Source organism: Oncorhynchus nerka, linkage group LG4 (genome assembly GCF_034236695.1).
Source record: "Oncorhynchus nerka isolate Pitt River linkage group LG4, Oner_Uvic_2.0, whole genome shotgun sequence".
In the NCBI taxonomy this organism is placed as follows: Eukaryota; Metazoa; Chordata; class Actinopteri; order Salmoniformes; family Salmonidae; genus Oncorhynchus; species Oncorhynchus nerka.
The window spans coordinates 66,107,108-66,251,286 of NC_088399.1; the positions used below are offsets into that span (position 1 = coordinate 66,107,108).

The following is a 144,179-nucleotide window of genomic DNA, read 5'->3' on the forward strand; positions in this document are numbered from 1 at the left end:
TCAAATGAGGTAGGCTAAATAAAGTCTAATACATTTGGTAAAAGAGGTAACCTCAATTCAGTCAATTCTTCTGTAACTGTTACAGAACTGTTAAGCCACTACAACTGTCACTACTAATTTGCTTGCACTAATGACTATTGGATGTAGGAACAATTGTGAAACGCCTCCACTGTATGCAATTATTATCTGTGGAGACGGAATAAAGATAATCACCATTCTAAAGACTATGCTTCCATCATGTGGTGTTTTTGTGTATTTCACATGCCACCTGCTTTATTTATGCTGGAGGCTGACAATAAAATAGGATTCTGCGTCCCCCAGCTGTTTCCCGAAGTTGCACTACACATATTTAGAATTGAGACGTTCTCTCTTTATAAAAATCAAGAGTCAATATTTATCTGTTGGGTGGGGAATTCTAATGTGTCGATCTGTAAAGGTAGCCTATAATCTGCAATATTTACAGAATTTTCAATGGTAATGGTTCATTCGGCGAAAAAACGTACAATCGAAAGAGCATTAGCCAATTGTGACTGCTGAGGCCAAATGCAGTAATGTCAATCTACAGTTGAAGTCGGAAGTTTACATACATTTAGGTTTGAGTCATTAAAACTCGTTTTTCAACCATCACAAATTTCTTGTTAACAAACTATAGTTTTGGCAAGTCGGTTAGGACATCTACTTGTGCACGATTATTTCACTTATAATCCATTGTATCACAATTCCAATGGGTCAAAAGTTTACATACACTAAGTTGACTGTGCCTTTAAACAGCTTGGAAAATTCCAGAAAATTATGTCATGATTTTTCCATGATGTCATAGCTCATGACATAATTTGAGTCAATTGGAAGTGTACCTGTGGATGTATTTCAAGGCCTACCTTCAAACTCAGTGCCTCTTTGCTTGACATCATGGGAAAATCAAAAGAAATCAGCCAAGATCTCAGAAAATAAATTGTAGATCTCCACAAGTCTGGTTCATTCTTGGGAGCAATTTCCAAACGCCTGAAGGTGGTACCACGTTCATCTGTACAAACAATATTTCGAAAGTATAAACCCCATGGGACCACGCAGCCGTCATACCGCTCAGGAAGAAGACGCGTTCTGTCTCCTAGAGATAAACGTACTTTGGTGCGAAAAGTGCAAATCAATCCCAGAACAACAGCAAAGGACCTTGTGAAGATGCTGGAGGAAACAGGTACAAAAGTATCTATATCCACAGTAAAACGAGTCCTATATCGACATAACCTGAAAGGCCGCTCAGCAAGGAAGAAGCCTCTGCTCCAAAACCGCTATAAAAAAGCCAGATTACGGTTTGCAACTGCACATGGGGACAAAGATTGTACTTTTTGGAGAACTGTCCTCTGGTCTGATGAAACAAAAATATAACTGTTTGGCGGTTTAGAGGAAAAAGGGGGAGGCTTGCAAGCCGAAGAACAACATCCCAACCGTGAAGCACGGGGGTGGCAGCATCATGTGGTGAGGGTGCTTTACTGCAGGAGGGACTGGTGCACTTCACAAAATAGATGGCATCACGAGGGAGGAAATTTATGTGGATATATTGAAGCAACATCTCAAGACTTGGTCACAAATGGGTCTTCCAAATGGACAATGACTCCAAGCATACTTCCAAAGTTGTGGCAAAATGGCTTAAGGACAACAAAGTCAAGGTATTGGAGTGGCCATCACATAGCCCTGACCTCTATAGAAAATTTGTGGGCAGTACTGAAAAAACGTGTGCGAGCAAGGAGGCCTACAAACCTGACTCAGTTACACCAGCTCTGTCAGGAGGAATGGGCCAAAATTCACCCAAATTATTGGGGGAAGCTTGTGGAAGGCTACCCGAAACTTTCGACCCAAGTTAAACAATTTTAAGGCAATAACAGCAAATACTAATCGAGTGTATGTAAACTTCTGACCCATGTGATGAAAGAAATAAAAACTGAAATAAATTATTCTCTCTATTAGTATTCTGACATTTCACATTCTTAAAATAAAGTCGTGATCCTAACTGACGTAAGACAGAGAATGTTTACTAGGATTAAATGTCAGGAATTGTGAAAAACTGAGTTTAGATGTATTTGGCTAAGGTGTATGTAAACTTCCGACTTCAACTGTATGTCATAGTATAAAAATAGATAAGAAAGAGCAGCAGAGCTTCAATAGCGGTGTTGCCAGTGAGTTACTTACAGTATTATCACAATACCCCCAGTCTACATCCTACAATATCATTAAATAAGTACTGTATTTCAATCTTCTGTCATGCCATCTATGTAGTTAGTAGTACTATAGAAAAATGTTGGACCCTGTACTTTTTTACATTCCCATTATTGTTGCTCTCATTTCCTCTGTCTGTCTGCCTCATTTGCCTGCCTGTCACACACACACACACAGCACGCATTCCCATCCCTATGTGCGGGTAATGTGGAAGTGGGCTGTGGGTGGGTGCTTTTGTTGGTTTTGTTGCCATGGTGACAGTGTGTTGCCAGGCAGCAGGCGGGATGCAATGGCCCTTGGGAGCAGCGGGTCACCGCACACTAAGGGTTCTCCGCCCACACATACATACACACACACACACACACACACACACACACACACACACACACACACACACACACACACACACACACACACACACACACACACACACACACACACACACACACACACACACACACACACACACACACACTTCAGAGGAAAAATGGATAGAGGAAGTGAGGCACCCAGGAAAGCACCCAGGAATGGTTCAAGAATAAACACTGGACTGTTTTGGAGTGGCTAGCGATAAGTCCATATCTGAATTCCGCAGTTGATGGAAGGCACCACTCAAACATTGAAGAATTGGAGCAGTTTGAGCTGAAGAGTGGGATATATTACCCGTAGAAAGGTGCAGCAAGCTCATTGATAGCTACAATAGGCATTTTTTGCAGTTACCTTCACCAAAGGCTGTTTAACCAAGTATTAGCGCCTGGGTGCCAATCATTTTGTCATTGTAATCTTAAGTTTTCCAAAACAAAATTGGTTCTGCAATGTTGACAATATACAAGCAACGTGTGGAGACCAAAGTTCTTTTCAATTTAAACTCATTTTATAAGAAATAAGAACATTTCTAAGGTGCAACATTTGTCTGCCACTGTATGCTTGATACATACTGATGGTGTAATGGGTCCTAGGTGTAGCTGGTGTAGAGAGTCAGGCGCAGGACAGCAGATATGAGTAAGCAACGTACTTTTACTCAAAATGGCAAATATACAAAGTAACAAATACACGCACACCATGACAGACCGAAAATATAATAAACAATCACTCACAAAATACCACATAGGGAACAGAGGGTTAAATAATAAACAAGTAATTAGTTGAGTGAAACCAGGTGTGAAAAGACAGACAGAACAAATGGAAAATAAAAAGTGGATCGGCGGTGGCTAGAAAGACGGTGACGTCGACCGCCGAACCTCGCCCGAACCAGGAAGTCGTGACAGATGGTGACTTGATGTGACATTTAAAGGCAAAGAGGCAGTCGAAGCTTTAGAACAAATGTAGATATTTCCCCCCCGCTTTTTCACAGATCAAATTAAATCACAGATTATGTCTGTTTACATTATGAAATTATGTTCCCAGTCATAAACCCAATAAATATGACAGGAAATGTGAAACAAGTAATCCGTTCAACATGTTACATAAGGTTTATAAAAGCATTTAAGGAGGGCAATCCACCAACACACGCTGGTTTATCTGGGAATTTAGTTAATATTTCTTGAAACCCCATGATGCTAAAACAAGATAAGATTGGAATATCATCACTATTAAATCCATTGACTCATCAATTCAGTTATGAAGGTGAATCTTCTGGTCCCACAATACAGCCATGATATAGGTTTCCTGTAATAAGTGTACCAAATACTAATATTTGTTTCCATGTTTATTCTGAATGTGTAAAGACCTCTGTCCAATCTGACAGAGGGGTTACATGTTGGCAGAAGGGGACCCATCTGTTTGCAGTGTATTTCCCCTGTAGCCTACATAAGCTTCTTACTTAAAACACACAGTAATCTTCTCCCCCACCCCCGGACTCACTCTCTCTCTCTCCCGCTCTCTCACACACACACACACACACACACCAACTCACACACGCATGTCACACGAACAGACACCACTCTATCTCAACTTTATCTCTCTCTCTCCTCTACACTGCTCCCTCCATATTCAATTAGTTAGGTTCCATTATACACTGAGTGTACACAACATTAAGAACACCTAATGTTTGCATTAATAGACTGTCCAGGTGAATCCAGGTGAAAGCTATGATCTCTTATTGATACCACTTGTTAAATCCAATCAGTGTATATGAAGACAGCTTAAAGAAGGATGTGTAAGTCTTGAGACAATTGAGACATGGATTGTTTATGTGTGTCATTCAGAGGGTGACTGGGCAAGACAACATATTTAAGTGCCTTTGAATGGTGAATGGTGTATGTCAATAACTGCAAATGCTTCTGGGTTTTTCACATTCAACAGTTTCCCACGCTCAACAGTTGGGTATCCTGTGGGTATCAAGAATGGTCCACCACCCAAAGGACATCCAGTCAACTTGACACAACTGTGGGAAGCATTGGAGTCAGCATGGGCCAGCATCCCTGTGGAACACTTTCGACAAGTTGTAGAGTCCATGCCCCGATGAATAGAGGCTGTTCTGAGGGCAAAAGGGGGTGCAACTCAATAATAGGAAGGTGTTCCTAATGTTTTGTGCACTGTGTATTTTCATGACAGGTTTTACTAGGTTATTGTCACAGGACAATCCACAAAAGGTCATGGTCATAAACCAAGAGTTTAAGCACAATAAACTGTGAGTGGATCTATGCCTGCAAATGGTTTAAAGATGGCAATTTGTCTCTCCAAGATCATTCATCCTGACAGAAGTTGATTTGCAAATGCTTCATAAAACCTCATCAAAATACATGCACTGTCATGTGTTCTTAAAAACCTTGTGGTCTATAAGTTACAGACCCAGCGTACCCCGATTCACTCTGAATTCAATACTTTTCCGTCATACAATTGACTTTTCTTTCTACTGTATTATCTACGACCTTCCTCAACTGTAGTCTAATTTAGAAGAATATACATTCTTGTGGCATCTTTAGAATCAGACAATCAAGGTGCTTCTGCCCTTGACATCAATGGAAGTGTCGCAGATGGGGATCTGTGAAACTCACTCTTGAGTCTGAAATGTCGCCCCTTGCACAGACTTCTTCGGACAGGTAGAGATGCTTCAGGAGGGTGGTCACTAGAGTTGGGTGGTATCCAGATTTTCATACCATCATACCATTTCTTTACCATACGGGGGTGTACACACAAGGGGCGCTACAAAAATTAATGTTACACTACAAGGTGTCAGAAGCATTCCACATGGATGCTGGCCCATGTTGACTCCAATTCTTCCTTCAATTGTGTCAAATTAGCTGAATGTTCTTTGGGTGGTGAGCCATTCTTGATACACATGGGAAACTGTTGAGCGTGAAGAACCCAGCAGCGTTGCAGTTCTTTACACAAAACCGGTGCGCCTGGCACCTACTACCATACCCAGTTCAAAGCCACTTAAAACTTTTGTCTTGCCTTTTGTCACTCTCTGAATAGCACACATACACAATCAATGTCAAATTGTCTCAAGGATAGAGAATCCTTCTTTAACCTGTCTCCTCCCCATCATCTACACTGATTGAAGTGGATTTAACAACTGACATCAATAAGGGATCATAGCTTTCACCTGGATTCACCTGGCCAGTATATGTCATGGAAAGAGCCTAGCTGCTGGCTTTAGTCTGGCGAAAATCATAGCAAGCTAGCTAGTCTTTTTAGCTCCCCACATCTCCATGTGAAATAATCATTCTGATATCAGCTAAAAGTAGAACGTCATCATGTTTGGTCACAGAGGGGAAAAAAAGCCCATGGCTAGCTAGCTGGCAACAGCAGGTTCTACCATTTCACTATAGCCCGGGATCACTCCTTATTGCTTCTAAACAAAACACCTTTTTGGGCAGATTCTTGTTGTTTGGTTTACTGTTTGAACAGTCACTGAGATTATATTTGGTTGGTTATTAATGCAAAATAGGCTACTCTTACAAGGAGCCGCCCCCTGTGTGACTAAAAACTACATCGCAACTCTGCTCCGTACCTTCAGTCTCTGTAGTGTGTGAGTTTACCTATAAAGCAACCAACTGTAGACAAAATCCAAGGTGTGATGCCGGGAGAGGAGCATCTGCAACAGCCGAAAGTCAAGAGACTGATGTGGTTTTCCAACAGAAAGGCTCAGTGCAACATGGCAGTGTTGCCATTGTTTATAAAAGTTGTTATTTGTAATGCCGAAATAAAGATGTACTCAACCCCCATACCTACACTAATAAACTTTAAATATACTTTGTATGTACATTGCACAAACAATTGGTGGGAGAGACTCAAATATCACATTCATTTGTATATATCCACTGTATAGATGAATTGCGGCAAAGTTGGTTCCTGTTTCAGGCATTTTAATAGTTTTTTCCTGTTTCAGGCATGTCTTTGGTCACGTTCACGTGGGCGAAACAATAACACCCTAATAATTAGTTACAGTAGAGCCTCCCACAATACAGGTGATGGTTGCAGGATTAAGATGGCGAAGAGCAACTGCAGAAATTTGCAGTTGACTGCAGTCAAAACTTCATGACCTTCCATCCCACGATTTGTGTACATTTCATGCAGTCGACATGTAGGCACAAATTGAAATATATTTATCCCCAGATTGCAACACACTTTGAAAGGCGGTGACCATCTTGGAAAAAGGGATCTGCGTGAATGCAATTGAAAAGCAATTTGTTAATTAAGACAATTAGAACACAAATCCTGCTGCCTAAAGAATAGGCCTATACTGTTGAAATTGCTCCCTCTCCTGATCATGGAGGAGACTGCACAGATTTGTATTTATTTTACAGGTCACATATCCACTTTATTTGGCGTAAACTCTAAAACAAGGGGAGAATCTCCTTCTGATACTCTTTGCGTCTTCTCTCCTCGCCTCCTTCTCAACACCCATTGGAGGAGAAAGTCAAATAGGCGGGACCTCTGGCTTTTTTATCCAATGGGTTTTGCGAAGGAGCCGAAGAGTATGCAATTGAGATTCTCCCAATAATCTGAAGATATACTAACGTCCTATCTGCAGAGCACATAATTGTAAAACAGCTAATGGGTCTTCTCCAGGAAAACAGGGTGGTAAAGGCCATTCGACCGTATGCCACACAGTGACATTTGGAAAAGGTAAATACCAAAGCGGAGGGATACAAACACCCTTGTAGAACATGGCCGTCATCTCATCTCTTTCATGCCCTGCCCATGTACAGTAACTTCTACTGTGATTGGCCTTGACGTTATAGTATTAGCTTCTTATTGGCTTTTTACAAGTCACTAATGGCGTTGAAGCTATAGTATTAGCTTCCCTATTGGCTTCTTACAAGTCACTCATGCACTGGTGTCGATGACGTAAATTGTGCACTAGGTACACTGTATCGTTTGGCTGAACTGAATAGTTACATTTTACGTTAAACGGAAAAGGTTAGAGTGGATTTCTCTAAAGAGACAGCGCTTTGTCTTTTCATTACATCTCTATTTTAAGCAATTCCTATATCTTTTCACACCATTGTTGATGTGATATTTCAGGGTAAGTGGAATGATACATTTGCTTTCTGCGTATTTTTCCTTGTAAGAAAACGAATGCTTGTTTTAATCAAACAATTGTTGTCAGACGGATAGTTTATAATAGGCTAATTTGTATTGACAACATGATTCACCTAAATTGTATTTTGATTATAATTTGTCGGCCCAGTAGTCGAATTCATAGCTGACTAGATGGTTGGGTTGTATTTGTCGGAAGAGTTTAGGTTTTCAAGCAAGGTAGGCTAATGGCTGTCGGTCGGAGTTCGTCAGAGATCGTGAAATGGCCTAAAGAGCACCTTCGCTAGACGACAGATGAACCGTTCCTCCATGATGGTGTGAACAGTGAAAGCTCTCGGTTTAGAACGGAAGAGGTGCGTGCACGTTGACAACAGGGCCACAACCAAAATAAGAGCTAGGAGCGAGCTGTCACCAGCGGATACATGTTCTGCCTATCAGTTGCTGCGTTAACATCAACTCTGAAAAATACGAGGTCAAATCATGAAATTAGTGATCTCCAGGTCGTTAAGACTGAGTTCTAGAAAGAGGGCAGATTTGGATGACCATTTTTTCCCAGTCGGAGCTCGTTTTTTTCCGAGTTCCCAGTTGTTTTCAACGCTCAGAAGTCCGAGAATTCCGAGTTCGGAACTCTCCGTTGGTTTCAAAACAACTGGGAACACTTGCCGTGTTCAAACCACTGGGACCTCGGAAATCTCCGACTTCCAGTGCGTTCAAGACGACTGGGAACTCGGGGAAAAAACGAGCTCCGACTGGAAAAATCGTTTAAACGGTCATCCAACTCGGAATTGCAAGTCGGCAACGCTGGCATTTTTATACAACTTTGTTTGCCAATTATTTTTCTAAGAAAATAATAGGTTACACTTAAGGCTACAAACAGTAGGCCATATATTTCCCCAGGATTAACAGCAATACTTTCATTTTCAATGTAGCTGTCAGTGACGAAATACGCAGGTAGGCTAGCTATCAATAGCAAAACATAGATGTCAGAGCATGCTGATACATGAAGTTTGACATTTTTATTTTATTTTTAATTCTGCCATTTTCTTTGCATTTTAAAATCACTATACCTCTTCAAATCTCATGTCATTATTGCACTTTGCCGAACTTTGTTTGAATGTTATTCTTAAAACAAGCAACAAATCTCTCATTTGTGATACTGGGGTTTTGGAGATCGATCATGTGCCATGTGCACTCTGTACCACATACAGCACTACTTTAATACATTCTATGATTACATTTTGAAGGAGAAGTTGTTGCATGAAGCCTCTTATGCAGAGATGGGTCTTTTGAAAGTATCTGGAAGGCCTTGAGCACCATTCAAATATTACGGATTTTACCTCACATGGGGGGGAATTTGCTCAGATCTCTGTGAGCACTGCCATAGTACAGAGGGTAGAGATTCCCTAGCTGTTAAGCCACCTAAATACTGCACTTTAGTTAATGCATAACGTCTTGACCCATCAGCAGACATTAATATTAGATTCCGGGCCTTGATTTTTAGATTCATAATGAAACATGAATCATTTCAATATCACGTGACCTGAAAGTTGGCAGCCATGTTGTGTGGATGGTCAAATCAAATTTTTTGTTGTCAAATGTGCCAAATACAACTGGTGTGGACTTGACCAATGAATGCTTAAGTACAAACCCATTCCTAACAATGCAGAGTTAAAAAAATAAGAAATGTGCTAAATAAAAGGAAATAGTAACACAATAAAATAACAAGGTGCAGGGATACGAGGTAGTTGAGGTAATTGTGTGTAGAGTTCAGTGAGTGTGCCTAGAGCCAGTGCAAGAGAGTCAGTAAAAAAAAACAATACAAGGCTGTTAATGCAAATAGTCCTGGTAGCCGCTTGATTAACTGTTCAGCAGTCTTATGGCCCGGGGGTAGAAGCTGTTCAGGAGTCTTTTGGTCCCAGACATGGCACTCCAGTACCACTTGCCGTGTGGTAGCAGAGAGAAGTCTACGACTGGGGTGGCTGGAGTTTTACACAGACACTGCCTGGTATGTATGTCCAGCTGTAGTCGGAAGTTTACATACCCTTAGGTTGGAGTCATTCAAACTAAATTTTCAACCACTCCAAAAGTGTCTTTTTAATATGGCAAGTCGGTTAGGACCTCTACTTTGTGCATGACACAATTTTTCCAACAATTGTTTGCAGGCAGATTATTTCACTTATAATTCACTGTATCACAATTCCAGTGGGTCAGAAGATTACATGCACTAAGTTGACTGCCTTTAAACAGCTTGGGGGGGAAAAAGACAGAAAATGTCATGGCTTTAGACGCTTCTGATAGGCTTATTGACGTCATTTGAGTCATTTGGAGGTGTACCTGTGGATATATTTCAAGGCCTACCTTCAAACTCAGTGCCTCATTGCTTGACATTATGGGAAAATCAAAAGAAATCAGCCAAGACCTCAGAAAATAAATTGTAGACCTTCACAAGTCTGGTTCATCCTTGGGAGCAATTTCCAAACACCTGAAAGTACCACGTTCATCTGTACAAACAATAGTACGCAAGTATAAACACCATGGGACCACGCAGCTGTCATACTGCTCAGGAAGGAGACGCGTTCTGTCTCATAGAGATGAACGCACTTTGGTGCAAAAAGTGCACATCAATCCCAGAACAACAGCAAAGGACCTTGTGAAGACGCTGGAGGAAACGGCTACAAAAGTATCTTTATCCACAGTAAGAGTCCTATATCGACATAATCTGAAAGGCCGCTCAGCAAGGAAGAAGCCACTGCTCCAAACCCGCTATTAAAAAAAGCCAGCCTACGGTTTGCAACTGCACATGGGGACAAAGATTGTACTTTTTGGAGAAATGCCCTCTGGTTTGATGAAACAAAAATGGAACTGTTTGGCTATAATGACCATCATTATGTTTGGAGGAAAAAGGGGGAGGCTTGTAAAGCCAAAGAACACCATTCCAACCGTGAAGCACAGGGGTGGCAGCATCATATTGTAGGGGTGCTTTGTTGCAGGAGAGACTGGTGCACTTCAAAATGGATGACATCATGAGGGAGGAAAATTATGTGGATATATTGAAGCAACATCTGAAGACTTGGTCGCAAATGGGTCTTCCAAATGGACAATGACCCCAAGCGCTAAAGGACAACAAAGTCAAGTTAATGGAGTGGCCATCACATAGCCCTGACCTCAAAACTATAGAACATTTGTGAGCAGAACTGAGAAAACGTGTGCGAGCAAGGAGGCCTAGAAACCTGACTCAATTACACCACTTCTGTCAGGAGGACTGGGGTGAATTTTGGCCAACTTATTGTGGGAAGTTTGTGGAACGCTACCCGACACTTTCGACCCAAGTTAAACAATTTAGAGGCAATGCTAACAAATACTAATTGGGTGTATGTAAATTTCTGACCCACTGGGAATGTGATGAAAGAAATTAAAGCTGAAAAATCATTTTCTTTACTATTATTCTGACATTTCACATTCTTAAAATGAAGTGGTGATCCTAACTGACCTAAAACATGGCATTTTTACTAGGATTAAATGTCAGGAATTGTGAAACTGAGTTTACATTTATTTTGCTAAGGTGTATGTAAACTTCTGACTTCAACTGTATGTATGTGTAGACGGCATTCAGCTTGTCTGGTAGGCTGGCATCACTGGGCAGCTCACAGATGGGTTTCCCTTTAATCCGTGATAGTTTACGAGAGATGGAGTAGGATTTAATTTTAGTCATGTAGTTCAACCAGTAAGGCTCTTCTGAATGCATTGTCACTTTTCATTAGTTTCTAATAAACTCATTCACATCTCTTCCTCTCACTGATCAGTATGGCAGGTATTTATAGGGTGGTGTCAAAATGTTACCTCTTCAGCTTAACATCACTTCCTCTCCTATTACCAAGTGCGCGGAATGTCATTCACCTATTAAACTTCAGCCTATGAGCATGTCACTCTAAGGAAATTCCACCACGATTGCTGATTTAACCTATTGGCTCACTCGTGCAATAATCACCATCCTTTCAATCAGTGGGCATGAATTTAGGGAGTATTTGTCAACTCAACCTTGTCTATAAATTATCAAAATAAATAATGTCGCACACTCCGAGTATAATCTCCCAGCAATTTAATGGGTATATACCCGAAATGTTGGTAAATACCCATTAAATTGCTGGGAGATTATACTCGGAGTGTGCGACTTTATTAATTTTGATAGTTTATAGTTTGTTCGCCAGTAGTCAGCACCTCCATACAAACTATTATTCTGGGTGTGCACCAGCTCATGTTTAAATTTTAAAAAACTCAACCTAGTCTCCAACTTGTTTTGCAGCAAGTCTTCCAAGGACCATCCACCTCCCCACAAGCTTAATAACCTTATGGCCTGTCATTGGTACACTTTTCCCCCAGTGGGGGTTTTCCAAACCAGCTGCCCTGTCTCTGAGGAGCATTCCTCGGAGACGAGGTCTACCTCAGAATATAATAAGGAATTTCAATGAATAGTTTCTGTCATTCAGTTAAGCCTGTACTCGATTGAACTGTATTGTTTGATGGTTCGTCAGAGATCGTAGGGGGATGCCCTATAAGCATCTGGATTATTGTCCCGCTCCTTGAACGCGGTAGCTCTACCCTTTAGCTCAGTGTGGATGTTGCCTGTAATCCATAGCTTCTGGTTGGGGTATGTATGTATGGTCACTGTGGGGACGATGTCGTCAATGCGCCTATTAATGAAGCCGGTGACTGATGTGGTAAACAAATCAATGCCATCTGATGAATCCCGGAACATATTCCTTTCTGTTAGCTGAACAGTCCTGTAGCTTAGCATCCGCTTCATTTGGCCACTTCTGTATTGATGACGTAACTGGTACTTTTTGAGATTTTGCTTGTAAGCAGGAATCGGGAAGATGGCGCTATAGTCAAATTTGCCATATGGAGGGGGAGCTTTATGAGACTGCATTTTTTGTTGTTGCCTGTAGTTGCACAGGTGACCTGCTGGTAGAAATGTAGGTAATATGGATTTCAGCTCCCTGGCCACGAGAAGCGCAGCCTCTGGATGTGCACTTTCTTGTTTGCTTATGGCCCTACACAGCTTGTTGAGTGCGGTCTTTGTGCCAGCATAGGTTTGTGATGGTAAATGGACAGCTACGAAAAATGAAAATATTTTTTTAAATAGTATGGTCTACAGCTTATTATGAGGTATTCTAACTCAAGTGAGCAGAATCTCGAGACGTCCTTGTTCAGCCACATATTGAAGAAACAGGATACAGTTCTTCAGACCACATCGATAGGATAGTCTCGACTGGAGTAGGTCCAGTGATTGCACGTTGGCCAATAGAACGGAGGGTAGAGGCGGTTTGTCCACTCGCCAACGTAGTCTCGTCAGGTATCCCGTACACCGGCCTCTTTAACGTCGTATTCTCCTTTTTCGAGTGTCAGCGACGAGCAGAATGTCCTTCACCGCCAACTCGTTGAAGTAGAGGTTAGAGATCGCTGCTCTGATGTTCAGAAGCTCTCTTTGGTCACGTGAAACAATGGCGGCAACATTATGTACAAAAGTTACCATCATTGCAAAGGAACAAACAAAATGGCCCAATTGGTCAGGTGCCCATAAAACGGCTGATATTCCCTCCAGGCTAAGAACCAGGTCCCAAGGGATCTTCGTCTGATCCCAATGCGGCTTCTGGGGTAGGAGTATGCCAAACACAGCCTTGTGCTTTGGGGCCAGTCTGAAGAATACTTGATCATGTAGATTTCCCATCTCTCTGGGTCATTAAATACATTCTTGAAAATATACTCGTCTAACCCAACATAGGTAATGTGCTACAATGTAATCTCATCATGGTTATTGCGAGCCATACTTACTTTTGGAGATCACTGTATTTCATACTGTATTGGGACAGTGACAATTTGTTTTGGCTCTGTAATATAGCACTTTGGATTTCACATTTATATAATGACTGAGGTTAAAGGGCAGACTGTCAGCTTTAATCTGAGGTTTTTTTTCATCCCATATCGAGTGAACCGTTTAGAAATGACATCAGTTTGTGTACATAGTCCCCCCCATTTTAGGAGACTAAATCTATTTGGACAAATTCACGTGCATTAATGTTGTAGTCACTGTTATTGTAAATAAGAATAGAATGTTTCGAAACACCTCTACATTAATTTGGATGCTACAATGATTACATATCATTTAATTGATGATGCCCAAGAAGATGGCATTTGGAGGATATTTTGACATGGGTGTTCGTCGAGGGTTGGCAAACCGTGCCAGTAAATCCTCCAAAAACCAGCTTCGAAGGCATTATCAATTTTATACAATTGGTTACCAACATATTCAAATAATGATTGACATATTTCCATTCCACAAGTTATTTTGATGAATTTATTCATACTATTTCATCCTTCCACAAGATATTGTCTCGACACAAATCTAGGGTTGCTACCCAAACCAGCTGGTTGTTTCTTCTATCGGTTCCTTCTATCGGTTCGGTTGCTAGAAAACGACCCAGTCATTCAGTCTTTTTGTTCTGCATCTATGGACAAGACCAAGTCGTTCGTTCTAAATGTTCCACTGCCAAACTAGCTGGCAATCGTCTTCTCCCTTGCTTGCTAGCTAGCCAACTACGGCTAACTTAGTCTTGTCAAAACGTGCTGCCAGAATAACCACAAAGTAGCTTCATTTGCATTTGTTTAAACTGTTTTCTAGTGACATTTATTTGGACACCCCCATAACAATGAGGTGTGATATAGCCTGGCATAGAAAATGTGCTCACTCGTCAGGACATTGTTGTTCAGAGGAGCTAGCCAACAACACAGCAAATACAATCACTTCAAACTGAAGCTGGAAAGACTGCAAACTAGCCGCATCTTGTTCCATTTGACCTTTTTTCAATTGACATTTCTTTGTATATGTCCATAAAAATAGTGCCAACTGATTCATGATTTCTACTGGCTGAGAAACGCTTCCTGTCTGTCTCTTCCCCCGATATGCTCATTACTACTGGACAGCTGCAGATTGAATTTGATTAATGAAACAAAGTTGCAAATGTCAGAGAGACAGACAGCAAGGTTTATACAAATCTCTGCAGTTGAAAACTAAATGTTAGTCTAAAAGAAATGTGAGAATGTCTAGATGTATTTTTATAGTGGCGATCAAGTTAATGACTTGTCTGCTTGGGCTGATGAAACGGTGGATTCCGCAGTCAGATGGAACAGAGTAAATAGGCATTTGAACGTCATAGATTTAGCTGGTGGTAATTTGTGGAATAAACACCGGCTGGAATGTGGTTTTAACCAGCATTCAGGATTAGACCCACCTGTTGCATAATCCTGAATAAATAGTGAATAATGAGTGAGAAAGTTAGACGCACACATACCATACCCCCAAGACATGCTCACCATTACAATAACACAGGAGGTTAACGTTGGGGGGGGTATTTGTGCGTCTAACTTTCTCACTTATCATTATTCACGTTTCATTCAGGATTATCCGTAATAATGGTAGCATCCACAATAATTAGTTTAGTCAGGGCTATTCTTATTTGCAATAATGATCTGAACAACAAACCGGAAATGCATCCAACTCGTCCAACTCATTTGTAGAATCACAAGTTTGATGTAGTCATTGCGTGCTATGAATATGGGACAAAACGTGCTGCGATTTCTACATGGTTCACCCAATATGGATGAATATGGATGAAAATGCCCTCAAATGGGGAACAGAGGTCAAAACAACTGTCACTGTCCCAATACTTTTGGAGATCAGCCAGAGTTAAACCAACTTTTGATTTTGTTGAATTCATGGGATGTAAAAAAATAAAAATAAACCAACTGGTTAAATATTACAAAGAAAACAATAGAGCACATGAAAGCTGTTATCAGAAATAGCCTAATATCAGAAACCAATGTGAACTTACAACCTACACAGTATCACAATCCACTCTACGCCAGCTGTGCTAATTGACAGACCAAGAGACTAATCTGTCACTTTGTGAGATCTTAGGGAAGATGCTGTCACAGACGGCCACTAGCCAGTTCACTAGTCAAGTAATTGTACATGTGACACACCTCCCCACCAATCTATATCAATGAACTCAAGTTAACCAAGAAAATAATTTGTACAAAAAAACAACATTAACCATGTTGGTCAAAAAGTTGACGTTTACAATGTTAATTGTAAACATGGTTTCTCTTCACCAAATCATCAACAGGAACAGTAGCTCCCTCTGATTTACACTATAGGACGAACTATAGGGAACGAGATGAAGGCTGGCATGGCTTGTTTATATTTACAGTTGGCCACAGTAGTAAAACGTGTTCCTCTTCTCCTGTCAGTTGTCTGCTTGAACTGAAAGAGCAGTGGCCCTGAGGGCTTATCGATATTTGTCCTCCTATGCGTCAGGATTGGATTGATCTCAGAAGAGATGAGTTTTTTTGGGGGAAAACTGTTGGGAATAACAGATGCTACACCTCTAAAACCTTTGTTAGATCTTGTATCGATAAGAAGGCAGGTCCCATAGCATAGTGGTGTGAAATAATTGGGATTGAGAATGTTTTGCGGTTCTCTGGTGTGACAGCACTATGTAACAGGGTTTTTTTCTTGATCAAAAATGGGCTTAGGTGGTGGGTGTGGTGTTTTTTTTAGATGCCCCCCCCCCCCCCCATATCTCCTGCAATTCTACATATCTCCATGGAGTTGTGAGGAATTGTTGCCGTTTTTAAAGCTTATTTCCTACAATTCTACGTGTTGCCATGGCTAATGATGTATTATTTTGCTCAAACATAAGAACAGAATCTATTCTGCTAAATTGTTTTTGGAATTGTTTCTTTTTTCCCTGACTGTCTAGCTTTTATTTAGTTCTCCAAATATTATTTAAAAATAGAGTAGGTCATTTATCTTTTCTACATACTTTCTGGTTGTAGTCATTTTAGGTTTACACTGAAAGGTTTTTCCATCCCGATTTTTAACATAAAATGTATACATTTTACTGTTTGGGTTTAGGTGACCTGCCCAAGGATTCAATGGCAGACAAATCCCTTTTGTAATACTGCTCACCATGTGCTCTTATGGTCACACCAGGAACTCCCTTATTGACACAATTTAGTTGGCACCTGTCATGTTCCGCTATTGTGTTAAGACCTGACTGCCCTACCCTTGCCAGGATCTGTGAACGCTCTTCCCTCAACAGTTTGCTATGGGAAGCCAATGTGACAGGATTCATTGCAAAGAGACTCCGTGTAGCCCTGGTGTGTGAGACTTTTGGCGCGTGAGGAGATTGAAGGTATCGGAGGTCATCGCCATCAATAGAAAAGGTCAGAGGAGAGGGATGTGAGGCGACCAAGGAAAAGTCTGAAATTCAAGAGAGCCATAATGAAATGAACATGAGCGGTTATAGAGGGAACCCAGTAGGCCTAGGTGAGTGTCCTGGTGGGATAAAGGGTGAGCGATCAAGCAGGTGAAGCTGTATCTAAAAAAAATACTAATTATCAGCTCTCTACCTCTCTGCATGTAATGCAGCAAAGTCTTTGCAAACCACTAAACCCAGACTCACGAAAAAAGACTGAACTGTCATTTTCTCAACCTTTCCTCCACTGTGAAGTAATAACGACAGATCCCTCCATTAGCTGGAGTCAGATGGAGATGGAGTACGATGAGTACCATAAGCTGCCCACTTCAAGGCTTGGTCTTCATTCTAGGGCTTTGCCCACATTTCATTGACCGATGTGTAATCTGCTGAAAGGTCTGTGCCACTAATTACTGTACACCATTCAAACCGACAGATGCCTCGCCTGGCTTGATTGTGCTCTCTCTCTTTTAATCAGAGGACATTTTCACGGGTTGCGAAAGCAGTTTCAAGGGGGTGTCCAGGCAGGTCGAAAGAACCAAGGTGACTGAAGGCCTGCCCTTGACAGATGAGGCGTTCTCTGTAAGGTCAATTTCAGACTAACATATTTTTCTGCCCGAGCCCATCCAGTGTCTGAGTCTGGGCTCAAGTTGAAAGCCACGTCTCTCCTTTAGCTCGGAGGTTCCTGTAATGTCACTGTCAGAGTGAGCTCGGTTCTGCTCTGGCTCAGCGTGTGTCGAGCCGCGGCCTCATTATCTTTGCGTCTAATCAGTCCTCCAGCCAGCTCTTAATTGAGCCATCAGCGGCTTAAGGGGGAGGATGGATGTGTCAATTAGAGTAACGAGTGGGAGTAGCCATGCCAAGTGCAGCACAGGGAGGACATGCCTTGCAGAGCAGAATCCTTGTTCTGGTTCATTCTACGGCCAATCCAATAGACCAACTATAGCTGAATATGTCAGCAAAGTCAAGAACTTGTGAGGTTGTAGAGTTTTTACTCCTCGTGTGTCATTCATTCCCCCCCCCATGCTGCTTGGGCCTTTGCTGCAATACCTCATGTTGAGGTATTTATGCAGGGTCAGCCTCTCAACCAGCTACAATTTGTCCCAGTCTCAATTTTGGACAATTGTGTTGAGAATATTTTTGTGTGGAGGTTTTGGGTTGTAAAGCTTTTGTAGCTGACTCGTGGTTATATATATTTTTTTCAATTTAAAGTTTTATTAAGTTCTTGTTTTTCAATCAACCAACAAAACACATTCCACATTCACAGATGTGACAGGCTTAAAAAAAATAAAAAGTCAAAAGATAATAATACATTTGAAAAAATAAAAATACAATTAAAATGAATGATAAAGTCAAATAAAAGCATTTATTTTTCTTAATCTATATATTTTCCTTGGTACATATATATATACATACATACGCACATATACATACACACACGCACACGTACTCAAAAACTAAATTAAAATAAAAACACAACACTTGCAGCAGCACTATCAAGGTTCTTATCAGCTATTTCAAGCATTCGCTGAGACGACGGGCCAATAAATCGTTTTTAGGTTTTACAGTACCTTACACAAAATGTATCTGCGCATTTCCCTAGTCACCCCGTTCACTCTGTCCAGTTTGAAATATAGTTGAATAGTGGGGACCAGAGTCTATCAAACTTGGGCTGTCTCTTGTGGAGGTCATAAGTGAGCTTTTCAAGAGGAAGAAAGTCAACAATCTGGTCAATCCACATTTTAAATGTAGGGGGGGTATTAGAGGCCCACAATAGAAGAATACATTTCTTAGCAAAGTATGTAATAGTCATAAGCAAATTTTCTCTGTCAGGATCAAGAACAAAGTCCTGCTGGGCATTAAGAAGATAGATACACGGGGTCATATCAAACTGTACCTCTAGTATTTTCTGTGCAGCAGTATGTACAGATTGCCAGAATCTGGCAATCTCCCTACAGCTCCAAAATACATGCATATAGGTTCCACATTCAGAGGTACATCTTTTACAGTTAGGAGACATATCTGTTTTCATTCTATGGAGTCTCAAAGGAGTATAATAAAATTTGTACAAAAATTTGTAATTAGATTCTTTCATTTTTACACTGGTAGAGGAGCAGTATACCCTGTCGCAAACCTCTGCCCATAACTCATCACTAATAGTCAGACCAAGGTCCTTTTCCCAGATTATTTTCAAAGGAGTAAAGGAGGAGCTTCCTTTCTCAGAAAGGAGTCTATAGATGTAAGATATTTTGCCTTTAATGGATTGTGCTGTGACAAGAAGGGTTTCAACTTCGTTCAACTGAGTTCTAAACCTCCTCTTGGAGGTAAATGAGGAAATTACATGTCTAATTTGAAGATATTTAAAAAAAATGGGATCTTGGCACATCGAATTCACTGCAGAGCTCTTGAAAGGATTTCAGTGTAGTGGTTTTCTGATGAAATAGGTCTGAAAAGGTCCTGATTCCTAGAGTATGCCAAAGATTAAAGTTGGCATCCCTCAGGGCTTTTGGCAAGTCTGGGTTGCCTACTATAGGCGAGTGAGAACATATTTGGGAGGAAATGCCCAGGTATTTCTTACAGTCCCTCCACGCTAGTAGGGTGCTGTAAATCGCAAAGGTTTTGGCTATGTTGCCCACTTCACTAAAGTTATTAATGAATATAATTGAGCTTAAGGGCAATGAACCACAGGATTGGGCTTCTATCTGAATCCACGTTGACTCTTGTCTGTTTGTGATCCATGTTAGCATGTTGCGGATTTGGGCAGACCAGTAGTACAATTGAAGGGAGGGAAGGGCAAGACCACCTTTAGATTCAGGTTTTGATAAAGTGGAAAACTAGATCCTAGGTTTTTTATTGCCCCATATAAATTTGGTGATGCTTTGGTTAGTTGTTTTGAAGAAGGAAATTGGGATTTGGATTTGAAATTGTGGATTTGTTAAAATTGATCTTATAACCTGAAAACTTGCCATACTGAGCAATTGTGTCTAAAATGAGAGGGAGGGATTTCTCAGGGTTGGATATGTAGAGCAAGACATCATCCGCGTAAAGCGAAATCTTGTGCTGCAGGCCACCTGCAGAAACACCCATAATACTTGGATTGCTCCTTATCAGCTCTGCCAGAGGCTCCGCCCCCAACAAGTAGAGCAGCGGGGACAGCGAGCACCCTTGTCTTGTGTCCCGTTCCAGAGGGAATCTGTCAGAGTTCAGTCCATTAGTAGTCACCATGGCATTTGGATGAGAGTTTAGTGATTTGATCCATTTAATAAAATTTGGGCCCATATTGAACTTTTCTAAGACTGAAAACAGAAAGCTCCACTCCATCCTGTCAAACGCCTTCTCAGCATCCAGTGAAGCCAGCAGGACAGGGGTCTTTTGTCCGTTTACTTGATCAATAATATCAAAAAGACGGCGAATGTTATCAGAAGAGTATCTGTCTCTAATAAATCCAGTTTGGTCCGCTTTTATTATTTTGGGAAGCAGAGTGTTTAGTCTTTTGGCGAGCAATTTGGTAATTATTTTATAGTCGAAATCCAACAAGCTTATGGGCCGGAAGGACGAGCAGGATAGGGGGTCCTTGTCCTTTTTTACCAACACTGTAATGCGAGCTGTGTGCATTGAGTCTGGGAGAACGCCGTTTTTGGAAAAATCCTCCAGCATTGGCATGAAGATAGGGCTGAGCTGGGGCCAAAAAGCTTTGTAGAACTCTCTGGGGAATCCATCTGGGCCTGGGGACTTGTTAGGTGGCATGGAGGTAATTGCCTCCAGGATCTCCTCAGGAGTGAAGGGGGAGTTGAGATCTTCCTGGTCGGTCTCTGATAGTTTAGGTAGCGAGATTCCCTCTAGGAAAGAGTGGAGTTCTGCCTCTGTGTGTTTTCTCTCAGAGGTATATAGTTTGCAGTAAAAATCATGAAAAGTTCAATTGATCTTTTTTGGGTCATATGTGACCTCGTCCTCTGCTGTTCGGATACATTTACATTTACATTTAAGTCATTTAGCAGACGCTCTTATCCAGAGCGACTTACAAATTGGTGCTTTCACCTTATGACATCCAGTGGAACAGCCACTTTACAATAGTGCATCTAGGTCTTTTAAGGGGGGGGGAGGGGGAGAAGGATTACTTTATCCTATCCTAGGTATTCCTTAAAGAGGTGGGGTTTCAGGTGTCTCCGGAAGGTGGTGATTGTACGCTCTGACTGCTCCTTTTTTAATTGGTAAGCAAGCAATCTACTGGGCCTATTGCTATACTCATGGTATTTCTGTTTAGTAAAGAAAACTTTTTTTTTTATCTCCCGAGTGTAGTCCAAATTCAGTTTGGCTTTGGCTGCTTTAAGATGACTCCAGGAGGTGCTGTCTAGGGATTGTTTATGTATTTTTTTCACAGCATTCCAGCTCCCTCTCAAGATCTAGCCTGTGTGCTTCCATTGCTTTTTTCTTAGAGGAAGCATATGCAATTAGATGACCTCTTAGTGTGGCTTTAGCAGCGTCCCACATTGTGGCCGGAGAAACAGGGGAATCTTTATTGTCTTGTGTGTAGTTGTCTATCCATGTAGTTACCAATGTATGGAACTCGTCATTTGATAGCATGGAGGTGTTGAATTTCCAGCTCTTTGACCTCGGGATGTTTTTGCAGAGGTCAAAGCGGAGGTGGACAAAGGCGTGATCTGAAAGTGCTATGGGTCCGATTGTACAAGTGGCTGAATTTATGAAACTCTTTGGGATAAAAATGTAATCTATACGGGAGTAGGTGTTATGGACATTAGAGTAGTATGTATAGTCCATAGATGAGCTATTATTCTCTCTCCAGATATCTATCAGCCCCATCTCTTTAGTAAGAGAGTTCAACATCTTTGCAGATCTAGGATTTGTGGTGGGGACTTGAGATGATTTGTCTAGGGTTGGGTTAAGGGTACAATTAAAATCTCCAGCCACCACACCAAAGGAGACACAATGCTCATTGAACAGGGTTATAATTTTTGACATGAAGGCAGGAGTATCTGTGTTAGGGGCGTATATGTTTAATATAGTAACTGGTTGACCATATAGTGACCCAGTTATCAAAATAAATCTCCCCTCCGGATCAGATATGTTTTTGTCTATTATGAATGGAACATTTTTATGGATAAGTATGGCTGTGCCTCTACTGTTTGATTTGAAAGATGATAAATACACCTGTCCCACCCAAGCTCTGCGGAGTTTGGCATGTTTAGCATCACAGAGGTGTGTCTCTTGTAATAGCGCAATGTCTGCTTTTTCCTTTTTTAGAGCACATAGTATCTTTTTTCGTTTTATTGCATGCCCTAGACCATGGCAGTTCCATGTCAATAGATTTAAGGTACTAGTCATCGTCATCGAGCAGTAATCGAACTTTAGTGCAAGTCATCGCTGGGTAAAAGTGATGACTTGCGTTCACATAAAAGGAAAAATAAATGGTGTACATAAAATAATCATCTCTGAACACCCCAGCCGAGTTCCCAAACAACTCGACACATCCCGTTGGATCTATTACCCCCCCCGCTCAGTCTCAATTCTGTGTTCCGAATAAAACAAAAACCGGGAACAGTTAGCAACGCACAACGTCTCCCTCTCCCCACCAAAGAAATGCCTCATCCTCTCCACCCCGCATTGAGTAAATAACACAGTTGCCCCCGTCCAGACCTCAGTAAAAGAGGGGAGAAAAATAAAATCAATAGCCCAGCCTACATATACCTCCCCCAAGGGACATAGGGAACCCCAGGTAATAATAGCAACAACAAAAAAACAGGGAAATAAAAGTAGGCTGAAACATTAGTAGGCCTAGGTTAGGCTATACAGCCCATCCCTCTCAGTTAAAGGAAAATAAATATAAATTGGACGGCTATTATGACATTTAGGGGGTGGGTCTCTGGATATCGGCTATATGTCGTCTTACCTCCTTTAGTATTGGCATTAATCGCATTTAGTCATTGGTCTGTTTCTCATTGGCCAGGATTGTCTTTCAAAAAACGTTTTGCCTCTTCGGGAGTTTTGAAGTGTCGCAAGGCTCCTTGGTGAAGAATCCTGAGCTCGTTTGGGTATTTGAATCCCCTGAAGATGCCTCGGTCAATGGAGTATTTCTTCACTTCGTCAAATTCTCGGCGCTTTCGGCGTATTCCAGCTGACAGGTCCTGGTGTAAAGCGAGTTTGGCGTTTCCCACTGTGATGGTGTTGTTTTTCGCCGCCTGTAGGACTCGTTCCTTGTCGGTGAATCTCAGGAAACGTATGGTGATTGGGCGCGGTAGTTGTCTGGCTGCTGGTGGGGGCCTCAGTGCTCGGTGAGCTCTCTCGAGTTCTATGGGCCTGTCGGTGGGCAGGTGGAGCCACTCGGGAAGTTTGTCTTGCAGGTAGCGGATCAGTGGCATGTTTCCCTCTTCTTTTTCGCCCAGATTGAATAGAACACAATTATTCCTTCGCCCCCTGTTTTCCAGGTCCTCTGTTTTCTCTTCCAGATGCTCGATTTTCTTTTTAGCATATGCTATTGTTTCCATGGCATCTGTCAATAAGTTTTCCATGGATAGGATTCGCCCCTCTGCCTCGTCCAGGCGCCCCGCGTTTATGGTTATCTTGTTGTTGATGTCAGGCAATGCGTTTTCCAGGATTGTCACCTTGCCCCCTATCGCACTGAGCTGAGAGTTAATGGCATCTAATTTGGTGTTTAGTTCTGTACGTTGGGATCTCAGCTCAGAAAGGATGTCTTCAACAGAGTGCGAGGTTGGCATTCGTTGTGCCTCGTGGGGGAGCGGGTTCTCTTGCTCCTGGCTAATGGCGCTAGTTTTTTCAGAAGCTAGCTTCTTCTTGGAGGCTTTTTCCGTCGCTAATACTCGAGTCCGGGTAAAAATGTCACCTGTAGTGTCGCCTTTTGTAGCCGCCATGACTTTTTCTTACTAAAGCTAAATGAGTGTGAACTTGGAGTGGAGGTAAGATTATGAATTGGAAACTACTTGTGCGGAGCTCTTAGTTCACGCGGCCATCTCGTTCAAGGGTCACGTGATCCCTCGTGGTTATATTTTTTAAATGTTGATTTTGTTCTGTGGTATACTGTTGGGGTTTGGCACATCCACAACTTATTCCCTGACCTCACCAGCCACTGTTTACTATTGTTCTGTCGAGAAAGGGGGCAAGTGCAAAGGCTAAATTGTAATATATTTATCAAAAAAAGATTAAAAACCTGGAAAAGTGGAATCAAGGACTGATCTCATTTTCAGGAGAGGGTAGAACGTGAGTTCTACTGTCTAGGATTCCAATGAATATGGTGATGGTACATAAAAAAGCTATTTTCTTTCCCAATATGGATATAGTCACCTACATGCAGGTTCCCTCGATGGAGTGTCACATTGTGCCATATGCTTTTATTTAGATGAAACACTCTGGAACGAATGTCATGTTTGATAATGGAAATGATCACAGGGAGGAACACTTGGGTGCTTTTGGAGTTAATTGTCCTGTCATGGCCAGTGTCTTCAGACTGTTAAGTGTCTGTGACCTACATAGGCAAAGCCCTGCTCTAACACTGTCTTTTAATGGCACTTGCCATCATGTAAACACACAATTTAAGTTTGTTTTTAGTTGTGGTATTGGAATGGAGAGCTTTGGTGTATTTATCATTTCTGATGGGCTGTTTGGGCAAATTAGGTCATGTTTAATTTACTGTAAATGTGTTTGTTTGTTCACATGAATGTATTTTGCAAAGTTGTCATCAAGGCAAAGGGTGGCTACTTTGAAGAATCTCAAATATACATATATTTTGATTTGTTTAACACTATTTTGGTTGTGTTATTTAATAGTTTTGATGTCTTCACTATCATTCTATAGTGTAGAAAATAACAAAAAACCCTGGAATGAGTAGGTGTGTCCAAACTTGACTGGTACTGTACATTGGCAGCACATTTCCCGCCCAGTCCTCACTTTCCCAAGGCCTTTAATGATGAAATAAAGCTGGTTTTGTGGAGGACCTAAGTGCTCTCCACCAGCTACAGAGATGGCTTTGCATATTTTCCATCTGGCCTCACAATGATCCCACTGAAAAGCTAGGGGCTTGAAGGGTCAGCGCATGAAGGGGAAACACTTTTGGCATTTACATAACAGCCACAAGGCTGTGTTCATGTGTAGATAAGTTGCGGTGGCATTATTGGACAGTACAATGACAGTCGTCTGTCATTTGGCGTAACAGTTAGACACCATCACATTGAATGACAGACAGGCCGATCATTCAGTGTAACCGAATAGTTCTATATTCAACGATATGTGGTCGCTTAGCATGTTAAACCCATGTGTTTGCGTTACATGATTCCATATTATCCTGGAGTACTTGGTTGGTTGCTAAAGTGAGCTTTAGCTTGGCTACATCATGCCAAGTTTGTCATATCAGTCCAAACCATCAAACAAGTGTAGCTATAGCACTGTGAGCACACACTGAGGGGCCATGACAACCTTGCATGGCTGTCAAGAGACCTGGCAGAAGAGTGTGAATTCTGAACACGTTCCCCCTCAAATTGAAACAGTCTTTAGAAGCAGTGAAACATGCGACTTGTGAATATGAAGGTGGACGGCACAGACCCGTGTACTAAAGGACACAGGTGGGTTCTGACTGAGGTGGGGGTTACCATGGTCTGTGCAAATTTACCTGGTTCCTTTTCGGTCATTGGTTTTAGTGCAGTTTACCTCAACATCGATCCTGGGGACCCACTGTGTATGCAGGATTTCCCTCCGGCTGAGCATTAATTGGACTCAATGCACTTAGCATCTAGGGAAGCTGCAATACTGTACGACACATGGAATACGATTGGGATAGAGACGCTTTCCCTTATGCTTCTGATCCCAGCGTAGGGAGGGCACTAGGCTATAGCCTGGGTTTGTATTAAAACCACTCATGTATTCATAGAAGCCTAAACACCAAAAATATATGCACGGTACAAACCCGTGCCAAATAACAGAGGTTGTTCATCGAACTCTGAGAACAGCTAATTGAACACAGTTTTACAAAGAGCCTCTCGAGATGTGGGCCTAATTTACAACAGAGTCTTATGAGAGGAATATGAGGATGTAATTAATGTAATGAACATTTATGCCGAAAGGAAAGGAACCCCTGCTAAAAGAGTAAACACATTGTGTGGACTATGGTGAAGAAGAATCCGCTTTGTTCCAGGTTCAATGGCTTTGGGCTTTGGCAGGAAGTGCCTAATGTTAAGGGGGATGGCTAATACCGGGCATGCGTAAATGTTCTTGGCGAATGAAGGTGATTCTGATATCTGTTTAGTCATTTTAGGTCCTTCTTCAGTATTCAACGCTTGAAATCACTGCAGAATGTTTTCGAACCACATTGCTTCACCCACCAGTCTCAGGCCCCAAGGAACAAGGTTTGACTCCAGAGTAGGAAATTGGCCTTGTTGCTTCTTCTCATCTGGTCATTTCACTTTAGTCTATGAAACCATCACGCTACACGCTAATATGCTACAGACTTCTAATCTATCAGGCTCACCTGGAAGTACAAGCAACCCAAATACACCCCCCCCCCATGTGTGTAGTGTGAACACAGTTATTTTTTTAGACGCTTGCCGTAATCCGTCAGTCTTTCCCTCCGACGTCCTTGTGCTTGGGAATTCCTCTACTGGGCAGCTAGCGCTTAGTGCGCCACCCTGTTGTTAGACCAGCCTTGATGAATTGAAGGCTGTCGCTAATAGGATGGAAGCGCTAGCGGCGGTTAGCATGCCTTTCCTCAGTGTGAGGCTGCGGGATCACGCTCTGATGGGGAGGAGTGACAAGGGCAGGGTGACATCGGAGCCTTTCTGACATTGAGCTGCAGGGAGTATTTTACTTGTCTTTCTCTGTGCGTGCCTAAACTGACTGACTGGAGAAGCATAATAGGTGTGTGTGTGCGTGCTCAGACAGGTCAGACGACATTACCTGGGCTATTGTCCTTGAGCCATAGGTTTTGAAAAATGACATGTTTCTCTCATGTAACTGGGTCCACAGTACTTACAGACATGTTAACAGTAAGTTGTAGTATTAGGAGCAAATCTGCTTTGTTGAATCAGTCCAATGAATACATTTTATATTTTATATCCTGCGGTTACTTTAGTTGTCTTTCAGTTAGTTTTATTCCCCCCACAGTGTAGCGTAGACCACAGTTTCTGAGGCATTTTGGTCACATACAGCTGAAACACGGCGTCTGTTCTATGAAAACGCACCATAAGGGTTGTTTCCTGTGTGTACCTAAGGAATGTAGAAGTAACTCTCTCTCCCCTCCCTTTCCAGGAGTGACATCGTCCTCACCACAACAACGGTCGAGAAACTGGTGACCTGAGTGAACAATGAACTGAGGGCAACCCCCCCCACCCCACCCCTACCCCTCCCCCCACCCCCCTCTCCACCAGCTCTAGCAACAGACAACCCTCTGGCCCGTCACCCCAGACCTGGGCAGAGGAGTGTGTGTGCGCACGACTGCGTGTGTTTTCTGAGGCTGCCCGTGCTCCAGAAAGAGCTAATAGGCTAACCTTCCCCCTCACCTGAGAGGAGGCCCTTCTGACCTTTGACCCTGTTTGACTGACCCCAGCCAACAGTCACCACCACCACCAGGAAGCATGGGGAGGAAGAAGATTCAGATCCAACGGATCACCGATGAGAGGAACAGACAGGTGAGACAGATGTGGCCGTGTCTCCAAAGTCTGTACCAACGCTATTGTTGTTGTTATTATAGTCGAGAAAGATGAGGCCTTGTTTCTTTGAATACTGAACAACAAAAAAAGTAATCCTTCCTTCCTCCCGATCCAGTTATACCCAGGTTGACCCAGGAATGTGTTAGGCCACCAAGGCCCATTTGTCACCATGGGCTAGATTCATTGTTTGTACCGGTGCAAAGTACGTACCTGTTGAAATAAATTGACCAAAAACGGTCAAATATAACTGATGAGAAGGAAAAAGAGCTTACGGCCTCTTAACTCTGGGGGCGGTATTTCATTTTTGGATAAAAAACGTTCCCGTTTTAAACAGGATATTTTGTCATGACAAGATTCTTGACTATGCATATAATTGACAGCTTTGGATAGAAAACACTCTAACGTTTCCAAAACTGCAAAGATATTGTCTGTGAGTGCAACAGAACTGATGTTACAGGCGAAACCCAGATACAAATCCAATCAGGAAGTGCCCCATATTTTGAAAGCGCTGCATGCCAATGACTCCTTATATGGCTGTGAATGGGCAATGACTGAGCTTACGCTTTCTACGTATTCCCCAAGGTGTCTACAGAATTATGACGTATTTTTACTCATTTATGTTGAAGAATAGCCGTAAGGGACTACATTGAGCAAGTGGTCACATGATTGCTCCCGCAGAAAGTACAGAGGTAGCCATTATTCAAATCGCTTCTAATGAGAAACCAATTGTCCCGGTGGATATATTATCGAATAGATATGTGAAAAACACCTTGAGGGTTGATTCTAAACAACGTTTGCCATGTTTCTGTCGATATTATGGCGCTAATTTGGGAAAAAGTTTGGCGTTTTAGTGACCGCATTTTCCGGTCGATTTCTCAGCCAAACGGAGCTATTTCGCCTACAAAAATAATATTTTTGGAAAAAAGGAACATTAACAACAACAGAGTAGCAGCGGTGTAACAGGGGGGCAAATAGTCCGGGTAGCCATTTTATTAGATGTTCAGGAGTCTTATGGCTTGGGGTTAGAAGCTGATTAGAAGCCTCTTGGACCTAGACTTGGCGCTCCGGTACTGCTTGTCGTGCGCTAGCAGAGAGAACAGTCTATGACAAGGGTGGCTGGAGTCAGACAATTTTTAGGGCCTTCCTCTGACACCGCCTGGTATAGAGGTCCTGGATGGCAGAAAGCCGTATGCACTACCCTCTGTAGTGACTTGCGGTCGGAGGCCGAGCAGTTGCCATACCAGGCAGTGATGCAACTGGTCAGGATGCTCTCGATGGTGCAGCTGTAGAACCTTTTGAGGATCTGAGGACTCATTCCACATCTTTTCAGTCTCCTGAGGGGAATAGATTTTGTCGTGCCCTCTTCACAACTGTCTTGGTGTGCTTGGAAAATGTTAGTTTGTTGGTGATGTGGACACCAATGAACTTGAAGCGCTCAACCTGCTCCACTACAGCCCTGTCGATGAGAAGAATGGGGTGTGCTCGGTCCTCTTTTTCCTGTAGTTACCTCCTTTGTCTTGATCACATTGAGGGAGAGTTTGCTGTCCTGGCACCGCACTGCCAGGTCTCTGACCTCCTCCCTATAGCCTGTCTCGTCGGTGATCAGGCCTACCACTGTTGTCATCAGCAAACTTAATGATGCTGTTGGAGTTGTATCTGGCCATGCAGTCATGAGTGAACAGGGAGTACAGGAGGGGACAGAGCACACACCCCTGAGGGGCCCCTGTGTTGAGGATCAGCGTGGCGGATGTGTTACCTACCCTCACCAACTGGGGGCGGCTTGTCAGGAAGTCCAGTATTCAGTTGCAGAGGGAGGTGTTCCAGGGTCCTTAGCTTAGTGATGAGCTTTGAGGGAACTATGGTGTTGAATGCTGAGCTGTCGTCAATGAATAGCATTCTCCCATGGGTGTTTGTCCAGGTGGGAAAGGGCAGTGTGGAGTGCAATAGAGATTGCATCATCTGTGGATCTGTTAGGGTGGTATGCAAATTGGAGTGGGTCTAGGGTTTCTGGGATAATGGTGTTGATGTGAGCCATGACCAGCCTTTCAAAGCACTTTTAAATTTTTTAAATGTTTATTTCACCTTTATTTAACCAGGTAGGCTAGTTGAGAACAAGTTCTCATTTACAACTGCGACCGTGCCAAGATAAAGCAAAGCAGTTTGACACATACAACAACACAGGGTTACACATGGAATAAAAAAACATACAGTCAATAATACAGTAGAAATATCTATATACAGTGAGTGCCAATGAGGTAAGATAAGGGAGGTAAGGCAATAAATTGGCCATGGTGGTGAAGTAATTACGATATAGCAATTAAACACTGGAATGGTAGATCGGCAGAAGATAAATGTGCAAATAGAGATACTGGGGTGCAAAGGAGCAAGATAAATAAATACAGTATGGGGATGAGGTAGTTTGATGGGTGGGCTAATTACAGGTGGGCTATGTACAGGTGCAGTAATCTGTGAGCTGCTCTGACAACTGGTGTTTAAAGCTAGTAAGGGAGATATGGTTCTCCAGCTTCAGTGATTTTTGCAGTTCGTTCGTCATTGGCAGCAGAGAACTGGAAGGAAAGGCGGCCAAAGGAGGAATTTGCTTTGAGGGTGACCCGTGAGATACACACTTCATGGCCACAGACGTGAGTGCTACAGGTCGTAAGTTTTAGGCGGGTTACTTAGTTTTTCCGGCACAGGGACTATGGTGGTCTGCTTAAAACATCATGATATCTTTTGATTTCTGCTCCTCCCCCATCCTCTCTGAGCAGAGCAGGCAGGCCTGTTGCCCCTGCGACTCCAGACTTCACACACACACACACAGGTGTGCCGCTCTAGAGCCAGTACTGTTCATTTGCACAATGTCGCTTGTAAATGTCCAAACTCACCAAAAATAACATTTGGTAGCTCCTACTTATGTATGTATCACTTTATGAGTTGGACTGCCTGTCTTTTGCAATTACATTTTTTTTGTTTGCTCTCGTTATCCTGTTTAGCTAGCAGCCTCTATGGAAATTCGCTATTATTTGGGCTAATTTTGATAGCATTGTGGTAGTTGATGCCCAATGGTCTTTTTGTGTGTTTTGGCTCCCCCTAGTGTACAAAGCCGGTAATACCTTAAATCCTGGGTTGTATGAAGGATTATATGACATGAAAATTTGGCTACTGCCCAACCCAAGTGCAAATGCATATCTTTCTCTATGTTAGTGTCACTGTGCCCATTTAACGAACATCGTATCAATGTTGTAGTGTAATGTTTCTGTTTTCTGGGTTTGTGCAGAGTGTATCGTGGATTGTTTGAGGGTGTTTTTGTGTTTGACGTGAATGGAGCGCTCGTGGACCCACGGCCCTTTCTGAGAGTGCATAGTGTTTCAGGCCGAGCAGGCACAGAGTTTAAACCAGCATGGAGTCAACCAGATCACACACAGCTCTGCGGACAGCTGCTCCAGATAAATCAATCCACCCACAGCAGCTGCAGGCCAGTGGACACAGTCATATCAGGGATAGAAGTTACTGATCTGTGTGTGTGTGTGTTTTGAAATGGTTAAAGTGTGTGAGTGAGATTGTGGCCGAGTGCAGGGGTGTCTCTGTGTGCTACTGTTTTGGGAAAAATGTGCAATTGTACAGTATGTGCAAGTGAGTTTCTCATTTTTCAAGGAGTCATCTGTTACGGTTCTTGTTCACAAATAGGTATAGAGTTAACAACCACCACCCTGCTATTGGACTGATGTTTCCGATTTTTAGATGAATTTCTTAGTCATGAATGGTTAAACATGAAAATAATCTTCCTGGTTGTACATAAGCAAAATACATGAAACCGGTACAAGGGCTATGGTCGGTTTATGTCAGTTATTCAGTGACAGATGTTCCTCATTCACATTCCTACATTCCTCCCCAATAACAACGGTGATTGCCTCCAGTAAGTCAGAAATGTACACACACAACATGGATACACGAAACGTTCAAATCAAATCCAGAATTGCTGACCAAAGGTCACGTATCACTACAGTGGCGTTGCATAATAGAGTATTACAAGAGCATAACCCCAGTAGATGTTATACCCTTCCTTGTCCTCTATTGCTCTTCCGTGTGCTTGTGCGCACTTGCTTGCGTGTGCGTTTTGTCGTATGTGTGAGAAGATAGGATATTAAAGGCCCTTATCAGTTTTATCATCAAATCATCTCATTTGTATGTTCATGGATCTGAGAAATGGGGAAGGGGGGGGGGGGGGGACTGTAATTAGTTGGCAAAGTTGGGACATGTTCATTCGGCACAAAACTGAAGAAAACGGTCTGAAATGGAGGGAGATGTTTTTTGTGGCACAATGTTTTGAAGCATTTTGCTACAGTGTGCCCTAATGAAAACGTCACTGAAGAACCTGACGGTGGCACCAATTTGAAATGAATAGCAGGTAAAGGAAACCCGCGCTGCCGGTTCACTCAGATTTGTCACGCCGCTGGACGTGTTAATGACATGAATTTACCCTCTACAGACACACCACAACTCATTTTCACGCCTTCCTTTCCGCAACCTCTGCAAGCTCTTCCCATCACCCTCCATTATGTTATTGCGTAAAGGACTTTGTGACAATGCTGATGGCAAAAGTGCTTATATTAATAAATGTAATACAGAATAAATTAATCTCCCATCCAGGTGACGTTCACCAAGAGGAAGTTTGGCCTGATGAAGAAGGCGTACGAGCTGAGCGTGCTGTGCGACTGTGAGATCGCCCTCATCATCTTCAACCACTCCAACAAGCTGTTCCAGTACGCCAGCACCGACATGGACAAGGTCCTGCTCAAATACACAGAGTACAACGAGCCCCACGAGAGCCGGACCAACGCTGACATCATCGAGGTAAAGCAATCACAAAGAGCCATCTCTAACCGTACCACTTTTGTTTGAGCCTGCCTGGAATGCCATGTGGGCAGGATTTGCGCTTTTGTGACTATTCCTTTGGTCCCACTGCGCCAGGCAAGCTCAATCACGCACAGTTAACCGCTTTGAACCCAGTTCTTGGCAGAACAACGAACCGTATTTGCAGCCACAGTGTGGTGTCGCCTTTCTGTAGCCTCCAGTGTTGTGGAACGCAAATGGCAGCCAGAGAGGGAATGGGAATTTTGTCTCAGAACTGAGCTGTGTGTCTTCTTGCCAGATCCGGAAGTCTGAAACTCTCGTGTGCACTAGTTCATATTCAGCCAGACTAACCTCCACCTTCCGTGTCATCTTTTCCTCTTGTCTCCCTCTGCTCTTTTTCACCCTGTCATCACAGACGTTGCGAAAGAAAGGCTTCAGCGGTTGCGAAAGTCCCGAGCCGGAAGGAGAGGACTCCATCGACCAGAGCCTCCTGAACGACGACAAATACCGCAAGACCACCGAAGACCTAGACATCCTCTTCAAGCGCTACGGTGTCAGTGTAAGTATCTCCCTCTCTCACTATCTCACCCAATCTAAAACCCCTTGCCCTTAGCTTGCCACTATCCCCTAGTACGGCTGCTAGTACTGGGATAGGTCAAATAAGTGCACTGGCTGGTGGTACTCAAATAGAGGTTTGAGGAACACCGGTGGTAGCTCCCTTTCACCTAGAGCAGTATCAAACTGCTATTCTTCCATTGTCTGTCTATCAAATATCAAGAGGCCTGAAACATGGTTGAAAAGTACTAACTGTCAATTCTCTCATCTCTTTCAGTCTTCAGTCCCGCCCCCCACATTCTCCGTGCCCGTCACCGTCCAGGCCTCTAATCAGAACGCATTGCAGTTCAGTAACCCCGGGAACGCCATGGTGACCACCTCCTACGTGACGTCGTCATCGCTCTCTGACAACCACCACCTGTCACCCCAGCCACCGGCGCTCCAGAGAAGCACAGGATCTCCCGGGTTGCCACAGCGACCGGCCAGCGCAGGTGAGCGAAAGAGCGGGAGGGCCTTCTACTGTGGCATGTGGAGGAAATTAGGTTGTCATCTTTTCTCTCCATACAGACTCTGTGCTCTGCCATAACCAGGGTCATGTTCATCATGACATGCAATGGAAAACGTTGGTGTAAAGTAATGTACTGCTTACTATGCTATTATATTTGCTTCTATTACGTAAAATACACCTAATAATTAGGCCTATGTGATCTTGCAAGACACACTTAGACTGTAGGGCAAGTTTATTAATTGCGTCGTAGCTTTATCCGAGCCCCAAGTCCATAAAACTGTTTTGAGGACTGCCATTTTAGCAACCACTTGTAGGATTTTCTGTCTGTGGCTGTTCTGTCGCATCTGGCCCGCTTTTAAGTGAATATCGCTCATTGGAAGTATTTGAATTTTTTATTTAAATTTTTTTTTTTTTAAATAACTTTTATAAATAGCTTAGCATTTGAAAATATTTGGATACTTTTCTTCTAAATACATTTATTTCAAATACTCCTAGGACTTGCCAATACATTCCAATATTCAACTACTTGTATAATTCAAATCGAAAATATCTGTATACTTGTAATGCAGGTGAAAGTAATAAACATTTACATTCCGTGTCCTACTAGTAGGAATGTTCATATTTTCCTTGCTCAGCCAGTGTTCATCATTTCAACAGGTGCTATGCTCGGCGGTGACTTGAACAACTCAAATGGCGGATGCCCAAGTCCAGTCCGTGAGTAACCTTGACAGACTACTCTACAATACCACTGCTACTGACAATACTACGCTCTAAGAAATCGGCGTACCCAGTGAAAAACAACAAATTAATCCATTATCTTAGGCGCTAGACACAAAAATGCCCGTACTCTGATTTTGCTCCAACAATGATTGATTGAGATGCTCAAATGACAGAAAAACGTTTACACAAGTCTCAATAAATATCAGGATTTTGGAAATGCGGATGTTGCTTTAAAAAATTTTTTTTTTAAGCAAAGGGCCTGCTAAAAGACTAGAAAATGGAAAGGAAAGTGAAAAACATTTGATGCTTGACACATTGCCAAGAGTAATCATATACTCCACCCAGGTCCTTAGCAGTTCCTCTCCCTCCCTTCTCTGTCATTACCGTCACTTTAATTACCGAGAATGTTGACGTCAGCTGGCGTGCCTGGAATCCCCAGCACTTTCCTGGATCGACACCTGAGCAATGCAGAAGGGTGGCAGGTAGAGAGGGAGACCCAGAAGGTTCAGGTGTCACTGTCAACCCTCCCTCGGGGAGAAATCAAATCTAGCCCCAGGCTTTTGGACAGAGGGGGGTTGCCTAGCGTTATGGCTGAAGCATGCAGTCCAGGGATAGCTGAGGATATGATGTAAAGACATTTTGTCATGTTGACGTGCGTGTCACAGAACATGTTTTTCTGTGGAATCAATGTACTTTTTGCCGTGGATTGTTCACAGCTCACGAGCCATGCGAGATGACTATGGACACATATATATATATATATATATATACATATATATATAATTGTTTTTCAATCAAAGCATTGTTTGTCATCGAGTCGTGTGTTTGGGAGTACATCCAGTGATGTAGTGCTATTTATTTTATTTTTAGGTGCAGGAGCTATTTAATTTTTTTTGTTTTTTTCTGGTCATAATTTCTCAGTTTGTACCGACATACTGTATGTAGTCAATTGAATATCATTATAGAATATGCATAAAATACATCCTCCAATTGCAACGTCGGCCTATACCCACCACATTGTCTCAAGAAAATGTTATATTTCGAACGGAGATGGGCTGTCATCACTGCATCTGCATCTCAATCAGTTTCATGGGAATGTGCATTTAGGATCTTGAGTGAATGTTTGGTGAGCGAATCAGAGCACACGGTGTTCAAACTATTAGTCTTGTATTTTATTTTCAATCCAAGCATAGACTCTATCCTGCCTGGTGGCGCACACTGTTGAGTTTTGTCCGGCATGATCAGTGAGCTAACTTCTAAAAGCTCCTAAGAAAGTGTTTTTGTTTAAAGTAATATTCTGTAGGCTTACTATGCTATTATATTTGGTTCTATTATGTAAAATACAAACTAATCATTAGGCCTATGTGATCTTGCAAGACACACTTGGACAGTAGGGCAAGTATATTCATTGCGTCGTAGCTTACCCGAGCCCCAAGTCCAAAACAAACTGTTTTGAGGACTGCCATTTTAGCAACCACTTGTAGGATTTTCTGTCTGCGGCTGTTATGTCGCATCTGGCCCGCTTTTAAGTGATTATTGCTCATTTAGATGATCGCATTGCACAAACCACGAGGTCTGATCCTCCATCTAATTTCCTCAGAGACCATATAGGCTCTTTGCTGTATGTCATATATAAGGTCCTTTTGAGATCGGTGATCATGAAAGAAAATACTTAACATCTGAGGTTCCATCTTCTAAGTACACTAAACAATTATTGCTGTGCCTAGGTGTTGATTTACCTACAAGCTGTTTTGTCATTTATCTTTGGATGTTCTCTCTTCCTTTTCCCCCTTCAGCTAATGGATACATCAGTGCCAGGGCCTCCCCGGGGCTCCTCTCGGTGTCCAACGGCAACAGCCTGGGGAAAGTAGTTCCGGCCAAGTCCCCACCTCCGCCTCAGAGCCCACAGATGGTCAACAGCCGCAAGCCAGACATCCGGGTAATCACCACTCAGGGTGGGAAGAGCCTGATGCAGATGGTGAGCTCAACCATGCCGAACCAGGTCTAACCAGGGCCAACCAGGCTTTACCAGACTAAATGGGACCCGTCTGTGTTTGGGCACCTTTTTTTTAATTGCATCAAAATAATAATTTACAGAGGGTGTGAATATTCCCCTTCTACAAACTTTGACACTTATTATGCACAGGTTTATCTCAGTTTCGTAAACAAGTGAAATCTAGCATGGAAGTTCCAGATTGCCAAAACACAACCTGTGCAATCTAGATTAAGCAAAGGTTATATAAAAAAAGATTGTATTATACACTATAGTATATCTGTGATATATATATTATCATTGACAAACAGAACCTTTTCTTCTCTATGAATAATGTCTTCTCTCCAGCATGACTTTTTAGTCAACGGTCGGTCTAAACTAGAGATGACTGTGTTTTGAGTTCAGAGAAAGGTCAGTGGTGTAATTATCTCCGCTCCCGTCCCTTTGCAGACAGATGATGAGCTGGAGATGGTGAGCGAGGTGAATCTTTCTCTCCCGTCACTCGCATGTGTCGATGACTGTTGACCCCCCCCACCCCCCCTCCATTCACATGGTCACAAGTGTGCAACGCAACTCGTCATTTTAAGCCCAAAGTATAGATGGTCTCTGTCTTTAGTCCAATGGCATGTGGCGGAATGGTCATGAGTTTATGGTTGCCATCTGACTGCATGTGGCTTTAGGGTCGAGGTTATGGGATTCCAGCAGGACTGCATATCGTCATTCAACTATGATCAGTTTGTGTATTTTAAGGGGGGAAATAAAGGTAGCTTTCAAGCAACGCTAGCATCTATCAGTGGGAACGTTAGCAGCAACTTTGGATGATTTTTCGCCGCACACCTCATTCGGCTCATCGACATTGTTTGTAGGCCCATTTTCTTCCGTCAAACCCTGACACCATTGGGTAGCATGACGGGTGTCATTTCCCTTGGCAGTTTGCCACCACCTCGCAGCACGTTCCCCGTCCATCTGGAAACTGCATGGGGTTACCCCAAACGATGAATGGCACACATTGAAAGGGATAGTTCACTTTTTGAAGTTTGCTTATTTCCAGCTAGAAATTTTAAGTGAACTATGACTTTAAGGCTCGCGTTCACCTGGCAATGCCACCACTACTATTATGTGTGTTGATGCATGATGTCACAAGATGTCTCCCAACACCACCTCTACCTAATACGAGAGACATTTTGAAAGTTGTAGCTTGTCATGAATCCAACCGTGTTGACATTCAAGCATGTCAATAGTTCCATTCATTGAATACACAGGGGTTTTAAACATGTCGCTCAGTTCTGTCCAACACCAAGGTTGAAATTCTTTGTTTAGTTGGTCTAACAGTCTCCCTCTCATCTCCTTTCATCCTAGAATGCCCAGCGTTTGGCCGGTGCACAAGTGACCCAGATGCTCACCACACCGGTGGTCTCCGTGACAACGCCCAGCCTCCTGGCGCAGGGGATGCCCTTCTCCGCCATGCCGACAGCTTACAACACAGGTTACCTGAAGCATGAGCAGATGGCTACAAATGCTTATACATGCTTGTATTGTGTATATACCAGCGGAGGATGGCTCATAATGTCTGGAATGCAGTCAATGGAATGGCATCAAACCCATGTGGTTGATATCATTCCATTGACTCCATTCCAGACATTATTATGAGCCGTCCTCCCCTCAGCAGCCTCCACTGATATATACTGCACACACACTGTAGGTCAGGATTGCACAACTCTGTACACAGTCCTTCTGGTTTTCATTTCTCCCTGACTCTTGATGTTATCGAAGATCAGTAGTTTCAGAGTAGCAAAGAGTGAGTAACAACGAGCTGCAAAATGCACCACAGCTGCACAGAGAGTTTGAGTTCCTATATACAGTAGATTAAGTTTGATTTAATAAAAAAATGACAGCACATGTACGGAAATGTGCAACAGTTTTCCCTCTGTTTTTCGCTTCCCTCAGAATACCAGCTGACGAGCGCTGACATCACCGCTCTCCATGCCCTGGCGTCACCAGGCGGCCTGCTGCAAGGCAACGCGCCATGGCAACAGTCTTTATCCCAGCAGCAACATCAACAACAGCAACAACTTAGTCTGGCGTCGCTTAGCAACTTGGTGTAAGTCCATCCTTGCATTGCCACGTCACAAAGCAACCATGAAGCCCTCCTCCGTTCTCTCCAAACCACTGTCGACCTGTACATCAAAAACACTGACTGACCATTCCTGTCATGTAGCAAGTGTCCCTGTGTCATTTGTAGCTGCAAGCAATTCACATTCTTTGGAAGGGGTCTGTGAATTGGTCTTGACTTTTTCCACATCTTGTTACGTTACAGCCTTATTCTAAAATGGATTGTTTTTTCCCCTCAACAATTTAGTGTCAGTTTTTTTTGTCATTATGGGATATCACATTTGACAAGTATTCAGACCATTTACTCAGTACTTTGTTGAAGCCCCTTTAGCAGCGGTTATAGCCTGGAGTCTTCTTGGATATGACGATGGGCACACCTGTATTTGGGGAGTTTCTCCCATTTCTTCTCCAGGAATGTTCGATCGGGTTCAACTATAGGCTCTGGCTGGGCCACTCAAGGACATTCAGAGACTTGTCCCAAAGCCATTCCTGCGTTGTCTTGGCTGTGTGATTAGGGTCGTTGTCCTATTGGAAGGTGATCCTTCGCTCCAGTCGGATGTCCTGAGCACTCTGGAGTACGTTCATCAAGGATCTCTCTGTACTTTGCTCCAGAGAAACTCTGGAGCTCTGTCTGTCAGTGACCATTGGGTTCTTGGTCACCTTCCTGACCCAAGGCCCTTCTCCCCCGATTTCTCAGTTTTTCTAGGAAGAGTCTTGGTGGTTCCAAACTTCTTCCATTTTAAGAATGATAGAGACCACTGTGTTCTTGGGGACCTTCAATGCTATAGAAATGTTTAGGAATCCTTCCCCAGATCGGTGCCTCTACACAATCCTGTCTCGGCGCTCTACGGACAATTCCTTCGATCTTATGGCTTGGTTTTTGCTCTGACATGCACTGTCAACTGTTTTATATAGACAGGTGTGCATTTCCAAATCATGTCCAATCAATTGAATTTACCGGTGGAAGTTGTAGAAACATCTCAAGGATGATCAATGGAAACCGGATGCACCTAAGCTCAATTTAGAGTCTCATAGCAAAGGGTCTGAATACTTATGTAAATGAGGTATTTCTGTTTTAGTCTTTTAATAAAATTGCAAACGTACATAAACTGTTTTTTCTTCGTCATTATGGGTTATTGTGTGTAGATTGATGAGGGGGAAAAAACAATTGAATCCATTTCAGAACGAGGCTTTAACGTAACAAAATGTGGAAAAAGTCAAGGTCTGAATACTTTCCAAATGCACTGTATTCCTTTCCTCTGACGGGGCACCGATATGGACTGTCCTATTGTGCTGCGTTCTTACTCCACACACCGCTTTACGATGGCAGCATACAGGAAAGCGTATTTCCTTAGAACCTGCAAAGCTGTTAACGGGCGTGTCTTCCAGGCCTTAAGGAGAGAAGTCACGGTTTGTCCCAAACGGCAGAGGTGAAAATGGATCCCGCTGCTAGAACCAATAGCCCAGCCCAGCCGCGCACACACACACACACACACACACACACACACACAGTAGCCTGTGTGACTGAGTGTTCTCTCTTGTCCACAGCATGTGGGGCATGGACAAACAGAGCGGGGAATTGTCTAGCCAGATCTCCAGTCTGGCAGCCAATCTGAGGTGAATGTGTACCTTCGGGTGGTTGGGGACTGTTCTCTATTCTATGTTTTCACACAATCCCTTTTCAGAACAATGTTATTCAGGACAATGTCAATTATACTGTGCGCAAAGTCTGGTATTATAAAGGGAGGGAGTTGCCTTTTCCACAGGGTGACATATTGGCATATTAGCTTTAACCATAGGACTGTCCAACATTGAATCTGGCAACACTGTCCAGAGATCACTTATGAAAATCATGAAATGTAATTTTCTGCACCTGCAAATGTTTTTCATGCTCCTATATTTGAAGAAATGGGATTGGGCTCAACTTCAATCTATTTCTGATCTCTCCGTAGATGTATTATCCATCGATGCTTGTTTAAATTGCTGTATAGATGGATAGGTAGATTGGTGAATACCCATACACCCCTTGCACACCTTTCACATGCATAGCTACATACTGTCATTTCCTTTTGCAAGTGTATCCAATGTTTCTTTCTCCCCACAGCGCCTCGCAGTCCAACCTCCTCTTGGGTAGAGATGAGTGGTTGGGCCGGTACTGTATTTGTCCGTACTGTGTAATGTCTGTGCGCTTTTGGCTGCCCCGGCATGTCATTTCTGTGATGGTGGTTTCCACCTTTTTCTTAAACTGGTGTAAGGTTACAAAATTCTGGAAACTTTACCACAGTTCCCAGGTTTTTCAGAAATTCTGGAATCGGGAATCCTCCAACCGGAATTTCTGAGAAACCCAGTTTCTGGATGATAATTTTCGATAGCCGCCATGATCCCTTTGCCAAATCACCTGCCTTCATACACAGGCAATTTCATGCTTTTTTAAAATTGCTGTTGCTTGTTTTTGTATGGATTTTGGGAGTTTGAAGTTGAATTTTGCTTGTCAATTGCTTGGAATGGATTTGATCATTGACTCAAATGGTGTTGCTACCACTATGCATTGTTGGTGCTCTTTGTGTCTGAAACTTCACATCAGAAGCCTGTCACTATGCTTGTTTTGCAGTTGATTGTCAGGTGAAACTGACTCTCATCCATCTTGTCTTCCTTCTCTTTCTTAATTTCCATCTCTGTGCTGTGGCTCATTGTCCATGTTTCCCCTCCCATCTCCTGCACTTCTCTCTCTGATGCTCAGGCCGGTGGGCCACATACCTCAGGGCGCCATGCTGACTGTCAACACCAACTCCAATGTGAGCATCAAGTCTGAACCCATCTCGCCCGGCCGAGACCGCCGCTCACCGTGCCCCCCGCCGTCCTCCTCTGGAGGGGGCATCCAGACGACCGTGCCCCCGCCACAGTACCCTGGTTCCCTACTGTGCCTGGAGCCACCAACCGGCCGTTCCCCCGCCCACAGCCTCAGCAGCAACGGCAGCTCCTACGAGGGCAATGACCGGGATGACCCTGGGGCAGGCGGCGGCAGTGCAACGGGCAACCGTGGCCGTTCGCTGCCTCCTGACTTCAGCCCTTCGGTGGAGCTCCTGCGGGCCCAGAATGAGGTGGAGCAGGAGGGAGCCAACATCAAACGCATGAGACTCGACGCGTGGGTCACATAGAGGCCACGCCACCAATGTCATCGACCCCTGAAGCACCCCGAACACAGACCCCCCCCCCCACTGACATTTGCCACCCACCACCACACCTTCCCTGCCTCCTATCCAACCACTTACCCAGCTGCCCAGGACTCAGGGCTTGCGTTCCACCTGAAGGGAGGATGGTGTAGTGTGTTGGATTCTGAATGGGGCGGCGCAATGAATATGGGGGACTTGAGGATAGTGGATGGATTTAAAATGGAACATTCTCAAACGTTTCGACTGCTCGTTGCTGTTTATGCCACTTGTAAAAGGGACTAGATTCGTTGGACGACAGTCGACACGTCACGTATTTAGTTTGAGCACGACTGTATCGGTAACAGTATGATGGGTGGCTTTATGCTGTGTTTGCTCAACAAGTGCTGGTTGTTTTCACCGTGGGACTTGCTGCCATATTGACTGTTCAGTTCTGTTAGATATAATTAGCAGTTAGCAGTCTGTTTTCCAGGAAGCCCCCCCCCCCTTCAAAATGCACTTTGGGAATGACTCTGTTTTGACGAGCGCTGTTTGCGACGATTGCTGGCTCTGCTTCATCGGTGGCACTGAGCGAAGAGACCCAGACGGGCAAAAACAGGATGTTCGGTCGGTTAGGGATACACAGGAATGGATCCTACCGCTGCCACCAATTTCCAACGCCCAAGCCTCAGGTGGTGGCACTCTGCGGTCAACTGGCACTGTCAGCCAAGGCCAAAATGAGCCCCTTACCAGAGTGCCGATATCAACCTCTTCTCCTAAATGCCAAATGCGGGTAGAGGGACACTGAAGAATATTGTTCAGTTATGACTGACAGCCTCTATGAAACAACAGTAAACACTCATAGCCTTTGTCTGCCCTCTCTCTGCTCAGATGCATTTGGAGTCATCATCACCTGTTTCCATTCTGATATTGAAGGAATTGTTGAAATCTTTGTTGCTCCAGAAATGAGGTTAGATGCAGGGATACGCATCAGAGGACTTCTAAAGGCTCATTCTACTAGTAGAAGACCCCAATGCAATGCACATTTTATGTTTTGTTTTGGACTTCTGGTTGCTCTCTTTAGGGAAGTATTTGGTATGTTGGCATTTTAGACCTGTTGTTAAAGGTTAAAACTGTTTAACTGTAGATCGTTTTGGGGGATGAAGAGTTAAACTTTGTATAAAATCACCCATTATCTAAAAGCGTTAGATGTTCCCTTAGCTTTCTGCAACTCTTTGCAATGTTTCAAAAGAGCTGTTACAGCAGAATTCAAAAACACATATTCTATATTTCTATAGCTTCAGTTGGCTTTTCAATACGGACGATGTGTGTAAATATGAATATATTTGCATAGACTTTGCTAGGTATCCCTAAAACAAACAATGTGGTCATTCTCTCAGTGGATCTGTTTGCATATGAGTGTGATTGTAATTTGGAGCTACGATGCAGTAGCCCGGGGAGCTTGTTTCAGTAACCTAATACAATGCTAGTGTTGATGGTGTGCACGTTTTCTCACTCGCTCTTTAGAGGCCTGCTTGGCTACAGTGTCAACATGTCCTTTGGCCTCACGCTCTGAACCCAATCCCCTATTATCAAAGTCAAATGATAGACCACTATAACACAAGTGATAGAAATGAAATGGATTCTACTATTGAAAGGAGCACAACGTGACATTTGCATTGAATCATGGCATTCAGTCTTAAAACGATCTAACTTTGAACTACAGTATACACTAAGGTTGAGCGAAAACAAAAGCGACTTTATTTAAAGTAATTTGCCGATTTAAAAAAAATATATATTTTATTTTTTTGAATCAACTTTCTCCCATATGAAATCATGTTTTCATATGCTTCACACTCTGCCGTGAGCTTGGTCAAATGGACTTGTCCTATTTAACAATGTAAGTAGGTGGTGTTGATTTCTACAAATGTAACTGCTGTCCATTATGCAACAAAGATTTAGTTTCATTGCCTGCTCAGGTGAATCCCAGGGTTCAGTGCGTATGGCTGGCACCAGTGACTTATCTAGTGGGGTGCAACATTTCACATAGAAATGGAATGTCTAGAATGAAGAACAACAACAGGCCCAATTCGTTGACAAAGGGGGCTTTCTTTTCTACACACTACATTTTGTCTGAACTTGTCGTCACGCCCACCTCAGTCTGAGGGAGAGGTCCCTCTTTGGTTTATGAGACATTTGACACCACACTTAATTGGTTTTAACACCCTGTCTATTGCAGGTCACTCATGTACAAAATGTTCTAGTAATGTAGTCTCGACAATCTATGTTAAATGAAAAACCTGCATCCTTTTTTTCTTTTTTTTTTCTTGTGTAAAATGTTTTCTAGATCTTATTTTTCAAGTGTTAATTTGTGCTGGTGACAGTTACTTATTATTGTTGTATTATGGAGCTTTTATTTTTCTGGTATTTTGTGGAGGATATTCAACCTTTTTTAAAAAATTTAATCGCCCTTATATACATGATATGAAACTGGTTTCCTTTCTTGAAACAACTTGCTAAAATTGCACGCTCAGTTATTGTGATATAGCAAATGCAATGAAGGAGAAGACCAGTTAAATGCTGCAATATTGATTTTAAGATGTGAAAATATTTATGTGAGGGAACCTGATGAGCAATTAAAACGAATTACAAAATGTAAATGCATGGGATTATACGAAACGCTCATGTTACATACAACATTAACAAAATGCATCACAAATGAGTAAGACAACCTCGTAAAAATGTAGCATAAGTCAAATATATGAAAATGATTGATAATATATTGTGTTCAGTTAGTCTGCTTTGGGTTTTTGTTGTAAAGACCTGTTTGAGAATTATATACATTTTGTGTATATTTTCATATGCAATGTATGCACTGATATGTTATGAACATTCTATACCGCTTTTACAAGTGTTTTGTTGTACCAAAGTATCCCAAGTCCCTAACACAAAAAGGATAAGGTTATGTTTTACCGTATTTTATATATTAAATAGACAAATTGAGTGAAAAAGCGTATCTGTTTTGAACAGTGAAATCAAAGGGGAAGCCAACCCAGGGGGAAAAAAGCCAAATTGCAACCTGTTATCACACATGCTCTGATAATTGTTTGTACTATAACCTGTTAGTTCATATGGCTTGACGCTGAGATAGCGATATATCGCCATCTAAGGCCGAGACAAGACACGGTGGCAGAATAAATTCAACCACACATTTGTTTCATTACAAAACCGGAGAGCAACATCTGTCTGGTGAAGTCCACAAAACATATTGCCTGTAACAAACAGTTGCTTGACTTTACTGTAGGTCATGTTTCTGACATTTTTGGACAACTGATTTTGGAACCACTGAGTTACTGCAAGTCGCAACGAAAACAGGAGCCGCCTCCACTATTGAAGCAACATTTCAACATATACTAAGCTTAGGTGATAAATACAGTGACGACTAAAAATATACCAAAAACTATTTAGTTTAATCAACTTAAGGTACATATGTGGAATGGTACGGATTTCTGTGTCTGTCTGCAAGTAGAAAAAACATGTTGACTCACCCTACATGTTGAGGAACACCAATGCCATCCTCCTAAACGGTCTGACTGTCGGTACACGCTTCTAGTTTGTTGCAAGCCGAAGAACACCATCCCAACCGTGAAGCACGGGGGTGGCAGCATCATGTTGTGGGGGTGCTTTGCTGCAGGAGGGACTGGTGCACTTCACAAAATAGATGGCATCACGAGGGAGGAAAATGATGTGGATATATTGAAGCAACATCTCAAGACATCAGTCAGGAAGTTAAAGCTTGGTCGCAAATGGACAATGACCCTAAGCATACTTCCAAAGTTGTGGCAAAATGGCTTAAGGACAACAAAATCAAGGTATTGTAGTAGCCATCACAAATCCCTGACCTAAATCCCATAAAATATTTGTGGGCAGAACTGAAAGAAAAAAAAATGAAAAAGCATGTGCAAGCAAGGAGGCCTACAAACCTGACGCAGTTACACCAGCTCTGTCAGGAGGAATAGGCCAAAATTCACCCAACTTATTGTGGGAAGTTTGTGGAAGTCTAGCCAACATGTTTGACACAAGTTTTAAAGGTAATGCTACCAAATACTAATTGAGTGTATGTAAACTTCTGACCCACTGGGAAAGTGATGAAATAAATCACTCTAAACTGACATTTCATATTCTTAAATCAAATAAAATCAAATGTATTTATATAGCCCTTCGTACATCAGCTGATATCTCAAAGTGCTGTACAGAAACCTAGCCTAAAACCCCAAACAGCAAGCAATGCAGGTGTAGAAGCACGGTGGCTAGGAAAAACTCCCTAGAAAGGCCAAAACCTAGGAAGAAACCTAGAGAGGAACCAGGCTATGTGGGGTGGCCAGTCCTCTTCTGGCTGTGCCGGGTGGAGATGTTCAAATGTTCATAAATGACCAGCATGGTCCAATAATAATAAGGCAGAACAGTTGAAACTGGAGCAGCATCACGGCCAGGTGGACAGCAAAGAGTCATCATGTCAGGTAGTCCTGAGGCATGGTCCTAGGGCTCAGGTCCTCCGAGAAAGAGAAAATTAGAGAGAGCACACTTAAATTCACACAGGACACCGAATAAGACAGGAGAAGTACTCCAGATATAACAAACTGACCCTAGTCCCCCGACACAAACTACTGCAGCATAAATACTGGAGGCTGAGACAGGAGGGGTCAGGAGACACTGTGGCCCCATCCGAGGACACCCCAGGACAGGGCCAAACAGGAAGGATATAACCCACCCACTTTGCCAAAGCACAGCCCCCACACCACTAGAGGGATATCTTCAACCACCAACTTACCATCCTGAGACAAGGCAGAGTATAGCCCACAAAGATCTCCACCACGGCACAACCCAAGGGGGGCGCCAACCCAGACAGGAAGATCACATCAGTGACTCAACCCACTCAGGTGACGCACCCCTCCCAGGGACAGTATGAAAGAGCCCCAGTAAGCCAGTGACTCAGCCCCTGTAATAGGGTTAGAGGCAGAGAATCCCAGTGGAAAGAGGGGAACCGGCCAGGCAGAGACAGCAAGGGCGGTTCGTTACTCCAGAGCCTTTCCGTTCACCTTCCCACTCCTGGGCCAGACTACACTCAATCATATGACCCACTGAAGAGATGAGTCTTCAGTAAAGACTTAAAGGTTGAGACCGAGTTTGCGTCTCTTACATGGGTAGGCAGACCGTTCCATAAAAATTGAGCTCTATAGGAGAAAGCCTGTGTCTTGTGACCGTAGCGTACGTGTAGGTACAGTGTAGGTACAGTGCCTTGCGAAAGTATTCGGCCCCCTTGAACTTTGTGACCTTTTGCCACATTTCAGGCTTCAAACATAAAGATATAAAACTGTATTTTTTTGTGAAGAATCAACAACAAGTGGGACACAATCATGAAGTGGAACGACATTTATTGGATATTTCAAACTTTTTTAACGAATCAAAAACAGAAAAATTGGGAGTGCAAAATTATTCAGCCCCTTTACTTTCAGTGCAGCAAACTCTCTCCAGAAGTTCAGTGAGGATCTCTGAATTATCCAATGTTGACCTAAATGACTAATGATGATAAATACAATCCACCTGTGTGTAATCAAGTCTCCGTATAAATGCACCTGCACTGTGATAGTCTCAGAGGTCCGTTAAAAGCGCAGAGAGCATCATGAAGAACAAGGAACACACCAGGCAGGTCCGAGATACTGTTGTGAAGAAGTTTAAAGCCGGATTTGGATACAAAAAGATTTCCCAAGCTTTAAACATCCCAAGGAGCACTGTGCAAGCGATAATATTGAAATGGAAGGAGTATCAGACCACTGCAAATCTACCAAGACCTGGCCGTCCCTCTAAACTTTCAGCTCATACAAGGAGAAGACTGATCAGAGATGCAGCCAAGAGGCCCATGATCACTCTGGATGAACTGCAGAGATCTACAGCTGAGGTGGGAAACTCTGTCCATAGGACAACATCAGTCGTATATTGCACAAATCTGGCCTTTATGGAAGAGTGGCAAAAAGAAAGCCATTTCTTAAAGATATCCATAAAAAGTGTAGTTTAAAGTTTGCCACAAGCCACCTGGAAGACACACCAAACATGTGGAAGAAGGTGCTCTGGTCAGATTAAACCAAAATTGAACTTTTTGGCAACAATGCAAAACGTTATGTTTGGCGTAAAAGCAACACAGCTCATCACCCTGAACACACCATCCCCACTGTCAAACATGGTGATGTCAGCACCATGGTTTGGGCCTGCTTTTCTTCAGCAGGGACAGGGAAGATGGTTAAAATTGATGGGAAAATGGATGGAGCCAAATACAGGACCATTCTGGAAGAAAACCTGATGGAGTCTGCAAAAGAACTGAGACTGAGACGGAGATTTGTCTTCCAACAAGACAATGATCCAAAACATAAAGCAAAATCTACAATGGAATGGTTCAAAAATAAACATCCAGGTGTTAGAATGACCAAGTCAAAGTCCAGACCTGAATCCAATCGAGAATCTGTGGAAAGAACTGAAAACTGCTGTTCACAAATGCTCTCCATCCAACCTCACTAAGCTCGAGCTGTTTTGCAAGGAGGAATGGGAAAAAAATTCAGTCTCTCGATGTGCAAAACTGAGAGACATACCCCAAGCGACTTACAGCTGTAATCGCAGCAAAAGGTGGCGCTACAAAGTATTAACTTAAGGGGGCTGAATAATTTTGCACGCCCAATTTTTCAGTTTTTGATTTGTTAAAGTTTGAAATATCCAATAAATGTCGTTCCACTTCATGATTGTGTCCCACTTGTTGATTCTTCACAAAAAAATACAGTTTTATATCTTTATGTTTGAAGCCTGAAATGTGGCAAAAGGTCGCAAAGTTCAAGGGGGCCGAATACTTTCGCAAGGCACTGTATGTACGGCAGGACCAAATCAGAGCGATAGGTAGGAGCAAGCCCATGTAATGCTTTGTAGGTTAGCAATAAAACCATGAAATCAGCCCTTGCCTTGACAGGAAGCCAGTGTAGGGAGGCTAGCACTGGAGTAATATGATCAAATTTTTTGGTTCTAGTCAGGATTCTAACAGCCGTATTTAGCACTAACTGAAGTTTATTTAGTGCTTTATCCGGGTAGCCGGAAAGTAGAGCATTGCAGTAGTCTAACCTAGAAGTTACAAAAGCATGGATTAATTTTTCTGCATCATTTTTGGACAGAAAATTTCTGATTTTTGCAATGTTACGTAGATGGAAAAAAGCTGTCCTTGAAATGGTCTTGATATGTTCTTCAAAAGAGAGATCAGGGTCCAGAGTAACGCTGAGGTCCTTCACAGTTGTATTTGAGACGACTGTACAACGATTAAGATTAATTGTCAGATTCAACAGAATATCTCTTTGTTTCTTGGGACCTAGAACAAGCATCTCTGTTTTGTCCGAGTTTAAAAGTAGAAAGTTTGCAGCCATCCACTTCCTTACGTCTGAAACACATGCTTCTAGCGAGGGCAATTTTGGGGCTTCACCATGTTTCATTGAAATGTACAGCTGTGTGTCATCCGCATAGCAGTGAAAGTTAACATTATGTTTTCGAATGACATCCCCAAGAGGTAAAATATATAGTGAAAACAATAGTGGTCCTAAAACGGAACCTTGAGGAACACTGAAATTTACAGTTGATTTGTCAGAGGACAAACCATTCACAGAGACAAACTGATATCTTTCTGACATATAAGATCTAAACCAGGCCAGAACTTGTCCGTGTAGACCAATTTGGGTTTCCAATCTCTCCAAAAGAATGTGGTGATCGATGGTATCAAAAGCAGCATTAAGGTCTAGGAGCACGAAGACAGATGCAGAGCCTCGGTCTGATGCCATTAAAAAAATAAAATAAAGTGGTGATCCTAACTGACCTAATATGGGGAATTTTTACTAGGATTAAATGTCAGGAATTTAATCCTAGTAGATAGCCATCGGAGGACAACGAGATGCAACAATTCAAGTTTTACTTCTGTCAATTACATTTTTTGTTTTCTGGTGTGATTGGTCTGAAGCCAAATCCAAACTGGCTTCCCTTAACACTTTTGTTTTGGCGTGCAAGGACCATTCACAGCTGAGCGCACTCAGTTTAGCTCAACTGATTGGCTATTATTTTATACTTTTATCAAGGGGGGGGGGCAAATGCTTGTTGACTTCCCTTGCATTCAGTGCTATGGGCTGCAACAATGCCATGCTCTGTTTGACCAGACAGCATCATATGCTACGCATACTGAGAGGGGTGCTGTTTCGTACGCTTTCTCCAGTGACATACATTCAGCCTCTTGCAAATCGAAGGAAATGTATGAAACACTGACACTAAAGACATGTTATTTTGTATGTTTTTCTTGGTTAATTCCTTGGGGAAGCCTGGCTTCCCTTGGCATCCATGAATACACACCACTGCTTTTGAACTAGTTACTGGCAATCCTTTGGCTTCATGATGTCATGACAAAATGCAAGATTAGTAGCTACTTTATTATGTGAATCACATCATTCCATTAAGATAGTGTAAACATTGAAAGAGAATGCCCAAAAGAAATACAACGATTATGAGCTGTCTGCCATATACAAACAGGACAATGTATGTGCATTGGTTATGGTACTGTACAGACATAATTAACATAACGCATTCTTAAATAGCTGTCAATTATCAACATATTCTTCATTCCCATTCATTGTGGGAGTAGTAAATGTTGTACTATTGTAGAAAGGAAATAAATGTAAACATGGCACAGTTGAAGAAATAAAATATCCACATTGATTTTATGTTATATGCATTCAAAAAAGTCAACTCCGCCCTAGGTTTATACTTCAATGTTGGCACTTAAGTCTTCATACATTTTAATAACTTGGGGAAGACCACCCCCTTCAGGATGTACTGTATAGTGCTGACTAGTCATGTCGTCATAGCTCATTATGAAACCTTCCAGTGAAGCTCTGGACCATCCTTCACCAAAGCCATGAGATTAGAATAAAACACAATTCTAGTTAGTAAGGATATACTGCACAAAGTTGTGTTTTAGGCAACAAACGGAGGAAAACAGACGGGGAAGAACAACCTGGGCTTGTCCAATAATAATTTGTTTAAACGCTAATTTTCCTTTGCTACATTAAAACATTTTTTTAAACGTTTTGTGCCTAATGAACACAACCCAGGCCTTACATGTCTTATTTTATGGATGGTCCATTCCTCTTTGGCTTATGTACGGCATAAGACACTTTATATCACAATCATTCTACTACAGGTAACTTCATTGGGGTGGCTAACTGTTACTAGCCCCACGTCATCTTAATGCATTGTCCAGCTCTCCATAAACCATTGTTCAATGTGATCCAATATGTTCCAGATGAAGGACATGAAATCCAAGCTGAGGAACTTAATTCTTCTCCCTCGCTCCTTCCAAACAAACATCATGACAATGAGTGGGTGCCAACAATTTAACTATTCACTCATATGATTCAGTAGGGCAAAACACTGAGGAACTCATGTGTTATATTGTTGAGAACAGACTTGCATCTCAGCATGTAAAGTAGGGAATACATTTCTATCTGCAAGGTTGCACAACGTTTGCCTAAGGAACGTGCCTCTGATCTTTCAGAAGGCAAAGTGTACATATGATACGGTATGAGTTACATGATAATATATAATATTTTCAGGTCTACGTGTCTAGGGACTGGGGGTCCATTTAATCTTCAGGATTGGGCGTATCTACTCCTCTTCCTCCTAGCCCCACCAACTCTGCCTGGGAGGTGGGGTGGTGGTGGGCGGGGCCACATCAAAGACCGCCCCTTCACTGACTGACGAGCACACAAAGTAGAGGTTGGCGCCCAACATGACCAGTATGGGCAGGAAGGAGAGGCCGAAGCCCAAACCCCTCACGCTGCTGCCTAGGGTCACACACACCCAGTAGATCAGTCTGTAGGGTGAGAGATCACAACAAGATCAGCCAATTGGGTCACACAAACCCAGTAGATCAGCCTATAGAAGAAGTGACATTGGGTGAGTTTGTTTTGCATGGTCCATGGAGATAATATACGGAGAAGGTATGTAAACACGTACAGTACCAGTTAAAGGTTTGGACACACCTACTCATTCAAGGATTTCTTTATTTTTACTATTTTCTACATTGTAGAATAGTGGAGACATCAAAACTATGATATAACACATATGGAATCATGTAGTAACCAACAACAAAAAAAGTGTTAAATTTTTTTTGTGTAAGTAGCCACCCTTTGCCTTGACAGCTTTGCACACTCTTGGCATTCTCTCAACCAACTTCATGAGGAATGCTTTTCCAACGGTCTTGAAGGAGTTCCCACATATGCGGAGCACTTGTTGGCTGCTTTTCCTTCACTCTGCAGTCCAACTCATCCCAAACCATCTCAATTGGGTTTGAGGTCGGTTGATTGTGGAGGCAGGGTCATCGGATGCAGCACTCCATCACTCTCCTTGGTCAAATAGCCCTTACACAGCCTGGAGGTGTGTTTTGCATCATTGTCCTGTTAAAAATGAATGATAGTCCCACTAAACACAAACGGGAAGGCGTATCACTACAGAATGCTGTGGTAGCCATGCTGGTATAAGTGTGCCTTGAATTCTAAATTAATCAGGGTGTCACCAGCAAAACACCATCACGCCTCCATGCTTCACGGTGGGAACCACATTTGCAGAGATCATCCGTTCACCTGCTCTGTCTCAAATTTGGACTCATCAGACCAAAGGACAAATTTCCAACTGTCAAATGTCCATTGCTCATGTTTCTTAGCCTAAGCAAGTATCTTCTTATTGGTGTCCTTTAGAGGTTTCTTTGCAGAAATTCAATAGTAATGGCCTGAGTCATGCCATCTCCTCTGAACAGTTGATGTTGAGATGTGTCTGTTACTTTAACTCTGTGATGCATTTATTTGGGCTGCAATCTGAGGTGCAGTTAACTCCTCTGCAGCAGAGGTAACTCTGGGGTCTTCCTTTCCTGTGGCGGTCCTCATGAGAGCCAGTTTCATCATAGCGCTTGATGGTTTTTGCAACTGCACTTGAAGAAACTTTCAAAGTTCTTGAAATGTTCAGGATTGACTGACCCTCAGGTCTCCAAGTAATGATGGACTGTCGTTTCTCTTTGCTTATTTGAGCTGTTCTTGACCCAATATGGACTTTGTCTTTTAACAAATATGACTGTCTTGTCACAACACAACGGATTGGCTCAAACTCATTAAGGAAAGAAATTCCACAAATGAACTTAACAAGGCACACCTGTTAATTGAAATGCATTCCAGGTGACTACCTCATGAAGCAGGTTGAGATAATGCCAAGAGTGTGCAAAGCTGTCAAGGCAAAGGGTGGCTACTTTGAAGAATCACATATATTTTGATTTGTTTAACGCTTTTTTGGTTACTACATGATTCCATGTGTTATTAAATCGTTTGGATGTCTTCACTATTATTCTACAATGTATAAACAGTAAAAATAAAGAAAAACCCTGGAATAAGTAGGTGTGTCCAAACTTTGACTGGTACTGTAAGTGTTTACAAACATCATTAGGTTAGAAAAGACAAGGATAACAATGTCGGGTGAAAGTATGGATCGGTGATAAGCAATGTTCCCTCTGGGACTGGCACCCAGAATAAATATTAGCCCACAGAGAGAAGCACGAGATTGAACTTCACTCTAGAGTAGTGGTCACCTACTGGTCAATCCAAGGCATTCCTAGTCAAACATTTCAGGAAAAAAAAAAAAAAAAAAACGGCTGTTGCCGGTAGGTGCACCCAATTCAGCTGCCCTGCGTGCCGGGTAGACAACTGTTGCCGTTTTGTACCATTTCATGGTGTCTGAAGGTACAAACTCTGCCTTCCTGGCGGGCCCGGAGAGCAAATCAATTGCACTATAGGCCTACCGCTGGCCAATCGGATGGCTCAGATTACAGTTTCTGCAGTAACGTAGCAGGCAAAAAAAGAAAGCTTACCGCAAAGTTTATACTGTGAGATTTAAAAAATGTGTAAAACCATGACTAGAGAAAGACTCAACACATAGAGCAAAGAGCTGCTGTTTTTTTTATGAGTGAGTTCATGTTTAAATTCTTACTCAGCACTGTCAACACTTGTAAGCCATAAAATGCACATTCTTCCCTTTTCCACTCAGTGCTCCAACAAGCACTCCAGCAGTAATGAATGAGTAGGAAAGTGTACCTATAGGCTTGCGTTGTTGTTATTATTATTCGCGGATTGGGTCATTTTTAGTATCGAGAAATATTTCACTTTCTCTGTTCATAGGACTAACATGAATTTATGCATGAGGCAGAAATGATGCGGTGCGACTCGAGTTTTGCCATCAGCTAGAAGAATGTGTCCCTTTTTGGTCAGTGTCAGTGGAGGAAAGGGAGAGCAGAGGGATGTTGACAGGCGGACCCTCAGTCTTCTGCTCTCTCCCTCTGCTGACCATCAGACGTAGGCACAATCAGCCCAGTAAAATACAAATAAAAAGCTAATTATTTAGTTGTGCCTTTACAAGTAATACAACAGATCTATTACAGGTGTTATCATATAGCCTACCTCAAATGTTAAAATATACTTTATTTTTATTTTTTAAATGGCCTGAACAACAATGCATTGGCAGGGCAACTCATTGCTTCAGTACTCTTTAATTGGTTAATTTTACACAGGCGTACATTTAAGTCATGTGTAAAAAAATGATCTGAGTGGCATTTTGACTCAGAAAGTGATCTTGACTCAGAAAAGTTTGGTGACCACTGTTCTAGAGTTTTCCCTGTTAACACTATCAACGTTTCCCTTTACTGTGGTAGTTGTGATCTAATCAACTGAATATTAGCCACTTTCAATGCAACATACTGAAACAAAAAACTTTGCAAGAGATTTCATTGTAATAAACATACAACGCAGAACGCACTGCTACCACTGAGACTAAGTAGTGAACACACACACACACACACAGGCAGTCACAGGCACTCACCTGCCGAAGGCAAAGACAATGGTGAGCAGGGGCACCATCTTGAGCAGGTCCTGGCTGATGTAGGTGGCCATGACGGCCAGCTGCAGGAAGTAGAGTAGGAAGAGGGAGAGCGAGTCGCCCACGTAGTGCCGGTGGACTGCCACCTCCCGGCTCTCCTCCCCCACCTTGGCCTCGTAGAGGGGTGTTAGGGCGCCGTAGCGCAGCCGCGCCAACCCCTGCACCAGCACACCTGGGAGAGGGGGTGGGAGGGGAGGGAGGAGAAGAGATGGGTGGAGGGAAGAGGAAGACAGTGCAGGGGGCCGAGAAAGAGGAAGATTGGGAGAGTACCAAAAAAAGTGATAAAAACATTAGCATTGCCCAGAGCAAAGTAGTAACACACATTTAGTCTATTCAATAATCTCTAATAGGTGATAACATATCACAGCCCAACCCTAATAGTCCACAGTCTTACCTAGCATAATGGGTATGACAGCAAAGAAGGAGCAGCGCAGTGTGTACACCAGCCTGAGAGGGGCGCTGTCCAGGGGTGGGGCATCAAAGGGCAAAAGGGCATAGCCGCCCCACACAAGTAGAGGGAAGAGAACAGCTGCAGCACCAATGCCCAGGCCAAGTTTCAGAACATCCCCACAACTACCACCACACATATCTAAATAACAGAGAAATCTGGGTTCAATTAAACTACAGCCAAACCTGGGGAAAATTGTGTTTGTAAAATACAATAACTCAAAGTATTAATTTAAAAAATTAAACAGCCATCTTTTTGGTCGATGACGATAGGAAGTATATGTAGATTTCTTATTATGCTGCCTCAAATTTTACATGACAATTTTCATACCAATTTCTCACAACAGGAAAGAGATTCATTTTAAAATTTTATTCACTTAGCTGACACTCATATCCAGAGCGACTTTCATCTTAAGATAGCTAGGTGGGACAACCACATATCACAGTAAGTACTTTTCCCCACAATAAAGTAGCTATCAGGGGTGAGGAGGGGGTTCTGTGGGATTATTTCAGATACTCTTTTGAAGAGTTAGTTTTTCAGATGTTTTCGGGAGATGGGCAGGAACTCTGTTGTCCTAGCTTCAGGGGGAAGCTGGTTCCACCATTGGGGTGTCATTAGAGCTAAATACATGTCTAATCAGAGGGGAAAAGATCAGATAATCGTTTTATGTAACCTACATTTTTTGGAATCCAGTTGTGCTGATATACCGTTTATTGAAAATTTTACATGATGACAAAAGTTTCTCTTCATAGGAATGTACTTGAATCCCTACACTGATTAGAACTTAAATGGAACTGACCCCAATTAGTATTAATGATATTGGTCCGGCACTGGTACATACGTGTGTAGTTGTCCGGCTCCTCTGTCCACTGTGGGTAGTAGAATACTGGTGGGGCCGTTGGTGTCTGGGGCTCTAAGAAAGGTCTCTTCTCAGTATCCATCTCTCCATATTTGCTATTTTCGAGTGGGAATTCCTCCCGGTTGCTAGATGGACGCACTATCACTGTCGGAGTGAAGACCTGCGCAACCTTCTCTGGCATCCAATTCACTGGGCCTTCCTCCCACTCTTCCTCATCATCTGCAAGCGAACAATCCATTTCCTCACCTTGGCCTCCCTCCAACTCATCATCTCTCCATCTCTCTCCCTCTGGCATGCTCTCTCTCCATTTTGCCTTTTGCTCACTCTCTGGCTGGCTCTCCTGTCCCTCCAGAAGCTCTGTGCTCCCTCCTATTCTCTCTGCCTCCCTCTCCGCCTCCTCCTCCTCATCTTCAGCTCCCTCGCTCTCGGACACCACACCTCCTTTCTCCCCCTCTCCGTCTCCCAGCCACAGCAAAGTGCTAGGCTCCAAGGCAGCGGAGCTGGTTTCCTTTTTCACCTCTTGCTTATCATCCTCTTCCCCCTTCTCTTTTTCCATCCCCCTGTGCTCTAGGCCCTGTTGTTCCGTTCCAGGTGTTTGAGGTCCTGCAGCAGTAGACCCACTAGTTTTAGAAGGCCCTCCGGCTCTGTCTTCATCTGGATTTAAAGTCAGGTGCACGGACATCACTGTTTCTCACCGGTCTATCTGTATGATATTCCTGTCTGGGCTGTGTTGTGTGTGTGTGCAATTATTGGCCAGTGTGTCTTCCTGCAAAGTGACTATTTACTTTTCAGTTTCAAGATTTACAATTATATTCCATAAAACAAGTTCGTGCCAAACCTCATTCTCATAAGGTCAAGTTCTATTCATTCACCTGGAAGGGAAGAGTGATAAAACAATGGTTTGCAGGCACACAGCAAAACAATCCATTTGATAAACTAGTGAGCTGAGAGTCATCAGTGAGCATTGAACTTTGAATCTTTAAAATGGATGAAGTGTACCTTCCTCTACGGAATGCGATTTATCAACATTCTAAAGCCCACTGCACGCACGAGACATATTGATTTATATTCTACTACTAGTAGCCTACCAATGAGATCCAGTTCTTTAATAATGAAAACCCTATTCCTACTTTAATATAGGCGTAGTACGGAAACGGATTACTTTAAAAATAAGCAATGTCGCAATAACTTGTTTTGTGGGTCTGGTTTAGAGTATCTGATTTTGCGACAACATTGCGTTCTCCGTTTCCGCACTATGTCCATATCGCAAAAAAGTTTTTGTGGGTTCTGGTCTCCAGATACTGGACCTTATCCTACCTATCCAGTGCCATTAAATCCATGACATAAGGAACTTTGAACTGATGTACTTAGTTAGTCGTAGTTAGACTGACTTACCCGACGTCTAGGCTGCATGCTGCTCCATAAGATTAAAATAGTAAAAACATGGAATTGGCCCAGGAAGTGTTTTTCAGATTGAAACTCGAGTAAGGTTGAGTTGTTTGACAGGTGCGGCAAGGTAAATCGTTGCAGGAAAGTTTTTGTGGTTACTCATATCATGTGATAACTCCACCCACGATGACGTTTCGTTTTGTAGTAGGCCACAGTGCACATTTTTTTATTTATTATTTTTTTATTTTTAAACAATGGCGATGCCTCTCATAATTAGGCTGTATTGGCTACCCATAATTATATTATAGCACTGCCTATTTCATTGTCTAAATACATATTAAATACATGCTCTCAAAATAGGTTTTCCTCGCATTTATAATAATTACACTATTCAAACATAGATTTTCATAAATCGCAGGAAGGTTTATTACTATACCGCTCGTCACTAGTCTATCGACAGTCTACTGTACAAGGAGGAGACTGTCCCACTGCGCTCCTGTAATACATACTGGGACGGCAGGTAGCCTGGTGGTTATAGAGCGTTGGACTACTAACTGAAATCAGTTAACCCACTGTTCATAGGCCGTCATTGAAAATAAGAATTTGTTCATGACTTACCTAGTCAAATAAAGGTCAAATTAAAAAAATACTAACGTGCTGCACGTTTGCCTCCACGGCGAAACGGAACACTTGTATTTTTATTTAAACAGGGAGTCATATTGAGATTAAACATCTATTTTACAAGAGAGCCCTGTATACATTACAATAAAAACAGAATAATATAACATACACATATGTGTATAAAACAATATAATTCAGCACACAATGACAAAATAACACTATTTTGAAAAACGTTTCAAAGAGCGAATCATATTCGTTCATGTACTTCTTATTAGCCAATAGTAGACGCTATTTCCTTCATCAAAGGTGGGCTCCTTCTGAAACTTGCACCTGTTACAGTGATCTATAAATCTGTTGTCATGTTTGCTTGCCATGATGGAGCATCATATTCCATATTATAAGAAATCTTGTAAAATTAACAGATTTATGCATTTGTGATATATTTTTGATTAGAAACTGGGTGGTTCGAGCCCTGAATGCTGATTGGCCTACAGCCGTGGTATATCAGACTGTATACCACGGTTATGACAAAACATTTAGTTTTACTGCTCTAATTACGTTGGTAACCAGTTTATAATAACAATATAAGGCTCCTCTGGGGTTTGTGATATATGGCCAATATACCACACCTAAGAGTCGTGCATAAGAACAGTGTTTGGACAGTGTTTCCTCCAACACATTGCTGTGGCTGGCTTCCGAGTTCAGTGAGCAGTGTGTCAAGAAGCAGTGCGGCTTTCCAGGATTGTGTTTTGGAGGACGCATGGCTCTCGACCTTCGCCTCTCCTGAGTCCTTGGGGGGGTTACTGTGATGAGACAAGACTGTAACTACAAATTGGGGAGAAAAGGGGGTAAATCTGCAACAAAAAAAACACACACACAGCTCATCAGGAGGAATCTGACCAGAGGCAGTTAACCCACACCTTTCACTTACTATCACTCTATGACATGAGATCAAGAGAAGAGAAAAACTTGTGAGGATTTCATGCACTCTGTTTACGGGGCGGCAGGGTAGCCTAGTGGTTAGAGCGTTGGCCTAGTAACCGAAAGGTTGCAAGTTCAAATCCCCGAGCTGACAAGGTCTGTCGTTCTGCCCATGAACAGTTAACCCACTGTTCCTAGGCCGTCATTGAAAATAAGAATTTGTTCTTAACTGACTTGCCTAGTAAAATAAAGGTAAAATTTAAAAAAAATATACCACACCTCCTCGGACCTTATTGCTTATTGACCTCAGGATTAGAGAAGTCAACTCTGGCACTATTCTAACTTCGTCTGCACACATTGGTGGAATTTACAGGTTGATACCCATCTGCATGTGCTCTATGGCAATTCTGGAAACTGATGATGTTTTTGCAAGCTAGCTAGCTACTATTTTAGCTAATCACAAGTGCAGTACGTGGTTAGCTAGCTAGCAATGTCAATAGTTGTGGCTAGCTATCGTACATTCAAGCTGAAATAGCCAGGCTAACAATACGGAGAAGAGTGGTGTTTTGGTGCACAAAGCAGAGGGTGCAGCGAAAGTGAGCGAGGAGAGGGTGTGGCCCACAGTTGACTGCAACAACCATTGACAGCCAGCTAATGTTATAGACAGCAAGAGCAAGACATAATTATAAATTCACTATTCTATTGATGCCACATAGCTGGGAATACAGATATGCATCTGTTGGTCATAGATACCTTTACAAAACAATGGGCCTCAGGCTCTCGTTACGGTGTTTTTGTGCATTCCAAATTGTCATCGATAAAGTGCAATTGTGTTTGTTGTCTATAGTTTATGCCTGCCCATACCATAACCAAATTGCCAACATGGGGCACTCTGTTCACAACGTTGACATCAGCAAACCGCTTGTCGACACAACACCATACACGTGGTCTGCGGTTGTGAGGCCGGTTGGATGTCCTGTCAAATTATCTAAAATGACTATGGTAGAGAAATTAACATTATATTCTCTGGCAACAGCTCTGGTGGACATTCCTGCAGTCAACATGCCAATTACACCCTCCTTGAATACTTGAGACATCTGTGGCATTGTGTTGTGTGAAAAAACTACACATTTTAGAGTGGCCTTTTGACCCCCAGCACAAGGTGCACCTGTGTAATGATCATGCTGTTTAATCAGCTTCTTGATATGCCACACCTGAAGCACTCAACTTCTTCCTTGAAATGTCACACAGATGGCTCGGTGAATGTCTCTTAGAGGTCACAGATTGAGTAAACATGTCGTGTTGAAGGTTTTTACAAAGTTTGCCACAATTACAGTGTACATCTTTAGGTATGACAGTGACATAAATGGGCACTAGAGGTGCTTATCATTGAAGTAAGAGGATAACTACAGGGGTAGATATAGATTGAAAAACACGGTTGGTTACATTTAAATACTGCATAAACATCCTCTCTGTTCAATCTACTGGTAGCCTTCAGATGCTGAAACAGGAGGGGAGTCTCTATGAGCCTGGGAAGGATCCCACCGCTCTCACGTGGTGCGTCTGTTTGTTTGTGTGTGTGCCTACCTGCCTGTGTTTGTGTGTGTGTGTTTCCCTCAAACCTTGTCTATGTGTATGAAGTAAATAACTTTTCTTTGCAGGGAGGGCAATGTAATGGTGCCCAAAGAGAGCCTGCCAACAAATGACTCCTTCCTCCCAGACATGGACAAGCTGGACGTATGACACACAAACACCATGCACACTACGTCTCTTTCCTAACGTTTAAAAATAAAATAAGATAGCCCAAAAACATCCCCTAGCCTTTAACCCCTTAGCCGATTGCATGTCTGAAGGAACCAGATAGGTGTAAACAATATTGCCGAAACTCCCTGTATCCCGTTGGAAGGCTAGGTGGAGCCGCCTCCATATTACTTACGCCGGTCCAATAATTGCTGTTCTTCAAACACCAAAGGGTTTGGGCCTCAGTGCAAGACAATTGGCGTTGTTTTTGGACCAGGCATAACACTTCTCATTCAAGTGTCTCATTCTGACAGTTAATTTTATGTCCAGAAGGGGGAGATATTGGCTGAGGTTGATTTGGACCCAACTCCAGTGCCTCACTGTTCCGGTAAGGGTCGAAAACAAAGCATTTTGCCACAGTGCAGGTGCTCTGTGGCAACAAAAAAAAGGTGATTTATAAGTTAGCATACTATTATGGGTGTAAACCTGTATGACCAGAAATGTGGTCAAAGAGGATCAGACCAAGAAACGAGCGGTTCTCTGTCACTGACACACTTCCTTTTCACCGAACCGAGTTTCCTGTGTAGGGGCGGTTGCCATGGAGACGGTGAACAGCAGCATGGAGCCTACCGGCTGGAGAGCAATGTGAGGGTATGGTCAGACTTCTCGAGGAGCCACCTGCACCCTCACACAATCTGTCATCCACGAGTACAACCACGATGGGTGAGAGCAAATAGTAACAGACAAAGATGCACACCCAAAGAGTTGACGAGGTGGAGAACAGATAATGAACTTGAAATATTATTAAGAAAGTCACATACGCTACATTATTCTCAGTGCCTTTCTTAGGGTACATAGTCATATTGTGTGGCTGGGTCGACTATTTTACACAGAGTACGTTATCCGCCTACCGTAGAGCTAAAAACATTGAAGACCGTGTTGTCCAATCAGACATCAGCCAAGGCGCAAACAAGACCAGCCTCCTGCATATTCCCCTGGCAACAACAGGTGTGGCAATTGTACTCAATGCCAGTACACCAAACGTATGACCGGGTCGAGACATACAAATCTACAGTACCATCCATGGTAATTCTCGCAATGTGATCTATGTGATTCGCTGCCTGTGCGGCTTATTTTACGTTGGAGTTACGCACTAGGTGGCAACATTGACCACAGCCTGAGTACCAACCTGTATGATCTACCAGGCTGTCTTCCATTAGCACCACCAGCTGAAGAGAGTTTTCTACCTAATTGTCTTCCCCATGCCCTATATGAACTTGTCCATTCCCTTTGTGATTATTCTGAAGGTCTTTTAATCTTGTCTAATAAAACGATGTATTGGTAAACGAGCTGTGCGCCTTTTCCTGTCCAATGATGTCCACACAGTTCTGCTGTGGTATATGGGAAACGCACTCTAACTTGGAATTCTTAGGAAAATAACTTCATTTTGGCATTGTATCGCTAGGGAGGCCCACAATCTGGAAGTGTTTGGCCATGGGGAGGCTCTGCTTCAGGGCTCAGTGCTGGAGGATCTATAGGACAGACTCCACTTCTTCATAGAGGGCTACCTACAGGTAACTGACTGGTGATCCTCTACCATGACTCTCCATTACGGGTTATCACCAACCCTCATTCTGCAAAAGTACAAGACTGGAATATCTAAAAAAGATCCATATCCACCCAAATATACTTTGTTCTTTACAAAGGCCCCATTTGGTACAATCACTCCTTGAATGACTGATTTTCATCAGTTTGTCATCTCTCCTTTCTCCCTTCCTTCTGCCATCCCTCTCCCTCCCAGGGGTTCCAGGTGCTGTGTGACCTGGCCGATGGCTTCTCCGGCCTGGGTTCAAAGGTCACTGAGATGCTGCAGGACTCCTATGGGGGACAGGGCATCCTGAGCTGGGAACTTGCACCTGTTAGTCACCCAGACACAGTGAGTGACAAGAGGCAGCTTGTTTGCAGTGTATTTTCAGGCAGTTCCTCAGTTAGCGCTGTTTTTTTCGACAGGGTCATGTTCATCAGGGCACACAATGAAAAACGCTTTGCAACGGAAAATGAGCATTTCTTATTGGCCAAGTCCAGGTCATCCCTTCCTGTTTCAATCAGCTTTCTTCCGTTTGGTGCCTAATGAACATGACCCAGGTGTTTGGCATGTAATGCCATTGGTCTTATTCTCCGTAAGCTTGCAGATAGAAATGTCATTCATAGAGCTCAGCTGAGATCTGCGGTTGTCTTGTTTTTATTTCACAATTTGCTACAGATTTACTGGCTATAATGTAATAAGGTTGTCCGTCTCTCATAGAGTAATTGTGTTTTATGCACAACTATTGTCTGGTGTTGTGAATAAGTACAGCTGCCAAAGCGCTCGTATAGTGCTATGACATTGTTTAGCTTTGCTCGTACCCTGATGAAGAAGCTCTACCACCTGTTGAACTACTCCTTAGGCATGGTCCACATGGCCAATAACAGCTCCTTCTTCTGCCTTTTGACCCTGAAAGGTGGGCTGGGCAGACGGCCCGCCCAACCCCCCTCCTTCTCCCACCTCAACTACGGCATGATTCAGACAGACACCACTCTCTTTCTCTCATCTATCATCAATCAAACTTATTTATAAAACCCTTCTTACATCAGCTGATGTCACAAAGTGCTGTACAGAAATCCAGCCTAAAACCCCAAACAAATGAGTGGATTTGGCTATTTCAGCCACACCCGTTGCTGACAGGTGTATAAAATTGAGCACACAGCCATGCTATTTCCATAGACAAACATTGGCAGTAGAATGGCCTTACTGAAAAACTCAGTGACTTTCAATGTGGCACCATCATAAGATACCACCTTTACAACAAGTCAGTTTGTTGAATTTCTGCCCTGCTAGAGCTGCACCTGTAAGTGCTGTTATTGTGAAGTGGAAACGTCTAGGAGCAATAACGGCTCAGCCGCGAAGTGGTAGGCCACACAAGCTCACAGAATGGGACCACTGAATGTTGAAGCGCGTACGAATCGTCTCAACACACTACTGAGTTCCAAACTGCCTCTGGAAGCAACGTCAGCACAAGAACTGTTCGTCGGGAGCCGTATGAAATAGGTTTCCATGGCCGAGCAGCTGCACACAAGCCTAAGATCACAATGTGCATTGCCAAGCGTCAGCTGGAGTGGTGTAAAGCTCACCACCACTGGACTCTGGAACAGTGGAAACACCTTCTATGGAATAATGAATCACATTTCACCATCGAAGTCCGACGGACTAATCTGAGTTTGATGGATGACGGGGGAAATGCTACCTGCCCCAATGCATAGCGCCAACTGTAAAGTTTGGTGGATTAGGAATAATGGCCTGGGGCTATTATTCATGGTTTGGGCAAGGCCCCTTAGTGAAAGGAAATATTAATGCTACAGCATACAATGACATTCTAGAGAATTCTGTGCTTCCAACTTTGTGGCAACAGTTTGGGGAAGGCCCTTTCCATTTTCAACATGACAATGTCCCTGTGGCCAAAGCGAGGCCCATATAGAAATGGTTTGAGATCGGTGTGGATGAACTTGACTGGCCTGCACAAAACCCTGACCCTATCGAACACCTTTGGGATGAATTGGAACGCCGACTGCGAGCCAGGCCCAATGGCCCAACATTTGTGCCTGACGTCAATAATGCTCTTGTGGCTGAATGGAAGCAAGTCCGCGCAGCAAGGTTCCAACATCTAGTGGAAAGCCTTCCCAGAAGAGTGGAGGCTGTTATAGCTGCAAAGGATGGAACAACTCCATATTCATTTTGGAAATAGATGTTCGATGAGCAGGTGTGAACATACTTTTGGTCATGTAGTGTATATAGACTCGATTGAGCTGTAGTGCAAATGATTGACATCGCTCTCTCCCCTTGTTGCTTGAGATTATTTTTTTTTGTATGCCACCCCTAAGATGTCCGACAACCCCAGAAATGTGTCTTTTTGTCTCCTCCATCCGTCACTCTGGTACCACTCCAGCTCTGTGCTGGCTCTGGCCCTGGACTCCCTCACTGTGCCTTACCGGCTGAGGTACAACAGCACCTCCATGTGGGAATTTGCCGAAGCACTGGCTGTGTCCGGGAGAAAGGAGAGTGCTGGGTGCTTTCTTTGACCAGGTCTCTACTGTATGTCAGAAAATACTGTATCCCAATGAGACTAATCTGGTTAGTTAAAAAAAAAAGAAAAAAAAAAAGAAGAAGTTTAATCGGGTACAAGTACTGGTTGGCTTCAGTTATCCCCCTCAAAGAAACCATTTGAAGGAATCATCCAGGACACAAGATAATCATTATGTCCTCCCCACATAGCCTACTATACATTTATCAGGTTTACTGTGTGTGTGTGTGTGTGTGTGTGTGTGTGTGAGACATTAAGGTTTTAGTCTGTTCTCTTCCGTTTGGTGCCTAATGAACATGACCGAGGTGTGTGTGTGTGCGCGTGGGTGTATGTTTCTCAGGTGGTGGCTGCGTACGGAGCCCTCCCCTTTCCTATGGCGCAGGGCAGCTCTCTCCCTGACACCCTGGGTGACTGCGCAAACACGTTGCTATGGAAACCCCTATCGGCTTGCCCGGAGCAGGGCGACGGCCATGATTGACCGAAGCTGCACACAAGCTGCTCAAGGGTTTAGAGTTGCAGAGTCTGGTTAGGTGAGTCAAAGAACATGGATGTTATGTTGCTATTGCGTTACTCTGTCGACTGCAAGTGTATTTCTGGGGCATGGAAGCCTATGTGTACCAGTGGAGGCTGCTGAGGGGAGGACGGCTCATAATAATGGCTGGAACGGAGCGAATGGATTGGCATCAAACATTAGGAGACATGTGTTTGTATTTGATACCATTGATATGTACATCTGGGTATTCCAACACATAGGGTTTAGAGTTTTAGATGCAAAATGCCAATACCACTCCGGATGTGTATCAGATAAGTGATTTTTGTCAGCGTTATTCAAAGGTTGAATTAACATTGTTGCAGATGTATTCAATGGTTCTGAAGGTGTGTGGAAACGTTGCTGATGTTAATGTGCGTTGCTGTATCGTTGCGGTCCCATCTCCAGCCAGCTGAGACCAGGGATGCAGCCGCCCACCCCGCTGCATAGCCTTGATTGTAGGGAAGACGTGCTAGCCTCCTACATCAATGCCCACTACCCTGCTATGCCTTGGTGAGTGTCAACCTCACATAAACACTCTCATACAATACCACATGTATTCAAACACACACACACACCAGCACGGACAATGTCACACACTCGCATACAGGCAGGCTCGGAGACATGGCCACATGCACGCATTAAACACACACTACTGTAGTATTTTGATAGCCTACACCGAACCAATCCTGCTGATTTTTAAACCAGGAAAATCACAATTTACCATTTCTTTCTCCCCTGTGCAGTTCGGTCCAGCTTGTATCAAGCCCCAGTAAACTGACCCCGCCCTTCCCACAGATATTCAGCCAGTCCCTGGGTCCCCAGGGCTTTCTGCAGAGTCAGGCCCCTCCCCCCAACTGTGAGTAAATCTAATCTTGATGTTTCTGGTCCATTTATCTGTGGTTTGTCCCGTATCTCTCACTCTCCGGATCTCTGTCTGCTCTTAACGAAGTCTGTCTCTATCTGACTCGGTCCATGCCTCTGTTTCTGCTATCACGTTTTATTAGTGGTATGTACAGGATACACATGGTGTACACTTTCCAATGAAATGCTTACTTGCAGGTTCCTTCTCGACAATGCAACAACAATGATAAAATATACCAATATGAACATAAAGTAAATGGCTCAGTAGAATGAAATATATATATATTTTTTTTGTATAATACGGGAAGGCAAAATGTATTGTACAATATTTACACATGTATCAGGGAAGGGGGATTGGGGGGCAAGTGTTTTACATTTGGTAGTAGTATAATAGTAAACGCCATGTTGTCTGGCTACACAAGTGATTTGTATGTGGATATTCAACCCTTTGTCTTTCTGCCCTTCAGTCAGTTCTATTTCTCTCATTGTGACAAGATCTCTGCCTCACAATATCTATCATATCTATCACTAAATAATCTATTTTTATGCCTCACTATGCTTGTACACAATAGTCTCTCATTATTGGCAGGTCCTTCCCTCTAACATTATTTTATTCTTTTCCACAGCGAGGTCCCCTAGTCTCCTCCTCCCAGTGCACACCTCCCTACACTCGTCTCCGGCCCTGGGCCCGTGGCTGTTGGAGCTGCAGCGTGGTGCCAGCGCCCTGGACCACCGCCGCATCGCCCCCAGCTTCCTCTCCCGGGGTACTGAGCTGGCCGACTTTCAGGAGTCTCTGGAGCAACTCGGCCTCCTGGTTCACTGTTACCGCGACGATAGCAGAGGCATGATGCGACGATCGATTGACTGACATCCACAAGAGTCATTTTCTCTTTTCCGTCTTCTGCATTGTTAGCCCAGAACGATTCTGCACACTCCATACCATCCGAATAGATGGGTCTCGATGGACCGCGACTGGAATTGACAGACCCACCCGTCCACATTGTATAGTCACCAGAGGATCAACTCGAGATCATACAGACTCACTTAGACTCGATAAGGATTGGGGATTCTGGTTGGAAACAATGGACTCGCTGTTTGAGATGGTGACGGAGAACTGTTACGATAGAATATTGAGGTTTTAATTGACAAAAGATAATAGTTGGACAGTGAAACTAAGTCCTTATGAAATAAGAGAGAAAATAGGGTGATAGAATAAGGAGAGGTCGATGAAGGGAGAATGTGGTAGGCTACATATGAGAACTGATAGTCACTTCCCCCCCGAGTTTCAGAGTTTATTCGCCATGTGCACAGGATACAGGTGTAAAACATTAGTGAAATTCTTACTTTGATCTCTTTCCCAACAATGCAGTGATAATATAATTAAAAAAAAAATAAACCACAAGAATGTAAGTGTGTGTATACATAAATGTTAATCATACAAATGTCCAGTTGTCAATAGTTTCCCATATTGGGATAACATAAGATGGCAATCATGGTAAATGTATGCTAGAATCTGTGGCAGTGAGGAAATTAAAAGTGCAATTATGTTTGAAATGTAGTTTTTCTATTCATGTCACTAGCTGGCAGCATTGAAGTATGGACATAACTTCACGGTCAGGTAAGAAAAAGCTGTTCCTTTAAGCACCAGCAACACCGAGGTGGATTAAATCCATTACGCATTAATCTCTGTAAAAAAGTTTAAATCATTAACATTAAGAATCATTTAATGGGGGCAAAACATATTTAAAGATCTGTGTGGCCGGCCCCTTACATCTACAAGCGGCGTTCGATGTTTTGCCTATAGCTTGAAACAATCTTCTCTGTCGTGTCTATTTGTGAGAATCGGGTTCGCTCCAGCCTGAATGACAAAATGGAAAGTATCTGTTAACCACACACCCACAGCTCATTCGGAGGAAGCTGGCCAGAAGCAGTTAACCCCTATCGCGTTTCATATCACCATGACAAGAGATCAAGAGAAGAGAAACTTGCGAGGATTTCAAAAACGAGAGACATAGAATTAGATGTCTAAAGTCTGTCTTCCAGATAGCTATTAGATCAATTATCTTTCACCGACTATGGACAACCTCAACTCCTCCAACACCTCCAGCTTGGACCCCACCTCCCCGGATTCGGGCCGCCTGATTTCGAGCATCGTCCTGGGGTTGTGCTGTGCGTTGGGCCTCCCTGGTAACATAGCTGTCCTGGTGTTCATCCTGCGCGGCTCGTCCCGACGCCCCAACTTTACCCTGTGCCTCATACTGAACCTGGCGTCCTCCGACATCTTATGCCTGGCCACTGTGCCCATGTGGATTTATTCTCTCCTGCACGGCTGGACTCTGGGCAGTGCCACCTGCAAGCTAGCCACCTTCCTGCTCTACCTCAGCCTGTACGCGAACGTGCTAACGGTCACTCTACTCGGTGTCCAGCGCTATCTCCAGGTGTTATACCCGCAAATGTGGAACCGGCTGGGGCGCAAGGGGAAGGCGGCGCTGGTCCTGGCCCTGTGGGGGCTCGCCTGCGCCCTGACTGCACCCGCCGTGACCACTCGCTATGTGGGTGATGGCGAGCTCAAGTGCCGGAGACACAGGGAATCCGATGCTGAAAGAGTAGCGGTCCTCATCTTGGAGACCTTTCTGGGGTTTGTGGTCCCATTCTTTGTGCTGGTCACGTCCTACTGCTGCCTCCACCGGCGGGTGAACCAGACGGCGCTGTTCAACAGCGCCAGGTTGATGCGGCTGGTCACCAGTGTGCTGGTCGCCTTCTTTGTCCTCTAGGTCCCCGTGCACATTGTCAACATGGTGGACATTGCCGGCATGGTGCTGCGGGCTTCCCGGCCAGAGGCGTCGGCAGTGCTGCTGCGCCACAGGAGCGCGGCAGCACGTGTCGTCCGGAGCTTCACCTTTGTCAACAGCTGCCTGGACCCCTTCCTGTACGCCTTCGCCTCACGGAGGAACTGGAAGTAGCCCAAGCGGGAAGCAGGCCACAAAGATCTGATGTCTGAAGTCGTCCTCTGCAGGTGCGACAAAAGGGATGTGACTGGCATGCCAACCCATAACTCTAACCCTACCCATAACCAACCCCCCTAACCGTAACAAGTCCTTTCACCCCTGCTATTTGTCCTCAACAAAACCCACATTATTTGGTTGCTGAATCTGGGTCTGTATAGCCTTTACTTTCTGTGTATCCATAGATCGCCAAAGGGACTAATCTAGGCTACCCTATCTCCCTTCAAGCTTGACCACTGTTGGTGAAATCCAAAATTATATAGCTTCCGTGAGCTTTCTCATGCATGAATAAATTGGTAATGTTTTCATGATTGACTAGATTTTTGGTTTCTCTTGCAGTACACATAGGCTACTTCTGCTTTGGTTCAGAGGAGCCCCAATTTCCCACTCTAAAAAAATCAACTAGGGCATGTGTTTGATTAGCAAACTAGAAATATGTTTGCATTAAATTAATTAATCGTGTTTATGTTCATTGAAAATCAGAAAATCCTGATGAATTAAATGAATTCATGTCAATCCAATGACAAAGAGGTCCCTCAAAACAATGACTCTGATATGGTTAGCTATTGAGCATGCTCCAAGCCCACCGGATGCACAAAAAGTTCGTAGGAGTGGGACGTTTCATGGACGAATAACCAGGACTTGCAAGAGTACTTTCACCTAATCGTTTGGCATCCTTGATATTAAGGGTAAGTAAATTCAGACATATCTACATGAATTTATTTAGTTCAATAGGGTGAGTGATAAATAGTTATTCGACATTTGAGACATTTCTCAGGAGGTGTTTAAGTTACTGTTAGTCATTCTTCAATGTCCAGAGAATCTGAAGTTATTGCGCAACACGTATCCACGGGCTCATATGTTGCGCTTCCTGCCTAAGAAATAAATGTTCATGTATGACTGCGTCTCTCTACCGGCGCCTTGTGATGGCTCTTCAAGTTTTTCAGCTAGGAGCCAGGCTAAATAGCTTAACCAGAGGACCTTTTTTCTGCCTCTGTAACATCACATTAGCTCATCAGTAGGATCTTTTCCTTTGTATTTGGTCTTCATTGGTCTGTCATAGAAATCATATTTGGCCTATAAAAATTTTAAAAAACATTTTAAAATATTGAATCTATTTAATTAAGTGAAATATTGCATGTTGTTTTTCTGCTCTCTGGTCCTATATATATATATATATATATATATATATATATACGGTTGAGTAACAGTCTTCACATTTCAGTGTATGTAATTATAGATATTGTAATACTTATTCACAATAGAAATATTACTTCTGGTGTATAAACTTTTTTAAATAATATCTATTTTTACCAGATACATCACAAAATAAAGCAGTGTCCTCGTACTCTGAGATTTGTATGCACCTCCTCGACAATGCATGATAAGTTACATTTACATATTACATTTAAGTCATTTAGCAGACGCTCTTATCCAGAGCGACTTACAAATTGGTGCGTTCACCTTAAGACATCCAGTGGAACAGCCACTTTACAATAGTGCATCTAAATCTTTTAAGGGGGGGGGGGGGGGTGAGAAGGATTACTTTATCCTATCCTAGGTATTCCTGAAAGAGGTGGGGTTTCAGGTGTCTCCGGAAGGTGGTGATTGACTCCGCTGTCCTGGCGTCGTGAGGGAGTTTGTTCCACCATTGGGGGGCCAGAGCAGCGAACAGTTTTGACTGGGCTGCGCGGGAACTGTACTTCCTCAGTGGTAGGGAGGCGAGCAGGCCAGAGGTGGATGAACGCAGTGCCCTTGTTTGGGTGTAGGGCCTGATCAGAGCCTGGAGGTACTGAGGTGCCGTTCCCCTCACAGCTCCGTAGGCAAGCACCATGGTCTTGTAGCGGATGCGAGCTTCAACTGGAAGCCAGTGGAGAGAGCGGTTAAGTTAATATTTTTGTCTTTATTATTATTATCTGTTGTCATATTTACACTTGCGTTTTAATGATTTAGCTGAAATGCCATGTAAAATAATTTGTTATCTACTTTATTTTGTATTTGAGGAAATACAGTATTTTTATCATTTGCTAATGCATATTCTTTTTTTGATTTCAGTGACATGTGGCATTGCAAACGTGTCGCCAGGGAGGGTAGTAGGTACAAATACTTAACATTATAAACTACATCATTATGGAAGAAGCCAACATTATCTGTGCATACAGTTGTCAGAAGTTTACATTGTATTTTTTATTTTTTTTTATTTCACCTTTATTTAACCAGGTAGGCTAGTTGAGAACAGGTTCTCATTTGCAACTGCGACCTGGCCAAGATAAAGCATAGCAGAGTGAACAGACAACACAGTTACACATGGAGTAAACAATTAACAAGTCAATAACACAGTAGAGAAAAAAGGGGAGTCTATATACAATGTGTGCAAAAGGCATGAGGAGGTAGGCGAATAATTACAATATTGCAGATTAACACTGGAGTGATAAATGATCAGATGATCATGTACAGGTAGAGATATTTGTGTGCAAAAGAGCAGAAAAGTAAATAAATAAAAACTGTGGGGATGAGGTAGGTGAAAATGGGTGGACTATTTACCAATAGATTATGTACAGCTGCAGCGATCGGTTAGCTGCTCAGATAGCTGATGTTTGAAGTTGGTGAGGGAGATAAAAGTCTCCAACTTCAGCGATTTTTGCAATTAGTTCCAGTCACAGGCAGCAGAGTACTGGAACGAAAGGCGGCCGAATGAGGTGTTGGCTTTGGGGATGCTCAATGAGATACACCTGCTGGAGCGCGTGCTACGGATGGGTGTTGCCATCGTGACCAGTGAGCTGAGATAAGGCGGAGCTTTGCCTAGCATGGCCTTGTAGATGACCTGGACTTGGGTTGGAGTCATTAAAACTCGTTTTTCAACCACTCCACAAATTTCTTGTAACAAACTATAGTTTTGGCAAGTCGGTTAGGACATCTACTTTGTGCATGACACAAGTCATTTTTCCAACAATTGTTTACAGACAGTGAAATCTGTATCACAATTCCAGTAGGTCAGAAGTTTACACACACTAAGTTGACTGTGCCTTTAAACAGCTTGGAAAAGCTTCCAGAAAATTGTCATGGCTTTAGAAGCTTTTGATAGGCTAATTTACATAATTTGGGTCAATTGGAGGTGTACCTGTGGATGTATTTCAAGACCTACCTTCAAACTCAGTGCCGCTTTGCTTGTCATCATGGGAAAATCAAAAGAAATCAGCCAAGACTTCAGGAAAAAAATTGTAGACCTCCACAAGTCTGGTTCATCCTTGGGAGCAAAACACCTGAAGGTACCACGTTCATCTGTACAAACAATAGTGCGCAAGTATAAACACCATGGGACCACGCAGCCGTCATACCGCTTAGGAAGGAGACGCGTTCTGTCTCCTAGAGATGGACGTACTCTGGTGCAAAAAGTGCAACTCAATCCCAGAACAACAGCAAAGGACCCTGTGAAGATGCTGGAGGAAACGGGTACAAAAGTATCTATATCCATAGTAAAACAAGTCCTATATCAATATAACCTAAAAGGCAGATCAGCAAGGAAGAAGACACTGCTCCAAAACCGCCATAAAAAAGCCAGACCACGGTTTGCAACTGCACATGGGGACAAAGATCGTACTTTTTGGAGAAATGTCCTCTGGTCTGAAGAAACAGAAATGGAACTGTTTGACCATAATGACCATCGTTATGTTTGGAGGAAAAAGGGGGATGCTTGCAAGCTGAAGAACACCATACCAACCGTGAAGCATGGGGTTGGCAGCATCATGTTGTGGGGGTGCTTTGCTGCAGGAGGGACTGGTGCATGTCACTAAATAGATGAGGGAGGAAAATGATGTGGATATATTGAAGCAATATCTCAAGATATCAGTTAGGAAGTTAAAGCTTGGCCGCAAATGGGTCTTCCAAACGGACAATGACGCCAAGCATACTTCGAAAGTTGTGGCAAAATGGCTTAAGGACAACAAAATCAAGGTATTGGAGTGGCCATCACAAAGCCCTGACCTCAATCCTATAAAATATTTGTGGGTAGAACTGAAAAAGCGTGTGCGAGCAAGGAGGCCTACAAACCTGACTCAGTTACACCAGCTTTGTCAGGAGGAATGTGCCATAATTCACCCAACTTGTTGTGGAAGGCTACCCAAAACGTTCGACCCAAGTTAAACAATTCGAAGGCAATGCTACCAAATACTAATTGAGTGTATGTATACTTCTGACCCACAGGGAATGTGGGAATGATTGTTGCCTCTGATTATCGTCTGGAAAAAGTGGACCAATAATCAGAGGCAACAATCGAAGCAGAGAATAATTTTCATGTGCATTTCCACCAATTCTTTTTTTTTTTTACTGAGAAAGTCTGTGGTATTGCGTGAGGCCGGTCGTTTTTATCTTCCCATTTGTACTCAAACTTTAGTCTCAAATCGCTACGTTTTTCTAAGGAGTTCATGCGCATATCAACTGTACCTCTATCTACATTATTTTGCTGAGCTCGATCGGTACTCTCCACGCATGAAGGAGATCTTTCGAAGCAAAAGTGGAGCGGCTGGAAGAAAGACATCTCATGGTTGGCCATCTACAAGGTTTGTATTAAAATGGTTATGCTTATAAAATGCTTTCTATGCCCCTGTCATTACAATTGCGTGAGCATAATTCTCTATACATATGGTAGGCAAATGTGCCAAGAGGTATGCAGGTTTTCACTTAATCAAAACACTTAATCATGTGATTCTACTGATTACATCTGCTTCAGCCAGAGATGAGGTAATTGGTAAACTCACATGGTGAACTATTTGGTCAGAATGAAAAACCACCCTGCGTGTGTGGGGTTGCCTCATTTCGTGTTTTGATTTGGTTGAGATCTTGTGTAGATGTTGAGTACTAGTCTTTTGGGCTCCAGAGACCTAAGTATTGTCTACCACACCAATAACCTTGCTCAAAACTTGCAGTTTGCGATCAAGACTGCAGAGTTCTTTTTTTCAAACTGCTGCCTAAAATGCTGAATATTGCCAGAATGGGTTCCCTTTTCTCCCCCTCAGGATGACACAATTACATACAAGACGAGCATGTGTCATCAAGTCCTTGAGCACCTTCCTGAACGAAGACCATGAGAAACTTGTGACGGAATATCTGGTGAGTTACTACATACACTAGATGTTACTTCCTTCCCTAGTTCTCCAATGAATGCTTTCAGTGCTCACTGGGATGTCCAACCTTATATTTCATGTTGTAATATTTTTTTATCATGTATGTATCTGTATTACTTCGTACAGTTGGAAATGTACAGATTTAATTTGTTGTCAATTTTATGAAGAAAATTACGTTTGTTTTACAATTGACAATTTTATGCTCAGCAATCAGCATATTTAACTTTGCCTTGCCTTGCCACACTTAGTCTAGACTCGGAAAATGTATTTGTCAGATTTTACTCCACAGAACACAGACCTTGAGTCCAACACTTCCATGGAGCTAACTGTAATGGGAGTGTATGTCATAAAGAAGGATGGTGTGGAGCCTGGAGATGACCCAGAGGACATCGGTGTGGAGGCCCTCGGTGGTTTGGGGAACATTGTGATGGCTTGTGCTGTGTTGTTTGGACTGATATACTGTTTGGACCTAAGCTACCCACCAGAGCTCAAATACACTTTTGAAGTCCCGCAGAAGATTGTTCTAAATCTGGACGTGCAGAGGTTGTTGTCACAATTCCTAAAAAAAACAAGCTCACTCCAGAAGCTTGAAGAAGACTGATAGAAGTCTGGTATTTGTCCATATCTCTGCAATGCAGATTTTTTAAAATGTTTAACTTTGAATGTTTAAAATTTGAGCTCATAAAAATGTTCAAAAGGACTATTTCATTTAGTTTGCTCAAAGGAATGAGACTAAGATTGTTGTCTCATAGGTTGCACCGTCTCATACGTTTGTTTGTGTGTGGGTGGAGCAGACACAGAGCAGTGTTGTTGAACACGTTAAATAGGACGAATACATCATTAATGGTTATAGCCTCCTTAAAATGTACTATTTGTATTTACAATGATTTTTCTAAAAGCATTTTATCAACATGGCAAACAAAATTGCACACGCAACATTACAGTAATTCTTCACTACCTCTGATTTAATTTGTTTTAAAACGGTGTTAAAATGCATATTGCTGCAGTCGTGCACACATCTTTCTGGGTGATTTGTAAACTTTGTTTTTATTTAGGCCAAGTATATTTTGTAGGGTCCAATGTATAATTTATTGCATTTTTATAAATGTGTTTTAAGAAGTTTAATTGTTGCACTTAGAATTTTAAAACTTGAAATGACAGTCATGCTCAAATCCTGAAACATTGTTTTAAGGCTGTTTTCTTAATGAGCCTCTTATTTTGTTGGCAAAATATTCTACATGTATTTATTACAAAAGTCGGAAGAAATTGTTGAACGTTAACCTTAAATGATGAAAGTGCACACATTTTGCAAGACCATGTTTTCTTGAAGCCACTACGTGTAGGATTTGGAAGTGAATACAGCATTCCCAATTGCATAATTATATGGTTAAAATTTGACACAAACAAAATGAGTCTTGGTGAAAATTGGTGCGTTTCATTGAGTGCCGGAAGGAATTTAGTCACTTACTGTTTTAGTCAGTAATGAAGTTAAAAATGACTGCCAGTAGTAACTGACATATTGTGGAGATGTGTAAAAAAGACTGTAGATATAATGATGGTAAAGATCTGGTGTAATGTTAGGTCCACAGGAGGTCAGAGTGTCTCTAGTTGCGTAATCCTTCTCGACTGAGTGAACATTGCTTTGGAAGTTCTTTCGTCTCCTACATGCATTGCTGTGGGTGGAACGGTTCTAAAATGTACCTGTTATTTACTCAACTCATTTAATCCTCTTAGTCTCTTAGCTTTGGAGATTGCGTCAACCATCCTTCAGAGCAGTGTGGTTGCAATTAGGAATGTTGGTTTGTATTCTCAGGTGGCATGGAGGTAAATTGAGGCCTGTTAATATAAGTAAAGGGAAGTTTAGCATGAGATGGTTAAAGGGGAGAAAGCCGGGAAGAATAGGGTTCTTGGCAGCTGTATGTTAAAGCCAAATATTAAATCAAATGTTTTTGCATGTTGTCCTTTTTTATGTATGTTAGTGGATCTTTAGTAATTGAATTACACTGAATGCTTACTAGCAATGAAAACAACACTAATTGAAACATAAGATTGACATTAGTATAACACAAATCTGCTTACATACCTCTTAGTGCGCATTTAACATTTTCCAAGATAATCCATCCACCTGACAGGTGCACCTTGTGCTGGGGACAATAAAAGGTCCCTTTTATGCCAGTCTTGTGCCACAGATGTATAACAGTTTGACAGATCGTACAATTAGCATGCTGGCTGCAGGAATGTCCACCAGAGCTGTTGCCAGATAATGTAATGTTCATTTCTCTACCATAATCCGCCTCCATCGTCGTTTTAGATCATTTGGTTGTAGAAATGGCGTTTTATCGATTGCAATTTGAATGCACAGAGATACTGTGAGGAGATCCGGAGGCCCATTGTCGTGCCATTTATCTGCCGCCATCACCTCATGTTTCAGCATGATAATGTGCATAGAGTTTTGAAACATGAGCCATTTTGATGATCTGTTTAGATGTTTGTGCGTGGAGTTGTGAAAATGTACCACACTTGTGAAAATTGCACCAAAGTGAAACTTAAGTAAAACACCCACTATACACATCAACCAGACTGCCATTACACACTGTGGTCAGAGGAGGGCGACAGAGCTCCACTACTGTCCCTCATGAGAAGGTTTGAAGGAAATAGAGGCAGCAATTCTACTGTTCAGCTTCATTTACCTTCTCCTGGGACTGACAACCACTGTTGAGGGACATCACACACTGTGTGGGTGAGTCAAACTAGGCCCCATTTAATAAATAGTTGTTACAATGTGTGGTTTGTCTATGATTTTAGTATTCTCAGATTTGATGTACATTAGGCTGCCTCCATATTCTTCTTACCTTTTCATGGGGGACAGTTGTGGAGCTCTGTCGCCCTCCTCTGACCACAGTGTGTAATGGCAGTCTGTGTGATGTTTTTTATTTTGTTATATTTTTTAACCTTTATTTAAGGTAGGCAAGTCAGTTAAGAAAAAAAACTTATTTTCAATGAGGAACAGTGGGATAACTGCCTTGTTCAGGGGCAGAACGACAGATTTTTACCTTGTTAGCTCGGGGATTCAATCTTGCAACCTTTCGGTTACAAGTCCAACGCTCTAACCACTAGGTTACCTGGCATTTTCTTCACTCACTTTGGTTAAATTTTCACACGTATGTGATACATTTTCACAACTATAAGCACAAACATTTAAACAGATCATCAAAATGGCTCATGTTTCAAAACTCTAAGCACATTTTTAACTGACTGAGTACAACTGGAACACGCCGTCGTACACGTCGATCCAGAGCATCTCAAACATGCCATCTGAACAAGATGGCTCCGATGGAGATGGCAGCATCGCGACAAGTTCTTTGCAGTATTTAGTTTTTTATGTACTATTATTTGTTTAGGAAATGTTTTTTTGTCATTACATATAGCCGGGAAGAACTATTGGATATTAGAACGACAGTACCTTACCAGAAGTACCAGCATTACGACTAGGAATACGACTTCCCTGGAGCAGATCCTTTGATCGGTGGAGGAGAGGCACTCGAGGCGGCCTGCTGATTCAATTTAGGAGGGCGCACACCACCCACCACTTCCGAGTATATTACTTGCTAATGTTCAGTCTTTGGAAAACAAAGTTGATGAGCTTAGAGCAAGGGTTTCTTTCCAGAGAGACATCGGGCCTGTAACATACTTTGTTTCACAGACATGGCTCTCTCGGGATACTCTGTCGGAGTCGGTAAAGCCTGCAGGATTCTCACTACATTGCGCAGACAGGAATAAATATCTCTCTGGAAAGTAGAAGGGCGGAGGGGTGTGTTTCATGATTAAAGGCTCATGGTGGAATTCTAGGAACGTACAGGAACTCAAGTCCTTTTTGTTCACCTGACCTAGAGTACCTTACAATTATATGCCGACCATATTATCTCCCAAGAGAATTCTCCTCTGTCATTGCCACGGCCATTTACATAACACCTCAAGCCGATACCTTGACGGCCCTCAAAGGACTTCACTGGACTTTGCCCAAATCGGAAACCATATATACCTGTGGCTGCATTTATTGTAGCTGGGGATTTTAACAAAGCACATCTGAGGACTAGGCTGCCGAAGTTCTATAAACATATCGACTGTACTACTTCCGCTGCTAAGACTCTCAACCATTGCTATTCAAACTTCCGGAATGCTTACAAGGCCCTCCCCCGCCCTCCTTTCGGCAAATCTGACCACAACTCCTTCTTGCTCCTCCCGTCCTATAGGCAGAGACACAAACAGGAAGTATCCGTGCTTCGAACTATTCAATGCTGGTCTGACCAATCGGAATCCACTCTTCAGGATTGTTTTGATCACGGGAACTGGGATATGTTCCAGGTAGCTTGCGAAAATAATCTATACGCATACACGGATGCGGTGACTGAGTTTATAAGGAAGTGTATAGGCGATGTAGTACCCACTGTGACTATTAAAACCTACCCTAACCAGAAACTGTGGATAAATGGTAGAATTTGTGCGAAACTGAAAGCACGAACCACCGCATTTAACAATGGCAAGGTGAATGGTAATATGGCAGAATATAAAGAGTGTAATTATTCACTCCGCAAGGCAATCAAACAAGCTAAACGTCTGTATAGAGTAGAGGTCGACCCGATTAATCGGAATGGGCGATTAATTAGGGCCGATTTCAAGTTTTCATAACAATCGGAAATCGTTATTTTTGGACACAGATTTGGCCGATTAAAAAAAAAAAAAATGTTAAACAATGTTTTTTTTTTACACCTTTATTTAATCTTTATTTAACTAGGCAAGTCAGTTAAGAACACATTATTATTTTCAATGATGGCCTAGGAACGGTGGGTTAACTGCCTCGTTCAGGGGCAGAACGACAGATTTTCACCTTGTCAGCTCGGGGGATCCAATCTTGCAACCTTACAGTTAACTAGTCCAACGCTATAACCACCTGCCTCTCGTTGCACTCCACAAGGAGACTGCCTGTTACGCGAATGCAGTAAGCCAAGGTAAGTTGCTAGCTAACATTAAACTTTTCTTATAAAAAACAATAAATCAATCAATCATAATCACTATTTAACTACACATGATATTGATGATATTACTAGTTTATCTAGCGTGTCCTGCGTTGCATATAATCTGACTGAGCATACAAGCATACAAGAATCTAAGTATCTGACTGAGCGGTGGTCGGCAGCAGCAGGCTCGTAAGCATTCATTCAAACAGCACTTTCATGCGTTTTGCCAGCAGCTCTTTGTTATGCGTCAAGCATTGTGCTGTTTATGACTTCAAGCATGTCAACTCCCGAGATGAGGCTGGTGTAACCGAAGTGAAATGGCTAGCTAGTTAGCGCGCGGTAATAGCGTTTCAAACGTCACTCGCTCTGAGACTTGGAGTGGTTGTTCCCCTTGCTCTGCATGGGTAACGCTGCTTCAAGGGTGGCTGTTGTCATTGTGTTCCTGGTTCGAGCCCAGGGAGGAGCGAGGAGAGGGACGGAAGCTATACTGTTACACTGGCAATACTAAAGTGCCTATAAGAACATCCAATAGTCAAAGGTTAATGAAATACAAATGGTATAGAGGGAAATAGTCCGATACTTCCTATAATAACTACAACCTAAAACTTCTTACCTGGGAATATTGAAGACTCATGTTAAAAGGAACCACCAGCTTTCATATGTTCTCATGTTCTGAGCAAGGAACTTAAACGTTAGCTTTCTTACATGGCACATATTCCACTTTCTTCTCCAACACTTTGTTTTTCCATTATTTAAACCAAATTGAACATGTTTCATTATGTATTTGATGTATTATATAAAGTTAAAATAAGTGTTCATTCAGTATTGTTGTAATTGTCATTATTACAAATACACGCGGGGAAAAATCGGCCGATTAATCGGTATCGGCTTTGTTTGCCCTCCAATAATCGGTATCGGTATCGGCGTTGAAAAATCATAATCGGTTGAAATCTAGTATAGAGTTAAAGTGGAGTCGCAATTCAATGGTTCAGACATGAGACGTATATGGCAGGGACTACAGACAATCACGGACTACAAAAGGAAAACCAGCCGCGTCACCAATGTCTTGCTTCCGGACAGGCTAAACACATTCTTTGCACGCTTTGAGGATAACATAGTGCCACCGACGCGGCCTGCTATCAAGGACTGTGGGCTCTCCTTCTCCGTGGACGATTTGAGTAAAACATTTAAATGTGTTAACCCTCGCAAGGCTGCCAGCCCAGACGGCATCCCTAGCCGCATCCTCAGAGAATGTGCAGACCAGCTGGCTGGTGTGTTTACAGGCATGTTCAATCTCTACCTATCCCAGTCTGCTCACCCCACATGCTTCAAGATGGCCACCACTGTTCCTGTACCCAAGAAGGCAAAGGTAACTGAACTTAATGGCTATTGCCCCGTAGCACTCACCTCTGTCATCATGAAGTGCTTTGAGAGAATAGTCAAGGATCATATCACCTCTACCTTACCTGACACCCTAGACCCACTTCAATTTGCTTACCGCCCCAATAGATCCACAGACGATGCAATCGCCATCACTGTACTCTGCCCTATCCCATCTGGACAAGAGGAACAGCAATGTAAGAATGCTGTTTATTGACTATAGCTCAGCATTCAACACCATAGTACCCTCCAAGCTCATCATTAAACTAGAGGCCCTGGGTCTGAACCCCGCCCTGTGCAACTGGGTCCTAGACTTCCTGACGGGCCACCCCCAGGTGATGAAGGTAGGAAACATCCCCTCTACTCTGCTGATCCCACAAGGGTGCGAGCTGAGCCCCCTCCTGAACTCCCTGTTCACCCATGACTGCGTGGCCAAGGTGAGGGGTCTGGGAGTGTGGTGCCTGGAAAACAACCTCTCATTCAACGTCAACAAAACAAAGGAGATGATTGTGGACTTCAGGAAACAGCAGAGGGCACCCCCCCCCTATCTATATCAATGGGACCACAGTGGAGAAGGTGGAAAGCTTCAAGTTCCTTGGCGTACACATCACTGACAAACTGAAATGGACCACCCACACAGACAGTGTGGTGAAGAAAGCGCAACAGAGCCTCTGCAACCTCAGGAGGCTAAAGACATTTGGCTTGTCACCTAAAACCCTCACAAACTTTTACAGATGCACAATTGAAAGCATCCTGTCAGGCTGTATCACTGCCTGGTACGGAAACTGCACCGCCCGCAACCACACTGCTCTCCAGAGGGTGGTATGGTCTGCAGAACGCATTACCGGGGGCAAACTACCCACCCTCCAGGATACCTACAGCACCCGATGTCACAGGAAGGCCAAAAAGATCATCAAGGAGATCAACCCGAGCCACTGCTTGTTCACCCCGCTATCATCCAGAAGGCAAGGTCAGTACAGGTGCATCAAAGCTGGGACCGAACAGCTTCTATCTCAAGGTCATCAGACTGTTAATAAACAGCCATCACTTGCACATTAGAAGCTGCTGCCTATAGGCATAGACCAGAAATCACTGGCCACTTTAAGGAATGGAACGCTAGTCACTTTAATAATGTTTCACCCCGCTCCTCCGCTCTCTCCACTGGCTTCCAGTTGAAGCTCGCATCCGCTACAAGACCATGGTGCTTGCCTACGGAGCTGTGAGGGGAACGGCACCTCAGTACCTCCAGGCTCTGATCAGGCCCTACACCCAAACAAGGGCACTGCGTTCATCCACCTCTGGCCTGCTCGCCTCCCTACCACTGAGGAAGTACAGTTCCCGCTCAGCCCAGTCAAAACTGTTCGCTGCTCTGGCCCCCCAATGGTGGAACAAACTACCTCACGACGCCAGGACAGCGGAGTCAATCACCACCTTCCGGAGACACCTGAAACCCCACCTCTTTAAGGAATACCTAGGATAGGATAAAGTAATCCCTCTCACCCCCCCCCTTAAAAGATTTAGATGCACTACTGTTCCACTGGATGTCATAAGGTGAATGCACCAATTTGTAAGTCGCTCTGGATAAGAGCGTCTGCTAAATGACTTAAATGTAAATGTAAATGTTTACATATCTGGCATTACTCATTGCATATGTATAAACTGTATTCTATACTATTCTACGTTATTTTAGTCACTTAATGTTTACATAAGTGGCATTACTCATCTCATCTGTATATACTGTTTTCTATACTATACTACGGTATCTCATTCACTTAAGAATGTTTACATATCCTGCATTACTCATCTCATATGTATATACTGTATTTTATACTATTCTACTGTATCTTAGTCCGTTACGCTCTGACATTGCTGTATGTATATAGTCTTAATGAATTCCTACTTAGATTTGTGTGTATTGGGTATATGTTGTTTAATTTGTTAGAAGTTACTTGTTAGATATTACTGCGCTGTCGGAGCTAGAAGCACAAGCATTTCGCTACACCTGCAATAACATCTGCTAATCAAATCAAAATCCAATTTATTTATATAGCCCTTCGTACATCAGCTGATATCTCAAAGTGCTGGACAGACACCCAGCCTAAAACCCCAAACAGCAAGCAATGCAGGTGTAGGAGCACTAATCACGTGTATGTGACCAAAAACAATGATGACTTCACTTATTTAATCTCTCTCTCTCTCTCTCTGTAATGTGCGCGTGCGCGCACACACACACATTTGCATAAAATATTAGATATTTGCATATCTGTCCTGCCTCATTGCTCCACATACTTTTAAAACCCCAGTGTTGATCAGTGACTGTTCACTCCTTTCAGAGCCACTGCCTGCCCATTTCAGTACACAATAGCATGAAAGTTGAACCTGCCCAAACACAACTTCCCAACTATTCATGGCCTACTCAACTTCTATACCCCTCCAACTCTGAGAGTGAATACAGTCATATTGATTGCATTCAAGAAGTACTATTTTGACATTATGAGAGTGTATATCTGTCACAAGTAAATCTAGTTCACGCAGCCATATAAAGACCTGAGAGTGAAGTCCCCAATTTGCATGTTATGCAAAGTCCAGCATGAATTCTGGTTTGCCCAGCCCTAGTCAGACACACACAGCTGCCCTAGTCCCAGAGGGTTTGAGGCTGGGAGATTGTGAGCTGTGGTGGGGTTGAAACTCAGATTTGGATGAGCAGGGTGACACTCCCAGAATAGAGCAGTACCATGGCCAGATGTTCAGCTGTTCCCAGAGAGTTCCACTGAGCTTGGAGCACATGGCTTCAGTAATGGTAACATCCAGAGTCATATATTTAGAGACTTAGGCCAACTTTTAGAATTTGTAATATTGTTCTAATTAAGTGATAATGCTTGGGAAGCCGGTGTTTGGAGGATATTTTGGCACTAGTGTTGTTAGGGCCGAGATGAAGTTGAGATAACAATGCTGTGTAACTGTAATATTCAGTTACATAGCATTGTTTAAATATTCCCCATGTAATGTTAATGGGGAGCTACTATGCCTGCCACAGAATGTTGAAGTGTCATGTAAATACATCATAATGCAGACACCTCAATGTCCTCTATAATACATGGCTATGGTAACATAATAAAGACTGGGGAGTCTAGAGAACATGACTTCAGTATTAGTAACATCATAAAGACTGGGGAGTCTAGAGAACATGACTTCAGTATTAGTAACATCATAAAGACTGGGGAGTCTAGAGAACATGACTTCAGTATTAGTAACATCATAAAGACTGGGGAGTCTAGAGAACATGACTTCAGTATTAGTAACATCATAAAGACTGGGGAGTCTAGAGAACATGGCTTCAGTATTAGTAACATCATAAAGACTGGGGAGTCTAGAGAACATGGCTTCAATATTAGTAACATCATAAAGACTGGGGAATCTAGAGAACATGGTTTCAGTATTGGTATCACTGTAGATATCATTTTGACTGGTATTATATTTGGCCCAATCAGCCAAGCTTTCATGGAGAGAGGTTCATTAACTGAAATGTATCAGTAACATTATTTTCCATGGCAGAGCTCTCCATTTCCTATTGTCCACGATCAGCTCCTTTGTCTTGATCACATTGAGAGAGAGGTTGTTGTCCTGGCACCACACTGCCAAGTCTCTGACATCCTCCCTATAGGCTGCTTCATCGTTGTCGGTGATCAGGCCTACCACTGTTGTGTCGTCATCAAACTTTTGATAGTGTTGAAGTCATGCCCGGCCATGTAGTCGTGGGTGAACAGGGAGTATAGAAGGAGACTAAGCATGCACCCCCGAGGTGCCCCAGTGTTTAGGATCAACGTGGCAGATGTGTTGTTGCCTACTCTTACCACCTGTTGGCGGCCAGTCAGGAAGTCCAGGATCCAGTAGCAGAAGGAGGTGTTTACTCCCAGGGTGATGAGATTTGTTGGCACTTTGTGGTGTTGAATGCTGTGCTGTAGTCAATGAACAGCATTCTCACATAGGTGTTCCCTTTGTCCAGGTGGGAAAGGGCAGTGTGGAGTGTGATTGAGATTGTGTCATCTGGAGTGGGTCTAGGGTTTCTGGCATGATCGTGTTGATGTGAGCCATGACCAGCCTTTCAAAGCACTTCATGGCTACCGACCTGAGTGCTACAGGGCGGGAATCATTCAGAGAGTCTCCCGTATTCTAAAGTATTCTAAACTCAAATTCTTCGAAATATGACGCATACTGTACATTTCTCTCAATATATTCTCCCAAAAAATGTAAATCTTTGTAAAGACACTGGGACCACTAAGGATACAAAACTGTAGAAAATGCTTTCTTTTTAAGGACATGTTAAGCAAAATTCAGAATAGGTTTATATTTATGCTTTGACTTCTCTATATTTTGTAAGAAGCACCCATTTCAGTATGCAATAGCATGAATGTTGACCCTGTCCAAACCCAACCATTTATGCCCTACTCAACTTCTATACCTCTCCAATCTTGACAGAGCGAATACAGTCATATCGTTTCAATTCAAGAAGAACGACTTTGATTTCATCGTGATACAGTATATCTGTCACAAATAAATGTAGATCACGTAGCCATATAAAGAACTAAGAGTGAAGTCCCCAACTTGAACGTTATGCAAAGTCCAGCGTGAATTCTGGTTCTCCAGCCCTAGTCAGCTCTAGTCAGACACACACAGCTGCCCCAGTCCCAGAGGGTTTGAGGCTGGGAGATTGTGTTCTGTGGTGAGGCTGAAAGAGATATTTGCATGTGCAGGGTTACTGCAACACTCCCAGAATAGAGCAGCACAGTAGCCAGATGTTCCAGTGAGTTTAGAACACATGAATTCAGTATTAGAAACATTATGAAGATCAATGGGTTTATAATGTCTTCAATATTAGTAACATCATGAAAACCAGTGGATTTAGAGCACATGGTTTCAGTATTAGTAACATCATGAAGACCAGTGTGTTTAGAGCACATGGTTTCAGTATTAGTAACATCATGAAGACCAGTGTGTTTAGAGCACATGGTTTCAGTATTAGTAACATCATGAAGACCAGTGTGTTTAGAGCACATGGTTTCAGTATTAGTAACATCATGAAGACCAGTGTGTTTAGAGCACATGTCTTCAGTATTAGTAACATGATGAAGACCAGTGAGTTTAGAACATGTCTTTAGTATTAGTAACATCATGAAGACCAGTGAGTTTAGAGCACATGGATTCAGTTTGAGTCGTACTGTAGATATCCGTTTGACTGGTACCAAACTTGAACCAATCAGCTAAGCGTTCATTGAGAGAGGTTCATTATCTGAAATGTATCAGTAACATTGTGTTTCATGGCAGAGCTCTCCATTCCTTATGAAAACTAAACAAATCATAAAGAAAAAAGTCTAATGGTAAACCTCAGTAAAGAATGATATCCAGGCACACAATTTAACATTTTGAACGTCTTTATTAGCTCAACATGTCAGAACCAACAGCATTACAGTAATTAGGTTCAGAACACATGTGATATGAAAGCCAAGCAGATCTATTTGACATCAGAATCAGACATGTATTCTGTTGTTTGTTCCACTATGATAAAAGCTCCAGCTGGAGGAAGGATTCCCACACAGGATCCAGCCCAGCATTAGATCAGTGTGCTGGTATTGCTGGAACAGTAAGAAGGAGAGGTGCAGAGTAAAAACAGTGGAGTCAGAGGGGGGAGCTCATTAATCAGAACACTGGTCTCTCCTCAGTGTCTCAGAGAGAGGAGACTGGGAGCCCTGGGTGGCCTCACAGGTCACAGAGCCCACCTTCTTCCACTGGTCGACAGGGAGGGTCAGGGTGCTGCTCCAGCTGTAGTGGCCATCCTTCTCCAGGACCCCGGGGCTCCCGGTCACCTCCCAGGTGTTGCTGCTGCTGCCGTCCACCTTCCAGCTCAGCTTCCAGCCTGAGGGGAAGCCCTTGTTGGCCAGGCACATGAGAGTGGCCTTCCCCTGCTGCAGCTCCACACTGGAGGGGGGCAGGACTGTCAGGGTGGGACGAACGTCACCTAGGAGACAGGTGGGAAGTTAGGGAGAGGGGAACTATCACTCATCAGACTGATATGACAATAATGATGCAGCAGTTTTTTAGTAGGTTTCTGTTCCTCATACAGACAGTCAGTTTATCACACTTCCCTTTGAGTAGCTACTGAAGCATATTATAACTACATGAGATGACTGAAAATACAATCAACTATCTTCAAAATTGTACTATTTAAAATGTGAAATATTCCTCCCTTACTGTAATGGAATAAACTCATAGGAATCAAACTGAATTTCATTATTAATTATTATGATTATTCTTTTAAAGAACATTTCACAGAATGTATGAACAATTCTTAAATTATGAATTAAATTACAATTGGTTGATAATATGCCTGTGCTGAGGAAATACATTCCAGTTGAGTGTAAACATCTAACAATGAAATACAGTTCATTTAAAAGACACACTAAAACATTTAAGTTTTAATTTTTCGAAGGAAAATGAATAAAGTTACGTGTAATTTACAAGATATTGTATCAAATTGAAAATAAACCTATATGCATATGAACAGCAGAAAAGCAAGTATTTTCAATAGATAGCAAATAAAACCGCAAATGGGATCAAATAAGATACAAAATAGTAAATAGCAAATAGATAGCAAAGCTAAGCAATACCTTGCAGCTGAATGCTGAAGGAGTGAATTAAGTTGAATATAACCATCTTTTACAACAATTATATACATTTAAAAGACACATTTAAATAAAATGAATAGTGATATTATTTACGAGACTAGGTCTGTTAAACCAAAAATAATAGCTTAATATTTGAGGTTTAACCAAAAGATATTTTCACACAAATGGGGACTCTTATGAAGAGAATAACTCTTTAACCAAAATCATAACTATGCATAGTATTTATTTCCATTTTAATCTTAGTTTCTTCTCTCACAAGATCATCAGTGCATCTATATGCAAGGTCAGAACACTTTCTATATTAGAGGTAGGTAAACTTACTTCCAACATCCAGTCTAGTGCCTCCACCAAAAGTGTACCACAGTGATACAATCTCATTCAGCGGCCGTACAAAAACCTCTGACACTATAGAGACACTGCTTTTGCTCTTTGTAAAGCTACATTCATCTAAACCACTGATTTCAACAGTATCTCTGTTCCAAATGAATACACACTGTATAACCTTGTTTGATATATTACATCTTGAATAGGCATTTTGATTTAACTAAATTTACTCTAAGGAAAATAAATGCAAAACAAATTCTCAAAATATAAATATACATTTCTACCTTCTATTTAAGGGAGTTGTAATATTGTTAAGAAAATGAATTGGGATTTTGATATCAGAGGTCAAGATCAAGAACTGAATACTTACTGCCAACACTCAGTTTGGTCCCTCCACCGAAAGTCCACCACAGTGATAGAGTCTGATTGACTGGCTGGACAAAAAACTCTAGAAAGACACAGAGGGGAATGGTAACAGAGACATGGAACTGATACCCCCTACTGGTACACTCTGGAACTCTAGTAGATTCGCCACATTCACTTTACCCATTGAACTTTCAACATTTTGAAAATGGCTGGTTGACTATGTTGATGTGCAGTGCCTTCAGAAAGTATTCACACCCTTTGACTTTTTCCACATTTTGTTGTCTAACAGCCTGGATTGAATGGGGACTTTTTAAGATAGTTACAGAGTGTGATGGCTGTGATAGGAGAAAACTGAGCATGGATCAACAACATGATACGGTAGTTACTCCTCAATACAGTACTAACCTACATGACAGAGTGAAAAGAAGGAAGCCTGTGCAGAATACAAATATTCCAAAACATTCATCCTGTTTGGAATAAGGCACTAAAGTAAAACTGCAAAAATGTGGCATTGAAATTAACTTTATGTCCTGCATACAAAGTGTTATGTTTGGGACAAATCCAATAAAACACATTACTGAGTACCACTCTTCATATTTTCAAGCATAGTGGAGGCTCCATATTATGGGTATGCTTGTCATCGACAAGGACTCTGGAGTTTTTGGAGGGATAAATGAAATGGAATGGAGCTAAGCACAGGCACAATCTTAAAGGAAAGGTTGGTTCAGTCTGTTTTCCACCAGAAACTGGGAGACTAGTTTAGAACAAATAAATGAGTCTAGAATCTATATTGACTGAGAATAGTATTGACAGACCCACCCATCCACGTTGTATAGTCAGTCATCTGTGGATCTGATCAAGTTCACAAAGACTCAGTGAGACTTTATAAGGACTGTGAGTTATGGTTGGAGAGAATGTTTGAGATGTTGACAGTTACTGTAAAAGGTTGAGGTTTCAACTGATAAAAGATAATACTTGGACAGTGAAACTACCTCAATCAAGAAACAAAGGAGAGAATAAATAGAGGGATAGAAGAAGGAAAGTCAATGAAGAGATGAAGGGAGAATGTCAGTAGGCTACATATGAGAACTCATAGTTGCTTCCCACTCTTTATGCAAATGACCAGATATTGTCAATAGCTTCCAAATTAAGATAACATAAGATAGCAGTCATGGTAGATTTATGCTAGAATCTGTGTCAGGTACGAAATTAAAGGTGCAATCATCCCACTGGGCAGATGTCATTTCAATGTCTGTTTCACATTGGTTCAACATAATTTCATTGAAATTATGTGGAAACGTGGCGTAGCGGTCTAAGGCACTGCATCGCAGTGATTGAGGCGTCATTACAGACCTGAGGTTGATCCCAGGCTGTGTCACAGCTGGCCATGACCGGGAGACCCATGAAGCATCGCACAATTGGGCCAGCGTCTTCCGGGTTAGGTAAGAGTTTGGCCGGCCTGGATTTCCTTGTCCCATCAAGCTCTAGCGACTTCTTGTGGTGGAAAAAGCGCCTGCAAGCTGATCTCGGTTGCCAGCTGGACAGTGTTTCCTCCAACACATTGCTGTGGCTGGCTTCCGAGTTTAGCGAGCAGTGTGTCAAGAAGCAGTGCGGCTTTCCAGGATTGTGTTTCGGAGGACGCATGGCTCTCGACCTTCGCCTCTCCTGAGTCCATTGGGGATTTGCTGTGATGAGACAAGACTGTAACTACAAATCGGGGAGAAAAGGGGGTAAATCTGCAACAACAAAAAACACACACACAGCTCATCAGGAGGAATCTGACCAGAGGCAGTTAACCCACACCTTTCACTTACTATCACTCTATGACATGAGATCAAGAGAAGAGAAAAACTTGTGAGGATTTCATGCACTCTGTTTACTAGTGTAGAGACTGTTTTAACAGTATTTTTTTTTACAGTATTTTTTAGAAACAAATAATGAAATGTCTAAAGTCTACTGTCTTCCAGATATCTCTTAGATCTCTTATCTTTCATCGACCACGGAGCACCTGAACTCCTCCAGCACATCCAGCATGGACCCCACCTCCCTGGATTCAGGCCGCCTGATTTCAAACATGGTCCTGGGGCTGTGCTGTGTGCTGGGCTTCCCTGGTAACATAGCTGTTCTGGTGGTCAAACTGCGCAGCTCGTACCAACACCCCAACTTTACCATGTGTCTCATGCTGAACCTGGCGTCCTCCGACATCTTGAACATGGCCACGATACATGTGTGTATCTATACTCTCCTGCCTGGCTGGATTCTGGGCCGCCTGCAAGCTGTCTGTATAGCCTGTACTTTCTATGTATCCATAGGGTAGCCTAGATTTGTTCCTTTGGTGATCTAACCCCCATTCAAGCTTGACCGCCATTGGTAAAATCCATCTTTCCCATGCATGAATAAATTGATGTAGTTTTAATTAAGAAATATATGTTTTATTTCTCTTACAGTATGCTACATAGAGGCTACTTCTGCTTCTGTTCAGAGGAGCTCCAACTTGTCAAATTACTTCATCACACTTATTAAGTTGCCTTAAAATCTTGACAGGTATTTTACTATTGAGCACAATGGAAAAACACATTAGATCTCGGCAACAACATTTCTCCTTAAACAGATAAATAAAAGAATGCATTTCAAACCTTGCACCACTCTGATGCCCAACATGGGTTCAACTCTGTCCGTTTCAATCTAAGCCACAACAAGAAGTGAGACATCTTGTCAACACGGCCAAACAAAATGTTTCTGGACCAAATGAAGGTAGAACTTGTGGTATGTCAGATGTAACACATTTGGTACACAGACAGACAACTTTATCCTCACCCTAAGCACCATGTCTTTTGGTTCAAAATGAGAGAAAAGGCTGAATCATCAACATAAATTGATGCTGTAAACCATGTATTCAACAGCATAGGCTATATTTCTATATGAAAGAGAAACCCTCAACACCTCTTACATGAGGTATGACTGCTATGACTGTCAGTCCTCCCTCCTATCTTTAGTCCCCAGTGTCTTTAGTATGACTGCTATGACTGTCAGTCCTCCCTCCTATCTTTAGTCCCCAGTGTCTTTAGTATGACTGCTATGACTGTCAGTCCTCCCTCCTATCTTTAGTCCCCAGTGTGGATGCAAGGATTGACACACCATGAGATTGACATGATACTGTAGTTTAAAACATATTTTGAAACAATGAACAGTTTTTTGGGGTTATGATAGGGTGGTGAAAAGCATGATCTGACGCACACCTCCAAAATGTTTCAATAGGTGCTGACTAATGGAAAGTAAACTGGATAAAAATAAATAAAGTTGTACACTACATATGCTCCTAACAACTGAATGGGTATATAGAGTGTGTAACTTTCATTTCATACGGATCTGGGGGAGCTTGTACAGAGCACCACTACTGTCCATCTTGAGAAGGTCTGAAACATACAGAGGCAGTAATTCTACTGTTAAACTTAATTGACCTTCTGAGACTGACAACCACTGTTGATGGACATGAACCACTGTGTAAGTGGGTCAAATTAGGCTTAATTTATGATATAGTTGTTATATTGTGTGGTTTATGATTTCAGTATTCTCAAATGTAATATACAGTAGGCCTGTTGACTTCTTTTGTATGTGTGGTGTATTTGCGTAAAATATTGGGGTTTTGCATATCTGTCCTGCCTCATTGCTCCACATACTTTTAAAACCCCAGTGTTGATCAGTGACTGTTCACTCCTTCAGAGCCACTGACACGCAGCACAATGATGATGTCACTGATTCTACTGCTCGGAACACTGGGGCTCCTTGTTCAGGGTGAGAGACACTTTGACTAACTTTGATTCATGATGGGTTTGGCTTCAGAATTAAACTTCATTTGTGAACATTGAAGATATTAATAAAAACAAATCTGATTTTGCCCGATATGTTTCATGATAGAATGTGGAAGATTAGTCTGTTTGTTGTGATAACCTTACTAATCATCCTTTCTTCACTTTTGTTTTATTTTTCAGAATCATCAGCAGATATCATTCTGACTCAGTCTCCTAAATCTCAGTCTGTTCGCCCAGGAGAGACTGTCTCTATCAGCTGTACAGCCAGTTCAAGTACGGGTAATAATCTCCAGTGGTACCTGCAGAAACCTGGAGAAGCTCCTAAACTCCTGGTTTATCATGGTACAGCCCGTCAGTCTGGGATTCCAGGTCGTTTCAGTGGGAGTGGATCTGGTAGTTCTAATACTCATTACACTCTGACCATCAGTGGAGTCCAGGCTGAAGATGCAGGAGATTACTACTGTCAGCAGGGTGGCAGCTTTCCATTCACACAGTGTTAGAGCGTCGTACAAAAACCTCCCTCAGCTAAAGAGGAACTGCTCTGACTCAACAGCTGCAGAGCTACAGAGTCTCCCGTATTCTAAAGTATTCTAAACACCAATTCTTCTAAATATGACACATACTGGTACATATCTCTCATTATATTCTCCAAAAATGTCTAATCTTTGTAAACACACTGGGACCAATAAGGATACAGAGCTGTAGAAAATGTTTTCTTTTGAAGGACATGTTAAGCAAAATGAAAAATAGGTTTAGATTATTTTTTTAACGCTTTGATTTCTATTCAAATTGTAAGAAGCACCAATTTCAGTACGCAATAGTAAGAATGTTGACCCTGTCCGAACCCAACTATTCATGCCCTACTCAACTTCTATACCGCTCCAACCTTGACAGAGTGAATACAGTCATATCGTTTGCATTCAAGAAGTACTAGTTTGATATCATTATGATACAGTATATATATTTTTTTGTATAATATATATATATTTTCATTGGGGACAATGCACATAAATCAACATCAATCTTACAATAATGTAACATCCAGGTAAATGTCCCGGGGTTCGCCAAAAGCTATTTAGCACCTGTAGTCCCAGGGCAGGTAAGGGCAATCACACAGCCACAATACAAATACTTAATTAAACAATACAAAGTACAAATACATTACATCCAATAATATATCATTCTAACAACAACAAATTATTCGTAATAAAAACACTTTCATCAACTGTCGTCTTACATATAAAGAACTGCAGATAACTCTTGTAAAGGTTTGGAAAGATTTGAGCCATGTTTTCAATTTAAATTTAAAAGTACAATAATCAGTGCAGCTTCTCAAGTCCATGGGCATTGCATTCCAGTATATTGTATCTCTAACAGAAAAGGCAGATTGAGCGAATATGCTGTGTCAAAAAGGGACAAATGCAATCCCCTGTAGTCACTGCCCTGGTTATCTTGGAGGTGCCTTCCTTGAGCATGAAATGCCAGCATAGGGGTGGAGGGGCAACACCATGCAGGATCTTAAAGACAAGGCTTGCATCAACATACTGCTTAAACCTATCCAGACTGAAATAATCATGTTTGTGAATGATGTGATAATGGTGGTAACTGTTTGGGTTGGTATCAAACATCTTAAGTGTTTGTTTGCAGAGTGATTCAATTGGTTTCAGAATAGAAGCTCCTGCTTGTGAGGCAAAAGCTCAGATGTGAGAAGATCATAGCAAGCATATATAGTTAGGCGGCCTCCAGAAGAAGTTAAAGTTTTATAAACCTAGTGTTGGATAATCCAAACTTGACCGTGTTAACCAACCTTCTTCATGTATCTTAAAGTTGGACTCCAAAATGACGCCGAGATACCTGAAGAGAGACACAACGTTCAGATTCTCCCCATTAACAAGAACAGCTTGTTGGGAAGAATCAATGGATTTTTTTAGATAAGTACAGAAAAACAGTCTTGTCGATATTTAAATGCAGGTAATGCATATTTAAATCAGTCATCCATTTAGAAACGTATAACATAGCTTCAGCTAACTTGTAAACTATTTTCGGAGTGTACATACATGAATGTATCGTCTTCATACATATGCATGTTAACTTGTGGGCAAGCAAGTGGGAGATCATTTATATAGAGGGTGAAACGATTGTCGTCGGGAAAAGGAGAGGAGGACCAAAGTGCAGCGTGGTACTTATCCATAATATTTTTAATGAAGAATGAATACGGGAACAAAAACGACAAACGAACAGTTCTGACAGGTGCAACAAACCAGAAAATAATCACCCACAACTCAAAGTGGGAAAACAGGCTACCTAAGTACCGTTCGCAATCAGAGACAACGATTGCCAGCTGCCTCTGATTGGGAACCATACCAGGTCAAACACATAGAAATAGAAAACATAGAACACGAAACATAGAATACCCACCCACATCACACCCTGACCAAACTAAAAATAGAAACATACAAAGCAATCTACGGTCAGGGCGTGACAGATGGTAAACAGAAGGGGGCCTAATATTGACCCTTGTGAGACTCCAATGTTATAGTAAAGAAAGTCTGACAGTGTCCCCCAGACGAACCCTTTGACTTCTGTTTGTCAGATAGGAATACATCTAACATATATCTTTCACAAATAAATGTAGTTTACGTAGCCATAAAAGATCTGCGAGTGAAGTCCCCAACTTGAACATCATGCAAAGTTTAACGTGAAGTCTGGTTCCTCAGCCATAGTCAGACACACACAGCTGCCCCAGTCCCAGAGGGTTTGAGGCTGGGAGATTGTGTTCTGTGGTGAGGCTGAAAGTGATATTTGCATGGACAGGGTTACTGCAACACTCCCAGAATAGAGCAGCACAGTAGCCAGATGTTCACCTGTCCCAGATAGTTCCAGTGAGTTTAGAGCACATGGTTTCAGTATTAGTAACATCATAAAGACCAGTGGGTTTATAATATGTCTTTGGTATTAGTAACGTAACGAAGACCAGTGAGTTTAGAGCACATGGATTCAGTTTGAGTCGTACTGTAGATATCCGTTTGACTGGTACCAAACTTGAACCAATCAGCTAAGCGTTCATTGAGAGAGGTTCATTAACTGAAATGTATCAGTAACATTGTGTTTCATGGCAGACCTCTAAATTCCTTATGAAAACTAAACAAATCATAAAGAAAAAAGTCTAATGGTAAACCTCAGTAAAGAATGATATCCAGGCACACAATTTAACATTTTGAAAGTCTTTATTAGCTCAACATGACAGAACCAACAGCATTACAGTAATTAGGTTCAGAACACATGTGATATGAAAGCCAAGCAGATCTATTTGACATCAGAATCAGACATGTATTCTGTTGTTTGTTCTACTATGCTAAAAGCTCCAGCTGGAGGAAGGATTCCCACACAGGATCCAGCCCAGCATTAGATCAGTGTGCTGGTATTACTGGAACAGTAAGAAGGAGAGGTGCAGAGTAAAAACAGTGGAGTCAGAGGGGGGAGCTCATTAATCAGAACACTGGTCTCTCCTCAGTGTCTCAGAGAGAGGAGACTGGGAGCCCTGGGTGGCCTCACAGGTCACAGAGCCCACCTTCTTCCACTGGTCGACAGGGATGGTCAGGGTGCTGCTCCAGCTGTAGTGGCCGTCCTTCTCCAGGACCCCGGGGCTCCCGGTCACCTCCCAGGTGTTGCTGCTGCTGCCGTCCACCTTCCAGCTCAGCTTCCAGTCTGAGGGGAAGCCCTTGTTGGCCAGGCACATGAGAGTGGCCTTCCCCTGCTGCAGCTCCACACTGGAGGGGGGCAGGACTGTCAGGGTGGGACGAATGTCACCTAGGAGACAGGTGGGAAGTTAGGGAGAGGGGAACTATCAATCACCAGACTGATACGACAATAATGATGCAGCAGTTTTACATCTTAGCTGTAAATGACGTTTTCTTCCATCAGTAGGTTTCTGTTCCTCATACAGACAGTCAGTTTATCTCACTTCCCTTTGAGTAGCTACTGAAGCATATTATAACTACATGAGATGACTGAAAATACAATCAACTATCTTCAAAATTGTACTATTTAAAATGTGAAATATTCCTCCCTTACTGTAATGGAATAAACTCATAGGAATCAAACTGAATTTCATTATTAATTATTATGATTATTCTTTTAAAGAACATTTCACAGAATGTATGAACAATTCTTAAATTATGAATTAAATTACAATTGGTTGATAATATGCCTGTGCTGAGGAAATAAATTCCAGTTGACTGTAAACATCTAACAATGAAATACAGTTAATTTAAAAGACACACTAAAACATTTAAGTTTTAATTTTTCGAAGGAAAATGAATAAAGTTACGTGTAATTTACAAGATATTGTATCAAATTGAAAATAAACCTATATGCATATGAACAGCAGAAAAGCAAGTATTTTCAATAGATAGCAAATAAAACCGCAAATGGGATCAAATAAGATACAAAATAGTAAATAGCAAATAGATAGCAAAGCTAAGCAATACCTTGCAGCTGAATGCTGAAGGAGTGAATTAAGTTGAATATAACCATCTTACAACAATTATATACATTTAAAAGACACATTTAAATAAAATGAATAGTGATATTATTTACGAGACTAGGTCTGTTAACCAAAAATAATAGCTTAATATTTGAGGTTTAACCAAAAGATATTTTCACACAAATGGGGACTCTTATGAAGAGAATAACTCTTTAACCAAAATCATAACTATGCATAGTATTTATTTCCATTTTAATCTTAGTTTCTTCTCTCACAAGATCATCAGTGCATCTATATGCAAGGTCAGAACATTTTCTTTATTAGAGGTAGGTAAACTTACTTCCAACATCCAGTCTAGTGCCTCCACCAAAAGTTAACCACAGTGATACAATCTCATTCAGCGGCCGTACAAAAACCTCTGACACTATAGAGACACTGCTTTTGCTCTTTGTAAAGCTACATTCATCTAAACCACTGATTTCAACAGTATCTCTGTTCCAAATGAATACACACCTTGTTTGATATATTACATCTTGAATAGGCATTTTGATTTAACTAAATTTACTCTAAGGAAAATAAATGCAAAACAAATTCTCAAAATATAAATATACATTTCTACTTTCTATTTAAGGGAGTTGTAATATTGTTAAGAACATGAATTGGGATTTTGATATCAGAGGTCAAGATCAAGAACTGAATACTTACTGCCAACACTCAGTTTGGTCCCTCCACCGAAAGTCCACCACAGTGATAGAGTCTGATTGACTGGCTGGACAAAAACCTCCAGACAGACACAGAGGGGAATGGTAACAGAGACATGGAACTGATGCCCCCTACTGGTACACTCTGGAACTCTAGTAGATTCGCCACATTCACGTTCCCTATTCACACCCTTTGACTTTTTCCACATTTTGTTGTCTAACAGCCTGAATTGAATGGGGACTTTTTAAGATAGTTACAGAGTGTGATGGCTGTGATAGGAGAAAACTGAGCATGGATCAACAACATGATACGGTAGTTACTCCTCAATACAGTACTAACCTACATGACAGAGTGAAAAGAAGGAAGCCTGTGCAGAATACAAATATTCCAAAACATTCATCCTGTTTGGAATAAGGCACTAAAGTAAAACTGCAAAAATGTGGCAGAGAAATTAACTTTATGTCCTGAATAAAAAGTGTTATGTTTGGGACAAATCCAATAAAACACATTACTGAGTACCACTCTTCATATTTTCAAGTATAGTGGAGGCTCCATATTATGGGTATGCTTGTCATCGACAAGGACTCTGGAGTTTTTTGGGAGGGATAAATGAAATGGAATGGAGCTAAGCACAGGCACAATCTTAGAGGAAAAGTTGGTTCAGTCTGCTTTCCACCAGAAACTGGGAGACAAATTCATCTTTCAGCAGCACAGCAACTTAAAACACAAGACCAAATATACACTGGAGTTCCTTACCAAGACGACATTGAATGTTTCTGAGTTGCCTTTAAGTAGTTACAGTTTTGAACTTAGATCGTTGACAAAAAATATGACAATTAAATCCATTAGAATCCCATCTTGTTACACAACAAAATGTGGGAAAAGGCACAAAAGTCCACATTTTTTTACATCATTATGAATAAAAATATCTGCCAGCGGCATTTTGCGGAAGAGTCACACTGTCTGGAACATTCTCCCTAGTAAGTGGTACCTGCTCCATGTGTACATGTGTACATGATTTGTGGCAAATCTGTTTCAATCATGTCTTTGGTCACTTTCACGTGGGTCAAACAAAAACACCCTAATGATTGGCAGACAATAGAGCCTCCCACAACGCAGGTGATGGCTGCAAGTTGCAACTGGCGAGGAGGAACTGCAGAAACTTGCAGTCAACTACAGTCAAAACTTCATGACCTTTGATCACATGGTTTTTGTAAAGTTCATGCAGTTGTTATGTAGGCTCAAGTCAGAATATGAGAACATATGAGAACTCATAGTTGCTTCCCACTCTTTATGCAAATGACCAGATATTGTCAATAGCTTCCAAATGAAGATAACATAAGATAGCAGTTATTACAGACCTGAGGTTGATCCCAGGCTGTGTCACAGCTGGCCATGACCGGGAGACCCATGAAGCATCGCACAATTGGGCCAGCGTCTTCCGGGTTAGGTAAGAGTTTGGCCGGCCTGGATTTCCTTGTCCCATCAAGCTCTAGCGACTTCTTGTGGTGGAAAAAGCGCCTGCAAGCTGATCTCGGTTGCCAGCTGGACAGTGTTTCCTCCAACACATTGCTGTGGCTGGCTTCCGAGTTCAGTGAGCAGTGTGTCAAGAAGCAGTGCGGCTTTCCAGGATTGTGTTTCGGAGGACGCATGGCTCTCGACCTTCGCCTCTCCTGAGTCCTTGGGGGGGGGTTACTGTGATGAGACAAGACTGTAACTACCAATCGGGGAGAAAAGGGGGTAAATCTACAACAATAAAAAACACACACAGCTCATCAGGAGGAATCTGACCAGAGGCAGTTAACCCACACCTTTCACTTACTATCACTCTATGACATGAGATCAAGAGAAGAGAAAAACTTGTGAGGATTTCATGCACTCTGTTTACTAGTGTAGAGACTGTTTTAACAGTATTTTTTTTTTTACAGTATTTTTTAGAAACAAATAATGAAATGTCTAAAGTCTACTGTCTTCCAGATATCTCTTAGATCTCTTATCTTTCATCGACCACAGAGCACCTGAACTCCTCCAACACATCCAACATGGACCCCACCTCCCTGGATTCAGGTCGCCTGATTTCAAACATCGTCCTGGGGCTGTGCTGTGTGCTGGGCCTCCCTGGTAACATAGCTGTTCTGGTGGTCAAACTGAGCAGCGTGGCCCAATACCCCAACTTTACCATGTGTCTCATGCTGAACCTGGCGTCCTCCGACATCTTGTACATGGCCACGATACATGTGTGTATCTATACTCTCCTGCCTGGCTGGATTCTGGGCCGCCTGCAAGCTGTCTGTATAGCCTGTACTTTCTATGTATCTATAAGGTAGCCTAGATTTGTTCCTTTGGTGATCTAACCCCCATTCAAGCTTGACCGCCGTTGATAAAATCCATCATTCCCATGCATGAATAAATTGATGTAGTTTTAATTAAGAAATAGATGTTTTATTTCTCTTACAGTATGCTACATAGAGGCTACTTCTGCTTTTGTTCAGATGAGCTCCAACTTGTTAAATTACTTCATCACACTTATTAAGTTCCCTTAAAATCTTGACAGGTATTTTACTATTGAGCACAATGGAAAGACACATTAGATCTCGGCAACAACATTTCTCCTTAAACAGATAAATAAAAGAATGCATTTCAAACCTTGCACCACTCTGATGCCCAACATGGGTTCAACTCTGTCCGTTTCAATCTAAGCCACAACAAGAAGTGAGACATCTTGTCAACACGGCCAAACAAAATGTTTCTGGACCAAATGAAGGTATAACTTGTGGTATGTCAGATGTAACACATTTGGTACACAGACAGACAACTTTATCCTCACCCTAAGCACCATGTCTTTTGGTTCAAAATGAGAGAAAAGGCTGAATCATCAACATAAATTGATGCTGTAAACCATGTATTCAACAGCATAGGCTATATTTCTATATGAAAGAGAAACCCTCAACACCTCTTACATGAGGTATGACTGCTATGACTGTCAGTCCTCCCTCCTATCTTTAGTCCCCAGTGTCTTTAGTATGACTGCTATGACTGTCAGTCCTCCCTCCTATCTTTAGTCCCCAGTGTCTTTAGTATGACTGCTATGACTGTCAGTCCTCCCTCCTATCTTTAGTCCCCAGTGTCTTTAGTATGACTGCTATGACTGTCAGTCCTCCCTCCTATCTTTAGTCCCCATTGTCTTTAGTATGACTGCTATGACTGTCAGTCCTCCCTCCTATCTTTAGTCCCCAGTGTGGATGCAAGGATTGACACACCATGAGATTGACATGATACTGTAGTTTAAAACATATTTTGAAACAATAAAGAGTTTTTTGGGGTTATGATAGGGTGGTGAAAAGCATGATCTGACGCACACCCCCAAAATGTTTCAATAGGTGCTGACTAATGGAAAGTAAACTGGATAAAAATAAATATAGTTGAACACTACATATGCTCCTAACAACTGAATGGGTATATAGAGTGTGTAACTTTCATTTCATACGGATCTGGGGGAGCTTGTACAGAGCACCACTACTGTCCATCTTGAGAAGGTCTGAAACATACAGAGGCAGTAATTCTACTGTTAAACTTAATTGACCTTCTGAGACTGACAACCACTGTTGATGGACATAAACCACTGTGTAAGTGGGTCAAATTAGGCCTCATTTATGATATAGTTGTTATATTGTGTGGTTTATGATTTCAGTATTCTCAAATGTAATATACAGTAGGCCTGTTGACTTCTTTTGTATGTGTGGTGTATTTGCGTAAAATATTGGGGTTTTGCATATCTGTCCTGCCTCATTGCTACACATACTTTTAAAACCCCAGTGTTGATCAGTGACTGTTCACTACTTTCAGAGCCACTGACACGCAGCATAATGATGATGTCACTGATTCTACTGCTGGGAACACTGGGGCTCCTTGTTCAGGGTGAGAGACACTTTGACTAACTTTGATTCATGATGGGTTTGGCTTCAGAATTAAACTTCATTTGTGAACATTGAAGATATTAATAAAAACAAATCTGATTTTGCCCGATATGTTTCATGATAGAATGTGGAAGATTAGTCTGTTTGTTGTGATAACCTTACTAATCATCCTTTCTTCACTTTTGTTTTATTTTTCAGAATCATCAGCAGATATCATTCTGACTCAGTCTCCTAAATCTCAGTCTGTTCGCCCAGGAGAGGTTGTCTCTATCAGCTGTACAGCCAGTTCAAGTACGGGTAATAGTCTCCAGTGGTACCTGCAGAATCCTGGAGAAGCTCCTAAACTCCTGGTTTATTCTGGTACAAACCGTCAGTCTGGGATTCCAGGTCGTTTCAGTGGGAGTGGATCTGTTAGTCCTTATACTCATTACACTCTGACCATCAGTGGAGTCCAGGCTGAAGATGCAGGAGATTACTACTGTCAGCAGGGTGGTTATCTTCCGTTCACACAGTGTTAGAGCCCTCGTACAAAAACCTCCCTCAGCTAAAGAGGAACTGCTCTGACTCAACAGCTGCAGAGCTACAGAGTCTCCCGTATTCTAAAGTATTCTAAACACCAATTCTTCTAAATATGACACATACTGGTACATATCTCTCATTATATTCTCCAAAAATGTCTAATCTTTGTAAACACACTGGGACCAATAAGGATACAGAGCTGTAGAAAATGCTTTCTTTTGAAGGACATGTTAAGCAAAGTTAAGAACAGGTTTACATTTACGCTTCGATTTCTCTTCATATTGTAAGAAGAACTCATTTCAGTACACAACAGCATGAGTGTTGACCCCGTCTGAACCAAACTATTCATGCCCTACTCAACTTCTATACGCCTCCAAACTTGAATGAGTGAATACAGTCATATCATTTGCATTCAAGAAATACTACTTTGACATCATTATGATACAGTATATCACATGGTTTCAGTATTAGTAACATCATGAAGACCAGTGAGTTTAGAGCACTTGGCTTCAGTATTAGTAACATCATGAAGACCAGTGAGTTTAGAGCACTTGGCTTCAGTATTAGTAACATCATGAAGACCAGTGAGTTTAGAGCACTTGGCTTCAGTATTAGTAACATCATGAAGACCAGTGAGTTTAGAGTACATGTATTCAGTATTAGTAACATGATGAAGACCAGTGAGTTTAGAGCACATGGTTTCAGTATTAGTAACATCATGAAGACCAGTGAGTTTAGAGTACATGGCTTCAGTATTAGTATCACTGTAGATATCCTTTTGACTGGTATTATATTTGGCCCAATTAGCTAAGCGTTCATTCCGAAAGGTTCATAAACTGAAATGTATCAGTAACATTATTTTTCAAGATACCTCTCGATACCTACTCTCCTGGACGACTGGACTCTGCAGCTAGCCACCATCACTCCAGGTGCTCTACCTGCAGATGTGGAACCGGCTGGGACGCAAGGGGGAGGTTGCACTGCTCCTGGCCCTGTGGGGGCTTGCATGCGGCCTGACTGGCCCCGCTGTGACCACTCGCGAAATGGGCGATGAGTGCTGCCAAGACACGCGCTGGGGTTCATGATCCCATTCTCTGTGCTGGTCACATCCTACTGCTGCCTCCACGGACTGGTGAACCAAGTTGACGCAGCAGATCACAAGTGTTGTGGTTGCATTCTACATCCTCTGCATCCCTGTGATCCATAAGCGTGGTGGACATTGCCGGAGTGGTGCTGTGTCTGTCTGAAGTCGGTCTCTGCAGATTTGACTAAAGGGATGTGGCAGGCATGCCAACCCATAACTCTAACCCTCACCCTACCCATAACCAAACCCCTTATCCCTAACAGTAACATATTAATAATTTCTTAGGGCTGTGATCCCGCTTACGGGATCGATATGACAACAGCCAGCTAAAGTGCAGGGCGCCAAATTCAAAACAACAGAAATCCCATCATTAAAATTCCTCAAACATAGAAGTATTTCACACCATTTTAAAGATGCACTTCTTGTTAATCCCACCACAGTGTCCGATTTCAAAAAGGCTTTACAGTGAAATCACCACAAATGATTATGTTAGGTCAGAGCCAAGTCACAGAAAAACACAGCCATTTTTCCAGCCAAAGAGAAGAGTCACAAAAATCAGAAATAGAGATACAATTAATCACTAACCTTTGATGATCTTCATCAGATGACACTCATAGGACTTCATGTTACACAATACATGTATGTTTTGTTCGATGAAGTTCATATTTATATAAAACAAATCTCAGTAGACATTGGCACGTTATGTTTAGAAGTTCCAAAAACTTTCCAGAATTTCCAGAAATCCTCAAAATAAACATTGATAAAAGATACAAGTGTTATTCACAGAATTAAAGATAGCCTTCTCCTTAACCTGTTGCTCCTACCCTCTACTTTTTTGAACATTTTGTTAAAAATCGCGCAACATTTCAGCGCCCTGCTACTCATGCCAGGAATATAGTACGTTCATATGGTTAGAATGTGTGGATAGGAAACCCTCGGCCGTTTTTAAAACTGGTTAAATCACGACTGTGGCTATAACATAACGTGCGTTACATCGGAAAGCGCAGGAAAACCTGATCACAGAAAATGGAAATAAATATCCTTGCGCCACTTCCAGCAATTGTTAACAGTGAGCCGAATTAGATAAGACCGAGCATTCAACTCCCACAGCATCCCCATGTTGTCTAGAGTCTTGTGAATTGAATCATCTTTGATTCTTGGTTGAACCGAAACAGGGGCACCACTTACCTCCGGTCTCCGCCCAGATCATTCCGGAAGAGCTCTCTCGTGAAATTTTTTCCAAGACGACAGCTAATGATTTTTACATCGCCTAAGGATGATTTTTATCGCTTATTAACGTTTACTAATACCTAAAGTAGCATTACAAACGTATTTCGAAGTGTTTTGTGAAAGTTTATCGTCTACTTTTTGAATTTTAAAAAATGACGTTACGTTGTGAAATCGCAGTTTTTTTCGTTTATCACACAGTCTACATATAACGATATCTTGGCTTTATATGGCCCGATTTAATCGAAATAAAGACCCAATAGTGTTTATGGGACATCTAGGAGTGCCAACAAAGAATATGGTGAAAGGTAATGACTGTTTTCTATTTTATTGTGCGGTTTGTGTAACGCCGAAATGCTAATTATTTTGTTTACGTCCCCTGCTGTGCTTTTGTGTTGTAGTGTATTGGTGCATGCTATCAGATAATAGCTTCTCATGCTGTCGCCGAAAAGCATTTTAAAAATCTGACTTGTTGCCTGGATTCACAACGAGTGTAGCTTTAATTTGATACCCTGCATGTGTATTTTAATGAACTTTTGAGTTTTAACTAATACTATTCGCATTTAGCGTAGTGCATTTGCATTTCCAGAGCTCTAGTTGGGACGCAAGCGTCCCAAGTAGAAGCAAGAGGTTAATGCAACCGCTGTGTCAGATTTTTTTCAAACGTTATGGAAAAAGCACACCATGCAATAATCTGAGTACGGCGCTCAGAGACCAAACAAGCCAAAAAGATATCCGGCATATTGTGGGGTCAACATAAGTCAGAAATAGCATTATAATTATTCACTTACCTTTGATGATCTTCATCAGAATGCACTCCCAGGAATCCCAGTTCCACAATAAATGTTTGATTTGTTCGATAAAGTTTATCATTTATGTCCAAATTCCTCCTTGTTGTTAGCGCGTTCAGCCCAGTAATCCATCTTCAAATAATTCCGTTACAGTCCGTAGAAACATGTCAAACGACGTATAGAATCAATCTTTAGGATGTTTTTAACATAAATCTTCAATAATGTTCCAACCGGAGAATTCCTTTGTCTTCAGAAATGGAATGGATCGCGAGCTACCTCTCATTAACGAGCGTCACGAGCTTGTGGCACTCTGCTAGACCACTGACTCAAAGAGCACTTAAGAGCCCCTCCTTTACAGTAGAAGCCTCAAACAAGTTTCTAAAGACTGTTGACATCTAGTGGAAGCCTTAGGAAGTGCAAGAGGACCAATATCCCACTGTATCTTCAATAGGGAATGAGTTGAAAAACGACCAACCTCAGATTTCCCACTTCCTGGTTGGATATTTTCTCAGGTTTTTGCCTGCCATATGAGTTCTGTTATACACACAGACATCATTCAAACAGAATGATTCAATTCAGAGTGTTTTCTATCCAAATATACTAATAATATGCATATATTAGCAACTGGGACTTAGTAGCAGGCAGTTTACTCTGGGCACCTTATTCATCCAAGCTACTCAATACTGCCCCCAGCCATAAGAAGTTTTAAGGTACTCACAAAATAGAAAAAACATTTTATCTGGATTCAGCTGGTCAGCATATGTCATGGAAAGAGCAGGTGTCCTTAATGTTTTGTACGCTCAGTGTATACCAGTGTTGCAGTTGCACTAAACTCATACCATTTCTTAGTCATGCCATTTCTTAGTCAATTGTCATCATTAATTAAAATGATAATTGAACAGGTAAAAAGGTATGCTTAGATAACCTATACCGATAAATATATATATATTTTATAAATATATATATATAAATATATATATATATACATATTTTACATAGAATTAAGCTGAACGATTATGGCTCTAAATTACAGGAAAAAGGTGTTTGAAAAATGGTCATCATTCATTACAATGACAATTGAACAGGTTAAAAGGTATGCTTAGATTAATCACGAGTAAAATTCAGTCTGTGCTGCTGCTCACCTCTAGTTGCTACTGGAAAAGTAATATTATCAGATATGAAGGTAAGACCCAGATGTGACAACGTCGAATAAACAATAGTTTAATATTCCCACAGGGGCAGGCAATAGACAGGTCAAGGAAGGCAGTGGTCAATAGTCCAGAGTAGTGGGGGAAAGGTACAGGATATCAGGCAGGGTCAGGCAGGCGGGCTCAGAGACAGGACAGGCAGGGGTCAAAACCAGGAGGGCAAGAAAAAGAGAGACTAGGGAAAAGCAGGAGCTGAGAGAAAATGCTGGTTGACTTGACAAACAAGATGAACTGGCACAGACAGACAGAAAACACAGTTATAAATACACAGGGGATAATGGGGAAGATGGGCGACACCTGGAGGGGGGTGGAGACAATCACAAAAACAGGTGAAACAGATCAGGGTGGGACAGTACTCCCCCTTTAGGGGCGCCACCTGGCGTCTTACAGGGGCGCGTAGCTGGTTGACCGGAGTGCCGGTGATGGAAGTCGACGATGAGAGCTGGGTCCAGGACGTTTCTAGCGGGGACACAGCACCTCTTCTCCGGGCCGTAACCCTCCCAGTCCACCAGGTACTGGAAACACCTGCCCCGTGGACGAACACTCAGGAGGCGTCTCACCGTGTATGCTGGATGACCAACAATATCTCTCTGTCTCACACACACACACACACACACACACACACACACACACACACACACACACACACACACACACACACACACACACACGAGAAAGAAGCTGATCAGAGGCAGTTAACCCCTATTACTTTCCTTATTATCACTCTATGACAAGAGATCAAGTGAGAAGAACAAACTTGTGAGGATTGCAAGCAGTCTGTTTTCTGGTGTTCAGACCGTTATAACCTGTTCTGAGATGTCCAGCACCTGCAAAAAAAGTTAAACATAAAGTCTATTTCCAGATAGCTCTTACATCTCTTATCTTATTCTTTCACTGACCATGGAGAACCTCAACTCCTCCAACATCTCCAGCTTGGACCCCTCCTCCAAGATTTAGAGCATTGTCCTGGGGCTGTGCTGTGCACTGGGCTTCCCTGGTAACATAACTGTCCTGGTGGTCATACTGCGCCTCCTTCCCCAACGCCCCAACTTTACCCTGTGCCTCATGCTGAACCTGGCGTCATCCAACATCTGGTACATGGCCACGATACCTGTGTGGATCTGTACTCTCCTGCACTGCTGGGCCGTGTCACCTGCAAGCTAGCCACCTTCCGGCTCTACCTCAGCCCATAACTCTAACCATCACCCTACTCATAACCAAACCCCTTAACCCTAATCATTACAAATTAGGGTACTCACAAAAATAAAGGTGACTTTTTAAGGTGTTTTGGCTTGGTTTGAACAGCAGCCAATTTAGCTATTTTGTTCTCAACAAAACCCACATTTTTGGTTGCTGGCTCTGTATCTGTATAGCCTGTACTTTCTAGGTATCCATATGTTAGCCTATATTTGTTATTTTGATGATCTGTCTCCTTTCAAGCTTGACCTCCAAATCCTAAATTGTATTTGTCAGCTTTCGAATGCATAAATATATACATTTAGTTTTAATGAATACATTGATTTGTTGTTTCTCTTACAGTACATGCACTTCTGCTTTGGAGGAGCCCCAACCTCCCAGAAAGTGTTGGACTATTTCATCATACTTGTGAAGTTGACTCATTCTTTGTCAAAATCTTGACAGGTATTTTAGCATTGAGCACCATGGAAAAACACTCTAGATGTATGTAACAACAGTTGTGCCTAAATAGATCAATAAAAGCATGCAATTCAAACCTTGCACCACTCTGATGCCCAACATGGGTTCAACCATGTCAGTTTCAGTCTAAGACTCAACAAGAAGTGAGACAGCTTAGAGGATGCTTCTCTTTTGAAGAAGATGCGGAACAAGTAGTACAGATTGGGATAAGTTTTCTGTTATGTTCAGGACCAAGATGGAGCCGACAGAGATGGTCGCCTCGCTTCAGATCCTTAGAAAACTATGCAGTTATTATTATTTTTTTTAAATATATGATTTCTTACATTGTTAGCCCAGAAAATCTCAAGTGTTATTACATACATCTGGGAAGAACTATTGGATGTAAAAGCGATGTCAATTTACCATCATTATGACCAGGAATACGACTTTCCCGAAGCGGATCCTTTGTTCGGACCTCCACCCTGGACATGCGATCTTATCCCAGCGGCCGACCCAAAAAACGCGGTCGCGGCAGGAGAGGAAGACGGAACGGCCTACTGGTCAGACTCAGAAGGCGAGCACACCATTCACCGCTTCCGAGCATATTACAATGTCCAATCTCTAGACAACAAGGTGGATGAAATTAGGGCACGAGTTGCCTTCCAGAGAGACATCAGAGATACCCTAGACCCACTCCAATTTGATTACTGCCTCAATAGGTCCACTGACGATGCAAATACCATCACACTGCACACTGCCCTATCCCATCTGGACAAGAGGAATACCTATGTAAGAATGCTGTTCATTAACTACAGCTCTGCATTTAACACCATACTACCCTCCAAACTCATTAAGCTCTAGACCCTGGGTCTCGACCCCGCCCTGTGCAACTGGGCCTGGACTTTCTGACGGGCCGCCCCCGTGGTGAGGGTAGGAAACAACATCTCTACCCCGCTGATCCTCAACACTGGGGCCCCACAAGGTTGCGTTCTCAGCCCTCTCCTGTACTCCCTGTTCACCCATGACTGCCTGGCCATGCACGCCTCCAACTCAATCATCAAGTTTGCAGATGACACTACAACACTGGGGCCTGATTACCAACAACAATGAGACTGCCTACAGGGAGGGGGTGAGGGCCCTTGGAGTGTGTGTGTGTGTGTGTGGGGGGGGGGGGGGCAGCTCATCAGCAGGAATCTGACCAGAGGTAGTAAGCCCACACCTTTCACTTACTATCAATCTATGACATGAGATCAAGAGAAGAGAAAAACTTTTTTTTCTTTTTTTTGTTACAATGTGTAGTTTGTCTATGATTTTAGTATTCTCCGATTTGATATACAGTAAGCATACTTCTGGAAACTGGTGACTCATTTTATCTGTGTGTGTGTGTGTGTGTGCGTGCAAATGCACGCATTTGCGTAAAATACATTTGCATAGCTGTCCTGCCTCATTGCTCCACATACTTTTAAAACCCCAGTGTTGATCAGTGACTGTTCACTCCTTTCACTGAGCCACTGACACACAGCACAATGATGATGTCACTGATTCTACTGCTGGGGACACTGGGGCTCCTTGTTCAGGGTGAGATACACTTTGACTAACTTTGATTCATAATGTGTTTGGCTTCAGAGTAACACTTCATTCGTTATTTTAACCTGACAGGCTATGCTTGATAGGCTATTCTTTACAATATGTTCGTTGTTGTGATAACCTTACTAATCAACCTTTCTTCACTTTTGTTGATTTTTCAGAATCATCAGCAGATATAATTCTGACTCAGTCTCCTAAATCTCAGTCTGTTAGTCCAGGAGAGACTGTCTCTATCAGCTGTACAGCCAGTTCAAGTACTAGTGATTATCTCCACTGGTACCTCCAGAAACCTGGAGAAGCTCCTAAACTCCTGGTTTATTATGCAACAACCCGTCAGTCTGGGATTCCAGGTCGTTTCAGTGGGAGTGGATCTGGTAGTTCTTATACTCATTACACTCTGACCATCAGTGGAGTCCAGGCTGAAGATGCAGGAGATTACTACTGTCAGCAGGGTGTCAGCTTTCCATTCACACAGTGTTAGAGCATCGTACAAAAACCTCCCTCAGCTAAAGAGGAACTGTTCTGTCTCAACAGCTACAGTCTCCCGTATTCTAAAAGTCGTCTAAACACCAATTCATCACAATATGCCACTACAATAATGTAATTGGTTAGACGTGTCTATGGACTATGATACTGTACATATCTCTCAATATATTCTGCAAAAATGTTAAATCTTTGTAAACACACTGGGACCACTAAGGATACAGAGCTGTAGAAAATGCTTTATTTTGAAGGACATGTTGAACAAAATTCAGAATAGTTTTAGATGTTTTTTCACGCTTTGATTTATCTTGATATTGTAAAAAGCACTCATTTCATTACGCAATAGCATGAATGTTGATCCTGTCCGAACCCAACTATGCCCTACTCAACTTCTTTACAGTCATTGAATTCTTTGAATACAGTCATATCGATTCCATTCAAGAAGTACTACTTTAATAAGATTATTATACATGTCACATACTGTATACAAAGCCATAAAAAAAATGTTGAATTCCCCAATTTGAATGTTATGCAAAGTCCAGTGTAAAGTCTGCTTCCCCAGCCCATGTTCTGTTTATTAGTCAGACACACAGCTGCCCCAGTCCCAGAGGATTTGAGGCTGAGTGAATGTGAACTCTGGTTGGGTGGAAACTCAGATTTACATGGGCAGGGTGACCACAACACTCCCAGAATACAGCAGTACCATGGCCAGATGTTCACCTGTTCCCAGAGAGTTCCACTGAGCTTGGAGCACATGGCTTCATAATTGGTAACATCCATAGTCATATATTTAGAGAGTTAGGCCAACTTTTAGAGTTTGTAATGTTGTTCTAATTCTAGACATTCAGTTACACAGCATCGTTGTAATGTTAATGGGGATCTACTATGCCTGCCACAGAATGTTGAAGTGTCATGTAAATACATCATAATGCAGAAACCTCAATGTCCTCTCTAATACATGGCTCTGGTAACATCATAAAGACTGGGGAGTCTAGAGAACATGATTTCAGTATTAGTAACATCATAAAGACTGGGGAGTCTAGAGAACATGGTTTCAGTATTAGTAACATTATAAAGACTGGGGAGTCTAGAGAACATGACTTCAGTATTAGTAACATCATAAAGACTGGGGAGTCTAGAGAACATGGCTTCAGTATTAGTAACATCATAAAGACTGGGGAGTCTAGAGAACATGGCTTCAGTATCAGTAACATCATAAAGACTGGGGAATCTAGAGAACATGACTTCAGTATTAGTGACATCATAAAGACTGGGGAGTCTAGAGAACATGGCTTCAGTATTAGTAACATCATAAAGACTGGGGAGTCTAGAGAACATGGTTCCAGTATTAGTAACATCATAAAGACTGGGGAGTCTAGAGAACATGGTTTCAGTATTAGTAACATCATAAAGACTGGGGAGTCTAGAGAACATGGTTTCAGTATTAGTAACATCATAAAGACTGGGGAGTCTAGAGAACATGGTTTCAGTATTAGTATCACTGTAGATATCCTTTTGACTGGTATTATATTTGGCCCAATCAGCCAAACACTCATTGAGAGAGGTTCATTGAATAAGATGTATTAGTAAAATTACTTTCCAGGGCAGAGAGCTCATCATTCTTTATGAAAATGCAATAAATCAAAAGTATCTCAATGTCTAATGGTAAAACTCATTAAATAATGTTATCCAGGCAAACAGTTTAAAATATTGAACGTCTTTATTATCTCAACATGTCGGAACCAACAGCATTACAGTAATTAGGTTCAGAACACATGTGATATGAAAGCCAAGCAGATCTATTTGACATCAGAATCAGACATGTATTCTGTTGTTTGTTCCACTATGCTAAAAGCTCCTGCTGGAGGAAGGATTCCCACACAGGTTCCAGCCCAGCATGAGATCAGTGTGCTGGTATTGCTGGAACAGTAAGAAGGAGAGGTGCAGAGTAAAAACAGTGGAGTCAGAGGGGGGAGCTCATTAATCAGAACACTGGTCTCTCCTCAGTGTCTCAGAGAGAGGAGACTGGGAGCCCTGGGTGGCCTCACAGGTCACAGAGCCCACCTTCTTCCACTGGTCGACAGGGAGGGTCAGGGTGCTGCTCCAGCTGTAGTGGCCATCCTTCTCCAGGACCCCGGGGCTCCCGGTCACCTCCCAGGTGTTGCTGCTGCTGCCGTCCACCTTCCAGCTCAGCTTCCAGTCTGAGGGGAAGCCCTTGTTGGCCAGGCACATGAGAGTGGCCTTCCCCTGCTGCAGCTCCACACTGGAGGGGGGCAGGACTATCAGGGTGGGACGAACATCACCTAAAAGACAGGTGGGAAGTTATGGAGAGGGGAACTATCACTCATCAGACTGATATGACAATAATGATGCAGCAGTTTTACATCTTAGCTGTAAATTACGTTTTTTTCCATCAGTAGGTTTCTGTTCCTCATACAGACAGTCAGTTTATCACACTTCCCTTTGAGTAGCTACTGAAGCATATTATAACTACATGAGATGACTGAAAATACAATCAACTATCTTCAAAATTGTACTATTTAAAATGTGAAATATTCCTCCCTTACTGTAATGGAATAAACTCATAGGAATCAACATGCATTTCATTATTAATTATTATGATTATTCTTTTAAAGAACATTTCACAGAATGTATGAACAATTCTTAAATTATGAATTCAATTACAATTGGTTGATAATATGCCTGTGCTGAGGAAATAAATTCCAGTTGACTGTAAACACCTAACAATGAAATACATTTAATTTAAAAGTCACACTAAAACATTTAAGTTTTAATTTATCGAAAGAAAATTAATAAAGTTGTAATTTACAAGATATTGTATCAAATTGAAAATAAACCTATATTCATATGAACAGCAGAAAAGCTGGACTTCACAAGATAGCAAGTCTTTTCAATAGATAGCAAATCTAAGCAATACCTTGCAGCTGAATGCTGAAGGAGTGAATTGAGTTGAATATAACCATCTTACAACAATTATATACATTTAAAAGACACATTTAAATAAAATGAATAGTGATATTATTTACGAGACTAGGTCTGTTAACCAAAAATAATAGCTTAATATTTGAGGTTTAACCAAAAGATATTTTCACACAAATGGGGACTCTTATGAAGAGAATAACTCTTTAACCAAAATCATAACTATGCATAGTATTTATTTCCATTTTAATCTTAGTTTCTTCTCTCACAAGATCATCAGTGCATCTATATGCAAGGTCAGAACATTTTCTTTATTAGAGGTAGGTAAACTTACTTCCAACATCCAGTCTAGTGCCTCCACCAAAAGTTAACCACAGTGATACAATCTCATTCAGCGGCCGTACAAAAACCTCTGACACTATAGAGACACTGCTTTTGCTCTTTGTAAAGCTACATTCATCTAAACCACTGATTTCAACAGTATCTCTGTTCCAAATGAATACACACCTTGTTTGATATATTACATCTTGAATAGGCATTTTGATTTAACTAAATTTACTCTAAGGAAAATAAATGCAAAACAAATTCTCAAAATATAAATATACATTTCTACTTTCTATTTAAGGGAGTTGTAATATTGTTAAGAACATGAATTGGGATTTTGATATCAGAGGTCAAGATCAAGAACTGAATACTTACTGCCAACACTCAGTTTGGTCCCTCCACCGAAAGTCCACCACAGTGATAGAGTCTGATTGACTGGCTGGACAAAAACCTCCAGACAGACACAGAGGGGAATGGTAACAGAGACATGGAACTGATGCCCCCTACTGGTACACTCTGGAACTCTAGTAGATTCGCCACATTCACGTTCCCTATTCACACCCTTTGACTTTTTCCACATTTTGTTGTCTAACAGCCTGAATTGAATGGGGACTTTTTAAGATAGTTACAGAGTGTGATGGCTGTGATAGGAGAAAACTGAGCATGGATCAACAACATGATACGGTAGTTACTCCTCAATACAGTACTAACCTACATGACAGAGTGAAAAGAAGGAAGCCTGTGCAGAATACAAATATTCCAAAACATTCATCCTGTTTGGAATAAGGCACTAAAGTAAAACTGCAAAAATGTGGCAGAGAAATTAACTTTATGTCCTGAATAAAAAGTGTTATGTTTGGGACAAATCCAATAAAACACATTACTGAGTACCACTCTTCATATTTTCAAGTATAGTGGAGGCTCCATATTATGGGTATGCTTGTCATCGACAAGGACTCTGGAGTTTTTGGGAGGGATAAATGAAATGGAATGGAGCTAAGCACAGGCACAATCTTAGAGGAAAAGTTGGTTCAGTCTGCTTTCCACCAGAAACTGGGAGACAAATTCATCTTTCAGCAGCACAGCAACTTAAAACACAAGACCAAATATACACTGGAGTTCCTTACCAAGACGACATTGAATGTTTCTGAGTTGCCTTTAAGTAGTTACAGTTTTGAACTTAGATCGTTGACAAAAAATATGACAATTAAATCCATTAGAATCCCATCTTGTTACACAACAAAATGTGGGAAAAGGCACAAAAGTCCACATTTTTTTACATCATTATGAATAAAAATATCTGCCAGTGGCATTTTCGGAAGAGTCACACTGTCTGGAACATTCTCCCTAGTAAGTGGTACCTGCTCCATGTGTACATGTGTACATGATTTGTGGCAAATCTGTTTCAATCATGTCTTTGGTCACTTTCACGTGGGTCAAACAAAAACACCCTAATGATTGGCAGACAATAGAGCCTCCCACAACGCAGGTGATGGCTGCAAGTTGCAACTGGCGAGGAGGAACTGCAGAAACTTGCAGTCAACTACAGTCAAAACTTCATGACCTTTGATCACATGGTTTTTGTAAAGTTCATGCAGTTGTTATGTAGGCTCAAGTCAGAATATGAGAACATATGAGAACTCATAGTTGCTTCCCACTCTTTATGCAAATGACCAGATATTGTCAATAGCTTCCAAATGAAGATAACATAAGATAGCAGTTATTACAGACCTGAGGTTGATCCCAGGCTGTGTCACAGCTGGCCATGACCGGGAGACCCATGAAGCATCGCACAATTGGGCCAGCGTCTTCCGGGTTAGGTAAGAGTTTGGCCGGCCTGGATTTCCTTGTCCCATCAAGCTCTAGCGACTTCTTGTGGTGGAAAAAGCGCCTGCAAGCTGATCTCGGTTGCCAGCTGGACAGTGTTTCCTCCAACACATTGCTGTGGCTGGCTTCCGAGTTCAGTGAGCAGTGTGTCAAGAAGCAGTGCGGCTTTCCAGGATTGTGTTTCGGAGGACGCATGGCTCTCGACCTTCGCCTCTCCTGAGTCCTTGGGGGGGTTACTGTGATGAGACAAGACTGTAACTACCAATCGGGGAGAAAAGGGGGTAAATCTACAACAATAAAAAACACACACAGCTCATCAGGAGGAATCTGACCAGAGGCAGTTAACCCACACCTTTCACTTACTATCACTCTATGACATGAGATCAAGAGAAGAGAAAAACTTGTGAGGATTTCATGCACTCTGTTTACTAGTGTAGAGACTGTTTTAACAGTATTTTTTTTTTTTTACAGTATTTTTTAGAAACAAATAATGAAATGTCTAAAGTCTACTGTCTTCCAGATATCTCTTAGATCTCTTATCTTTCATCGACCACAGAGCACCTGAACTCCTCCAACACATCCAACATGGACCCCACCTCCCTGGATTCAGGTCGCCTGATTTCAAACATCGTCCTGGGGCTGTGCTGTGTGCTGGGCCTCCCTGGTAACATAGCTGTTCTGGTGGTCAAACTGAGCAGCGTGGCCCAATACCCCAACTTTACCATGTGTCTCATGCTGAACCTGGCGTCCTCCGACATCTTGTACATGGCCACGATACATGTGTGTATCTATACTCTCCTGCCTGGCTGGATTCTGGGCCGCCTGCAAGCTGTCTGTATAGCCTGTACTTTCTATGTATCTATAAGGTAGCCTAGATTTGTTCCTTTGGTGATCTAACCCCCATTCAAGCTTGACCGCCGTTGATAAAATCCATCATTCCCATGCATGAATAAATTGATGTAGTTTTAATTAAGAAATATATGTTTTATTTCTCTTACAGTATGCTACATAGAGGCTACTTCTGCTTTTGTTCAGATGAGCTCCAACTTGTTAAATTACTTCATCACACTTATTAAGTTGCCTTAAAATCTTGACAGGTATTTTACTATTGAGCACAATGGAAAGACACATTAGATCTCGGCAACAACATTTCTCCTTAAACAGATAAATAAAAGAATGCATTTCAAACCTTGCACCACTCTGATGCCCAACATGGGTTCAACTCTGTCCGTTTCAATCTAAGCCACAACAAGAAGTGAGACATCTTGTCAACACGGCCAAACAAAATGTTTCTGGACCAAATGAAGGTATAACTTGTGGTATGTCAGATGTAACACATTTGGTACACAGACAGACAACTTTATCCTCACCCTAAGCACCATGTCTTTTGGTTCAAAATGAGAGAAAAGGCTGAATCATCAACATAAATTGATGCTGTAAACCATGTATTCAACAGCATAGGCTATATTTCTATATGAAAGAGAAACCCTCAACACCTCTTACATGAGGTATGACTGCTATGACTGTCAGTCCTCCCTCCTATCTTTAGTCCCCAGTGTCTTTAGTATGACTGCTATGACTGTCAGTCCTCCCTCCTATCTTTAGTCCCCAGTGTCTTTAGTATGACTGCTATGACTGTCAGTCCTCCCTCCTATCTTTAGTCCCCAGTGTCTTTAGTATGACTGCTATGACTGTCAGTCCTCCCTCCTATCTTTAGTCCCCATTGTCTTTAGTATGACTGCTATGACTGTCAGTCCTCCCTCCTATCTTTAGTCCCCAATGTGGATGCAAGGATTGACACACCATGAGATTGACATGATACTGTAGTTTAAAACATATTTTGAAACAATGAACAGTTTTTTGGGGTTATGATAGGGTGGTGAAAAGCATGATCTGACGCACACCCCCAAAATGTTTCAATAGGTGCTGACTAATGGAAAGTAAACTGGATAAAAATAAATATAGTTGAACACTACATATGCTCCTAACAACTGAATGGGTATATAGAGTGTGTAACTTTCATTTCATACGGATCTGGGGGAGCTTGTACAGAGCACCACTACTGTCCATCTTGAGAAGGTCTGAAACATACAGAGGCAGTAATTCTACTGTTAAACTTAAATGACCTTCTGAGACTGACAACCACTGTTGATGGACATAAACCACTGTGTAAGTGGGTCAAAGTAGGCCTCATTTATGAAATAGTTGTTATATTGTGTGGTTTATGATTTCAGTATTCTCAAATGTAATATACAGTAGGCCTGTTGACTTCTTTTGTATGTGTGGTGTATTTGCGTAAAATATTGGGGTTTTGCATATCTGTCCTGCCTCATTGCTACACATACTTTTAAAACCCCAGTGTTGATCAGTGACTGTTCACTCCTTTCAGAGCCACTGACACGCAGCACAATGATGATGTCACTGATTCTTCTGCTGGGAACACTGGGGCTCCTTGTTCAGGGTGAGAGACACTTTGACTAACTTTGATTCATGATGGGTTTGGCTTCAGAATTAAACTTCATTTGTGAACATTGAAGATATTAATAAAAACAAATCTGATTTTGCCCGATATGTTTCATGATAGAATGTGGAAGATTAGTCTGTTTGTTGTGATAACCTTACTAATCATCCTTTCTTCACTTTTCTTTTCTTTTTCAGAATCATCAGCAGATATCATTTTGACTCAGTCTCCTAAATCTCAGTCTGTTCGCCCAGGAGAGACTGTCTCTATCAGCTGTACAGCCAGTTCAAGTACGGGTAATAATCTCCAGTGGTACCTGCAGAAACCTGGAGAAGCTCCTAAACTCCTGGTTTATCATGGTACAAACCGTCAGTCTGGGATTCCAGGTCGTTTCAGTGGGAGTGGATCTGGTAGTTCTTATACTCATTACACTCTGACCATCAGTGGAGTCCAGGCTGAAGATGCAGGAGATTACTACTGTCAGAAGGGTGGCAGCTCTCCATTCACACAGTGTTAGAGCGTCGTACAAAAACCTCCCTCAGCTAAAGAGGAACTGTTCTGACTCAACAGCTACAGAGCTACAGAGTCTCCCGTATTCTAAAGTATTTTAAAGACCAATTATTTGAAAAATGAAGCATACTGTACATATCTCTCATTATATTCTCCAAATATGTTAAATCTTTGGAAACACACTGGGATCACTAAGGATACAGAGCTGTAGAAAAAGCTTTCTTTTGAAGGACATGTTAAGCAAAGTTAAGAACAGGTTTACATTTACGCTTCGATTTCTCTTCATATTGTAAGAAGAACTCATTTCAGTACACAACAGCATGAGTGTTGACCCCGTCTGAACCAAACTATTCATGCCCTACTCAACTTCTATACGCCTCCAATCTTGAATGAGTGAATACAGTCATATCATTTGCATTCAAGAAATACTACTTTGACATCATTATGATACAGTATATCACATGGTTTCAGTATTAGTAACATCATGAAGACCAGTGAGTTTAGAGCACTTGGCTCCAGTATTAGTAACATTATGAAGACCAGTGAGTTTAGAGCACTTGGCTTCAGTATTAGTAACATCATGAAGACCAGTGAGTTTAGAGCACTTGGCTTCAGTATTAGTAACATCATGAAGACCAGTGAGTTTAGAGCACTTGGCTTCAGTATTAGTAACATCATGAAGACCAGTGAGTTTAGAGTACATGTATTCAGTATTAGTAACATGATGAAGACCAGTGAGTTTAGAGCACATGGTTTCAGTATTAGTAACATCATGAAGACCAGTGAGTTTAGAGTACATGGCTTCAGTATTAGTATCACTGTAGATATCCTTTTGACTGGTATTATATTTGGCCCAATTAGCTAAGCGTTCATTCCGAGAGGTTCATTAACTGAAATGTATCAGTAACATTATTTTTCACGATACCTCTCGATACCTACTCTCCTGGACGACTGGACTCTGCAAGCTAGCCACCATCACTCCAGGTGCTCTACCGGCAGATGTGGAACCGGCTGGGACGCAAGGGGGAGGTTGCACTGCTCCTGGCCCTGTGGGGGCTTGCATGCGACCTGACTGGCCCCGCTGTGACCACTCGCGAAATGGGTGATGAGTGCTGCCAAGACACGCGCTGGGGTTCATGATCCCATTCTCTGTGCTGGTCACATCCTACTGCTGCCTCCACGGACTGGTGAACCAAGTTGACGCAGCAGATCACAAGTGTTGTGGTTGCATTCTACATCCTCTGCATCCCTGTGATCCATAAGCGTGGTGGACATTGCCGGAGTGGTGCTGTGTCTGTCTGAAGTCGGTCTCTGCAGATTTGACTAAAGGGATGTGGCAGGCTTGCCAACCCATAACTCTAACCCTCACCCTACCCATAACCAAACCCCTTATCCCTAACAGTAACATATTAATAATTTCTTAGGGCTGTGATCCCGCTTACGGGATCGATATGACAACAGCCAGCTAAAGTGCAGGGCGCCAAATTCAAAACAACAGAAATCCCATCATTAAAATTCCTCAAACATAGAAGTATTTCACACCATTTTAAAGATGCACTTCTTGTTAATCCCACCACAGTGTCCGATTTCAAATAGGCTTTACAATGAAAGCACCAAAAAAGATTATGTTAGGTCAGAGCCAAGTCACAGAAAAACACAGCTATTTTTCCAGCCAAAGAGAAGAGTCACAAAAATCAGAAATAGAGATACAATTAATCACTAACCTTTGATGATCTTCATCAGATGACACTCATAGGACTTTATTTTACACAATACATGTATGTTTTGTTCAATGAAGTTCATATTTATATTTAAAAAATCTCAGTAGCCATTGGCGCGTTATGTTTAGAAGTTCCAAAAACATCCGGTGATTTTGCAGAGAGCCACATGAATTTCCAGAAATCCTCAAAATAAACATTGATAAAAGATACAAGTGTTATTCACAGAATTAAAGATAGCCATGTCAGCATGGACGTGTAACGTTGATGCGCCCAGAGATACTTTTGATATCGAAGTGTGTGACGTCATTTCCGGTCACAACTTGCAGGCTTGTTTTCGAGTTGCTGTGCGTTTTGTTGCCAACCTATTTTGCTACCTGACAACTTTACGGTTTTCACTTTTTAATTACCGTTCATATATTTATTTATTTTTTCCTCAACTTTTTCACTCCGGACGCTTTATCTGGACACGATTCGTCAGGACCTCCAACAGCCGAAGCTAAGTAGTAACATTAACATGATGCCCTCTAATTGCGCCGCTGTGCTCGCCTTACGGCGAGGATAGATGTACTGCAAGCCCAGCTTCAGACGCAATCGTTAGGCAAGGGTAATTTCAGTGTAGGAAAGGATGAAACAGCGTCTGTGCCACCAGTAAGTACAGATAGTAGTATAAATCCCCTGGCACAGTCCCCGCAGCCGGACAACTTTCTCACGGTTTCTGGAAGGAAATGCTGTAGGAACGCTCAACCGGTGTCGCTCATTCAGCCGACAGAAACTTTCAACCGGTTTTCCCCATTAAGCAGCGGGTCGGTGTCAGAGGCCGAGTCTTCTCTGGTCTCTACTCCTCCCGTTACGGGGTCTGAGACGCATGAAGCTTCCCACCATTAGCTCTGACAAATTGAAAACTCTAGTCATTGGCGACTCCATTACCCGCAGTATTAGACTTAAAGCGAATCATCCAGCGATCATACACTGTTTACCCGGGGCAGGGCTACCGGACGTTAAGGCTAATCTGAAGATGGTGCTGGCTAAAGCTAAAACTGGCGAGTGTAGAGAGTATAGAGATATTGTTATCCACGTCGGCACCAACAATGTTAGGATGAAACAGTCAGAGATCACCAAGCGCAACATAGCTTCTGCGTGCATATCAGCTAGAAAGATGTGTCGGCATCGAGTAATTGTCTCTGGCCCCCTCCCAGTTAGGGGAGTGATGAGCTCTACAGCAGAGTCTCACAACTCAATCGCTGGTTGAAAACTGTTTTCTGCCCCTCCCAAAAGATAGAATTTGTAGATAATTGGCCCTCTTTCTGGGACTCACCCATAAACAGGACCAAGCCTGACCTGCTGAGGAGTGACGGACTCCATCCTAGCTGGAGGGGTGCTCTCATCTTATCTACCAACATAGACAGGGCTCTAACTCCTCTAGCTCCACAATGAAATAGGGTGCAGGCCAGGCAGCAGGCTGTTAGCCAGCCTGCCAGCATAGTGGAGTCTGCCACTAGCATAGTCAGTGTAGTCAGCTCAGCTATCACCATTGAGACCGTGTCTGTGCCTCGACCTAGGTTGGGCAAAACTAAACATGGCGGTGTTCGCCTTAGCAATCTCACTAGGATAAAGACCACCTCCATTCCTGTCATTACCGAAAGAGATCATGATACCTCACATCTCAAAATAGGGCTACTTAATGTTAGATCCCTTACTTCAAAGGCAATTATAGTCAATGAACTAATCACTGATCATAATCTTGATGTGATTGGCCTGACTGAAACATGGCTTAAGCCTGATGAATTTACTGTGTTAAATGAGGCCTCATCTCCTGGATACACTAGTGACCATATCCCTCGTGCATCCCGCAAAGGCGGAGGTGTTGCTAACATTTACGATAGCAAATTTCAATTTACAAAAAAAAAAATGATGACGTTTTCGTCTTTTGAGCTTCTAGTCATGAAATCTATGCAGCCTACTCAATCACTAGCTACTGTTTACAGGCCTCCTGGGCCATATACAGCGTTTCTCACTGAGTTCCCTGAATTCCTATCGGACCTTGTAGTCATTGCAGATAATATTCTAATCTTTGGTGACTTTAATATTCACATGGAAAAGTCCACAGACCCACTCCAAAAGGCTTTCGGAGCCATCATCGACTCAGTGGGTTTTGTCCAACATGTCTCTGGACCCACTCACTGTCACAGTCATACGCTGGACCTAGTTTTGTCCCATGGAATAAATGTTGTGGATCTTAATGTTTTTCCTCATAATCCTGGACTATCGGACCACCATTTTATTACGTTTGCAATTGCAACAAATAATCTGCTCAGACCCCAACCAAGGAACATCAAAAGTCGTGCTATAAATTCACAGACAACACAAAGATTCCTTGATGCCCTTCCAGACTCCCTCTGCCTACCCAAGGACGCCAGAGGACAAAAATCTGTTAACCACCTAACTGAGGATCTCAATTTAACCTTGCGCAATACCCTAAATGCAGTTGCACCCTAAAAACTAAAAAAATGTCTCATAAGAAACTAGCTCCCTGGTACACAGAAAATACCGAGCTCTGAAGCAAGCTTCCAGAAAATTGGAACGGAAATGGCGCCACACCAAACTGGAAGTCTTCCGACTAGCTTGGAAGGACGGTACCGTGCAGTACCGAAGAGCCCTTACTGCTGCTCGATCATCCTATTTTTCTAACTTAATTGAGGAAAATAAGAACAATCCGAAATTCCTTTTTGATACTGTCGCAAAGCTAACTAAAAAGCAGCATTCCCCAAGAGAGGATGACTTTCACTTTAGCAGTGATAAATTCATGAACTTCTTTGAGGAAAAGATTATGATTATTAGAAAGCAAATTACGGACTCCTCTTTAAACCTGCGTATTCCTCCAAACCTCAGTTGTCCTGAGTCTGCACAACTCTGCCAGGACCTAGGATCAGAGAGACGCTCAAGTCTTTTAGTACTATATCTCTTGACACAATGATGAAAATAATCATGGCCTCTAAACCTTCAAGCTGCATACTGGACCCTATTCCAACTAAACTACTGAAAGAGCTGCTTCCTGTGCTTGGCCCTCCTATGCTGAACATAATAAACGGCTCTCTATCCACCGGATGTGTACCAAACTCACTAAAAGTGGCAGTAATAAAGCCTCTCTTGAAAAAGCCAAACCTTGACCCAGAAAATATAAAAAACTATCGGCCTATATCGAATCTTCCATTCCTCTCAAAAATTTTAGAGAAGGCTGTTGCGCAGCAACTCACTGCCTTCCTGAAGACAAACAATGTATACGAAATGCTTCAGTCTGGTTTTAGACCCCATCATAGCACTGAGATGGCACTTGTGAAGGTGGTAAATGACATTTTAATGGCATCGGACCGAGGCTCTGCATCTGTCCTCGTGCTCCTAGACCTTAGTGCTGCTTTTGATACCATCGATCACCACATTCTTTTGGAGAGATTGGAAACTCAAATTGGTCTACACGGACATGTTCTGGCCTGGTTTAGATCTTATCTGTCGGAAAGATATCAGTTTGTCTCTGTGAATGGTTTGTCCTCTGACAAATCAACTGTAAATTTCGGTGTTCCTCAAGGTTCTGTTTTAGGACCACTATTGTTTTCACTATATATTTTACCTCTTGGGGATGTTATTCAAAACATAATGTAAACTTTCACTGCTATGCGGATGACACACAGCTGTACATTTCAATGAAACATGGTGAAGCCCCAAAATTGCCCTCGCTAGAAGCATGTGTTTCAGACACAAGGAAGTGGATGGCTGCAAACTTTCTACTATTAAACTCGGACAAAACAGAGATGCTTGTTCTAGGTCCCAAGAAACAAAGAGATCTTCTGTTGAATCTGACAATTAATCTTAATGGTTGTACAGTCGTCTCAAATAAAACTGTGAAGGACCTCGGCGTTACTCTGGACCCTGATCTCTCTTTTGAAGAACATATCAAGACCATTTCGAGGACAGCTTTTTTCCATCTACGTAACATTGCAAAAATCAGAAACTTTCTGTCCAAAAATGATGCAGAAAAATTAATCCATGCTTTTGTCACTTCTAGGTTAGACTACTGCAATGCTCTATTTTCCGGCTACCCAGATAAAGCACTAAATAAACTTCAGTTAGTGCTAAATACGGCTGCTAGAATCCTGACTAGAACCAAAAAATTTGATCATATTACTCCAGTGCTAGCCTCTCTACACTGGCTTCCTGTCAAAGCAAGGGCTGATTTCAAGGTTTTACTGCTAACCTACAAAGCATTACATGGGCTTGCTCCTACCTATCTCTCTGATTTGGTCCTGCCGTACATACCTACACGTACGCTACGGTCACAAGACGCAGGCCTCCTAATTGTCCCTAGAATTTCTAAGCAAACAGCTGGAGGCAGGGCTTTCTCCTATAGAGCTCCATTTTTATGGAACGGTCTGCCTACCCATGTCAGAGACGCAAAACTCGGTCTCAACCTTTAAGTCTTTACTGAAGACTCATCTCTTCAGTGGGTCATATGATTGAGTGTAGTCTGGCCCAGGAGTGGGAAGGTGAACGGAAAGGCTATGGAGCAACGAACCGCCCTTGCTGTCTCTGCCTGGCCGGTTCCCCTCTTTCCACTGGGATTCTCTGCCTCTAACCCTGTTACGGGGGCTGAGTCACTGGCTTATTGGGGCTCTCTCATGCCGTCCCTGGGGGGGGGTGCGTCACCTGAGTGGGTTGATTCACTGTTGTGGTCAGCCTGTCTGGGCTGGCGCCCCCCTTGGGTTGTGCCGTGGCGGAGATCTTTGTGGGCTATACTCGGCCTTGTCTCAGGATGGTAAGTTGGTGGTTGAAGATATCCCTCTAGTGGTGTGGGGGCTGTGCTTTGGCAAAGTGGGTGGGGTTATATCCTTCCTGTTTGGCCCTGTCCGGGGGTGTCCTCGGATGGGGCCACAGTGTCTCCTGACCCCTCCTGTCTCAGCCTCCAGTATTTATGCTGCAGTAGTTTATGTGTCGGGGGCTAGGGTCAGTTTGTTATATCTGGAGTACTTCTCCTGTCCTATTCGGTGTCCTGTGTGAATCTAAGTGTGCGTTCTCTAATTCTCTCTTTCTCTCTCTCTCTCGGAGGACCTGAGCCCTAGGACCATGCCCCAGGACTACCTGACATGATGACTCCTTGCTGTCCCCAGTCCACCTGGCCATGCTGCTGCTCCAGTTTCAACTGACCATGCTGGTCATTTATGAACATTTGAACATCTTGGCCACGTTCTGTTATAATCTCCACCCGGCACAGCCAGAAGAGGACTGGCCACCCCACATATGCTCTCTCTAATTCTCTCTTTCTTTCTCTCTCTCGGAGGACCTGAGCCCTAGGACCGTGCCCCAGGACTACCTGACATGATGACTCCTTGCTCTCCCCAGTCCACCTGACTGTGCTGCTGCTCCAGTTTCAACTGTTCTGCCTTATTATTATTCGACCATGCTGGTCATTTATGAACATTTGAACATCTTGGCCATGTTCTGTTATAATCTCTACCCGGCACAGCCAGAAGAGGACTGGCCACCCCACATAGCCTGGTTCCTCTCTAGGTTTCTTCCTAGGTTTTGGCCTTTCTAGGGAGTTTTTCCTAGCCACCGTGCTTTTACACCTGCATTGTTTGCTGTTTGGGGTTTTAGGCTGGGTTTCTGTACAGCACTTTGAGATATCAGCTGATGTACGAAGGGCTATATAAATACATTTGATTTGATTTGATTGGATTTGATTCTCCTTAATGCAACCGCTGTGTCAGATTTTTTTTTAACGTTACGGAAAAAGCACACCATGCAATAATCTGAGTACGGCGCTCAGAGACCAAACAAGCCAAAAAGATATCCGGCATATTGTGGGATCAACATAAGTCAGAAATATCATTATAATTATTCACTTACCTTTGATGATCTTCATCAGAATGCACTCCCAGGAATCCCAGTTCCACAATAAATGTTTGATTTGTTCGATAAAGTTAATCATTTATGTCCAAATTCCTCCTTGTTGTTAGCGCGTTCAGCCCAGTAATCCATCTTCAAATAATTCCGTTACAGTCCATAGAAACATGTCAAACGACGTATAGAATCAATCTTTAGGATGTTTTTAACATAAATCTTCAATAATGTTCCAACCGGAGAATTCCTTTGTCTTCAGAAATGGAATGGATCGCGAGCTACCTCTCATGTGAACGAGCGTCACGAGCTTGTGGCACTCTGCTAGACCACTGACTCAAAGAGCACTTAAGAGCCCCTCCTTTACAGTAGACGCCTCAAACAAGTTTCTAAAGACTGTTGACATCTAGTGGAAGCCTTAGGAAGTGCAACAGGACCAATATCCCACTGTATCTTCAATAGGGAATGAGTTGAAAAACGACCAACCTCAGATTTCCCACTTCCTGGTTGGATATTTTCTCAGGTTTTTGCCTGCCATATGAGTTCTGTTATACACACAGACATCATTCAAACAGTTTCAGAAACTTCAGAGTGTTTTCTATCCAAACATACTAATAATATGCATATATTAGCAACTGGGACTCAGTAGCAGGCAGTTTACTCTGGGCACCTTATTCATCCAAGCTACTCAATACTGCCCCCAGCCATAAGAAGTTTTAAGGTACTCACAAAATAGAAAAAAACATTTTATCTGGATTCAGCTGGTCAGTCTATGTCATGGAAAGAGCAGGTGTCCTTAATGGTTTGTACGCTCAGTGTATACCAGTGTTGCAGTTGCACTAAACTCATACCATTTCTTAGTCATACCATTTCTTAGTCAATTGTCATCATTAATTAAAATTATAATTGAATAGGTAAAAAGGTATGCTTAGATAACCTATACCGATAAATATATATATATATATTTGATAAATATTTATATATAAATATATATATATATATATATATATATACATATTTTACATAGAATTAGGCTGAACGATTATGGCTCTAAATTACAGGAAAAAGGTGTTTGAAAAATGGTCATCATTCATTACAATGACAATTGAACAGGTTAAAAGGTATGCTTAGATTAATCACAAGTAAAATGCAGTCTGTGCTGCTGCTCACCTCTAGTTGCTACTGGAAAAGTAATATTATCAGATATGAAGGTAAGACCCAGATGTGACAACGTCGAATAAACAATAGTGTAATATTCCCACAGGGGCAGGCAATAGACAGGTCAAGGAAGGCAGTGGTCAATAGTCCAGAGTAGTGGGGGAAAGGTACAGGATATCAGGCAGGGTCAGGGTCAGGCAGGCGGGCTCAGAGACAGGACAGGCAAGGGTCAAAACCAGGAGGGCAAGAAAAAGAGAGACTAGGGAAAGGCAGGAGCTGAGAGAAAATGCTGGTTGACTTGACAAACAAGATGAACTGGCACAGACAGACAGAAAACACAGTTATAAATACACAGGGGATAATGGGGAAGATGGGCGACACCTGGAGGGGGGTGGAGACAATCACAAAAACAGGTGAAACAGATCAGGGTGTGACAGTACTCCCCCTTTAGGGGCGCCACCTGGCGTCTTACAGGGGCGCGTAGCTGGTTGAGCGGAGTGCCGGCGATGGAAGTCGACGATGAGGGCTGGGTCCAGGACGTTTCTAGCGGGGACACAGCACCTCTTCTCCGGACCGTAACCCTCTCTGTCCACCAGGTACTGGAAACACCTGCCCCGTGGACGAACACTCAGGAGGCGTCTCACCGTGTATGCTGGATGACCAACAATATCTCTCTGTCTCACGACACACACACACACACACACACACACACACACACACACACACACACACACACACACACACACACACACACACACACACACACACACACACACACACACACACACACACACACATACACGAGAAAGAAGCTGATCAGAGGCAGTTAACCCCTATTACTTTCCTTATTATCACTCTATGACAAGAGATCAAGTGAGAAGAACAAACTTGTGAGGATTGCAAGCAGACTGTTTTCTGGTGTTCAGACCGTTATAACCTGTTCTGAGATGTCCAGCACCTGCAAAAAAAGTTAAACATAGAATTAGATGTCTAAAGTCTATTTCCAGATAGCTCTTACATCTCTTATCTTATTCTTTCACTGACCATGGAGAACCTCAACTCCTCCAACATCTCCAGCTTGGACCCCTCCTCCAAGATTTAGAGCATTGTCCTGGGGCTGTGCTGTGCACTGGGCTTCCCTGGTAACATAACTGTTCTGGTGGTCATACTGCGCCGCCTTCCCCAACGCCCCAACTTTACCCTGTGCCTCATGCTCAACCTGGCGTCATCCAACATCTGGTACATGGCCACGATACCTGTGTGGATCTGTACTCTCCTGCACTGCTGGGCCGTGTCACCTGCAAGCTAGCCACCTTCCGGCTCTACCTCAGCCCATAACTCTAACCATCACCCTACTCATAACCAAAACCCTTAACCCTAATCATAACAAATTAGGGTACTCACAAAAATAAAGGTGACTTTTTAAGGTGTTTTGGCTTGGTTTGAACAGCAGCCAATTTAGCTATTTTGTTCTCAACAAAACCCACATTTTTGGTTGCTGGCTCTGTATCTGTATAGCCTGTACTTTCTAGGTATCCATAGGTTAGCCTATATTTGTTATTTTGATGATCTGTCTCCTTTCAAGCTTGACCTCCAAATCCTAAATTGTATTTGTCAGCTTTCGAATGCATAAATATATACATTTAGTTTTAATGAATACATTGATTTGTTGTTTCTCTTACAGTACATGCACTTCTGCTTTGGAGGAGCCCCAACCTCCCAGAAAGTGTTGGACTATTTCATCATACTTGTGAAGTTGACTCATTCTTTGTCAAAATCTTGACAGGTATTTTAGCATTGAGCACCATGGAAAAACACTCTAGATGTATGTAACAACAGTTCTGCCTAAATAGATCAATAAAAGCATGCAATTCAAACCTTGCACCACTCTGATGCCCAACATGGGTTCAACCATGTCAGATTCACTCTAAGACTCAACCAGAAGTGAGACAGCTTGCCAAGAATGCCAAACAAAATAGTTATGAAACAAATGAAGGTAGAACTTGTAACATGTAACTGTCACGTCTGCTCCCGTTCTCCCTCTTGATGGCTCCAGGCTGCCCTTCATTACACAAAACTGTCACCAACATTACGAGCAGCTGCTCAATATTGGTCTCACCTGGAATCCATTACCTGGTTGATTTCCCCCTCTATATCTGTCTGCTCCTCAGTTTGTTCCCTTTGTCAGCATTGATGTCGTTATTTTTCTCCTGTCCAGACGCTGTTCCTGCCCTGTTTCATGTCCGCTGTTTAGTAAATGTTCTCCCTGTACCTGCTTCACGTCTCCAGCGTTGATCCTCACAGTAACAACACATTTGGTACAAACAAAGTAATCCCAACAAGACCATGCCTGAAAAAAGCAAAAAGGCAAAAAGGCAAAAAAGGCAAAATCCTCAACATAATATTCACTGAGTATACAGAACGTTAAGAACACCTTCTTAATATTGATTTGCATCCCCCCCTTTTGCCCTCAGAAGTGTCAATTAGTCAGGCCATGGACTCTACAAGTTGTTGAAAGTGTTCCACAGTGTGCCTGGGATTTTTTTAAAGTCACACTACATTATTCTCCAGACAATTGAATGAAAGTGTGTGACATCCATTTTATATGGATCTGGGAGAAGTTTAACTTAAAGTAAAACACCCACTCTGCACATCACACAAACTGCCATTATGCATTGTGGTAAAAAGAGGACGACAGAGCACCACTACTGTCCCTCATGCAAAAAATGGAAACCATTTGCAATCAGGCTAAGGGTCCATTTATTTTCATAGATTCAATAATTGTATAATTTAGAAAATTCATTTGAATACTGCACAACTCCTGAATTATTTTAATTTTATTATAAAATGTAAATTAATAGAAGTGTTGAATTTAATACATAAAAATACATTTGACCGCAACCCGATAGGTCCTAAACATTGAATCAATATTTGAATTTGAAAACAAAACAAGTAAGGCTTTTATGTTTTTGTATTCACAACTAAAGTCAGTTATGAGATACATTTTATCTCTAAATGTTAACACACGTCCTAACTGTGAGTCGTAAAGTGTGTTTTTGTCTCTTTCTGTGTGTTTCTATCTCCTATTGGAGGTTGTATTCATGGCTGGGGCTCCTCTGATCTCGGGTCAGTATGAGTAAGGGAGACTTCCAGTAGAATCCTGCTGGATTGCAACTCTAGTTTGGAACACTCTTCTCTCTGGAGCTTCATTCACAAACACACTGGGACACGGAGGACACTGAGCTGTAGAGGATGCTTTTCTTTTGAAGAAGATGCTGAACAAGTAGTAAAGATTGGGATAAGTTTTCTGTTATGTTCAGGACCAAGATGGAGCCGACAGAGATGGTCGCCTCGCTTCAGATCCTTAGAAAACTATGCAGTTATTATTCTTTTTAAAATATATGATTTCTCACATTGTTAGCCCAGAAAATCTCAAGTGTTATTACATACATCTGGGGCGGCAGGGTAGCCTAGTGGTTAGAGCGTTGGACTAGTAACCCGGAAGGTTGCAAGTTCACATCCCCGAGCTGACAAGGTCCAAATCTGTCATTCTGCCCCTGAACAGGCAGTTAACCCACTGTTCCTAGGCCGTCATTGAAAATAAGAATTTGTTCTTAACTGACTTGCCTAGTAAAATAAAGGTAAAAAAATATATATATATAAAAGCGATGTCAAATTACCATCATTACGACCAGGGATCAGTCTTTCCCGAAGCGGATCCTTTGTTCGGACCTCCACCCTGGACATGCGATCTTATCCCAGCGGCCGACCTAAAAAAACGCGGTCGCTGCAGGAGAGGAAGACGGAACGGCCTACTGGTCAGACTCAGAAGGCGAGCACACCGTCCACCGCTTCCGAGCATATTACAATGTCCAATCTCTAGACAACAAGGTGGATGAAATTAGGGCACGAGGTGCTTTCCAGAGAGACATCAGAGATACCCTAGACCCACTCCAATTTGATTACCGCCTCAATAGGTCCACTGACGATGTAATCGCCATCACACTGCACACTGCCCTATCCCATCTGGATAAGAGGAATACCTATGTAAGAATGCTGTTCATTAACTACAGCTCTGCATTTAACACCATACTACCCTCCAAACTCATTAAGCTCTAGACCCTGGGTCTCGACCCCGCCCTGTGCAACTGGGCCTGGACTTTCTGACGGGCCGCCCCCGTGGTGAGGGTAGGAAACAATATCTCTACCCCGCTGATCCTCAACACTGGGGCCCCACAAGGGTGCGTTCTCAGCCCTCTCCTGTACTCCCTGTTCACCCATGACTGCGTGGCCATGCACGCCTCCAACTCAATCATCAAGTTTGCAGATGACACTACAACACTGGGGCCTGATTACCAACAACAATGAAACTGCCGACAGGGAGGGGGTGAGGGCCCTTGGAGTGTGTGTGTGGCAGGGGGGTACAGGAGAGGGTTGAGAACGCACCCTTGTGGGGCCCCAGTGTTGAGGATCAGCGGGGTAGAGATGTTGTTTCCTACCCTCACCACGGGGGCGGCCTGTCAGAAAGTCCAGGCCCAGTCAGACACACACACACAGACAGCTCATCAGGAGGAATCTGACCAGAGGTAGTAAACCCACACCTTTCACTTACTATCACTCTATGACATGAGATCAAGAGAAGGCAAAAAATACTGTACTAGTGCAGAAACAAAGAAAGTCTTCTGTTTTCCAGATATCTCTTAGATCTCTTATCTTTCATCGACCACGGAGCACCTGAACTCCTCCAACACCTCCAGCATGGACCCCACCTCCCTGGATTCAGGTCGCCTGATTTCAAACATAGTCCTGGGGCTGTGCTGTGTGCTGGGCCTCCCTGGTAACATAGCTGTTCTGGTGGTCAAACTGAGCAGCGTGGCCCAATACCCCATCTTTACCATGTGTCTGATGCTGAACCTGGCGTCCTCCGACATCTTCTGTATGGTCACGATACCTGTGTGGATCTATACTCTCCTGCCTGGCTGTATTCTGGGCCGCCTGCAAGTTGTCTGTATAGCCTGTACTTTCTATGTATCCATAGGGTAGCCTAGATTGGTTCCTTTGGTCATCCAACCCACATTCAAGCTTGACCTCCATTGGTCAAATCCTAAATTCTATTGCTTCTCATATTTCCCATTCATGAATACATTGATTTTGTTTTCATGAATATTTTTTCTTCTTCTCCCTCTTACAGTATACTATGTAGAGGCTACTTCTGTTTTTGTTCAGACGAGCTACAACTTTCCAAAAAGTGTTAAGTTGCCTCATTCTATGTCAAAATCTAGACAGGTATTTTTTTTTAGCATTGTGCACAATGTAAAAAACATATTAGATTTATGCAACAACATTTGTGCCTAAATAGATCAATAAAAGCATGCATTTCAAACCGTACACCACTCTGATGCCCAACATGGGTTCAACCATGTCCATTTCAAGAAGTAGGACAACTTGCAAACACTGCCAAACAAAATGTTTCTGGACCAAATTAAGGTAGACATTGCCCATATACTGTATGTCAGTTGTTACACTTTTGGTACACGGACAGACAACTTTATCCTCACCCAAAGTACAATGTATTTCGGTTCAAAATGAGAAAAAGGCTAAATCCTCAATATGTATACTGTAAACCGTGTATTCAACACAATGGCCTATATTTCTAAATGAATGAGAATCCCTCAACACCTCTGACATAACTGATTTTTTTTACAATTATTTAACTGTCCTCCCTCCTCCCTCCCTCTCCCTCCTATCTTTAGTCCCCAGTGTAGATTAAAGGATGACAAAACGTGAGATCGACATGATACTGTAGTTTAAAACATATTTTGAAACTATAAACAGTTTTGGGGGATTATGATAGGGTGATTAAAAACCATGAGCTAAAGCACATCCCAGTAATGCTTGAATAGGTCCCAACAATTGAATGGTTATATAGACTTTCTTTTTATACGGTTCTGGGGGACCTTTAACTTAAATTAAAACACCCACTCTACTCATCACACAAACTGCCATTACACACTGTGGTCAGAGTAGGGAGACAGAGCTCCACTACTGTCCCTCATGAGAAGGTTTGAAGGACGTAAAGGCAGCAATTATTATTATTATTTACCTTTGTTTAACTAGGAAAGTCAGTTTAGAACAAATTCTTATTTACAATGACAACCTACCGGGGAACAGTGGGTAACAGTCTTGTTCAGGGGCAGAACTAAATATTTTTACCTTGTCAGCTCAGGGATTCAATCCAGCAATATTTCGGCTACTGGCCCCACACTCAAACCACTAGACTACCTGCCGCCCCAATTCTACTGTTAAGCTTCATTTACCTTCTCCTGGGACATCAAACATTGTGTGGGCGAGTCAAACTAGGCCCCATTTAGAAATAGTTGGTACAATGTGTGGTTTGTCTATGATTTTAGTTTTCTCCGATTTGATATACAGTAAGCATACTTCTGGAAACTGGTGACTAATTTTATCTGTGTGTGTGTGTGCAAATGCACGCATTTGCATAAAATATATTTGCATATCTGTCCTGCCTCATTGCTCCACATACTTTTAAAACCCCAGTGTTGATCAGTGACTGTTCACTCCTTTCAGAGCCACTGACACGCAGCACAATGATGATGTCACTGATTCTACTGCTGGGGACACTGGGGCTCCTTGTTCAGGGTGAGAGACACTTTGATTTGATTCATAATGTGTTTGGCTTCAGAGTTACACTTCATTCGTTATTTTAACCTGACAGAATTTAAAAAACACATGTTAACATTTAACTTGATAGGCTATGCTTTACGATATGTTTGTTGTTGTGATAACCTTACTAATCAACCTTTCTTCACTTTTGTTGATTTTTCAGAATCATCAGCAGATATAATTCTGACTCAGTCTCCTAAATCTCTGTCTGTTAGTCCAGGAGAGACTGTCTCTATCAGCTGTACAGCCAGTTCAAGTACTGGTAATTATCTCCACTGGTACCTGCAGAAACCTGGAGAAGCTCCTAAACTCCTCATTTATACTGCTACAAACCGTCAGTCTGGGATTCCAGGTCGTTTCAGTGGGAGTGGATCTGGTAGTTCTTATACTCATTACACTCTGACCATCAGTGGAGTCCAGGCTGAAGATGCAGGAGATTACTACTGTCAGCAGAGTAACAGCTCTCCATTCACACAGTGTTAGAGCGTCGTACAAAAACCTCCTTCAGCTAAAGAGGAACTGCTCTGACTCAACAGCTGCAGAGCTACAGAGTCTCCCGTATTCTAAAGTATTCTAAACACAAATTCTTCTAAATATGACACATACTGTACATATCTCTCAATATATTCTGCAAAAATGTTAAATCTTTGTAAAAACACTAGGACCACTAAGGATACAGAGCTGTAGAAAATGCTTTCTTTTGAAGGACATGTTAAGCAAAATGAAAAATAGGTTTAGATTATTTTTTTAACGCTTTGATTTCTATTCAAATTGTAAGAAACACCAATTTCAGTACGCAATAGCAAGAATGTTGACCCTGTCCGAACCCAACTATTCATGCCCTACTCAACTTCTATACCGCTCCAACCTTGACAGAGTGAATACAGTCATATCGTTTGCATTCAAGAAGTACTAGTTTGATATCATTATGATACAGTATATATATTTTTTGTATAATATATATATATTTTCATAGGGGACAATGCACATAAATCAACATCAATCTTACAATAATGTAACATCCAGGTAAATGTCCCGGGGTTCGCCAAAAGCTATTTAGCACCTGTAGTCCCAGGGCAGGTAAGGGCAATCACACAGCCACAATACAAATACTTAATTAAACAATTGACCAAACTAAAAATAGAAACATACAAAGCAATCTACGGTCAGGGCGTGACAGATGGTAAACAGAAGGGGGCCTAATATTGATCCTTGTGAGACCCCAATGTTATAGTAAAGAAAGTCTGACAGTGTCCCCCAGACGAACCTTTTGACTTCTGTTTGTCAGATAGGAATACATCTAACATATATCTTTACAAATAAATGTAGTTTAAGTAGCCATAAAAGATTGCATTCCAGTGAATTGCCCCCAACTTGAACATCATGCAAAGTCTAACGTATCTGGTTCCTCAGCCATAGTCAGACAAACACACCTGCCCCAGTCCCAGAGGGTTTGAGGCTGGGAGATTGTGTTCTGTGGTGAGGCTGAAAGAGATATTTGCATGGGCAGGGTTACTGCAACACTCCCAGAATAGAGCAGCACAGTAGCCAGATGTTCACCTGTCCCCAGATAGTTCCAGAGTTTAGAGCACATGGTTTCAGTATTAGTAACATCATGAAGACTAGTGGATTTAGAGCACATGGTTTCAGTATGAGTAACATCACGAAGACCAGTGAGTTTAGAACACATGGCTTCAGTATTAGTAACATTGTGAGGCAAGACCAGTGTGAGAAGCACATGGCTTCAGTATTAGTAACATCACGAAGACCAGTGAGTTTAGAACACATGGCTTCAGTATTAGTAACATCACGAAGACCAGTGAGTTTAGAACACATGGCTTCAGTATTAGTAACATCATGAAGACCAGTGTGTTTAGAGCACATGGCTTCAGTATTAGTAACATCATGAAGACCAGTGAGTTTAGAACATGTCTTTAGTATTTTTTTAGATAAGACCAGTGAAAAACAGTCTTCAGTATTTAACATCATGAAGACCAGTGATTTAGAACATGGCATTCATTTAGTAACATCATGAAGACCAGTGAGTTTAAACATGGCTTCAGTATTAGTAACATACATGAATGTACCAGTGAGTTTAGAACATGTCTTTAGTATTGGGCAACAAGTGGAGATCAGTGGGTTTATAGATATGTATTTAGTATTAGTAACATCAGAAGGACCAAAGTGCAGCGTGGTACTTATATAATATTTTTTGAAGAATATTAGTAACATCATAAAGACCAGTGGGTTTATAATATGTCTTTAGTATTAATAACATCATGAAGACCAGTGAGTTTATAATATGTCTTTAGTATTAGTAACATCATGAAGACCAGTGAGTTTATAATATGTCTTTAGTATTAGCTGCCTCATTGGGAAACCAGTACCAGGTTTAAACACATAGAATTAGAAAACATAGAACAGTGGGTTTATAAACATTTAGAATAGTAACATCATAAACACCAGTGGGTTTACCAAACTAAAAATAGAAACATACAAAGAAGACCAGTCAGGGCGTGAAGATGTCTTTAGTATTAGTAACATCATAAAGACCAGTGGGTTTATAATATGTATTTAATATTAGTAACATCATAAAGACCAGTGAGTTTAGAACATGTCTTTAGTATTAGTAACATCATAAAGACCAGTGAGTTTAGAACATGTCTTTAGTATTAGTAACATCATAAAGACCAGTGGGTTTATAATAACATATTTAGTTTAACGTGAAGACCAGTGGGTTTATAATATGTCTTCAGTATTAGTAACATCATGAAGTCCCAGAGGGTTTAGGCTGGGAGATTGTAATATGTCTTCAGTATGAGTAACATCATAAGACAGGGTTTATAACATGTCTTCAGTATTAGTAACATCACGAAGACCAGTGGGTTTATAATATGTATTTAGTATTAGTAACATCATGAAGACCAGTGGGTTTATAATATGTCTTCAGTATTAGTAACATCATGAAGACCAGTGGGTTTATAATATGTCTTCAGTATTAGTAACATCATGAAGACCAGTGAGTTTAGAGCACATGGATTCAGTTTGAGTCGTACTGTAGATATCCGTTTGACTGGTACCAAACTTGGCCCAATCAGCTAAGCGTTCATTGAGAGAGGTTCATTAACTGAAATGTATCAGTAACATTGTGTTTCATGGCAGACCTCTCCATTCCTTATGAAAACTAAACAAATCATAAAGAAAAAAGTCTAATGGTAAACCTCAGTAAAGAATGATATCCAGGCACACAATTTAACATTTTGAACGTCTTTATTATCTCAACATGACAGAACCAACAGCATTACAGTAATTAGGTTCAGAACACATGTGATATGAAAGCCAAGCAGATCTATTTGACATCAGAATCAGACATGTATTCTGTTGTTTGTTCTACTATGCTAAAAGCTCCTGCTGGAGGAAGGATCCCCACACAGGATCCAGCCCAGCATTAGATCAGTGTGCTGGTATTGCTGGAACAGTAAGAAGGAGAGGTGCAGAGTAAAAACAGTGGAGTCAGAGGGGGGAGCTCATTAATCAGAACACTGGTCTCTCCTCAGTGTCTCAGAGAGAGGAGACTGGGAGCCCTGGGTGGCCTCACAGGTCACAGAGCCCACCTTCTTCCACTGGTCGACAGGGAGGGTCAGGGTGCTGCTCCAGCTGTAGTGGCCATCCTTCTCCAGGACCCCGGGGCTCCCGGTCACCTCCCAGGTGTTGCTGCTGCTGCCGTCCACCTTCCAGCTCAGCTTCCAGTCTGAGGGGAAGCCCTTGTTGGCCAGGCACATGAGCGTGGCCTTCCCCTGCTGCAGCTCCACACTGGAGGGGGACAGGACTGTCAGGGTGGGACGAACGTCACCTAGGAGACAGGTGGGAATTTAGGGCAAGGGGAACTATCAATCACCAGACTGATACGACAATAATGATGCAGCAGTTTTACATCTTAGCTATAAATGAAGGCCTTCTCCATCAGTATCTGTTCATCAAACAAACAGACAGTTAGTTTATCACTCTTCATGTCACTCTTTCACTTCCCTTTGACTAGCTACTGAAGCTTATTATAACTACATGAGATGACTGAAAATACATTAAACTATCTTCAAAATGTTATTATTTAAAATATGAAATATGTTAGCATACTTCCTTTATTATAATGGAATAAAATCCTATGAATCAAACTGCATTTCACTATTAATTAATATGATTGTTTTGAAGAACGTTCAACAGAATGTATGAAAAATTCTTAAATTATGAATTTATTTAAAATCTTTTGATAAAATGCCTGTGCTGAGGAAGTAAATTCCAGTTGACTGTAAACATCTAACAATATGATACATTTAATTAAAAGACTCACTAAAACATTTAAAAGTTTAAATTTAAATTAATTCATTATAGTTATGTGTAATTTACAGGACAATCTATCACAAAATGAAAATAATATATTGATATGAATAGCAGAACAGCATGACTTCGCAAGACAACAAGACTTTTCAACAGACAGCAAATAGCAAGTAAAAAACATAAAATAGCAGAGATCGAGTAAGATGGCAAAAAAGGAAATAGGAAAATTATAGCAAAACTAAAGCAATACTTTGCAGCTGAATGCTGAAGGAGTACATTTATGTTGAATATAACCATCTTACAACAATTATATACATTTAAAAGTCATTCTAGAATCAAATGAATACTGATATGATTTACGAGACAGGGTCTTTTAATCCAAAATTTTAGCTTAATTTTTGAGGTCTAACGAAAAGGTATATTCAGCTATTCACACAAATTGTGACTCATGATCATGCATATTATTTATTACATTTTTAATCTTAGTTTCTTGTCTCACAAGATCATCAGTGCATCTATTTGCAAGGTCAGAACATTTTCTTGAATTAGTAATTAGAGGCACTGTAGGTAAACTTACTTCCAAACTCCAGTCTAGTGCCTCCACCAAAAGTGTACCACAGTGATACAATCTCATTCAGCGGCCGTACAAAAACCTTTGACACCATAGAGACACTGCTTTTGCTCTTTGTAAAGCTACATTCATCTAAACCACTCTGATTTGAACAGTATCCCTGTTTCAAATGAATACACAATTTGTTTGATATATTACATCTTGAATAGGCATTTTAATTTAACTAAATTTACAAATATGTAAAATAAATGCAACGAAAATTCTCCCAAAATAAATATACATTTCTACTTAAGGGAGTTGTAATAGTGTAACGACCCTGGGTTTATGAGCGCGGAAATCGACTCTGCCGCACGAGCATGCTTTTGCAGCACAGTAGATAGCGCGCCAGACCTCGGGATCGAAGGTTTCGGGCTGCCTGCTGTTTCATTACAATACTGTTAAGCAAATTTATTTGATTTTGATATCAAAGCTCAAGATCTAAAACTGAAAAGGATCAAGAACTGAATACTTACTGCCAACACCCAGTTTGGTCTCTCCACCGAAAGTCAACCACAGTGATAAAGTCTGATTGACTGGCTGTACAAAAACCTCCAGACAGCCACAGAGGGGAATGATAAGAGAGACATGGAACTGATGCCCCCTACTGGTACACTCTGGAACTCCAGTAGACTGGACACATTCACGTTCCCCATTAAACTTCCAACAGTATGAAAACTGTGACTTCAGAAAGTTTTCACAGCCTTTACTTTTTCAAGAAATATAAGATTTGCGATTTCGTGTTACTGGCAAGCACACAATACCCCATAATATCAAAGTATGTTTTTAGAATTGGTTTACTAATTAATAAAAAATGAAAATCTGAATGTCTTGAGTAAATAAGTTCAGGAGTACAAATGGGCTTAACAAGTCACATAATACCTTTCATGGACTCACTCAGTGTGCAATAATAGTGTTTAACATGATTTTTAAACAACTACCTCATCTCTGTACCCCAAACATACAATTATCTGTAAGGTCCCTCAGTCGAGCAGTGAACTTCAAACACAGATTTAACCAGAAAGAACAGGGAGGTTTTCCAATGTTTCGCAAAGAAGGGCACCTATTGGTAATGGGTCAAAATAAAAAGAAGACATTGCATACCCCCTTTGACCATAGTGAAGTTATTAACTACACTTTGGATGGTATATATTTTTTCAGGATAAATGAAACGGAATAGAGCTTAGCACAAACAAAATCCTAGAAGAAAACCTGTTTCAGTCTGCTTTCCAACAGACACTGGGAGACAAATTCATCTTTCAGCAGGAAAATAGCAAAACACAAGTCCAAATATATCAAATCAAATCAAAGTTTTTTTGTCACGTGCGCTGAATACAGCAGGTGTAGACCTTACATTGAAATGCTTACTCACAGGCTCTAACCAATAGTGCAAAAAAGGTATTAGGTGAACAATAGGTAGGTAAAGAAATAAAACAACAGTAAAAAGACAGGCTATATACAGTAGCGAGGCTATAAAAGTAGCGAGGCTACATACAGACACCGGTGAGTCAGGTTGATTGAGGAAGTATGTACATGTAGATATGGTTAAAGTGACTATGCATATATGATGAACAGAGAGTAGCAGTAGTGTAAAAGAGGGGTTGGCGGGTGGAGGGTGGGACACAATGCAGATAGCTATGTGCGGGAGCACTGGTATACACTGGAGTTTCTTGCCAAGTTGACTGAATGTTTCTGAGTGGCCTACATGTAGTTACAGTTTTGACTTAAATCTGATTGAAAATCTACGGCAAGACTTGAAAATGGCTGTCTAGCTATGATCAACAACCAACTTGACAGAGCTTGAAGAACTTGTGAAAGAATAATGTGCACATATTGCAAAATCCAGGTGTGCAAAACTCTTAGAGACTTACCCAGAAAGACTCACAGCTGTAATCACTGCCAAAAGCCAAAGGCATATATAGACTCAGTGATGTAAATACTTATGTAATCAAGATAAGAGCGTTTGCTAAATGACTAAATGTAATAATCATTTTAATTTTTCATAGATGTTTTACAAATGTTAGAATTCTTCTTCCATTTTGACATTACAGTATTTTGTGTAGATCAAGGACCAAAATGACAATACATTTTTTTTTATACCACTGCACTGTTGAATACATGTTTCTGATTGGCTTGAAGGGCATTCTAGAGCTTGCATTATTTCATTGATTACGCCCGAGAAGCGGGTGTTTGGAGGATATACTGTCAATGGTGTTGTTAGGCCCGAGGCGATGTTGAGGGCTGGCAAACTGTGCCAATATATCCTCCAAACACAGACTTTGAGGGTATTATCACTTTTATACAATGGGTTACCAACATTTATTCATACTATTTCATCCTTTCATGAGATGTAGTCCCGACACAAATCTGAGGTTGCTACCCAAGTTGGATGGTAATTAGTTCTATTTGGTTCGGTTGCCAGAGACACGACCCAGTCGTTCAGTCTTTTTATTCTCTATCTATGGACGTGGCCCAGTCGTTGGGACTAAATGTTCCATTGCAATACTGTCTGGCAACATACTTATTCCTTGCATGCTAGCTAGCCAACTACGGCTAACTTAAGTTGCGTCAAACATTGCAGCCAGAATAACAACAAAAAACGCATTTGCATTTCTTTAAACTGTTTTCTGGTGACATTTATTTGGATACCCCCATAACAATGAGGTGTGATATAGCCTGGCAAAGAAAATGTGCCCCTCATCAGGACACTGTTGTTCAGAGGAGCTAGCCAACAACACAGCTAACACAATCACTTCAAACTGAAGCTGGAAAGACTGCAAACTAGCCGCATTTTTTCAAATTACATTTCTTTGTATATATCTATAAAAATGATGCCAGCTGATCCATGATTTAGACTGGCTGAGAAACGCTTCCTGTCTGTCTCGTCCCGACACGTCCATTACTATGGGACAGCTGGAGATCGAATTTGAAAATGAAATGTTTGTCTAGGATAGGATAAAGTAATCCTTCTCACCCCCCCCCCCCCCCTTAAAAGACTTAGATGCACTATTGTAAAGTGGCTGTTCCACTGGATGTCATAAGGTGAAAGCACCAATTTGTAAGTCGCTCTGGTTAAGAGCGTCTGCTAAATGACTTAAATGTAAATGTAAATGAATTAAATGTGAGATAAAGTCTAGATAATTTTTATAGTGGTGATCAAGTTTATAAATTCGCTGGCTGGGCTGATGAGATAGCAATAAGGCACCTCAGGGGTTTGTGGTATATGGCCAATATACCACAGCTAAGGGCTGTACTCCGCGTTGTGTCGTGGTTATAAGAACAGTCCTTATCCTTGGTAAATTGGCCATATACCACACCCCCTCGTGCCTTATTGCTTAAATAATGCACGGTGTATCAGCACAGCAGAATTCAATGGTTATAGTTAATTCTTACAATTTCTATTGAGGTACTTTTGAAAGCAAACGTTGAATTAAAAACATTATTGGCATTGTTGAAATCGATTTTCATAATAGCAAACTAGGACTGATGGTTTGGTTTGTTGGCTTGTTTGCTTGGTTACCAAGGCAACTACTGTAGCTATCTAGCTAGCTGCTTCAGTGGATGTTAAACACATTTCTGCCTGCAAATGAACACATTTCTAGTGACAAATGTGTTGAATTATAGCCACGGTATAAAAGGGATAATCAATTCGGGCGTTGAGTCTCCGTTACTTAATCCCACCTTGTAGCACAACAAAATGTGGAAAAAGTCACACAAGTCCACATTTGATCATAATGATTTATAAAAAGATCTTGTTGTGGTTCATTCTTTATTATCAAATGTGGAGAGACACACTTATCACACAAGTCAGAGTTATACATAAACTAAATCTTTATTCACTTATTAATAAGGAAAGCAGGTCACACCACACACACAAGTGAATGATGTGTGCTCTGCAATAATGAGGCCGGTCAACCCAACACTCTTGGCTGTTGCCCTGACACAAAGCGTCGTCCGGGTTTGGCTGGGGTAGAACATCGTTGTAAATAAGAATCTGACTTGCCTAGTTAAATAAAGGTTAAATAATGTTTTCTTAAATAAAACATTCTACTGGATATCCTTCAAAGCTCCTCATGGTGGACAGTAGTGGAGCTCTGTCGCCCTCCTCAGACCACGGTGTGTAATGGCAGTCTGTGTATGCGTAGAGTGGGTGTTGTACTGTCGCACTCTCTACATACCCATTAAATTGTTGGGAGCACATCTAGTGTGTGCAACTTTTTTTGTTTATTTTCATACGGTTTACTTTCCGTTAGTCAGCACCTCTACAAAGATGTTTTGTGTCAGCTCATGCTTTTTACCATCCAATCATAAACCCCCCCCCATAAAAAACAACAACATTATTATAGTTAAACAATGTTTAAAACTACAGCATCATGTCGATCTCATGGACTGTCAATCCTTACATCTACACTTACATCTACTTACATCTATATCAGACATACCTCATATCAGAGGTGTTTGTATTTTAATAGGATGCCCATTAGCTGTTGCAAAAGCAGAAGCTACTCTTCCTGGGTTCCACATGAAACATGACATAACACAGAACATTAATAGACAAGAACAGCTCAAAGACAGAACTACATCAACAATCTGGTATGTGTGTGTGTCAGAGCTCTGTGTAAGTTGATGAAGCAAACCATTTGGAATTTTCAACACATTAACGTTTCTTATACAAAGAAGAAGTAATGCAGATAGTCTCTCCTCAACTCTTAGAAAAGAGAGACTGGCATGCATAGTATTTACAGTGCGTTCGGAAATAATTCAGACCCCTTGACTTTTTCCATGTTTTGTTACATTACATCCTTCTTCTAAAATTTATTAAATATATATTTTTTTCTCAGCAATCTACCCCATGACAAATCAAAACAGGTTTTTAGAATTTGTATACATTTATTAAAACAAAAAACAGAAATACCTTATTTACATAAGTATTCACACTCTTTGCTATGAGACTCGAAATTGAGCTGAGGTGCATCCTGTTTCCATTGATCATCCTTGAGATGTTTCTACAACTTGATTGGAGTCCACCTGTGGTAAATTCAATTGATTGGACATGATTTGGAAAGGCACACACCTGTCTATTTAAGATCCCACAGTTGACAGTGCATGTCAGAGCAAAAACCAAGCCTTGAGGTCGAAGGAATTGTCTGTAGAGCACCAAGACAGGATTGTGTCGTGGTCTGGGGAAGGGTACCAAAACATTTCTGCAGCATTGAAGGTCCCCAAGAACACAGTGGCCTCCATCATTTTTTAATTGAAAAAGTTTTCAGCCACCATGACTATTTACAATCGGGGGGAGAAGGGCCTTGGTCAGGGAAGTGACCAAGAACCCGATGGTCACTCTGACAGAGCTCTAGAGTTCCTCTGTGGAGATGAGAGAACCTTCCAGAAGGACCACCATGTCTGCAGCACTCCACCAATCAGGCCGTTATGGTTCAGTGACGGAAGCATCTCAGTAAAAGGCACATTACAGCCCACTTGGAGTATGCCAAAAGGCACCTAAAGACTCTCAGACCATGAGAAACAAGATTCTCTGGTCTGATGAAACTAAGATTGAACGGTTTCTCTTGAATGCCAAGCGTCACGTTTGGAGGAAACCTGGCACCATCCCTACGGTGAAGCATGGTGATGGCGGCATCATGGTGTGTGGATGATTTTCAGTTGCAAGGACTGGGAGACTAGTCAGGATCGACGCAAAGATGAACGGAGCAAAGCACAGAGAGATCCTTGATGAAAATCTGCTCCAGGGTGCTCAGGACCTCATGCTGGGAAGAAGGTTCACCTTCGAACAGGACAACAAACCTAAGCACACAGCCAAGACAACGCAGGAGTGGCTTCAGGACAAGTCTCTGAATTTCCTTGAGTGGCCTAGCCAGATCCCGTACTTGTACCTGATCGAACATCCCTGGAGAGACCTGAAAATAGCTGTGCAGCAACGCTCCCCATCCAACCTGACCGTGCTTGAGAGGAACTGCAGAGAGGAATGGGAGAAACTACCCAAATACAGGTGTGACATGCTTATAGCGTCTTACCCAAGAAGACTGACTGTAATTGCTGCCAAAGGTGCTTCAACAAAGTACTGAGTAAATAGTCTGAATACTTATGTAAATGTGATATTTCCAATTGTTTTCTAATACACTTGCAAACATTTTCTTAAACTGCAATCCCGTTAACGGGATCAATATGACAACAGCCAGTGAAAGTGCAGGGCGCCAAATTCAAACAACAGAAATCTCAGAATTAAAATTCCTCAAGCAT

At 42.1% G+C, this 144,179-nt stretch overlaps 3 protein-coding genes, 1 pseudogene and 4 gene segments (V, D, J or C); 3 read left to right on the plus strand and 5 right to left on the minus strand.

Moving 5' to 3' along the window:
- Window positions 1-7,535: 7,535 nt before the first annotated feature.
- LOC115128470 (myocyte-specific enhancer factor 2D homolog) lies at window positions 7,536-44,340 on the plus strand. Of its 6 annotated transcripts, XM_029658329.2 has the most exons (13): window positions 7,536-7,690; window positions 27,291-27,670; window positions 32,342-32,545; window positions 32,961-33,104; window positions 33,378-33,591; window positions 34,266-34,322; window positions 36,125-36,306; window positions 36,772-36,801; window positions 37,681-37,807; window positions 38,269-38,422; window positions 39,982-40,050; window positions 40,538-40,585; window positions 41,174-44,340. In XM_029658329.2, exons 2-13 carry the CDS (start codon window positions 27,617-27,619, stop codon window positions 41,589-41,591), a joined length of 1,701 nt encoding a protein of 566 aa, XP_029514189.1. In that variant the 5' UTR covers window positions 7,536-7,690; window positions 27,291-27,616; the 3' UTR covers window positions 41,592-44,340. The 6 variants fall into 6 exon arrangements, with proteins under 6 accessions (XP_029514189.1, XP_029514194.1, XP_029514192.1 ...); XM_029658332.2 differs by lacking the exon at window positions 40,538-40,585 and having other exon boundaries at window positions 7,537-7,690; XM_065017768.1 differs by lacking the exon at window positions 36,772-36,801 and having other exon boundaries at window positions 7,537-7,690; window positions 36,125-36,267.
- Window positions 44,341-50,064: 5,724 nt separating this feature from the next.
- On the minus strand, window positions 50,065-57,501 carry tmem79a (transmembrane protein 79a). Of its 2 annotated transcripts, XM_029658337.2 has the most exons (5): window positions 57,329-57,498; window positions 55,916-56,805; window positions 55,021-55,215; window positions 54,570-54,798; window positions 50,065-51,525 (listed from the first exon to the last, which is right to left on the minus strand). In XM_029658337.2, the coding sequence occupies exons 2-5, from the start codon at window positions 56,613-56,615 to the stop codon at window positions 51,333-51,335; spliced, it is 1,317 nt and encodes a 438-aa protein (XP_029514197.2). In that variant the 5' UTR covers window positions 56,616-56,805; window positions 57,329-57,498; the 3' UTR covers window positions 50,065-51,332. The 2 variants fall into 2 exon arrangements, with proteins under 2 accessions (XP_029514197.2, XP_029514198.2); XM_029658338.2 differs by lacking the exon at window positions 55,021-55,215 and having other exon boundaries at window positions 57,329-57,501.
- Window positions 57,502-60,335: 2,834 nt separating this feature from the next.
- On the plus strand, window positions 60,336-67,724 carry LOC115128780 (protein misato homolog 1-like; annotated as a pseudogene).
- A 244-nt stretch (window positions 67,725-67,968) lies between these two features.
- Window positions 67,969-69,431, plus strand: LOC115129018 (leukotriene B4 receptor 1-like). Its single transcript, XM_029659162.2, has one exon. It carries the CDS (start codon window positions 68,191-68,193, stop codon window positions 68,887-68,889), a length of 699 nt encoding a protein of 232 aa, XP_029515022.2. The 5' UTR covers window positions 67,969-68,190; the 3' UTR covers window positions 68,890-69,431.
- Window positions 69,432-86,055: 16,624 nt separating this feature from the next.
- Window positions 86,056-88,101, minus strand: LOC135571452 (Ig kappa-b4 chain C region-like). The segment is given in 2 exon segments: window positions 86,056-86,657; window positions 88,019-88,101. A coding segment is annotated over 1 exon segment (252 nt).
- Window positions 88,102-95,034: 6,933 nt separating this feature from the next.
- LOC115128474 (Ig kappa-b4 chain C region-like) lies at window positions 95,035-96,872 on the minus strand. The segment is given in 2 exon segments: window positions 95,035-95,636; window positions 96,653-96,872. Coding segments are annotated over 2 exon segments (528 nt in total).
- Window positions 96,873-111,166: 14,294 nt separating this feature from the next.
- Window positions 111,167-112,959, minus strand: LOC135571451 (Ig kappa-b4 chain C region-like). The segment is given in 2 exon segments: window positions 111,167-111,768; window positions 112,740-112,959. Coding segments are annotated over 2 exon segments (528 nt in total).
- A 23,271-nt stretch (window positions 112,960-136,230) lies between these two features.
- On the minus strand, window positions 136,231-138,054 carry LOC135571453 (Ig kappa-b4 chain C region-like). The segment is given in 2 exon segments: window positions 136,231-136,832; window positions 137,892-138,054. Coding segments are annotated over 2 exon segments (411 nt in total).
- Window positions 138,055-144,179: the final 6,125 nt, after the last annotated feature.

Excerpts from the sequence above, each read along its gene's own strand:
- LOC115129018 (XM_029659162.2), top strand. The coding sequence starts at position 68,191 with ATGGACAACCTCAACTCCTCCAACACCTCCAGCTTGGACCCCACCTCC.
- LOC115128470 (XM_029658329.2), top strand. The coding sequence starts at position 27,617 with ATGGGGAGGAAGAAGATTCAGATCCAACGGATCACCGATGAGAGGAAC. Across the intron at positions 32,546-32,960 it reads CCAACGCTGACATCATCGAG|ACGTTGCGAAAGAAAGGCTT; the intron begins GTAAAGCAATCA and ends CTGTCATCACAG. Across the intron at positions 36,802-37,680 it reads AGCTGGAGATGGTGAGCGAG|AATGCCCAGCGTTTGGCCGG; the intron begins GTGAATCTTTCT and ends CTTTCATCCTAG.
- tmem79a (XM_029658337.2), bottom strand. The coding sequence starts at position 56,615 with ATGTCCGTGCACCTGACTTTAAATCCAGATGAAGACAGAGCCGGAGGG. Across the intron at positions 55,216-55,915 it reads GGAGCCGGACAACTACACAC|ATATGTGTGGTGGTAGTTGT; the intron begins GTATGTACCAGT and ends TCTGTTATTTAG. Across the intron at positions 54,799-55,020 it reads TGTCATACCCATTATGCTAG|GTGTGCTGGTGCAGGGGTTG; the intron begins GTAAGACTGTGG and ends CCCCTCTCCCAG.